General features: G+C 37.5%; 11 protein-coding genes across 27 annotated transcripts; 7 read left to right on the plus strand and 4 right to left on the minus strand.

Annotated features, from left to right (window-relative positions):
- Positions 1-1,199: 1,199 nt before the first annotated feature.
- Positions 1,200-7,041, plus strand: LOC131786666 (monoacylglycerol lipase abhd6-A-like). The gene is made up of 5 exons (XM_059103739.2): positions 1,200-1,606; positions 2,992-3,265; positions 3,721-4,048; positions 5,404-5,504; positions 6,490-7,041. Exons 1-5 carry the CDS (start codon positions 1,479-1,481, stop codon positions 6,649-6,651), a joined length of 993 nt encoding a protein of 330 aa, XP_058959722.2. The 5' UTR covers positions 1,200-1,478; the 3' UTR covers positions 6,652-7,041.
- A 1,721-nt stretch (positions 7,042-8,762) lies between these two features.
- Positions 8,763-27,333, plus strand: LOC131786651 (uncharacterized). 8 transcript variants are annotated; one of them, XM_066162191.1, is made up of 9 exons: positions 12,103-12,168; positions 12,353-12,417; positions 20,756-20,993; positions 22,539-22,724; positions 24,460-24,813; positions 25,149-25,595; positions 25,975-26,181; positions 26,687-26,824; positions 27,208-27,333. In XM_066162191.1, exons 2-9 carry the CDS (start codon positions 12,382-12,384, stop codon positions 27,225-27,227), a joined length of 1,626 nt encoding a protein of 541 aa, XP_066018288.1. In that variant the 5' UTR covers positions 12,103-12,168; positions 12,353-12,381; the 3' UTR covers positions 27,228-27,333. The 8 variants fall into 8 exon arrangements, with proteins under 8 accessions (XP_058959698.1, XP_066018288.1, XP_058959695.1 ...); XM_059103712.2 differs by lacking the exons at positions 12,103-12,168; positions 12,353-12,417 and adding exons at positions 16,109-16,228; positions 16,715-16,898; XM_059103715.2 differs by lacking the exons at positions 12,103-12,168; positions 12,353-12,417 and adding an exon at positions 8,763-8,951.
- A 749-nt stretch (positions 27,334-28,082) lies between these two features.
- Positions 28,083-34,008, minus strand: LOC131786653 (alpha-N-acetyl-neuraminyl-2,3-beta-galactosyl-1,3-N-acetyl-galactosaminide alpha-2,6-sialyltransferase). Its single transcript, XM_059103719.2, has 5 exons — positions 33,694-34,008; positions 30,964-31,054; positions 29,548-30,186; positions 29,004-29,108; positions 28,083-28,870 (listed from the first exon to the last, which is right to left on the minus strand). The coding sequence occupies exons 1-5, from the start codon at positions 33,719-33,721 to the stop codon at positions 28,681-28,683; spliced, it is 1,053 nt and encodes a 350-aa protein (XP_058959702.1). The 5' UTR covers positions 33,722-34,008; the 3' UTR covers positions 28,083-28,680.
- Positions 34,009-34,674: 666 nt separating this feature from the next.
- LOC131786654 (suppression of tumorigenicity 18 protein) lies at positions 34,675-61,016 on the minus strand. 7 transcript variants are annotated; one of them, XM_066162645.1, is made up of 25 exons: positions 60,785-61,016; positions 56,240-56,412; positions 53,243-53,530; positions 52,498-52,594; positions 52,014-52,035; positions 49,453-49,515; positions 48,466-48,527; positions 47,231-47,264; positions 46,880-46,942; positions 46,483-46,529; positions 45,598-45,628; positions 45,345-45,407; positions 44,576-44,661; positions 43,371-43,934; positions 42,950-42,968; positions 42,645-42,775; positions 42,298-42,328; positions 42,015-42,077; positions 41,347-41,409; positions 41,186-41,248; positions 40,232-40,281; positions 40,010-40,040; positions 39,637-39,699; positions 39,259-39,392; positions 34,675-38,328 (listed from the first exon to the last, which is right to left on the minus strand). In XM_066162645.1, the coding sequence occupies exons 2-25, from the start codon at positions 56,339-56,341 to the stop codon at positions 37,949-37,951; spliced, it is 2,550 nt and encodes an 849-aa protein (XP_066018742.1). In that variant the 5' UTR covers positions 56,342-56,412; positions 60,785-61,016; the 3' UTR covers positions 34,675-37,948. The 7 variants fall into 7 exon arrangements, with proteins under 7 accessions (XP_066018742.1, XP_058959703.2, XP_066018740.1 ...); XM_059103720.2 differs by lacking the exon at positions 60,785-61,016 and adding an exon at positions 57,157-57,341 and having other exon boundaries at positions 41,353-41,409; XM_066162643.1 differs by lacking the exon at positions 60,785-61,016 and adding an exon at positions 57,157-57,341.
- Positions 61,017-61,473: 457 nt separating this feature from the next.
- Positions 61,474-82,850, minus strand: LOC131786584 (rho-associated protein kinase 2-like). 3 transcript variants are annotated; one of them, XM_059103639.2, is made up of 45 exons: positions 82,547-82,850; positions 82,390-82,471; positions 82,211-82,311; positions 81,851-81,910; positions 80,499-80,576; positions 79,712-79,769; positions 78,943-79,060; positions 78,575-78,659; positions 78,121-78,177; positions 77,955-78,042; positions 77,669-77,710; positions 76,995-77,091; positions 76,263-76,354; positions 75,588-75,691; positions 75,076-75,131; positions 74,839-74,878; positions 74,691-74,732; positions 74,484-74,572; positions 74,031-74,079; positions 73,642-73,722; positions 73,498-73,539; positions 73,197-73,394; positions 72,710-72,778; positions 72,303-72,399; positions 71,985-72,091; positions 71,821-71,892; positions 70,933-71,181; positions 70,669-70,791; positions 70,412-70,473; positions 69,830-69,899; positions 69,483-69,586; positions 69,129-69,210; positions 68,773-68,971; positions 68,130-68,359; positions 67,377-67,478; positions 66,790-66,895; positions 66,614-66,687; positions 66,050-66,141; positions 65,461-65,539; positions 65,160-65,228; positions 64,397-64,529; positions 64,005-64,070; positions 63,764-63,896; positions 63,235-63,382; positions 61,474-62,688 (listed from the first exon to the last, which is right to left on the minus strand). In XM_059103639.2, the coding sequence occupies exons 1-44, from the start codon at positions 82,625-82,627 to the stop codon at positions 63,265-63,267; spliced, it is 4,176 nt and encodes a 1,391-aa protein (XP_058959622.1). In that variant the 5' UTR covers positions 82,628-82,850; the 3' UTR covers positions 61,474-62,688; positions 63,235-63,264. The 3 variants fall into 3 exon arrangements, with proteins under 3 accessions (XP_058959622.1, XP_066018739.1, XP_058959621.1); XM_066162642.1 differs by having other exon boundaries at positions 61,474-62,684; positions 74,830-74,878; XM_059103638.2 differs by having other exon boundaries at positions 74,830-74,878; positions 82,547-82,849.
- A 2,751-nt stretch (positions 82,851-85,601) lies between these two features.
- On the plus strand, positions 85,602-96,035 carry LOC131786672 (trafficking protein particle complex subunit 12). Its single transcript, XM_059103747.2, has 16 exons — positions 85,602-85,924; positions 87,029-87,130; positions 87,627-87,775; positions 88,122-88,182; positions 88,404-88,479; positions 89,176-89,909; positions 90,386-90,502; positions 90,836-90,949; positions 91,473-91,611; positions 91,773-91,958; positions 92,636-92,709; positions 93,020-93,118; positions 93,562-93,656; positions 94,189-94,276; positions 94,461-94,511; positions 95,139-96,035. The coding sequence occupies exons 1-16, from the start codon at positions 85,700-85,702 to the stop codon at positions 95,328-95,330; spliced, it is 2,502 nt and encodes an 833-aa protein (XP_058959730.2). The 5' UTR covers positions 85,602-85,699; the 3' UTR covers positions 95,331-96,035.
- Positions 96,036-98,775: 2,740 nt separating this feature from the next.
- On the plus strand, positions 98,776-108,964 carry LOC131786631 (neurocalcin homolog). The gene is made up of 2 exons (XM_059103688.2): positions 98,776-98,894; positions 107,020-108,964. Exon 2 carries the CDS (start codon positions 107,036-107,038, stop codon positions 107,618-107,620), a length of 585 nt encoding a protein of 194 aa, XP_058959671.1. The 5' UTR covers positions 98,776-98,894; positions 107,020-107,035; the 3' UTR covers positions 107,621-108,964.
- On the plus strand, positions 98,921-105,670 carry LOC131786629 (neurocalcin homolog). The gene is made up of 2 exons (XM_059103687.2): positions 98,921-102,445; positions 104,490-105,670. Exon 2 carries the CDS (start codon positions 104,498-104,500, stop codon positions 105,089-105,091), a length of 594 nt encoding a protein of 197 aa, XP_058959670.1. The 5' UTR covers positions 98,921-102,445; positions 104,490-104,497; the 3' UTR covers positions 105,092-105,670.
- A 1,845-nt stretch (positions 108,965-110,809) lies between the features above and the next one.
- LOC131786632 (neurocalcin homolog) lies at positions 110,810-111,845 on the plus strand. Its single transcript, XM_059103689.2, has 2 exons — positions 110,810-110,952; positions 111,054-111,845. The coding sequence occupies exon 2, from the start codon at positions 111,064-111,066 to the stop codon at positions 111,640-111,642; it is 579 nt and encodes a 192-aa protein (XP_058959672.1). The 5' UTR covers positions 110,810-110,952; positions 111,054-111,063; the 3' UTR covers positions 111,643-111,845.
- A 2,306-nt stretch (positions 111,846-114,151) lies between these two features.
- On the plus strand, positions 114,152-118,657 carry LOC136278988 (tubulin polyglutamylase complex subunit 1-like). Its single transcript, XM_066162315.1, is given in 10 exon segments — positions 114,152-114,244; positions 114,374-114,464; positions 114,561-114,691; positions 115,633-115,659; positions 115,662-115,695; positions 116,646-116,761; positions 117,026-117,079; positions 117,429-117,510; positions 117,950-118,007; positions 118,568-118,657. Coding segments are annotated over 10 exon segments (771 nt in total). The 5' UTR covers positions 114,152-114,156.
- A 163-nt stretch (positions 118,658-118,820) lies between these two features.
- On the minus strand, positions 118,821-125,079 carry LOC136278987 (E3 ubiquitin-protein ligase TRIM71-like). 2 transcript variants are annotated; one of them, XM_066162314.1, is made up of 2 exons: positions 122,904-125,079; positions 118,821-118,941 (listed from the first exon to the last, which is right to left on the minus strand). In XM_066162314.1, the coding sequence occupies exons 1-2, from the start codon at positions 125,008-125,010 to the stop codon at positions 118,919-118,921; spliced, it is 2,130 nt and encodes a 709-aa protein (XP_066018411.1). In that variant the 5' UTR covers positions 125,011-125,079; the 3' UTR covers positions 118,821-118,918. The 2 variants fall into 2 exon arrangements, with proteins under 2 accessions (XP_066018411.1, XP_066018410.1); XM_066162313.1 differs by lacking the exon at positions 118,821-118,941 and having other exon boundaries at positions 122,767-125,079.
- Between the last annotated feature and the right edge of the window lie 2,601 nt (positions 125,080-127,680).

Here is a 127,680-nt window from a genome sequence, read left to right on the forward strand (position 1 = left end):
TTGTAGCAGCTGTCGGAAGAGATAGAACGAACTAGCTGACAAACCACAAGAAACTCACACGAATTTTAGTTCTCAAAATATCTAGCTTCGGCCATGCGATAAACCGTGTTAGTATAATCGCTTTAGTGTAAAAACCCTCCCTAAATGTCAACAATGGTAGGTGTTTTTTTTTCTTTGTCTGGGTCAAGGTAGTTAGTTTTTGTGACAGTGTTCTTCTTTACTGTTGAGTAAAGTAGTCAGATAAAGGTTTTTCCACCAGAATAGGGGGTATCATCTACTTAGAAATCCAGTGGAAAAAATGGGTTGTTGAACTCAATAAACCTTCCACAGCACAATGTCGTGTTCTCTCTTTGATTTCAGCCGATAAGCATGTATTCGTAGAATAAATCTCTCTTATGAGGAGAAAGAGTACACCGATAATTCTGCTAAGTACCGGGGATGTGAACTTCTCGGTTGGTTTCTCCCTTTCCTTCTTTAATACACGCTCCATTGATAAATCGGCGATTATGCGCAAACTGTGACAGTCTGCGGTGAAATGAGATGAAAGAAAACAGGGTGTAGGGAAAGGATTGCTATAAAAAAAAAGTATTTGTGAAGTGGGGTAAAAAATTATTCTTCTCCAATGATATCAGCAGAAAAGCAGCTTTATTGTTAAGAGAGTATGCACCCTCTCTTGATTGTTGGTCAAATAGAAGCATGAAGTTCCTGGCTATTCCAGACAATCTGCAGAGTTTGCATTTCCTAAGATAGACGAGATAAGTCGTAAGAAAGAGCTGAAATTACTTCTCGCAAACAGTAACAAAATGCAATAGGAAAGGGAAATAACGGAGAGCTTTAAGAACAGAATAGGTATGAAACGAATTATGAAAATGCAGTTAAGAGTAATGCCTGTCGAAAAGGTACGTTTTCTCTTTCAACGTGTTCCCACAGGAACACTATTGACTTAACTATACCTTGACAAAATATGATTGATAGAGAACACCATCACCGAAACAATCTGTTTTCAGAAGTGAAAATAGCAACTTTGCAAACGCTGCTTTTAAAGATATATATCTTCTCATGACACGAAAGTCGTTGCGCAGTATGTGCGTCCGATAAAACGACCAATTATTCTGGAGATTACTAGCTTAAACGTGACACCGTGGCGTGACAAGGCCCCCCTGCCGAAGACAAGCCTTACTCACCCAAGTCACCCTGGGTAGTTCTTGTTCTGAAACGCAGATGCACTCGATGATAGTTTCATATGATAACCTGCTCCAAGAAGTATTTGTTTAGAGTCAGGGCTTGCTTATGCCACAAAGTGTGAACGAAGCCTTTCTGCTTATTGCCTGAAATTAATTGGAGATCATTTCCGGCTTGGGAAGCACCTGGTTGGTTTGAAGTGACATCGAGAAGATCTTCTAACGACAAGAAAAGGGTTGAGAGGAAAGTCAGAGCAGATTATTCAACCTCAAACAAGACTTTCAAACCAAGTGACCATGGTGTTATGGCTGGGACTTTTTCTTCCTCTTGTAGGGGTTGTGGCGCTTGCAATATTTCTTATCTGGGCTGTTGTTGTGACATTATATTTTGCATGTCCCCATGTCTTGAGCCACGTCATACACAGGTTTGAAAAAAATACTAATTGTAGAAACTGTTTATAAAAGTGCGCCGTATTTTGATCAGCTATCATTATTACTTACTTATCACTTATTCACGCTAGCTTTACCTCTGTATGTACAGAAATTCGAAGAGAGATCTTGTAGTTCTCATAATACGCCCTTAGAAGGCCGGGTGTAAACGTTTGTTAACTTTCGTTTTTAAACTTCAAAGAATCTGCAAAATGCGATAGAATCTGATGATTTGACGATTTATTGTTTCATTCGTTGGCTAAATTAATACACACGCATATTATTAAAGGATTCTGTTTCTGTGTTTGCTGGACTTCGCAGTTGTCACGTATATTTCTTACTCCATCGCGTGATTACAAGCCAATGTTCAGGTCTTAGTTTAGGATTTTAGTGTATTTCTTGATATCGAAACAAACAAAGTGTTTATGTCGGCATATTCTGAGAGGAAAATTGTGATAAAAGTGAATTTGATAAATACTGTTTGTATGTGGTACTTAGGAAGTAATATGATTTACTTTGTCCTAGACTAGTGTTCCTTAGTGTTGCTTACGGATAACCTTCCTTTCTTAATTTGAATTTTGGACAGTTCTTAGAAATAACCTTTAGTTGCTTTCATATCAAATTTAAACACAATTCTTTTCAATTTTGGTGACTGAACGTCAAAGTTTGGACGCCAAAAAACATGTAGAATTCGATAAATTTATATGAATTCAAGGCTATGACCTCATCTTCTGACCATTATTAAACATGTTTTATCTTGAAACAAAACTAAACTGCTGAAATTCACTGAAAACTGACCAAGTCACTCAAAGATTGGAAACAAATCTTTTGGTTACAAGAAAAGAGATGGCAATCTTGAGATGTTTTGTAGAATGTTAGTATTTTTAAAAAAAATACTTTAAGTTAAAAGATAGCACAACTAGTCATGGGGTTCTTTTAAACCTTCATTTCATTGTTCTGTTACTATCAGGATTAGTTTGTCTCAGCATGGGTTAAAATTGTTGTTTATTACTACCTGTCATGATTGGCTCTTAATTTTCCTTGATTTGGTTAATTTTTCAATGCCCATGCAGTTTACTTATTATAAATAGAGTAAAATCAGTCCCCCAAAGAATGTTCCTGATTGTTTTCTTGAGTCTCAATTCAGCAAAATGAACTTCATAAGGAAGCTCTAGCTGAAGAAATTTTTAAAAAGGAACAGGCTTCCTTTTCTGCAATTTAATCAATTGAAGTTCAACAGTTATTATCTAATGATTTTTCATCAGGTCAAAATATGATTTATTTCATTTAATTGCATTTCTTCTGTCCCCTTAACCTTTTCCCTTCCCAGATCTCTGCCCATTTTTTTACCCATTTAACAAATCACTGATCTTGTTTCCAGGTTAACAATATTTAGAGGAGGGTTTACCTTGAAGTATGTGTCAGTGGGAGACTTCACATTTAGCTACGTTGAGAGAGGGAAAAGTGAAAAGGCAGAAAATGTCATTCTGATGGTTCATGGTTTTACAGGAGATAAAGGTATTTGGTGTCTTATGGGAAAAGCCATACCTAAGACATTTCATCTGGTAGCAGTAGATCTTCCAGGACATGGGTATACTACCCGAAAACACCATGATGATCATTCTATTCCAGCTCAAGTTGCCAAACTTCATCAGGTACATATGAAATAATTCTTTCAAACAAGCCAGTAAAGTTTATGCATAGCAATTCAAGTTCTAGTTTTACAATCAAATGTAATAATCAGATTTTTCTACTTTACTATCCTTGCCATTATTGTTCAGTTGTGAGCTCTCTGCTCTCCAGCTTCACTTCACTGAATGTACTAATGTGCCTTCAATGTACCCTCCCACCAAAATTCAATTAAACCATAGTCACCTGGTGAATGTCAACTTGGGGTCTTTACATAATTATTCAAGTATTACACATAGATACCAGTACTTAAACAATCAGATGAGAACCTTCAAGAACTTGCTGGCCTTTCTCTACCTTTTAACTATGCTTTGGGCTTCTTACTTCTATTATTTAGAGGTCTAATATGCTCTTTGCAACATTGAACTAAATTATATAGAGAGCTGCTTACTTACTGGTGGGTTATAATGTTTCTTTTCAGTTTGTGTTGGCTGTTGGACTGAATAAGAAGAAGTTTCATTTAGTTGGTTTGTCCATGGGTGGCTTTGTGGCTGGTGTGTTTGCATCACAGTACTCATCTTTGCTATCATCCTTGGTCCTTATGTGTCCTGCAGGCATAAATGCACCAAAAATGAGTGATTTCATCAATAACATTGCCAATGGTGGAAAGAACTATTTGCTGCCTGACAATCCTCAGGATTTTCAGTACATGATAAAGAAAGTGTCTCATCGGAAAATTTTCATTCCTTTCTTCATTGCCAAAATCATGTGTGCAGCTAGGAGCCAATCAAATTCTTTCTATGAAAAAGGTAACTCTGATAACTATTTTGAGAATTTAAAAAAGAGTTGCAGTGGTATATTTAGGTTCCCTTTAACCCTTTACACCCAAATGTCAGTATGCATATTCCCCATACTATTTTCCATACATTTCTTAACCCTTTAACTCCCAGAACTGATTAACATGTAACTTCTCCCAATAATTTATAAACATTTTCCAGCAAATCAAGGGGTGTGAATATTCAAACCTATCAGGTAGAAGTTGTCATCCCAATTGAACACCAAACTCTTGTAACTAGTTTATGAGGAAATGTGTAGCAGCCAGAGGGGAGAATTAACAACTAGATCTCAGAAGTTAAAGGGTTAAGGTACGAACAAAGAGCATTTGTTTAACAATCAAGAGCTTCTTTAGTAGGTAATCATTCTTTTTTTCTTGTGACCTTAATGTGTGATTGAGGGGTAATATGTCCTGTAGAAATTAGATGCTTGTCACCATTAGGAGTAACAGTGTTACAAGCTGGACATGTGCAAAGAGAATGGCTTCTTCTTAAAATTGGAGTGCTCTGAGTGCCATGTTTTTGCCGTTGCCATGTGCATGCTGCAGTGACTGTGTTATTCCTTTCATCACTGAGTTATTTGCAACACAAGTGAAATAACTAACAAATACACTCCATGTTCTCTTGCGTCTGTTCAGTAGCAGATCACAAATGACATGAAAATGTGGTAAGAACATTTAAGCGGCACATGAGGTGCAGTGGAGTGTGTCACTGATATTCTTAGCACAATTTGATATCTTCTGGGATCTACTACACACAGACTCATCTAAACATGGAATATATTTGTTTTATCTGATAGTGACATTATCAATGCATCTGCCCTCCAAGAGATCATAGATAAGAACCAATCAAATACAAGTATTACTCCATGAAATTCAGCCCATATAATTAATATTAGATACTGGTGTCAACTATGATTAGTAAACTAAGGTTACTGTAAGTTGTTATTCACAATTTCTATCACATACAGAAATACATTTTTAAAAGGAACCTCATTTCTTTTATCATCTTCCTCTCTCTCTTCTTAACCTTGTAAACCTTAAGAGTGACCAGCATCTGGTTTCTCCTTACAATAATACTGCTGAATCACTCATTTAAGATCATAAGAATAAAGGAATGATCAACAACTAAAGAGGCTCTTGATTGTTAAACAAATTCTCCTTGTCAGCACCCTAGGAAATGTTAAGATAAAAGTATGGAGAATATGCATACTGATTTTAGGCTGTAAAGGGTTAAATACAGAAAACCACAACATTTACCAAATATGCATATAGGATAACACTGGACATATTGGGTATAACTTTTTGTCACTTTTTGTTCTTATTTTACAGTTTTGACTGAAATAGTTCGGCCTGACCAAAGATATCTTCTACAGGATGTTCTGGAGAACATTGATGTTCCGACCCTTACGTTGTGGGGCAGTAATGACCTGGTCAGTAACAAATTAGCGCGACACAGTCACTAAATAAACCATTTCAATTCAGCCACTAGATGGCCGTCGGAGGACATTTCAAAAGCGATTTGTGGGTACTTATGGCTAATAATTTAGAACATGTACAAACCTACAGCATCTTGACCTTTTCGCAACTGATGTGTCATTTTCCCATTTGACACACTAGATTTTGCGGGTGAAGGTTTTCCTGTAAGGACCCATTAGTATCTGTCCACTGAGAGTATCGCGGGAATTTTCTCGGTGTCTATTTTAAAGTTTCTACAATAAACCCCTTTTTAGGTTCTAACTTTAGAACGAATGAATTTAAATGATCAAAGTACAGAAGACAGTGTTGATACAGTTTATCGTGATGTGACTCTTCTTTCTTGGCCTGCTCTCCCTTACACTTCAGGTCTCGAACAATGGGTGCTCGACTTTTCTCCCAACTTATCGCAGAAAGAGAAGCGTTACACATTAGCTATCTTGTTTGGTATTTAACTAATTTTTGGAAATATTTAAATGAAGATAGTTTTGTTGTGCTTACCTTTATTTTTATTTCCCGTTTTTAACATTGTTGTTTATTTCATAACAACTCGAAACTCGCATTCAGCTGACGCCGAGGTACCCAGCAAAGAGCAGTTTTTGTTTTAGTGTCGAAAGTAATCATCTCTTGACCCCGCTCTATGATTGGCTGAAAGCTTGGTCGGTCCAACCACTCAAAAATCAGTTGTGAACCTTCAACCAATCGCTGGCCTTTCTCTTCCTTTTACTCGCATCTCTCGGGCTTCTCACTTCTATTACCTAGAGATTTAGAGTGCTGATTAACTGTTTTGAATAATTTTGTTTTGTTGTTACAAAATTCAATCAGAACTGATTTGTGCTCCGATGAATTTGTGATCCAAAGATGTAAGAATTAATTGCACATTCTGCGATTTTTTCAAGTGACGTTTTGGCTAAGGATGGATGTAAATATTTTATTCTTCAGATCCTTGATGTGTCTGCAGTGGATATCATCAGAGAAAAAGTAAAGAACTGTCAGGTTGAGATACTGAGCAGTTGTGGTCATGCCATCACTTTGGAAATACCATGGAAATCAGCGAAATTGATTTTGAAGTTTATCAATTCACTTCCTAAAACTGAAAGGTGAAATAGGAGGAAAAGATTGAGGTTCGGGTCAGTCGGATAGTGTTTGAATAGGGAGAAATGGAACAACCTCGGCAGAAGAAAATGGGAAGCATACGAATTTTCAAAATGTCTTAACATATCGGATTATCGCGTAACTCTGTAGAAATAGAGTTTCTATGTAATTATTTCAATCCTAAATGTGTAGAAGGTATTTTTAGTTTTGAATAATCCTATGGTGAAAGTAATGAATTAAGTGTTGAACTTTTCTTCAATGGGCTAATTTAAAGATTGTAAATTACCACCTAACTTAGCCTCACGATTGCTTGGTAATTTAGACTGAGAAGAATTAAATATTTATTAGACGAATTTAATGGGGCTTGCCATTTGAAAGTAAAACATCACGATATAAGTATTATTCAGGAAACCGAGTTGTTTCAGATTGACACCTATCATTAGCATTCCCCCGTCCAATGACTAGTAGGAGTTCAAGATCTTTGCTGCTGTTTAAGGAACTTTTGTGGTGTTGTACCATGCCGTGATATTTAATGTAATTTCGTATAGTGTTTTATAAAATAATTGAAATAGTACGCGCGCTCTGATTGGCCATAAAACCATTTTACATGAGCATATGTAAACACGGTTTTCATTCCTCTTTCATTAGTTATTTTATAAAAGAAATGTGAAATGGTTTCCGTGTTTACATAGCCTGATGTAAACACGCGGGAGGTTGGGAGAACACGAGATAAGCGTAGGAAACCACGACGCGAAGCGGAGTGGTTTCCAGCTTATCGAGTGTTCTCCAAACCTCCCAAGTGTTTATATCAGGCTATGTAAACACGGAAACCATTTCACATTTCTTCAATGTCATGTGTTTTGAGGAAAACCCCATTATTCTCCCAGCACCTGTTTCATTGTATAAATGGGTGGTAAAGAAAAAATTAAACGCGGAAATAACATTTGTGGACATGACAGCCACAAAAACCTGACAAAAACGCGTCGCAGAAAATGCAAAATTTGAAATTCACCTTGAAACAAGGAAGAAATTATTTTTTTTCTTTAAACTGTAGCAGTTTAATCTGCCAAAAGTGCCATTTACAGAGGAAGAAATTTAATCCCAGCAGCACGAATGACTTCTCGCATTTCAATTCGGATACGTATGCGACACAGTGCTGTGTCGTTTATATGTTGATCCTTCGTTTGAGATCCGTTATCGCAGAAATCTTGAGGACTAGTGATGAGTGTCCGAGATAAAAGGGCATTAAGTGAGCTACGTCGATGTATCAAGGTTTCTACGTTTTGCAAAATCTAGCCTGAGTTTTCTTCATTTGTAATTCACGTTAATCTTCTTCATTCTGAGTCATTTCTGTTCCTTTTTGTTTATTCTTGTCCCTTTGGTGTCCACATCTGACCCTAATAAATTATTGTTAGAAGGTTCCAGAAAATCTATGACAGTTTCAACTGTCCAAACAAACTGAAGGCTCCTAAAGATATCTACTATTGTTTGTTTTGTGTGATATGGTAACTTAAATTGCCAGCATGATCTGTTTACTTCTGAAAAGTTGTAGAGTTGGTCTCGTACTGTAAAGGACTAGCTGTTTAATTCAACATGGTTTTAAATTAAATACTGGACATTCAACTCCTAAGCAACCCAACAAAGTCGTATCAACGAGTTAAAGTGAGCTTCTACTGTAGCACTAGTAAGGTGTTGTAACGAACAGAAACCCCTTAAACAATTTCTCCTCTTAGCAACCACAATATTTGGAATTTTCATTACCTTTAGCTGTCTGTCGAACGTATTGTTATGATAACTGCGCTGTTGTTTGCATTACCACAGTGCCTGAACCGTTAAAAATAAATTATTGGAGGTAGCTTTAGCACCTGGCTGTGACTTGTTGCAATGCTTTTAGTGCTCAGTCGTTTACAATGCATGTTGTTCGGCCAGTGGGGCAAATTTGTCTTAATGTAACGTTCAATTAAAGGATTAATATTTTATAACTTCTCACAATTTGTAACGATTCTAAAAACGAAGGACAGCAATTGTGGTTCGTCGGTGCCACGTTTCCATTTTGTTATATCTTGATTAACGAGAAAGTTCGAGAAGTTACTAACATAACAGGTGTAAACCTATAGTCTGTGGCGTAGGATGTGTCTACTGATCTGTTTGGTTATGGGCACGCACACTGTCATTTAGAAGAAGCATTTAAGAATTTACACGCTCCCTGTCAGTGAGCTGACTGATCCTCAAGAATACATATATGCTTTAAGTGGCTATCGCTTGGATGATGGACTGAAGTAGTGCTGGAATACAAGAATTTAGAGCCGGTAAGTGTATCGTGAAAGGAAAAATTTAATATTGGTCACGAGCCACTCATTTTGATGGACTAATTAAATGGAACAAAAGATGTCTTTTTAGGTTCAAAGGAGAAAAGCAGGTGTTGAGGAAAATTCCCTGCGACATTAATCACGTTTTTAGCGATGAAGTCACTTAGCCGCCACCGATTCTTTAATGTCCTTAGGAAAAGCTTTCCTTTCATGAAGAGATTTAAACTGAAGTGACGGTTTCTTTTAAGACAAGTTTCGACTGAACGGAACTCATTTGACCGACCGAAGACTAACCGGCTAATGGACGAAACAACATTTCAGCAAAGTACACAGCTAAAGTAGATGTGCAAAGAGAAGTTGTTTTCAAGTCTTTTTATTGTTTGTTAGGGTTCTATATTCCAAACTTTTTAAGCCGTGACTGTGATAATCTCTTATCTATGAAATTTCCTCTCCGGTGTTAACGATTTTCACATATTTTCTTGAGGGCAAAATATTCAAAAACTGCATCTTTCGATAAATTGTTTTGTCTATATCTATTTTTCTTCGAAGTGCAATTTGATCTCCAGAAAATGAAACGTTACCTATCCAGTTAACAACTTGAATTTTTTTTATTATTTTCGATAAGATCTCCTCTCAGTGAGCCTTTGTGTTCTTTCATTGCACTTATTATACGCATATTTTGGGTGTCTCAATTTCCTCACTCAAAATTGTTATGAATAAATTTTCTTCCTCCTTCTCCTCTTCCTTCTTCCTCTCTCTATAATATAAAGAAGCGAAAAAACCAATTCTGCTTATTTTGATAAATACATTTTATCATGCTGCATGGCGGTGAAATTTAAATTGCAAATTATTTTAACACTTGTTACAGTAATGCTTTTCTGTGAGTTGAATTACGATTAACTGGACTCGACTTTCGGTGAACACCCGTTGAATGCCACCATGGGTGGTATGGATCCTTTTCTCGTTTCTCTGTAGCAATTTATTTGCCAATAGGTAGGAGACACTACTATTTACCAGAGTAACTATATTTATAACATAGCTAATAAATTTGTCTATTCAAATTCAATTGCGCGAGCGTGCTTCATATTCCTATTGGGCACACAAATCCCTCGAGAAAAAAAATTTTCAATCGAGTTGAAAATGCTCGAGGCGTAGCCGAGAGCAACTCTAGCTTTTTGAGTGCTCTCTAAACTTCCCGCGTGCTTCATATCTCGATGAACGCACAGCTGACGTATGAACCAATTGTTACATAACAATTTTAAAACTAAAGTCGATATCTCAGTTCACTGACAGGGACTGTATATCGCCATGATAAATGGCACCTACTAAACTTTTATGCATCTTAAATGAACGTTTATTTTTTACCATTTTTTAACCGGGTATTTCAGTAATTTTTTTCCATAAGCGTCTGCCTACGGTGTCATAGACGGCTGTGCCTTAAAGCGAAACCCAACACTAGAGCCTGCTCGCAGACTAAAGAGACGGCGGTAAGAGGTCTTATGGGTAGAGGTATAGACAGTCCGTAACCGGCTTTTATTGAAACCCTTGATTTAACCGCAGTCGCCTCAGCAGCCACCTTGTTGTTCTTAGTGCTTGAAATCACATCTTCACTTCCAAGATTAGTTCGTCTAGTCAGTCTATGTATGTATCACATGGTTGTATTCCGATGATTCCAACTATACTTGGTTTACGTCATTCAATTTTAGGTCGGATTCTTAGCCTAGTGAGTCTTAATTGAGGGGGGGGGAGGGGAGGGAAGGGACAGCTTAATTGCAAGAGGACTAAAGATATTTGGACGACCAAAGTGCGCGCTATTCGTCAATCATAGTGGTATTTACGGTTCAACTTATAGTCAAAGCTGTTCTGACGTCAGTTTTCTCGATCTCTTCGGTCACCTGCACAAAGCCCCGGGTGAAATTTTTATAACAAAAATGTGAAATGTCCGCGGGAATTACCGCACCGCTAACTAGAAATGGAATTTAGTTTATTGGAGTTCACGTTTATTACCTCATCTGTGGATAAAATCCGTGTGTTCGACCTTCACAGATCTCAGTTTTAAGTTTCTTATGAGTCTCAATTTCCATTTAGTTCGTTTGCATAATTTCGATCCCCGTTGAAGACTGAATATAAGTGTTCCGGTGTACGAATTACCCGCTCCCCTTTAATTTCCCACCGGTACAATAACGCTCAGTAACTACATGTGCGGCCAGAATTCATTAAAACCTGTGCCAATGATACGACGGCGATCATCCGATGCTTTTGTGTTTCCCGTTTCACATTAATGACAAAAACTTTCCCGAAAAACATCTCATCTGAATCACTGCGTCATCTCGCCAGGAGAGGAGGTTTGACAATCGAAATGCACAGCAGCAGAATATTTCAGCCGTTGACAGTGACAGAAGTTGATTGGGAGTTACTGAATAATGCATGTAGTTCGAATAAAGTGAAACAATTTATTTCTAATCGTTGTAGTCAATGAAAGAGTAGAAATCATATGGTGATATCCTGCTCCAAGCCTCGTACTGCAAAGAGGTTCCTTTTAGGATGCTACTGTAACAAGCCATTGACCTGAGAGATGAAACTTCTCATATATGTTTTGAATAAGGTCGGTATTATACTTCTTCTATCTGTTTTATATATTGCGGTAATTCAAGCTCAGTCGTGATCAACCATGCAACAACAAACGGGGTAATTATGATATTCGAAACAATCGTTCAAGAGCCGTTCCGATGCTAATTTAGATTTGAATCCGATACTATCTTGTATGCGAGTAGTATATCTTGGTGTCTTTAGTCGTTTAAAATTTTAGATTTCGTTACCATGGAATTTTCAGTTACCTTCTGTGGCACGAAAACTGACATAAAGTTGATAAAAAGAGTGATGATGTTGTACGATATCGATGAATCACTGCGTCAGTAATTTTACTCGCAGGAAACCTTTCAGGTTAGGTAGAAGACATCTTCATTTCATTCGTATAGATAAAATTTTGGCAATGATTAACGGCGATAAAAAAAATAATTTTGAGCTCCGATCCGCGACTGCGTAGAAAATGTTTTCTTAATTTCATTCTACGCAATCGTATTTGCAATACCTCCCTCCCCTTAAGCGCGTCAATCATATGCAGCGTTCTTTTAATATTTAACGAGATGTCAGTATTCATGTCTCAGAACTGTATTCATAGCTTCAGTTCAACATCAAGACGAAGTGAGAAGAACACGTGAGAAAATGATTTCTTGTGACACTTCTGAATCGATTTTCAGCTTGTTCTTTCAGTCTAGCATTGTTTAGAGTTTAATCGTCGCTCATTCTTTTCGATAGTAATTCGTTACAATGTTGATATTGGCTATAGCCATCTGTTAGTTTGTCTGAAAGGTTGATACATCGACCATTTATTATTTCAGAGAGGTTTCCACATACTTTTCAGAACCAAATGCCCGAGAAAATAACGACGTTGTTTATGAAACAGGTTAGTAAAACAAGTTTCTACTTGATTGAAATTTTCGAGTTTAACACTACAGCTTGAAGCTACACGTTCAAGCTAGGTCTATCGTTATTACTGAATTAGAAAATAACTCAAAAAGTATCAATATATGGAAAAGGTATGATGTAATATTCCGAGTGGAACTAAGTGAACTCAGGGAGAATAATTTAAAGATGGTTAACCTCGGCTCTCGCGTCCCGCAGTCAGCGACTTTGTCGTTTGCCCACGCAAACAAGAACACTACTGGCTAAGGTCAACCGTAAATCCAAAAAAAAAAAACGAAGAAGAAGGACTAAAAACCAAGGTCACGTTAGGGTTATCTCTTATCCAGACATTCATTTATCTTTTGGTCAACCAATAATCTCCAGACTTAGGTAATTTTACTCGTTCATTATAGTTATTAAAAAATACTAACACTACTTTGACTAAAACAAGAAAGTCCACTGCAATCGATTTTCACGAAAAAAAAAAATGGGGAACTCTCATCACAATTTTAATATTAGTGTCAGAAAAAGACAAAATTTTACAATCTACGTTTTGAAAGAAACTCAGAATTATTTTGCGACTTAAAATGATTGGTGCTCTAAGTGACATGTCTGATTGTATTATTGCGAATATTCAAAGCAGGTAGAAATGTAATTTGGCGAGGAGGTTATATTCAGGCTCCCTGCTGTGTGTCTTTCATCTTCGGGTCTTCGATAGCAGTTGTTTCGCCCGGCGTTTTATTTAGGCCAGCTGATTAGCATATTGCCCTGGCACCTTTGTACAGGACTTATACGGTATAAAATATCCCTTCACTATGGAGTACTCTAAACTGAAAAAATATTTCTGGAATTTTTATTCACCCTCACTGTTGCCTTATCATCGATTTTTGTCCATTGTTGTCATTTGAGGCTATCAAGACTCAGTACAATTTGAAATTTGTTTCGGCGTTTTGTTACCGAGCTACACTTTCTATCCAAAAAAGTATTTGAACTTTTCGAAAAAGGAAAAAAGTCTTGCCCTTGAAATTGTTACATGGTTACTATAAACTTAATGTAGTTAACTAAACGCTATTTTTAACAAATCGTGTAAGATATAAGCCAACTAGAACTGTACCAACTAGTTGGCAATTCATTTTTTTTTCGGACTAGATACTCTCCACGCTGCCGACGAGCCTTATAATCTTAGCTAAATACTGCGAGGTTGTTTACTTTAATCCACAGAGTTGATATGTAAATTGGCCACCTAAGAGAATTTCTGAGGATGACGTTTCGAGCGCTAGCCCTTCGTCAGAACGAAATAATGCTGGCCCATTTTAGTAAGTCAGTGATGACCTAGCGTGTGATTATCTTTTATTCTCAACCGTTAGTGTATAGGAAGTTTCAACATTTTTTAAGCTTTTTCCCTGTGCTACAAGTTTGTAATTCCTTTTGCATGGAGTATTTTCAGTCTTCAAAGATTGAGATTGTTTATTGTTTAAATTACTGATTGTTTAAACCACACGCTCGACACTCATTTAAAAAAATCAATTTGAAAATTGTGCTATCGGTAAGATTTGGTAAGAGGAGACAAAAATAGTTTGGGCCTGTTCACAACATTGAAAAAAAAATGAAGAAAGCTTAAAATAATTAAGAACTGCCGAAATATTCATCTGCTGTTTTATTTTTCTGGAGGAAATCTTGTGGTCTGTAATATATATATTTCTTCCTAAAGTGTAACGCATAGTCGATGTCGGTTTCTGCGCTGTCAACCCGGAAAAGCGAGCCACGTTTCTACCATGCAGTATAAATTAAGTGTGATTGGTGACTTTTTTAGCCAAGGGCACATGTTTCTAAGATGTTATAAAAACACATAAGGTTTCGGTACAATGCATATCTTCTACAGAAAGAAATGTCCCAATGTTATCAGACTTTACAGCTGCAAAAATCAACTTATGAAAGGTCTAAACGATGAGATAAGTTAGGTCTTCTAGTTGCCCTCTAAACTCAGTTATTACTTCAAGTCCAGCTTCGTTTTCAAAACCAAAAATCCTGACTTTCTTCCGTAGGGACACATCCACAGAATTAAGTGTAGCTGTTATTACTCAACCTACTCAACAAATATTGAAGTTTCGAAATGATGGGAATCTGTACAGCACGGGCTGAGTCGATGCCATTTTCAAAACCACCGATCCAATGAATTTGAGGGGAATTTAACTTTCAATGCCTTGGATATTCCGAGACCGAACCAGCTAAAAAAAGTCACCGAGAGGGATCCTGAGTTTTGAGGCATCCTGAAGGCTGGCGCCGCTTTCATTAGGTTCGATGAACGTTGATTATGTGTCAGAGCAAATGTAAAGCATGAGGTGTGATAAAGCTTGGTTCTTGAAAGAAACATAAGGCTGTCACCTGATAAAGGGTTTCCAGCCACTTATCTTTTGAAACCTCTTGTACATGGACTACCGAGAAAAAGCACGTTTTATCATGGAGTTTTGTGTAATCTGATGTTATTGTTTTGCATAATTTTTTCAATGTTTTTCATCTTGTCCACAGTTTTTTTCCGCCAGTTTATCTCTGTGAAAAAATGAGATTTATAAGAGGTCATGGAACTCAAAATCCAGATCTGACGAAAATACCTATAATTCAGTGATAAACTATAAAAATAAAAATTTGAAGATGATTCATAAATCATGAAAATAAGTGCTTCTGTGCATACTTTCGCGACTGTTCACAAGACGCTGAACATGAGAGATATGAAAAATCATTCTATGTGCTTTTACCAAGCAAAATTTAACCGAGTTTTATGAATACTTGCGAAAAAAATTTCAAAACACTTGTGCCTAAAGAAATAATTTGTTCCCGCAGTTAATTATAGGGCTTTCTTTTTCGATGGGAATAGCAATTGTAAGTCTCTCACCACACCGTTCCCAAGTCCACACAGGTACTCACAGGCATTGCATTATTTATGTGCATTTAATGTTCCATCTACAGTTAAGTTTATCACGCAAGTTTAAAACAAAATATAAACTACCGTCATTTTTGTGTAGGAACTTGAGATGAAGTGAAAAGGTATCATAAAAACTGGTCGTGGTTGGTTTTTTTTTGCTAATCAGATATTGCGGTGCAAGTCGCGTTTTTAGTCAAAATATCTACCCTGATTTAAATCTCACAAGTGTAAATAATTCATATAATGTAAAATAGTTCCTCATTAAGCAAAAGTACCCTATCTGGGGAATGGTGGAGTACTAATAACGTTTAATTAAATGGATGTTATCTACGATGATTGGACTCATTTCTAGAGCTCCTGCAAAACATTCCGCTGTGTTCTTATAGGCGTCTCTCCGTGAGATCCGTTTTCCTCGAGACAATTTGAATTAGCTATTTACCAAAGAACATAGCTTTTTTTTGTTTTGTTATTCTTTGCTGATTGAACTAGTTTCAACACAGTTTTAGAATTACTTAGCAACTGAGAGCTTTGATGAAAGAAGAGGCGTACAAATTTTCCCTCGATTGAACTATTTGGGTCAGTGGTAGCGGCCAACTTTAAACTTTACCTAAAATAAACTACAAATCTCTGCAGCTATCAAAAGCTCACCAAGTTTTTTCTGAGGCTAATGATGCTTGCCTGAATAGTTGAAAATGTAAACCTAATTAACATGCTTCAAAGTTCTGCCATTTACTTTCTTTGAACTGCCTACTGTCAGTCCAGCTTCGACCTCAGTTCGCTCGGAAACGACGATCTCGCATACAGCGTTTTACTCCATTTTTTACTCGGTGATAGCTATGTTATGTCTCGGAAGCGCCAGAGAAAACCGATGATCAAGACTCAAACAAAGGTGCTTTTAAAAACAGTATTTGTAAAAACGATTTTACCTATTTAGAGTCAACTAAAATTTTCTGTAGGGCATTCGCTTCATCAGACAACATATGTTATGATGTAAAAATTTACAATACCAAGATGAAACAATCCGTGAAACACTTCTTAATTAAAAGAATATAGGGAGTCTGGGACACATCAAAATAGTGAAAGAAGCGGGAAAAGGTAGAAGAAAAATGGATTGAAGTAATCGAATATTTGTACCCTTTTGTTAAAAAAATATTTTTGTAATTGTTTCTTTAGGGGATAAAACATAACAAAAAGAGGCAGGTGATTCTATGGTCAGAGATCGAATGTTTGATATATGCAAAGCTTTTACTTTGTGTGATAATGAATAATTTCATATTTATTACTGTTATTACCAAATTAATTAGAACCATTCGCGTAATACTTAGCATAGGACCTTCGTGATCGTTTTTGATCTTTCACCGTTTTTGCTACATAGCACTTTGCAAACACTGAGACCAATATGATAACTATCAGTTGCCTGAGCCCGATTTGGAGAGCTTTAAGGAGATGATACTCGAAAGAAAGTCAAACCAAAAGCGCCTTCTGTTTGTGACCGAAACCCGGCGTCAGTCATGAATTATTATGGTGAACACAAACACAAAGACGAAACCCTGGAGAAGGTACGTACCTTTTCAATAACAGGAGGTAACAGCAACTAAAACGCAGTTTATCGAGATAAGTGTGTTAAGTGCTTATTCAGTTATAAATTTTTCGGGCCTTTCTTATATTTGCACCTGACTTTACTTTCCAGTCAAAACCTGGTTATCGTCCAATACTGTTGTTGTTATTGTTCCATTTACCCTCTTATTTATCTTATTTCACTGAGAAATAAAGTCGAAATCCTTTAGGGAACAAAGTCATTATTTCTTTATCTGGCGATGTTCGCTAAGCTTCAAGAAAAACAAGTCGGAAGGAACTCCGGAAATTTGTCTTGCTTTTTTTTTCGTTACATTTTTTACTGGACCGCTCGACTGACACAAACTCGATTTGATTTGGCTTTCCCTGTAACATGTAAAGACTTCGGAGAGCAGCAAATCTCCAATCCTTCAAAATGTATTCGCCAAACATCGAGCAACCAAATTTCAGGCGGTGCGTTAATTTCAAACGGATACTTGAGAAATAAATTAAAGAACGATTTGCGGTATGTCACAAAGGTTTCAAAACAAATGTTTTTATTTGCTTGATAAATACGGATAGCGTTGGAAAGTTCAAGAGAGTTCCGACTCGTTGTTAATTCGAGCAGGTTCTAGAGAGAAGTCTTCTCTCAGGACAAAGGGTTTTATTAAACCGCACTAAATGAAAATAGATTCACGAAGCAATAGACATTTGCTCTCTGTCACCCATGGGATGTATTCAAATGTCATAAAAAAATTACAAATTAATGTTTGAAATACGCTACAGGGCGATTAAGGTTTAGTGAGGTATTTTCGAGTGGAAAAGTACTTCGTTCGCACTTGGTGCAACATGACAATGAATACGTTTAGTGGTACAATTAACGATCGATATTTCTTTGTATAGCATCCTCGACCATTTTCAAGTTAAGGTACTATATCAAATTTTATTGATTTTGATCTTTTTGTTGCGCTTGAAAGAAAACCCTTTTGGTCAAATATGAAAATTTACGATCATTTTTTTCTTCTTCTCGGTCGAAACGATCGTGAGTTGTCTAATAAATCTAAGGGGAAAATGATATCTTCCGGGTTTTTTTCCGAATCTGTCTCGATCTTTTAGAATCTAGAAAACTGAACTAATATGGCACATAGGTACTTAGATATTCATCCTGTGTCATCTGCATCGTCGCCTTTAAGTGGCGTTGTCTTGACAATCACCTTCGTTTTGGATTAAAGGTGTTGTGAAATAACCTCTATCGTAATGAAAGATTGACAGTTAAAATATGATCTTTTTTTGCAATGATTACTCTACTTCTCTCACAATCAAAATTTCAGAAAAACAATCACATAATCTTCTAGGGTTTGTGACCTCAATCCAGCTCGAACCCCCCTCGAAATGATATCATGCGGTGCGCAGTGGCAGCGCCTTATCCGACTGGGTTCAAAACTTGAAAAAGGCAAAGTAATAACCTTCACTAATTTGCATGTCAGGCGAGCAGAACATCAAATTCAACAAATAATAAATACTTCAAACTCCCGCCATCCAGACAGACTGTTGTAAATCAAATAACAATGAATTGTTTTAGCTTCGCTTATGCGTCAAGAAATTTAACTATGCACATTGGCTGAAGCAGGAAATAAAGAAAAAAAGTTTACGCGATCTCCATGTATTTTGAAGACTTAAGGGTAATAACAGCCCAACAGCTATGTTTTTTGAGTAACAAAGTTGTCTTCCAGTCACAGCTTAGTTGGAACCAAAACTAAACATAAAGCCGGGGAAGATGAAGTCGTCCAAAACTGCACCATTGTATCAGAGTTTCCCCCTCTTTTTATCCATAAGGTATGACTTCAGCAAAATTTTTACAAGAAAATTTCGGCAGGTAGTCTTTAATGTTACACTCGTAAACTATTGAGCAAGGGTATACACCGAGACGGACGAGGAAACAAAATTGACGGGCCCTTTTTAATCTAAATCCCAAACGAAACCCAAGAGCTGTAATCTTTATGTAGGAGAGGACAAGTAAATGGCTACCATGTCTTACGCTTTACACGTCGTTACTGTGATATCCCTCATGATCATCGACGTATATTTTGTTCGCTTGTTAATCTAAGATTTCTAGAAAGTCAGAACAATATGATAGTTTCGTTTCGTTTCGAACACCCCAAGTGAAGCTAATATTCGTGCTTTGTGCCCCCAAAGGACACCCCCGTAGTTGTTATTTAAGAGTCTCCCCGTCGTTGTTTCAGTCTCCCCTGAAGTATTCGTGATAGAAGGATAATCTACTATCAAACTGAGAGTGCCAGAATTATGGCATAGGTTAGCATCACTGTTATAATTGGTTTTCGCACAAAATCTTTGATATAATTTTAAGAGTAGATTGATCTAACAGAATCGTATGAAAAATGTATTTTCTACCACATGATGTGTTTTCTTCTGGCGAGGATCTATGCAAGTAAGCGCATGAGCTGGTATAATTTAAATGAGAACTCTAAAGCCTAATGAATATATCACAATTTGGATTTGTCCCCTGGAGCGGTTGCCTGCGGATTCGATCTGTGGCCAGGAACACTGCTGATGCCCAATTCGAAAATGGGATACTAATTTATTTCAACTAGCTGGAAATCAAGCTGAAATTATACTGTTTCACAGCATGCCACTCGTCAGTTTTGCTACACATTTACATCTATTTTGATGAATGCAATTTTCCTATCTCAAAATTACTAATCAAAGTCGTTATGAATCATTAGCTACAGAGCAGAAAGGCACCGAGTAAGTTCACGGGTTGTCGTCCAACTGTTTGTGCTTAAGCACATCTGCAATGGTCATAGATAAAAAGAGCTTGGAAAAAAATCGGTGAATCAAGGCACCGATGGAAAAAAGAGGACGTGATACAGGCTTCCATGAAATAAAAAAAAAATAATGTTTATCATTACAGATTAAGAAATTCTATAACTCAATATGCATCTATTTTTTAAAACGCTTTACTTTTGCAGCGTTAATTTTTTCCCACAATCTGTTAAGGCCATCTAAACCTTTTCAATTTTCTTTTCTTTTTATGTTCATAATTTTTTTGACACGTATTTAAACATGATGTTGGGAATTGAATAAAGATATTTGTGGTTTTGTTTTTACAAAACACTCCCTAAGTAAATAAATTGTTTAAGCTTTGGGGGAGTTTCCGAAGGCTTTATTTTGACCTTAATCATGTAAACGAATCTATTACCGTTGACAAGAGAACGCTGTTTAACTTACAGTTCAGCTCATCAGAAAAAGACGTTCGCCACTTTTAAGGGAAACTATTACTTTTGAAATAATACTAAAAATATTCTCGAGTGCTTGTTTTAATTCTATGTAAGTCCAACATTGTAAGAAATAAACATTTTCTCGCTATAAAATATTCCCTGACACAGAAGTTTATAGACTGGCGTTTAGAAGTAAAATGATTGCCAAGAAAAAAATTGAAAATAAAAACATGTACCAAGTACCTGCTAACAGGCCACCGCTAACAGGTATTTCAATATTTAGATATCATGCGGTTTCACCGCGCGCATTTGAGTCCAATAATTTCTGTCGTCAGAGCTCGTTTTTGCGGAAGGAGAGGAAAGGCTTTTAAATATTACTTTCAATGTGTGCTTTTTTCATCTGAGGGAAATGGATCGCATGAAAACTGTAAGATATGGGCTATTTTGCTGTTTTCCTATGCAAATTTTTATCACTTTAGGTGGATTATTACACTACTGAGGCAATTAAATTTTAACATTAGTGTACTTCAGACAAGGCGACAAGTTTTACGAGCAAACACGGTCGATTAAATGTTTGCGTAGGTTTATGAATCGGCGTTTTTACTTCTTATTACAACTTCCAGGTGATGTTCTCGTGTACGCTGCCTCCCTGTTCACTGACCCGAAAGGAACATAAAATTGCGAGAGAGAGAGAAAGGAAGAATACCCTAAAGGAAGGCAAGAATCGTTATAACATTGTAAAAGGCTTGGCAGAAGGTGTCGATGGAATTTCCTTTGAAAGTGTGCTTAAAAAAAGACACTACCTACGAGCAAGAAATAACTATCTCATTTTGGAGCCCTTCGATGACTCTGAAGACTACAGTAAGTGATTAAAACGTGTTTGATTCATGTTTTTCGTGACAAAGATATTCCATGAAAAGATAAAACATGAACTCAAACTTAGCTGAAGGAATAGGTACTGAAAAGCAACTGGCTGAGCTCATTGGATACGTTTGCTACCCAACGCCTGACCATCTCAATATGCTGCCAAAATACCTGTTATGTCACCGTCGGTTTTGCTAATTTTTCACTACCACGCTCTATTGCTCAAACTCAAATTGAAAATTTCCCACTGTTACTTTGTTTTTTTTTTTTTTACGGGGGGGTTGTTGACACCCAAGCTGTCCAGTAAGCAAGAAAACTCGTTTTCAGCAGTTGTGAAAAAGCAAGTATGATAAATGAGTATATCGTTTTTTTGATTTCGTCAACTATTTCCAGCCAGCAAAGGCAGAATCGATTCCGTGACAGTTGTTCGAGAGATCTTATCGAAGAAGTTCAATTTTCAAAGTTCAGATTGCAATTTTATCTCCCTTCGTTTCGAGAAAAAATTAAGTTTGATGGCAAAAATCTTTCTCATTTGTCTAGAAGTCGACCATTGGATATTGTGGAAAGGGTTCTCTTCATTTCTGCTTACATTCTCAGAGTTCAAATAGACATTCATTGCGTACCACGTTTTTATACGCCAATTAGTTATTGCGTGTACTTCATCATTATTCTACCATATGCATTTATTATTATCTCACCTAATTCCCTGGAGCGCCACATATACACGTGTACTCCCTATTACGTCACTTAAGCATTGTCTACCACTACATCACACCTTACTACCCCTCCCACATTATATAGCTGTATTACTGATATTTTCTATCCCTGATGATGCTGTGGATCAGCAAAGGGTTCGAGACTTTTTCCTATTCAGATTTTTAATCTAGCCTTAGGCCTCACTTGAAGCCGTTCTACATTTTCAAAATGCTATTACAGGTCAACGTGAAACGGTAAAAGTAAATAGAATTTCGAGTTTCAAATCGAGCCATTTTGGCGAGCTGACGGAAACATTCGTAGGACTCAATGCCAAAGTTGATAAAATTACAACAACCGGGTTATGGACCGCCATTATTGACACATTTTGAGGTGATATTTGTTTATTTTCTTGTACTACTATGCTCCCTGAACCCCTATAGCTATTTTATATGGCTTAAGTGTCCCTACATTGAATTTCAGATTCGAGTAATTCTAGTCCAATTACGTTTATCCCTCTGAAAAAAAGTTGCTCCCCCATCCCCCTGGCTTACTTTAAAATCAAGAGGTTTCGTCAGAAAAGACAGGCCAAAAATCCGGTAAAGCAGAGAGTTTTCAAAAGTTCTCCATCATAAAAGATTACATTCATCTATGACAATAGAGGAAACGTAACAGAAGAAGAGATTACCTCTTGGAGGCAATTAAAAAAAACTTATTGATTTACACCAGGAAGTCTTCTCTATCTGTCTTAGTTACTTATTTATTGATAGAATTACTGCGGATTTTTCCAACGAGTCACTAGCTACTTAGAAAATAACACTCAGATGTTTTCGTACGATTTTGTTTCAGGAAAAGAAAGTACATTTGTTCCCCTTCAAGACATGTGGTTTGAGGGCTATTTTGCATTCGAATCGCTCTTAAATCCGGCGCATTTTATTCGTAGACGCGGAGAGAAACTGCGTCTGCAGAAGTACGAGAACTCTCACTTTTTCAAAGAGGACTCCAGCTTCAAGTTAACGAGAAAGAGGTGTATGGGTGAGTTAAATTCTTAAAGGACTTAAAAGGAAATCGAATTCATATCCAACTACATAAGGAGGAAAAAAACTTAGTGATCCTTTGTACTAAAAATTGTCCTGTAAATTAGTGACTTTGCACGAGAGGCAGTGACTATAACCTCTAGGTAAGATTCTCGCACAGCCCCATTGTATTATGAAACAAAACTGTAGTCCTAAAGGCAGTCTATCACTTTCGCTATTGTTTTCGTTATCCAAGAATTGTATGCGTATTGTATTGTATGGTCATCGGGCTGTGCGGAAGTCTTACCGAAATCTCCACTCAGGTTGCAGTCATGAACAGGGCTAAAAATTAACTCCAGTGCCTGGTGGCTAGTCGGGCCAGTTTCCTTGAATTCGTGGTGGCCCACCCCAAAATGAAGAAGCCCTCGATTTCCTTTAGTTTAAAATTAAAAAATTGAATAAACACTCCCTGGCTTTTAACGGAGCGTTAATTAAAAGGAAAGAACACAAAAGTCCAGAATCACGTGGCAATCACAAAATCAAAATGGCGTCTATATGTGGATTGCTCGTGAAATCATTGTTAAAACGGCTCGGAATTTCCACTTCAGAACTAAAAATTCACTAAAATGGATGATCTTAGAGTCCAGGTAAAGAAACGAAGAGAATGGTAGTCCAATTAAATTCCAAATTGAGTTCTATTTTTAACTTTGTACTTCGCATAATTTACATTGCAACTTTTCGAAATTCTGCAGCATAGTCGCTCATCGGGCGTTCAAACCTTAACTTTTGGTAGCCCTGGTCAGTTTTAACTCGCCACTGGCGACCGTGCGACCGCCAATTTTTAGCCTTGCATAAACCTATACTTTTCCAGTTTCATCGATAAAATTTACTACAACAAGGTACCAAAAAAAATTGGAGGAACTTTATTTAGTGTCTCTACGCAAAATTCAGTTACTCACGAAGAAGTGATAAACACATACAAATTTACACCAAAAGCAGCAAATTTGTTTTGAATTACTGAAATAGCATCATGGCTAATTAGCGAGCGCTGCAATGGAAAATTTTTGCTTCAAAGGAAAAAGTGAACGAGCACTAGCTCACAAAAACGGCCAAATATTCTTAATTCTTTTAATTACTTCAGGAATATTAAAATTTTAAGCAGTGTATTTCGATGTCTAAGAGAAATCCTTAGCAAATTTGTGTCATGGTGTAACATGCATCAATACAACCTGCAATTAAGCTCATATTGAGCTGAAAATCAGGATATTAAATCTTGCATACCAATTAAAATAGGAAAGAAAAATTGAATGTTTCTGTTCTTACCTTGCATCCAAATGTCCCGAACATTTCTTGCCAAGTCTTCTTTCACGAATGGAAACAAGTATTGAAAGAAAATTCTGGAAACGTGTCACTTTGCCACCAGCTACGCGGCTTTCATGCAAAAAGCGCGGGAAAATGCTATTCATGGAGACTGGGGATGAAAAGGACGAGTTTGAGGAGTCTTTTCGCTTCTAATGGCCAACATCAATTTAGTTATCAAACTTCGTTTTTATTCCTGGCCATTTTTTAAATGACGAGACAATTTTCCTGCGTCTCCCTTTTTTTACCCTCTGAGAGACAATGTCTGTACTTGCCGGCCGGCATTCAACTTTGATCGGGAAGAGTGAGAAGGATGGAATCTTCTGGGATTTACGATAGATTTGTAACATTTTAATGACAATAGATACTAACCTATGGGTTCCTCCATATTACAGCTTGTGTTAAGGAAGGCTCGCGAGTCTGGGCGAGGGCCGAGAAAGGATGTTTCCAACGAGGTGTTGTGACAGCGATGGACGACGACATACACGTACAACTCGAAAATGGCAAGAAAATAAGACACAAGAAGGAACATCCTGAATGTGTGGTGCCTGACGCCGTACCACATGTGAGGGAAGTTGACATTGGCACAAGAGTGTTGGCCAGATGGTATAATCGCTTGGACACTTGTTATCCTGGAACGGTGACTGCCATTCGACGCAGTTTCTTTGACATAATATTCGATGACGGAGATAAGGGAATCAATGAGCTTCGAGAATTAAGAATACTGAGGAAAACTGAGGGCGAAGAAGGTGAGCTAAGACAGCCCCAAAAACATAAATTTATTGTTTATTATGTCAAACAACAATATTTTTATTTACCTGCGTGTTGATCATAGTTATTATGGCTATCAATTACATCTCATTATCGACTTTTTTGTCATCAGTGTTTTTCATTGACTTATTGTTTTGAGGACTCAACAAGTGAATAACCATGTGAATTCCCACAGAGTACGAAGAGGTACTCACCACTCCGGTAGCGAAGAAAAGAGAGACTAAAGCGATTTCGGATTACTTTCGACACTCGATTGAAAATCATTTTTTTAGTCAATTAACATTTGTTGTTGCTTGTGACGTGTTTCGTTTAGATGGCAAATCCGCACTGCCTCCATGGTCTTCGTTAGACGGAATACCTCGCATCGAAGGAGGGTTATGTATCGACTATGGCGATATCATTACGACCGGCCCCAGCTTGTTGAAACGGGAAATCAAAGAAAAAATTACAATAGACTATGAAATATGCTCTACACAAGATTCGCCCGACGAGGAACGCGTCTCTAGTCCTTTGGACAACACCGATGTGACAGAAATAACGGTCAACGGGCACGCGGAAGATCCAATGGAAAATGAACAGAATTGCCATCAAGATGAAAACGGTTTTGCATTGGAAAATAACTACAGTTACCTTACCCCGGACATTTGCGAAACGGAGCCACGAAATCCAAGTCAGGTCAGCGGAAGTTCGAGCGACAGTGGTTACCAAGGCAACAACAGTCATCGCCAAAGGAAAATAGGTGTTTGGAGGGCCACCTCTTGTGAGTGTACTAAATATATTTAGACTGGTAATATAGGGTGTTGAGTTACAAAGAAAAAAGCTGTTTCCTTACCATAGCGAGCTCAAGCTCAAGATAAAAAATCTAGCATAAATGGCTCTCTTATAAGCTTGAGGCACCGAAAGCGTCGCCTGAAAGGGTGATATAAATTGATTGAATTGAGTTTTCTTTGACTCCCATTACAATTCTGTCTGTCATATCTTTAAATCGATCGATCGTTCTCTATACCATTTTATCTTTGAATACTTCTATGCACTCCATTCTTTCTATGTTTACTTCAATCACTGTTTATTTCTAACTTTCCCATCCCAGCATGTCTAACCTCCCTCTCCTCTCCTATTTTCTATTTCCTATTCTCCAGCTCAACACAACGTGTTCCGCTGTGGGAATAATAGTCCCCAGTTCCTCTCTCCTTTGAGCTATCTCTCGCACCTGCACGTCCCAGGCCTTTCTGATATCTCTGACGTAAGGCGAAACCTTAGTGAATTGAGTGTCACTTCCAGTGTCGACAGCGGTTTTAGAGGCAGCGGTCATTCCTTCCGACTTCGGGATAGGTCTCCAGTCAGATGTAAGTGTACCGAATGACCATTCGCGAGCATAGCACGTGACTTGACCTACAAAGCACCTGTCTGCAATGGATACTGACTCTTGAGAGACAGCTGTCAATCTTAGCACTTTGCACGGACGTTTCTTTACCAGCTGCACTTGCAACCTTTTGCACATCTTATGCAACATTCGCTCCATCTATCTGTTATTGACTGTAATTATATTCTAATGAAATTCCTCTAAACTTAAAGATGATGGTTTTAACAGGACAAATGAACGTCATGAACTTTGGTAGGTAGTAGTAGAGGTTCTTTCGGAGCTAATTCATAGTTTGTTAAGAATAACGTGAAGAAGTAAATTACCTTATATTTATTTATGACACTGTTTAAAAATGCAATGTTTATTTTCACCTTACGGATAAAACAGATAGCACTCTTTTAAATGTCTTTCGAATTGAACAAAAAAGTTCGACCAAAGAAGTCTAATTCTAAACTAATTTAATTTGTGCGGCTATCATTCGTCCTCAGGTCCCGGTCATGCGGTTCCCGTTACCAAAGTCCAAGAGAATTACTGGGAAAAAGAAAAGGAGCAAGAAACCGAGGAAGAAAAGCAGAAAATAGAAAGCACAGAGGATCTAAATGGGGAGTTTCATACTGGACCGCTAGGTAAGGGCAAAACAGTTACTCTGGGCCTTTCATTTCTTTCGTGTAATGATTAAGCGTTTCAAAAACTATTGAAAAAAAAGGCTATATTTACTTTCTTGTCTGGACATTTGTGTTACATAAGGCGTATAGATGGAAGTAAACGTTTTTACGATGTCAAAATCATTTCATAAACAGCCCATAAAAAAGAAAGAAAAACTGATAAACTCGTCAACCTCTGGTGTGTCTAGTATTTATGTGGGAGTTGTGTTGTTTAAAGGAAATTACGATTTAAATCTTCTCGAAACAGCTTCTTCTCTTTCAGACAATTATTCCCACTGTCTTCAAGCTTCCTTACCCTCTCCCGCTATCTTATCTTTGTTCTTTCTTATCTTCCCTTTTTTAAGGCTTGGAAACGGTCATCTAACACTCTTCGCTCTTCAATCAAGAAAAAGCCATCGCAAAATAAAATATTGCAACACCGTGGCTAGATTCCACTCCAAGAAGAGGCAAATTCTAAGAAACTCAACTCTCATAGCTGTTTCGTATGTAGACCTAGAACCAATCAGCCTTTCCAGGCGTAATGGGACGTGGAAGTCGTCGAAACACGAAGAAAAACACCCAAAGGAAGCGAACAGAAAAACCGCGTCTCGATCGTGGGAACCTTTCCCCGCCCCTTCCAAAAGAAGAAGCTAAGTTGAAGATTGCAAAGAAGACAGACAACACAAGACTTGGAGGTCGGCGGAAACAATTTGATAATGTATTGTGAAAGAACAAGATTCCGACTTCTACCATCAACAGATAAAAAAAAAATGGACTACATATCATATATGAACAAGTTATTAGGCAGTTACATTTGGTTGGTTTACCAGATAGCTTTATCAGCATCAATTTGTAATTTGCACAAATCAAAGTAAAGATTTCAAAGTCATTGAATCAAATTTGGAAAGAGAGGAAAGAGTTTTCATTCAGTAGCACTGATAAAACAATTGCAAGTGCACAAGTAATTGACATAATATCTAGTAACTTATGCAAGATATATCGAAAACGTCTCATTGATATCTACTACAAATGATAAAAAGAATCGTAAAAATATTACAATGAGAGGAGATACGAGAAGAAGGCAATGAAGAACTAAAGTTCATTTATCAAGGACGAACGCTTCCGTTAAATTTCACCGTTTGTCGTCTTTGAAAATGAACAAAGAAAACAATACATTTTTACAATCTCAGCCACTGGGATTGGCAAAATCATAATGACATGTTTCGAAAAATCTAGGCATATTATACAATAAAAACATAATACAGCGAACGTCTTTCCAAAGTTTTTTTGTGTCTCCATAAAAAAAAAAGCTTGAAACATAAACGCATAATTGTTATCAGTGTAGATATAGCAGGGGTGGACTCTCTAGCACTGATCTGTCTTACTCTGACGCGTCCTTAAAAACAGGTTATCAAGAACAAGCCAAGGTTAAAAATCAACCCTTTAAAATAGCCGCGGTGTAAGTTTGCTCCCCGGGCACGACATCACAGCCTGATTTACAGAAATTAAGGTTAGGCATAATAGAACGCAAGCTCACGCAAAGAAACACTACTGTGTCACAGAAAAACGGAGGTCACCCAGAAGAATTCAGTGCGTCGAAAATAATTTCAAGGGCATAGCTAAGGAGTATAGGGTTTAAAGCAAGCTGACATGCCCTTATTTGGCTGTAAATCGCTTGTGCTTTCCCCCCCTTCTCACAGAGAATGCGTTTTACGCCGCTAGATCGGTTGTGGAAAGAGGAACGCAAGAATGAGGTTTAGATCTTGTGTTCGTTCTTCATAGTTTCCTTAAATGGAGGATTAATTGAAAAATAAACTGTTTGTTGGACTTCATATTGTTCATGTAACTATATGAGAAGGATAGAAGAACTCAATGTGATACTTGTGTGCCCAAGATTTAAAGATTTGTCTTTCCTGTCGGAGTCTTACAAGACCTTTTAAGAACTGTTGGTGAACTCTTTCTCCTTGACTCAAACAATTGCTCTGCCAGGAATCTGGAAGCCAGTAGAACACAGGAACGGTTCCATGTCTAGAAGGAATTCAACCACACTTAATCAAATTCAGATACAATAAAAGGGAACTGAAAACAAGGAAAAGCTTCTTAATTCTGATGCAAAACCGTATGCTGCTCAGGAAAACACTATAAAACCAAATGGATGTACCTTTCACAGGGGTTTTCCAATTCCATACCAAATACCCTGATTCGGGGACAAAACTGACGAACGAGATTCATCGTGAAATATCTTGTAGAAATGGGAAGGTCCCGCCTGAAAAGCACAAAAAACACTGTTTTAGATAATACAGTCTCTATTTCGACATTTTTCATATCTAGACAGCTTATCATAAAAAGTTTATGGCGCTTTCAAATAGGGTGCTCTATTGGTCATAAACGAAGTGGCAAAACCGAATAGGCATTCTTTTAAGATTGTTCCTTAATATCAAAACTCCACCAGAAGAATGGATGCAAAATGAGGAATAGACTGAATTGATATGAAAATAAGGTCCCCTCAGGTTATGCATGGACAAATCTGGTTGTCCAGTTGTGACTAAAGGTAAACGCCCGAGGTCCCTGATCTCCTAAGGTGTCTTTCATCTTTTTCAAATTTTTATAGACTTTCTCTTCAACGCGCTATGATTTGTCTCCTATTTGAGAATCACAAGTGAAGGAAAGCCTTCTTAATGCTAAAACAGGAGAGATTCAGCCACCTTCCGTATTTTATTCCAAGGTTTCTTGATTCTTGTGTGACTTTCTGGTAGGTTTCTTGTGTTACCCGAAGAACACCAGTATTTTTGAGGTATTTGGCAAATTTCTGGTACAGTTTAGAAAGTGTACAATTTTTACACAGCGCCTCATCCGGTCCGAGCAGTATCATGTAATCTAGATCTTCAAACGAAGCTAAGGTTTCCTGCCAAGAATCCCTAATCAAAGACTTGAAACCTGTCACTGAGACAACCCGAACAGTGGTTCTTCTTCCAACGTCTCTCTCATAACCGAGAGTAGGCGCAGAGTTCAATCTGAACACACAATCGGCAGAATCTATTTCTGAGCCTGCATTACTGCCAAGCAGCATTCCAGAAGAGCTCACTAAAGAGCACGTATGGCAATTGAGAGAAAGTTTGACAGGAATGTCGGGATTCGTGGCCAGCACGAAGAAGTGTTGCTTGGTACCAGACTCTTCAGCAGTTGGTGACTGAGCCGAAGAAGTCTTCATCGCAATTTTTTTAACTGGAGGGGAGCCAAAGGTGAATATAATAACTATAAAAAATATAATGGCGATGGTTGACACAGCAGCAACCTTCTTTATTTTTCCCACGGAAGCCTGATGGTACTTGACATTGAGAAATCTGTAATTAAGTAAGGTTTACCATAAGCATGAAAGCCCAAAGCTACCATTTTCTCAGCGATTACAAATGCTAAAGTTTACAGAGAATCATCCTTTATCTAAAGACGAAATAGTTCAGCCTTTACCTGTTCTGGATAACGGCATGAAAACGTTTCTACTTTAGAAATCAAAGAGAAAAACGAAATATCATCAGGTACGCTGGCTGGACATCAACCAATCAACCAAAAGTCATTTAGTGTGTCAGTCAGTCCATTTGCACTGATGATGTGCTGACGCTCAAAACGTCAGCTTTAGCAATTCTTTACGGTGGCCAAGATACATTTCAACTCAGCTGATAGAACCAAATCATCTTGTTATACTTCCCACCGACACAGCAACACAGTTTCTTCAGGAAATTACTTCCTTTAGTCAGTCAACTGATGAGCTAAACCAGGAATCAATCATTTCACCAGTCCATAGGTAAATATTCCGATCAATCGACAAAACAGTCGCTTATGCAATCAATCACTTACCCAGCAAGCAGCTAATGGTTTATTGATCGCTTAATTATCTAGCGACTGACTGACTGGCTGACTCAGTGAATAACTGATGGAAGGATGGATTAGATGGTTGACTTAATGACTGATTGTTTAAATGCGGTCAGAGTAAACAGTCAGTAAGACAGTCAATCACATAAATTACTTACCAGAGGAATCTCCTGAAACAGTTTAATCTAAGAGTTACATTACAGGAGAAAGACTATCCTCGTCCAACATCTTCTCAGATATGTTGTACATACCTCCGGACGTCCATGGTTGAGCTTTGGCCATGGTCCAGTTCTCGCCTGCCCACAAGAAACTCATCGAGCATGTCTTCATCCGCTACGCCAGCTGTTCACAGATTGAAAAACTATTTAAGTTGCTGATTGTTCCATCGTATAGGTAATTTGGATTTGTTATGGCTTGGAATGAGTCTGATAAGAACATAGATCACTTCAAAGACCCCCACTGAGGTGTTTAAAAAAAAGAAAAAAAAAGGTTTCCTTTCAATTAAGCATCGTTTCTGATTAGGAAAATTGTGCTTAAAAGGAATCTCAATGGCAGGAAGCCAAAAAAGGAAACGAAACATTAACGATCCACACTTTGAGAGTAGCTGAGGTGACTCGAGGGGAAAGATGAGTAAACTCTTATCAAAACAATGGCTATCAACTTACAAATTCATTTCAATTTGATTAAGTGATACAAAACTAAAATTGCGATTGGCTTATGTTATGGAAAAAAAAAGAACGATCACTTTTCTTTCAGCCACAGCATTTGCTTGGAAATTTAAAGTTTGAGAAAGTTTGGATTGACGCTATTACCGGAGGCAAACTGATAACTAGATGGTGCAGTAAAAGTCATTTATGTCTCTTATTAAAGACGAAAATCTTCTTAATGCCCTTCGGCAGTTTCATGTTCAACTAAAGTAAAATAAATATTCATCAGATTAGACAGGAGATTTATCGTACTCTGTGAAGTTATCTTTCAGTGCTATTTGTGGTTAGAATCTAACTCCATCTCTTCAGTAGTGCGGCCGCTACCTGCACTATCTGAAATGATCTCTAAAGGATCCTTTATTAACACTCGCCACGTCGCCCCTTTACAAACCACTTACAAGTAGTGCTGTTTTGCTGCCTGATGAGAGATCTTTAAGGCTTAAGAGTAATCAATATCAGGAATCACCCCATTCTATATTTTTTATAACAATGCACTGACAAACTCTTCATTCGGATAAATAATGGAACATTAGCAAGGGACATCCACAAATTCTCAGAATTGTATTACAAAGAATATTACAAATGACAAAAAAGAAAAATGATGCTTTCAATCCGGCTTAGAATTTGGAGAGTTATAGAATACCTTTTCAAAAGATTTGACAAATTTAAACTATTGAAAACTAGTCAGGTATGCATGGGTTAAGCTGATACGAATTTAATGGTAAGCGTTACAAATTTCCTCCCTATAAAAAATATTTTACGTAAATTTGAACCAAGAGTATAATCAATCCGATATATTTTTCAATTTTCAGCCACAGAATATTTACGTTTGAAAAACAAAAAACGATGGAAAATGGAGAAAGTGAGATGTACTATGAGAGGGCGGTCCGAATTGACGAAGTTAATGATATATTTACATTGAAACGAAATGGAAACCATTTCAAATCGAGTCAAGCCTATAAAATTGGCCAATCACAATATGCATAGCATGCGAATGGAAGCACACGTTAAGTTCAAAATAATTTTTTCCGTGTTATGAATTTTTCCTCTCTTTATTGAACTAAAGGTGAGATCTTCTTATCACAAACAAGATACTAGCAACACTTTGATTACCACCATGTATGAAAATTATCCACACAAAAAAATGGTTTTTTCACAAATTCCTGTCATGTAAAAAATTCAGTTTTAATGGAAATCTCCGTGTCCATTAGAGTTTTTATTTGCCAAAATCTTCTGGTCTAAATCTTTTACTCTAAATTTCCCCCTTTCTTATCCAAAAGCAAAGTAAATTGACTTTTCCTTAATCGTGTCATTTCGTATTTAACGTCAAAATCGCATCAAATGAAGTTGATTATGCTACATTTTCCATTTGCTTTGATTAATACAGACATATAATTGCGTCACAAGACAGAATCTCGATAAGAGATAACCCAATCTTGTATACACGGGAAGAAAAATGTTTTTTGGGAAGTTAAATATATTCGGAAGCTAGAACAAACAGAAAATTCGCAGCGACTTGCGAAATGATTTTTCTTTTAAGCTTTTGTTTTCATCTCGGCAGGATGTCGGCAAAATCTTATCGCTAAAAGCTGCAATACTGCTTTTCGATATTGAAGGTTATCTCATGTATAGTGAAAATAAATCTGATAACGAAAGAAGATCACATTGGAAAGAAAATACTGTCACCTAATACTCTAAAAGAAGACATTTTGAGATAGGGAACATATCTTTCCACTAGGGAATTAAATTGGAGAATTCTCCCTTTTATGCGCCCAAGGACAATGATAATCTTTTTCGGTGGCAAAACTGAAGAAAATAACAGTAAAAGATAAACCACCACCTCTCGCTGAACCATTTGCCCGAAATTTGAAGTTAAAGAAATTTCTGCGAACAATAACAAAAGAAGAAACTTAAATATATGTAGATAAATAAAAAGTAATATTTTTGAACTTATTCACTAAGTGCAATTTAGTTTCCTTACTGTTGTCAACATTGACAAGGAAGGAAAAAAGAAACGACATGGTGAAATCTTTGTAACTGACTTGCTGGTAGATCACTTACAAACAAGCGCCACTGAAACCAAAACAAATTTAGTGAAATGTACCCAGCGTGGCTGGCTACAGGACTCGCCGAAAACTGTTATGACCTCCTTCTTCAATGATTTATGACATACAACATTACTGAACCGACCGGCAATTTTAGGATGTTAAACCGTAAATTTCGCAGTCAGCACGGACAGAACACGTTCAACACGCCGGGGAAAACGTTTCTTACCGTAATAGAGCGGAAGATCCAGTGGCATGGGGACTCTTGGCTAATTCGTGATGGAGTAGCGCTCGATCAAAATCAACTCGAACGCTCCTCGAGCACTCACAAATACAACGCTTACCAAAACAGCGCAACAAAACAATCCGTCAAATTTGCATTTTCAAACGAGTGTGGAGGTGTAACAACAATCCAAGATTAATACGTTTCTCCTGCGGAAACTGATTTGATGAAAATCTCTAATTGCCACAACAAACATAAGAGCTTGCACTTTTACGTTTGGCTGTACACCTGTCACTTCCGAAGGGAATCGACTCAAATTGCCTCATAAATCTCGGGCCGTGAGATGCGACCGCAAAAAGTTTTTTTAAGATTTATCTTGAATTGAGGCGTTACGTTCAGTGGTTGCCGTTTCATTTTGTAGCATTCGGATGTTTTTCAGGGTAGACAAAATATTCCTGTTTTTCCCCTTTCCGGCAGCTGATTTTGTTTGATGTCAAATGCGTATGAGTTTGCCACTTAACGAAAATGCTTCCACCTTGTTCAACTTAAACCCACATCCGGGATTTCCTGGTTGCTCTTTCTTGTGCCCAGCGTCCTTATAAAAGGACGGTGCGATTTCAACGTCAGTTGAGGAGTGTCTTCATGAAAGCGAGGGAAGAACATTCTTGGGAAATACAGGGCCTACTTCCGATATGACTGGACTCAACTTTAGATTACAAGTGGTTTGTCCTCTTGTTGGTGACCCTGTCTCTGAAATGAACGAACCACGAGGTTTTCAGCTTTGAAAGAGCTATCAGTCGCGCTAGGTGCACAAGGGGTGAAGGAAACTCAGCTATCGCGCTTATCATCAGTCTTTCAGCGAAGTGACGAAGAGCCGTGAACAATTTCTTCCCACAAGCGATCTAGTCCAGATCACTTCTGCACTGCACTAGATGATCTACATTACGCATTACATTACATTAGACAACCAACAAAAAATCATTCTCCTTTGAGTTTTTACGGAATTTTATTTTTAGATATAAATTCACATAGATTCACTTAGACAATTCCATTTTGACTAAAAAATACGTCTATATAAGACTTACATTAGGGCTCTAGCTGAGCCTTCAATGCCCTACAACAATCAATGTATAGCTTCTCCGTGGCAGATTCAGAGCCAGATCAAACCCTTGACCAAAACAACAATCCTCCCAAGAGGGATTGCAAAACATGTACCAACATTGTTGGGAGAATCCAACTGTTGATACTGAACTGACACGACGGTTTGCTGAAACTCAACCGTTCATTTACATATTAAAATAATAAAAAAAATTATTGACTGAGAATTTCAAATATCGATAATTCCTTATCCAGCGGCGACTCGTTATCTTGTACTCTACGAGTGTTAAACAAGGATTAACTTGCTGTTTGTGTTTCAAGTGGGTTAGGATCTTCGATCACCGGAGGTTCACATTGTCCGACGGTGTGATAGCCGGTGTAATTCAAACGAGTAAACAGATGGTAGTTACCGCTATCTTAATTACTTTTAGAGGAGCTCTCTACGATTGAGTGTCGAAAGAAAAAAAATTAACAAAACAATCACAAAAGCCGATCAAATTGAAGGTTAACATCAGATTTAGCCAATGAGTACTCAAAGGATATACACGACATGTCTCAAGCGTAGAAACAAGCGAGTGAGCAAATCTCGTCTAGTCTTAGCCGTCAAATTGATTGGCTGGAAAGATGTCTGGCCCATAGAATAAAACAAAGCAAATAACCAAAAAAACACGGTTTACATTTGACACCCAATTGAAAATTGCATCATAGTCTTTATGTTCAGCGGTACCTCGCTGAAACCTTGCGGACAAATCAAGAACTTATAACGTGAGAGTTCCGTTCGACAAAGCAATTTGTTTTATGAGAATAAAATGAAATTAAAAAAAAATTAGAGCTCTTGCTTTGGATGACACCTCACTTTGCTTGATTACTATCGACCATATTGGTACTAAGAGTGATCAATACCTTACTTCTCTCTTACAACTTCAATACACTGTCGGACTAAAGGTAAGTAGAAGCGAGAAAATTATCAACTACGGTACAAACACTGCTAACACATCCTCAAGACTAGCTAACAAAGAAAATTAGCACAACAACAACAATAACAAAAAACTAGTTTTCACATTTTATGAGCTCAGTCATTCTTGAAACTCGACTTCTTTTTCGACAAAGTACACTCTTAGAAAATTTCATAAATAAAATTAAATAACACTGATAAATAATAAATGAACAGAAGGTATAATGTTCACACACGTTTCAATGAGGAGTCATCCAAACAGAGTTACGGTTACAACTTAGACTTGATATAAACTGGTTAAATATGGAAAGGATTGCTTTAAATATAGGAATTTAAATTAAGTTTTGAACTTAGAAACTGACGCCTTTCTGTTGATAATATCTCTTATTTCTGCCTTTAATATATTAATATTTCTTACGGCCACGAGTAGCTTGGAGTGACTCTCAAACCCTCGAGTCCGTGTAAACCAAAAAAAGGTCACATAACTAAGCTCCCCAGATGATGTGACGTCACGCTCTAGGGTATTCGGACATAACGTCACGCTATAATGTCTTCTGGCCCCGGTGGTTCGATAGGTGGATAACGCTAGTATCCGCTGGATAAATCTCTATCCGGTGGTTAGCGCAGTATCTTGTGTTGACACTTATCCGCGATTTATCCGTGGGATAGAATTATCCATCCTTTGAACAACTGGGCTATGATCTTTAGTAACGAAACACTATCTAGAGATAGCAATTATAACACCAACTACACATTATCTATTACTTTATGTAATCAAATTTTTATATTCTGAAGAGCTATTAAAATCAAGATAACCTATAACGATCTATATCTCTGATTAGGTTTCTGCGAGTCACGTGTATAAGGAATAATCAACATGCTCATCAAATAAATAATATATTAAACAACTCTTATAGTAGTTATTAATACTATAGATTTTGTAAATTATAAATCGGACGTTTTAGACGTAAATATTTACATTTGAGATAAAGCTTTTCATTTACTATTTTGTTGTGTGCTTTTGGTGAGGGGAAAATGCACCAGTTAATAAAGCAAAGATGCAAAGTTCTAAGTTAAAAATGGTAAAACTAAGCGTTGAAGACGCAAGTTCCTAAAGTACTTAACCTGAAAAACAATTTTTTTTAACCCATTCATAATTTTCAATTAAATTTTTAAAATTCAGAAAATTGCCCCTTTAAAGTGAATGAATAGACGATTACCCAGGCCACAAAAAACCTGTCCCGAGCCACAGAATATAAAAAGAAATGTAGAATAAAATTCAACTCTAAATTTCATAAATTCATACATTCTATTTACAATAACAACTTATGCGTTTAATTATTTAGACAGGTTTCTCTTCCACTGAGTGAAGAGGAGAGGCAATAGGATGATGTGCATCCTTAACCCATGAACTCCCATGAATCGATAAGTAATTCTCCCTTCTGAGCGCCACAAATTTTCCAGTAAATTGCCATAAAGAATTTGGTATTCTATCAAGATCACAACCTCTGGCGGATTAGCTTATCTGTTCTCAGAATCTATTTGCAAGATTATGTATTAAAGTAACACTTTAAGGGGTTAAAGCGTCAAAAAACAACAACAAAAAAAGTCAAACAAGTCAAACAAACAAGCTTGGAAATCAGAGGAATTAAAAGGAGTTACAACCGCCAAAAGTTTGCTAAAATTTAACCACATATTTAAATGCAATATTCCTCTTATATCTCTTATAATAAGTGAAGTGAAAGACAAACACAAAGGTAAACGCAATGGATGAAGCAAGCGACATGTAAATAAAGAGGAGGATAATATAATATGGGTTTCAATAGTGTGGTTATAAATAGTGCATAAATAGGATTATTAGGGACACGAAATACTGTGGTTGTCACAGAAGTAACAACACGAAAAGAATTAAAAGAGCAAAACCATTGTGAAAAGGGGTCTTATCTTAGAGGATAAAATAATACAAAATGTGTAAATACATTTCGAAACCTCATTCAAGGCTCCAACCGTTACTGTAGTATTTTAAAAGATATGTAGTTAGCGGACTTTGAGATAATTATCATGATAAAATTCTTAACTTCTCTGGTACTAATAATTAATAATTTCTTGGCAATTCATTTAACATTCCCATACATAACATAACCTTAGTATCTAATAATTATGAATTATAGGTTTTAATTAATCTTTTCGTATATCTTATTCTGTATCTTAACACTTAAAATCTGCCAATGCTTCTTTGATATCTGCAATTAGCTCCTTGTAATCTGTTGCATTTTCTTCAATTATTTGCTGTAATTTTTCAATATATGTATCCATGGAATCAAAGGTGAGCTTCACACCAATGTCTGGCACCTGGACATGGGACAGTGAGGCGATAAAACGCGTCTGCACCACGGCAAGTTTGGTTTCCACCACGCCTGTCCTGTGTCGGTCACTTGCCGTCTCCTCCTTACAAACTGTCAAGCGTTGTTCCAGTTTGCTAATCTCCGAGTCAAGCTCCTTATTGAGTTTCTCGCATTCCTCGTTAGACGACTGAAGCACGTCGATCTCCTTATCCAAGGCGCGCACTTTTTCAATTTCTTGTTGAGCTGGTGTGGTAAAAGCAGCACCAAGCAAGAAGGTTTTTTTTTTTTTTCGGATTTCGATCAAAAAAATGACGCTACTCCCTGCCTTACTTGTCTACTTTGCTTGTCTGTTTGTTTGAATTTTTTTTGACCAAGCAAACTGTCTGTCTCGCCTGTTTGTAAACTGACCTTTGAGGCTCCTTCCTACAAACTGAATGACTGGAGACTACGTAAGCATTCTTTGTCTGCGCTGAAAACTTCGATTGCCTGGATCTCTCTGATCCAAGCAGGTACTAAGTCGATACGTTTACCAAATGCCGGTCATTTCTGACTCGTAGTTTAACAACACGTAACATACAAAACATTCGAACCTGCGCGTGAACTCCTACAATTTGAAAGACGAAATCTAATAACCCTGGCTTATTTTATTCGTCCGAATTCACATGAAAGATTTCCTCAACGTCTCGGCCACTATTCTTGGTCTTTGACACATTTCGACAGGAAATGTCTACACGCGGTTTAAATCCTCGATACAAGTTCTTCAGATTATTGTGTCAAGGAAAATTGAAACCAGCCACATCTTGCAAATTTCCCTCGCTCGTAACAACATGTGGCTTCGTGGCTCAGTTGTTAGTGGCGCCCAACTTGTATCTGGGAGGCCTAAGTTCAAACCCCGTCGAAGCCTGAATTTTTTCAGGCTTCTTCACAGAAATTTCTTTCATAGTAACTCAACTGCGAGGATAATTTCTTCACGACTAAAGGGTCTTGGCCGACATTCTTTGTCGAATGCTGTTCCTTAGACTGAAGTAAATCCATGAGTGGGGATCAATTATAATCCTTATTTCAGCATTCAGCCACGGGTCGATGATGAGAGACGATCTATCGTTTAAACACTATCATTCTACCTGACTCTGACTACATACATAAAGTATTACTATGCCTTCTCAGCATTACCTTTGCCCGATCGGATTTTAACCAGCTTGACATCTGGAGACCTGGCGCTTGCCTGAGCCAACAACTTGGACTCTGCTTCCTGTCTCATGAGGACTTTCTTCTCCGAAGGAGAAACCAGAGGGCAGCCTGATAAACTGAAGAAACAGATAAGGGAGTTACATTTGTTTGTAGGGAAACTATTGTCTTGCTAACTCACCACAGAGTTCCTTGTACCTCGGTGGTAAAGCATCAGAGCTTGGAATCCAGAGGTCTGAGGTTCGAATACTCGCGGGGACTCGGAAAGAGCTGATCTGAACAGACTAATCCCCCCCCACCCCTAAACTACAGAAACTTCAAGGAGACGACGAGATGAACAAAAGAAACGAGAACTTCTCTTACCTCCTGTGGGTACTAAATTGACCGCTTGAATGTCCTGTCCCGTCACATCCGGGAGTAGGACACCTAATGGAAAAAGAACACACACCACACTTCTTAAACTCCTTTCTAGGAAATTTATCAAATACAACTAATTTTCAGTTCCTTACATATTAAGTCAGCCTCTAGGCAAAACAGAACACGTTATTCTAATTTATTCAACATTCTTAATACGGTCAGCGATGAAAATCTAAAGACCGAATTTTGGAATGTAATTTCTATTCTAATTCTATTATTTTCATTCAAAATCTTTCTTTGGTGTTTTATGCAAGTAGAAGGATCTGGACATTCATCTGGATAAAACAAAAACAAAAAAAAAACCCATACAATTACTTACATAGGACCGACTTTATCCGACTGCGGACTCCCTAGGAAATGAAAAGAAGAAAAAGACTGATTACCAATTACTAATTACTAATTACTAATTACTATTACTGATTAATAATAGCATATATTCACATTGACAGAACACTACCGATTCCCGATCCTCATCCCAAGACATAGGTCTTAAATATTAGCGATTTAAGGAACAGATATATGGATTGGAGACGATGCTTACCTTCAGCATTTTGAAGAGCAAGCTTAGGAGCCAGGGGACAACCTGACAAACTACCAAAGAAAAAAGAACATTTAACCCACAAAAAACCCAAGAGAGTGACAAACATCTAATTTCTCCATACAGTACCTACCCTGAATCAAACATTGAGATCATGAGAAGAAAAGACATGATCGCAAATTGAAGCAGCTCTTGATTGATAAAAAAAATTTCGTTCCTAGCACAATAGGAAGTGTAAAGAGAACAGTGTGGAGAATATACCTATAGAAGTTTGGAGCTTAACCCTTTAACTCCCAGAAGTGATTAACAAGTAACCTCTCCATACAATACCCATGCACTATCCAGCAAACAGGTAATGAGAATACTCAAATGTATCAGGTAGAAGTTGTTATCTTGATCTAACACCACATTCTCGCAACTTGTTTACGAGGAAATGTGTAGCAGCAAGAGGGGAGAATTAACAATCCGATCTTGGGAGTTAAAGGGTTAATTTACCATGAGCTCAGAGAAGAGCAAGTGGAAAGCAGGAGTTATGACTTAAAAACGAGTTGTATCTCCTCCCTCGCGAGTCGTATCCACTAAGAACACTTCTTGATTGCGTGTTGTAACATCAAAACTAAAGAAATCACAGCGGTTCTTGAAAACAAAAATGAAAATCAGTAGGAGCCAATGAAGACTCAAGAGTTAATTCTTTAACCCCCAAGATCTCATTAGTAATTCTCCTTACTGTCTGCCATCCAGTTCTTGTGATGTTAGTTTGGAGAATTTGGTATTAGATCAACTTATAACCCCCTAAATGATATTTTTCTTTATTCTCATCACTTGTCTACTTGATAATGTATTGATATTGTAAGGAGAAATTCTGTCTTGGTCACTTATGGGAGTTAAAGAGTTGGACCAAGTTTCTCGACAAATCAAATCAGTGCATTCCCGTACAATATCGCCCCTTTAACGCACCTTCTGTGTGAAGCATACTTCCCAGTCACATGACCTGTTCCATCACAACCAATGGTAGGGCACCTAGGAAAAGAAGTGATACTAGTTTTTAATACCATACTGAACACGCAAAAACAGAAATCAACCCAAAATACTCACTGCGGAATGATCTTAACACATACATGTACCTAACTTCTTGGTGTTCCTGTTGCTGCATTTTGGCTGCAAGTGGACACCCTGACAAACTGAGATACAAGACAAAAATCATTCGTTGGGAACCCCGCATCTGCAATCTTATTCCTCTCCCCGCTTAAATCTGTCAGGATTTCTCCTCGCTGCTTTCCTTACACATTTCTCCTCTGTGTTCATTTTGATATTTTTGGCTTTTAGATCAAAGAAGAAAATTTCCAAAGGCAAGAAGAGTACTTGTCGTTGGTAAAACTTTGTATTTGCAATGGGATAAATCAACTAAACGCCAGAGGAGATCAAAGCAAGTTGTGGCAAGTTTTCATAGCGCTGTATAGAGGGTTATGTGTGTGGGGAAATTTAAAAGTAGAACATCTAAGCGAAGTTCTTCGTCTAATGGTGGATAATTCTAAAAAGTTGGTTTATGGTAGAAAAATGGAGAACTCGGAGGGAAACCCTCGGAGAAAGGACACGAAGTAATAACAAACTCAACCCACACGTGACAACAAGTTTCGAAATGAAACCACTGAAGTTCACAGAGGTAGGAACAGAGCACTGTCACTGCTGGTGTGATCCCAACTCCTTCTATTGAAGGACAGGTAGTAGATGCACAACCTTGCAGTTTGGCAAGGAGTTCCCAAGGCCTAAAACTTCGCTGACATACCTCCTGTGCGTTGCATACTGCCCTGACACATGTCCCCTTCCATCACAGTTTGGAGTTGGACAACTAAGTATAAAAGGAAAAAGGAAAAAAATTCGACACCTTGTAGCAACAATGAAAAACAAGGCCAACATTTGTAATCACAACTATAGCACTAAATTTAAATACGGGATAGAAATGACCCTGCAAAAGCAAACGCCCCTTTCTATTATTGCTTTAATCACGAAATGTTCTCCTAAAAAACCGAAGCACTCTGTAAGACAAACAAAGTGAACTAATCACTCACCTGAGAAGTTCTTTAGGCTTCCCATCCGATCCTGCAGATAACAAAAACGCTTCTTAATTTCCACGCAAAAATGTTCTTACCGTGAATAATTGCATGTCTTATTGAAAAGTCTGCAGATGCCTTAGATGCAAGACTAATACAAAACATGAATTTAACAGATCAGCGCGGAAGGATCAAGTACATCGAGATGGTAAGGGCAGGGAAATTTTCCGCCTTTCTGTTGCCTACCGCGATTTTTCGCGTGCCACCCAGATACAAAAAGGTGTACACGGAGCGATCCAGCGCCTGCTGGTAGAAATAAAACTTGAGAAGTGTTAAAGGATAAAAGAAAATATCACACAACTCACCAAATTCGCGTTTAATAGGGGTTTTCGGAAGAGGCATGTTCCTCACCACTCTTGGACAACCAGAGAGACGGCGGTGACTGGAAAAACGGCCATTCACATGTCCTGATCCGTCACAACCCTCTGTTGGACAACTGGGTGAAACCAAAGAGCGAAAGACACCGTGTTTGAACAGATTATAAGAAATAACCTCAGTGTCTACTCAAAGTATTGCACTCAAAACATTTTGCATGGAGATAAAGAGGGACAATTTCAAAATGTCTCACAACGCTGGCGGCTACACATGAAAAGTGATACAATATACATACCCAATCAACTTGGAAGCACCTATGGAAGAGACAAAAGCAACACAATAAGGTTTACCGGTAAGTGAATCATAAGACAATATTTACAGACGATTCGATGGGGCTTAAGACTCCCTCGTAACGACTACAAAGAGAGACAAAAACTTGTGACGCGTTGTCAGTGGGAGTTATACTAAAGCAGTGTCTTGACCGTGTCGTAGTATTGCATCCGAATGGTTAACAGAGCGGCTAGACCTTCTGAGGCAATATCATGAAGAGATGGTGAACGAAACGAAATATACATCTGGATTGATTCTTACACTCAAGTGGAAGAGCTTTTCAGGTGACATGCGTCCTGCACACTGCTATGATAAGCAAAGTCGATACCTTCAACTTTGTTACAGAGATTACAAGTTTATTTTTAAAATCATTTCCTGACACTTACTTCTCCCTCCTCCATAATCAGAGTCATCAGCATCCTCTCTGATGTCATCATCTTCATCAGATGAACTTTCTGAAGAAGTGTACTGGACAACTTCTTTAGCCTCCAAGCATATCTCATCAGAACTTAACTCCTCCTCTTCCTCCTCATCATCATCATCATCACCACCATTAGCTGCATCAACTGGCCCTTTCGTAATTCCATATTCAGATTCCTCTGTTGCACACTCCATTGAGGACACTTCCTTGGAGATGGGAGCCCGCTCAACACGCATGACCGAGTTTGCCACAGCCACAGCAGTTGTTGCTGAGATCACACTCGGCATAGACAATGCTGGGAGGGAATCAGTGGGAGTAGTCACAGATGGGGACTCAGATTTCATTCTGGGAGGCTTACTCTTGGGAAATGTAAAATGTACAGGTGAATCTTTGGTGTCTGAATCAAAATTCAGTTCTTTCTTGACTGAGCTATCTTCAGTGCTGGATGCAGAAGAAATGCCTGAGTCTGGAGATGTGGGACTTTCTTGAGGTAATGTCTTGTCTGTAAGAATGCATTTTTGTGGGCGGCCTGAAATAAAGTCAAACTAGCTCATTTCACAGAGAATCTTGCTAGATGCTGTTGCTACACCCCAGAGCGACATGTTTCCACCTTCTCCAAATTTTCCTTTTCTTAGTCTTTCATTGTCAAAAGCTGAATGTTGATTCTCTGTCTACATATCTCCTTGCATGTTGGTTGTAAGAATTTGGAGTCATTTCAAAGTTGTATACTTCAGATACCATAAAATTTTGTTCATTTGTCTAATTCTTATCTTTCCTACATCTACATATACTGTGAATATTTTTATATATATATAGACTTTAAATGTACACTTTTGAAGAAATTACAGGCATAATGACAGAAAACCTAAATGGATACTAGGGAGGTAAAAAAATAATCATATCAATCATTTTCCAAGATCCAGTTGATAATTCTCCCTACTAGCTGCTATACATGTTCTAGTAAATAACTCAAGAGAATATGGTGCTGTATCAGGATAACAACCTCTAGCTACATGTGTATTCTGGTTACTTGTTTTTTTGGGCAATGTGCAGAAATTGTGAGGATTACTTCAATCACCTCTGAGAGTAAAAGGGTTTACTAGCAACACACAAGTTATTTGCTGAGAGTTTAGTATTTACAGCCATCTTGTGGCTCAGTGAAATACTTACTCTTCTTGTGTGGTGGAGTATTTGGTGGACTTCTGCACTGACGAGAAACCTGCTTCTGGGCTGTGGCTAGGGGACAACCTGAAAGACTACAATTTACATTGCCAGGGTTATGTTAGTTCAGAAAAGAGTAAATTATACTACAATCAGTAACAAGACAAGGGAAAGGGTAAGGGGAGGAGTTTTTTCCTCAAAAACTTATTGGAAATGAGGTTCTTCCTAGAGGGTTATGTTTCCTAAATTCATCATGAATCCTACTTTTAATCGAATATAATCTACTCCATTCTTCAAAACAACAAATAACAGGAAAAGAATCCAAATATGACAGAAAAAATTAAAAGAAATTCTGCATGTAGCTTGAAACATCCCTTTAATAAAAAATGTATAGAATCAGAGCAGATTTGATAAAAATTCACAAATTTAAAAAAAATATCTTTGGGAAATGAAGGTTGTAAGAACATCAGTGACCAACTTGGCTGCACCATTTTTGATCTATTACTGAACAGACACACAGTACAAGGAATCTATTTGTTAACCCTTTCACCCCTCATAGTGACTGGCATCTAATTTCTCCTTTTAAGATCACCCCTGAATCACACATTGAGGTCATGAGGATAAAGGAAATGATCACCAACTAAAGAAGTTCTTGATTGTTCAACAAATTCTCCTTTTCAGCACCTCAAGAAATGTATAATGAACAGTATGGAGAATATACATAGTGATATTAGGGTGTAAAGGATTAACTGGACCAAATCACAACTGTCAACCCTACCTTCTGTGTGATGTGTACAACCCTGTTCTGTGTCCAGTACCATCACATCCTGGAGTTGGACATCTATAGAAATATTTAATAAAGAAATTCATATTAAAGAAAAGAGTAAAAAACAATAAAACAAGAATACCTCAATAAATCAATGATTAAATAAATGAGCAATTAACATATAGTTAAGTGAATAATGACTGAAGAAAAGCTACTTTGAACTAAAAGTTTGCAACTCTACTCTAAGAAAAAATCCTACATGTACCTTGCTCCATTGTCATCTCCTGAAGCTTTACCTGGGAATAAAAGAAAAAAAAAGAAAAATCAACAAAATTGTACTTGTACAATGCATTCTAGTGCATTTGTTGCAGAATCCATTTCTATTTTCCAGATGGCACAGTACAGACTTAATCATCTTCTTTACAAGCTCAGAATGTTTCAAATACCATCAAACAGTTTTAAGCTCATTCTAATTTCCTCATTCTTGTTCAAACACCTTGAACCATATAACATTGATATGTGCATAACAACAGTGTTAACCATGTGGTCTCCTAAATCTACATATAAATTCTCTGCACTGTCTGGTATACGTTTTTAATGGTGTTTGAGAAAAATTCCCTTCACTGGTGTTTTGGTAATTGTGGAGAACAGCTCTCCTCTACTGATCTGTCTGTTGGTGGAAAGTTGGCCAACAGACATCTGACAGCCCACTGACATATAATGAACAAGCTGGCACCAGGTTACCAGTTGGCTTTACAAGAATTACACATTTTTTTAGGAAGTTGTTCATCACAATTACCAATAGTTTTCTTTTTTCTCAATGTCTTTCTGGATGAAAATGTACTTATACCGCTGGGAGAAATTCCTATTTAGTCACTCCTGAGGTTGAAAGGGTTAATAGACAAGTATGCTTAACCCTTTAACTCCCATGAGTGACCAAGAGAGAATTTCTCCTTACAATAGCAAAACAATATCAACTGGATAAGTGTTGAGAGTAAAGAAAAATATCAATTTGGGGATAATTAGTTGATCCAATACTGAATTCTCTGAACTAACATTACAGGAATTGTATGGTTGACAGTAAAGATAATTACAAATTTGATCTGGGACTTAAAGGGTTAAAAAGAATGTAAGAACATCTTTTATTTACCATCTTTGCTTTTCTCCACAGAAACTCTCCTTGGGCATCCATAGAGACTGCAAACCATAAGATTCAGTGACAAATGGTGTTAACTATTTTTGAGCCTTTGACTTGAAGTGACAATGTTGTGAGTGATACAAGATAGCATTCCTTGCACATAGTTGATCATTTAGTTCTGTACATACAAGTACATGGTCTTAAAATATCTTTTGATTATTATTTAAGTCCCTTTGTAGTTAAAGTTCCACCACACCCTTAAAATGCAAGGTCATCAGACTTGTTTGTAAAAACATAGCAGAAAATGTGCACTCAAACACATCTCAAGTATATTAAAAAAAAAGCAGCCATGTCTTGATGTGCATGCATTATAATTAAATGACTGTAAAATTGTGCATTTGATACTGACCTTCTGTGGGAGGCAAATAATCCAGATTTATGTCCTGAACCATCACAACCTGGAGTAGGACACCTGTAATTTGCAAACACAAAAATAGATCAAGAGACAATGAATACAAGAAAGACCTGTGAGACCTGTGGCAAGTATAGTCTTTGCACTGAATCTCAGAGAGGTTAATTGGCGCATGAAAGCTTCCTATAATTGTTATTTTCAATTCATCTCACGCACAGTGAACCATTTATGGAAACAGTATGTAAATCAGTGTCCATGTTGATAATAAATTGTTATTTATACAAGGTTACAGACTTTCAAATGACCAAACCCTTCACTACTTAAAAAAAAACATATTTATTTCTTCACCTTGATGTTTCGGAAGTTGCATCAGCATCCTTGTCTGTTAATTTAAAATAAAGAACACAAACATATGAGTACTATAACATGCACTGATATTTTGCATACAAATGCACAGAGTAACCAAAACAAACAAAAAACCAATTGAAAAGAGAAGTTCATATAGTTTCTTCAGCCATTCAGGCTGTTTTGTTGCCTTGTCGTTAGCAAGTGAAAAGTAAGTGCTTTACTTGATCTCTCAATTACTAACCCTTGACATCATAACATCAGTATGCAAACTCTCCATACCAATCTCTATACATTTGTTAAGATGTTGACAAGGAGAAAATTCCTTTATTCTCATGACCCTAGTGTGTGATTTGCGGGTGATATTGTAAGGAGAACTTAGAGACTAGTCACTCTTAGGGATCAAATGGCTACCCATGCAGTGCAAGTAAAATTCTCATGCATGGTTCACTGAACATTCAAGCTGTTTTTTGTTGTTTAGCCCTTTAACTCCCAAGATCTCACTAATAATGCTCCTAACTGTCTGCCATACAATTCATATGATTCTAATTTGGAGAATTTAGTATTGGATCAACCAATAATCTCCTAATTGATATATTTTTTCTTTATTCTCATTACTTGTCCACTTGATATTGTACTGATAGTGTAAGGAGAAATTCTGTCTTGGTCACTAGTGGGACTTAAAGGGTTAAGTCTCTTGTTTTTATCACTGATCATCACCTTAACCCTTCACACACAAAAATGATATAAAAAAAATATATCCAATTTCACATCTTCTCTGGCCAGCCCTAAAGATCCTAGGCCCAGTTGTTCAAAGGTCACTTAGCCCTAACTCAGGGTTAAATTTTAATTCAGGTTTCTTTATTTCTTTGCTCAAAAGTCTTTTAGGGAAAATTTTCACTATTCTTTTTAGAACATCCAATATTAAATTGCAAGCAAAAAGATTTGAACGGAATTTTCTCTTAAAGCTTTCAGACCTGAAATCAAATTTCACACTAACCCTGGGTTATCTTTACCCAGCTTTGAACAACCTGGGCCTGGTTTTTCCTGCTTCTATTTGCAAGTTGTGAGCATGGCATAAATCAAAGGGGAAGATATCTCTCGATCTGTAACTTAAAACTTACAGACCTTAAACTTATTAAATAAGAAGTAGGCAGCAGTTCATTGCAGCCTTTACAAAATTGTAATTTAAAATCAAGCAGGAATTTTAAAAGCAGTTAACAATTAAGTATAGATACCTCCACTGTCAAATCTTGAAAATCTTCTACTGGTTTTCTGTACATATGGGCAGCCATAGACACTAAAATAAAACAAGAAGAACTCAGTTACATGTTCAACTCTGTTACTGCTTCAGTTGCTTGGATTTTCTATCTTGATTTTCTATCAAAGTAGCTACTACTTTGTAGTCTTAACCCTTTACATGAAACTTCTTCCTATAACATCCATACATTACCCAGCAAACAGGTAATGAGAATACTCTAATTTATCAGGTAGAAGTTGTTACCTTGATCTATACCAAATTCTCCTAGCTAACTTACATGAAAATATCTCACCATGAGAGGTGAGAATTAACAATCAGGCCCCAGTTGTTCAAAAGTTGGGTAGCACTATCCATTGGATAAAACTCTATCTGATGAATAGCGCTATACAATTTGCTATCACTTGTCTGCTAAATAGTGATTTATCCGTTGGATAGAGTTATCCGCCCTTTATACAACTGGGCCCAGATCTTTTAAGTCAGATAATGGTAGTTTTACATGCCATAAGAAATGACTTTTGTCATAGTGATATAGCTTCTTTGATAATGCTCAAACATAATAATCTTTTATCATCAGATCATGTTCAGTCTAAAGCAGGTGTTTTCACGGAAAATAACTGACTCAACTTCAACTTAAAAATGGATTCTCTATGACCATTTAAAAATATGAATGTTAATCTCTAAATTATTTTCTTTCTTCTTTTTTGGAAAAGACAGCATTGCACTTGCCCCCTGTACTCATATGAAAATTATGTACATAATGTTAAGGGCCTTTTTGCAAGACATTGAGACCTCTGTTTGAAAATACCAGACCCAGACAAAACAATTTTAATTAATATTCAACTTCTCTTTTTGGCCCTTCTTCCATATCTTTATGCTCCTTTGTGATATATAGAACCAATTTCTGCATAACAAGCATATCTTGGAGAAACAATCTGAAAAATAATTAATTAATTCTATCTCTAACCTTCGGTGTGATGCAAACTTTCCATTAACATGTCCTTTTCCATCGCATCCCGGTGTAGGACACCTGGTGTTAAAAATGTAGACAAGCAAAAATGTTGACATTATATTTTAAAACTAGTCAAATGTTCACTTAAAGGACACCAGTATACTAGAATTGTTCAAGCCTAGTTACTGCAGACATTAAGAGCATGAAGAGGACAAGAACTTACAAATATATCAATGTTTAAATGTACACTGGATCTTTAAAAAATTCACAAACCTAACAATTAATTAACACACTTTTTGAGGAAAGACATCATGTTTTGTATAATACTAAGATGAAAATTCACAAATAAAACTCTTTACTCTCTAAATCTTGTCCAAAATTCCATCCAAGTCTTTTCATCCCAATTATCATAACTCATTCTGATAATCCTGTTTGGTTTTACTGAGTCAAAATATTGAACAGGCTTCGAAACATCTTGTTAACAAGAAAAACAGAATGTATAGTTAACAAACTGGACAATTTAAGTGGGCTCACAGTTATTTAAAAGTGACTTGATCCAGTTAACATGCAGCTGTCACTTGCTTACATAATGATGCTTCTATTATCAGGGAAGGAAAAATTTTGTATCTGTAATTCATTGATCCTTAGATAAAAGTAATAATTAGCAGACTGAGAAAAATAACATCAGTACATTGAGTGAGTTATGAATCCTTTACAAAAAATCTCTTAAAGCCTCAGAGAAATTCTAAATGAACAGAAGCAGATGTCATCAATGACAGCTTAATAATTTGTCACAGCACTAAATATTGAAATTAATCATTATTCAAAACGTGACTATCTAACTTGACATGAACCAAATTTCATTTGCATGACAAAAATGGTGTGAGAGGAAATTGTCTTTGATGTTCCTATGATGTAAATTAAAGTGATCATCTTCTTGGGACCATACATTCAAAACCATAACAGGTCAATATTAACTTTAACTACATGTATTGAGGAGAAATTAAAAGAAAAACGTTGACACTTGTGAATAAAGTTTACTTTTAAAATATTGTCAAAATTATGCCTGTAGTTTAGGACCAAGTTTAAACTTGATGAATAAATAAAATGCTTACATTAAAAAATCATTTAGTACATATAACTGCATGGGTTTGAGAGCAGCTTATGAATAATTCCACAATTATTTTCAGAGTTTTCACATGATTCCCTGAGTTACAATGATAGTACATCAAACTCAGAAGCTTTATGTCTCTGGACTTTTAATTTCCAAACATTTTTAAAATCCCATTGAACACAAGAAACAAACAAGTAATCATGTCCTCCTGATCACCAAAATTCCTAAAGAAATGCTCTTTGTTTCAGCCGATCAGCATTACGTAGTTTTGCCCCATACAGTCTACAGTATTTGATAAAAAGTAAAATGAAAATCCTCAATTTGCCTGTGGGAGTGCATGTGTGGTAATATTGGCACTTAAAAATTAGGTGGAACTTTTCAAAGGGTCTGACCCTCACAATAAAATTGACTACTCAATAAAAAATTGTAAAAGTAGCCAGCTCAATTAAAACTAATAACCATTTATCCCTTTAATTTTCATGAATGACCAAAACAGAATTTCTGGTAAAAATATCAATACAATATCAAGAAGCCAAGTAAAAGAAAAATATAACCAAGAGGATTATAAAATGATCCAATACCAGATTCTCCAAACTAACTAGGGAGTGGAAGGGTGAAAGATAAAATCTCTCTACATCTTCAGTAGCTAGATAGATGCAGTTTACTAGAATCGTAAAAAATATTTTTATTCTTGAATTTACTGTCATGAATAATGTTACTACCAACACCAGTCTACACCTTGAGAAAGAGGCTAAACAGGTTTGGCTGGGTGAGGTATTTGTTATTAACCCTTAAACTACCATGAGTGACCAAGACAGAATTTCTCCTTTCAATACCAGTACAATATCAAGCAGACAAGTAATGAGAATAAAGAAAATAATCAATACGGAGATTATGAGTTACAGATCCAATACCAAATTCTCCAAACTAACATCATAAGAATTGTATAGCAGACATCAGGGGTGACCATCTTGTTTTCAAGCAGATTGGTCAAAGGAAAAGAAAGAAAAGCATCACTTAAGAGATATTGTTTCATACAACACTACATAATCAGTGATTATTTAAGTCACAATAAATACATGATGAAGAGAGTGCATGATCAATATTTAAAAGTTGGAGGTGAAGATAAGGTAAAGATAAATCTATTAACCCTTGACATCATAACATCAGTAAATATATTCTCCATAATTTTCACCATACATTTCCTAAGGCACTGTCGAGGTGAATTTGTTGAACAATCAAGATTTTCTTTAGTTGGTGATCAATTCCTTTATTCTTGTGACCTTAGTGTTTGATTCAAGGGTGATACACCCTGGAGAAATTAGTTGCCAATCACTCTTAGGGGTTAAAGGGTTAAAACACAGGAAAAGAGAAAGAAAAAAAAGCCATATGCTACTATCTACAGTTGCCACAGGCTTTTAACTACCTTGGAGCTGGAATAGCATATTGGTGGGGCACTTACCCAATAAGTTCTTGAATGGATGCTAAATGTGAAAAAAAGAAAAAGACAATGAAAACAGCTTATGATTTTTAGCTTGCTAGTACTATCCTTTTAAAATGATATGTAAATTATAACGTCAAATAAGAGTGTTTTTGCTATCCTTTGTGAGGCACTAAATCAGTCATGGATATTCAGTAAGTTACCATCTACAACTTGGGAATAGCAGACTTGAAAATTATCCTTATGCCTCTTCTGTAAATAACCCTCAATTTTAGTTTGCTAGCACCCTCCAGTGAGATGAGTTAAATTCCTTCCCAACTAACTTAGCCTACAATAAGTTTTCTGCTTAGCCTTGGCCTATTTCAAGCAACCCTGAAAACAAAGATTCTTTGTGAAAACACAGCCCATACATTCACAACAGCAAATCCAAGGAAAAGATCAATTGAAAAATAAAGTTATATTTTTCTGAAGAATTTTTAATTGATACTATAACATTACTCCTTACCAGCCATTCCAAGCCCTCTGCATTGTCTTTTCATGTCTCTAACACTACCTGAAGGCTTGTCAAGATCTGACAGAAAATTCTGTCTTGTTGCATGAACCTAAAAGAAGAGTCAACCTTTAATACATAGATATTAACCGCAACAAAAAACAACCTGTGAAGGTAAAGTTTGCACTGAGCCAGATGGGTGCTCCAAATGTGGAGATTTATACCAGATTTGCAGCTCTCCTTCTTCAAATACCAGCCAGTCAAAGAGAACTGTACCCTTAATTTTTACAGTAACATGTGTCCATTCCATCAGTCTTTTCTCAATGAAACATAGAGTTCTCTCTGTCTCCCTTGCCTTTGTAGAGAATTACAAGTGTTAAGTCTGAAGGTCTTGAATTTAATTTCTCCAAGTGGACTGCAACATTTTTAATCTAATTCTTGAGACAAGATAGACATCGTCTTTCTTCATCACCATAAAAGTTCTAGCTCTCCAGATAGCTCTCTGTAGTTCAGTGGTTCAGTGCTGAATACAAAGATCTAGAGGTCAGTTCCTTGTGATGGACTCAGATCTTTAATTATCCGATGAAGAAGTCAAAACAAAAAACCATTTATCTCTACCATTGTAAAGTTTCTTGCATGACAACACCCTAAAATCACCCCAGAAAGGTGTGAACTTACATTGTAATGTCATGAACAGATTATGCTAACCATTGAGCCACCTCAAATACTACAATAAAAATCTCTAAATATTATATCTTACCCTTTTTCTTGTTGTATCTGCACCAACAACAAAACTTTCTTTTTCCATACATTCCTCACTACAGTAGAGTTTTTCATTATTAACAAACTCTTCACTGTATATTTCTTCCCCACAGGTATGACAACTTAGTGCTGGTGCTGTTTCTTCATGCTTCTGACTCAAATCCCTTACTATGTCATCTGACGCAAATGTCTCCTCTTCACCAGACTCTACACCGTTGACTGGGATGACTTCAGTGAGTGGTATTTTAATACAAAGCTTGGGAACTTTTCGTGCCTTTTCAAAATCCTATTCATATAAAAAATTGTTGTTAAGTAAACATGGTATGTTTACTTAATAAATCATCATCCCACAGTAAACACTGTGCACATCTTACCACAAAAATGTGTCAAAAATACCAGAATGAGACCGTAAATGAAATTATAAAACTGTTTCTGTTCTATTTTTAACATTTCCTTGTTCTTTAGAAAAAGAACCCACAAAAATTTGCTCTGTGTACAACATGAGACCCTTTGGCTAAATTGCCAGTAACTAACAACTAGGAAGGTAAAGGTTTGCATTTTTCCAAGCATATTTTTCTTCATTTGCAGTTCATCTGTCAGGATTACCTCATTATTTTTCACCACTCATGAGTCACATACTTTTTATTTCATTTAGTTGCGATCAATATGAACTAACTAGCTTTTGAACTACCTAAAATCTACCAATCTTCCTTGAAAAACAATCACAAGTTTGAAATAAGGATGCTTCTCTAGGACACTATGTATAAAATTTACTGAAACTGCCATAATCTAACATTGTCTTGAAACTGCTCAGGAGGATCAAAGATAGAATTCCTGAGTGAAGATTTGTAATATTCCACAAGCCTGCTCCATTGTTAAAATAAGTCAGTGGTCAGTGGTGGCAAAATCAGTCAATCAGTGGGAAGAGCTGGAAATTTTGTTTTCAGATTCAAGGTGTTGTAAAAAAAAGATATAATATTTACTTGCTGGCTGGCAAAATTGAGTGTTGTTTGCCCATCAGTGAGATGGAATTTCCAAATTTTAGTCATACACACAAGAACTGGTTAGTGCCACATAAAAAGACACATTTAACACACACTCTTGATCTTCACTATGCAATACCTTCCTAACAAAAGATGCACTTGACAAACTCTTATGAGCTATCAAAATATGTAAATTTGCATACCTTTTGCATAAAATTCAAAAATTTCTGCTAACAGATTTTTATGCTTCAGCAGTGATGACAGAAAAAATATTTAAAGTTATAAAAGCCCCAGCTTGGAATGAAAGGCTGGGGGTCAGATTTGATCCAGTTTCAATAACTTTCTATCAATTTGTTATGACATCAAATGTGACAGATAAGGAGTCCAAGAGATGATCATGTGCCAAAATTTCACACCCAAGGATTTAAAAATACATTTTGCCTCACAGGCACAGAAGTAAAATGTTCTTACAATACAAAAGTAAACAAGTTGGAGGCCTTGGGTCTTTGAAGTTCAAAACTCCCCTTATGAATACATGACACAAAAAGTTACTACATAATGGTGTAATTTAAACACATATTATTTCCATCTGCAAATAATATCACCCAGAGTATTCACAGGATTCTTTTCATATCTGTCTTCTAATTATTTGAAATTCCTAGCTTTTCTCGAATTTTCTTCGAACTGCAGGACACCCAAAGAAACTATTTCATCAAATAGCTCTGTAAATGTACTTGGTAAAGACAAAAGAATTGCTACTGACATTTATCATTTAACTGTGATACGTCAATAGTAGCCAAAATCAACCATTACCGCGACACAGCACTTGAAAACAAATAGCAAACCGTAAGGAAAATGAAGCTTGCAAACGCCAAGTAAAACTTAGCGTCATTTTAAAATCTCCTCAGCATACATTCAGGTTAGGAGGGTTGGATTTCGCGAATTTAAACCGACATTCGAGACAAGTTTCTAAACACTGAGAACTGTAGATTTAAAAACAGCAAAGAGACCATCTGTGCATAACAATGAGGAGCCAATTACTCTCAAAATGTCCTTTTTCTTTCCAAAACTTGGGCAAAGGAGACCATTTTTCGACATTCTTGAGGCAATATGATCGCCCTGATAAATCGCTACGGTTTCGTAAATTCTTTAGGCAACTTCCGATCCATCTAAGTATTTCGATCCTTTGTAATAGGCGAAAACAACTGCGAATGTTTACTTATTTAAATGTAAGTTTTAATCGCTGCAAAAAAAATCCCCACTGATTTACAACCAGTGAAGAAAGGCTACCAGGCTGAACTAAAACAAAATTTAATCGATCCTAATCAATAAATTCTCTAAGCAGACTCTCTGCGATAAGCTTTACTAGATAGTTTAGTGAGGAAATAAACACAGACCAAGACAATTTCTTCGAGAAAGTACAAGTCAAAATTAACATATCTTGCGAGCATTGAAAAGATAGTTTCTATAGATCTGTAAAACGTCCTTTTGCCTGCGATCTTGAGGAAACTTTGAAAGGATGTTTGACAATTTTAGACCCCGACACGAAACGAACTTTGATCAGATTCCAAGCTTTGCGAACAAAACCAAAAATTTCTAATTCGGAAAAAGTTTTCGAAGAGCGTCTGAATGAATGAAGAAAAAAATATGCAAATTAGTTAGTGCTGTACAAAAAGTTTTGAAATCGTGGCAGACTCGGGAAGATTCCTCGATGGCCGGCTAAACGAACCAAACCGCCCGAAAACAGTAGATAAACAAAATTAACTACCCATATCTCGGCGAGAAAAAAATTTATCGGTAGCGAAAGAGATGGGTGCTGTTACGATTTCCAGTGGTTAGAACGAATCTACAAAAGGAACGCTGGAAACGACAACCAAACGCGCTATCAAGTTTCCATATTCCGTGCACACTGAAAAATTATTTTGAAACTTTTCAAGAACAAAAAACGTAAATTTAAGCTAACTACTTCCTAAATGTGTAAAAAACTATGCCTGATCTGCTCCCATACTTACCAAATCGAAGGATATTGAGTCTCTTTTAATTCCTGCGCCAGGAGTTTGCTGCCCATCTTGCTCAAGTCCAAATTCTCCGTTCGCATCAGGCGGTACTTCCATAACTCGTTCTCTGCTGCGAAAGATCTACCCTTTGTAGCCCTGTGCAAAAAATCCTTCGCCTTGAACTATTCCTGAAAAAAAACCAATTGTTTCCAAATGTGCGAGCAGTCGACTGAAACGAAAGTTAAACTAACAATATTTACGCACGACCGAATAAAGCATAATCCACAAAGTCAAAATACAAAATTTTCCTCGACAGAAAATACTTGATGACTCGGCTTAACATCACACACGATTTCCCAAACAAAGCGAACATAGAAGGCCAGCACAAGAAGAAATTTAACTTACTACTTCCTAAAGACGAACAACCGAGTAGGGCGAAAAAATTATTAAAAATTCCTACTCCCGGTGAGATAAATTTTATCAAAGGTTCCACACAGATATTTAATTCCGATGAAATTACTCCAACTGACAGAACTCGCTCGACACTTCGTCCGCGCGAGCGGAAAGAAACTAGTTTTACCTCTTCGTTCCTGCAGCTGAAACTATTATGTGCATCGGCGAACAACATCTAAACATTTACATGGGTTTTACAGCTATTTAAATATATCAACAGGGGGAAAGCATAAATTTAAAACTGCTCGAAGTCGATAAAGAGAACCACAACAATCCATAAATTTCTCACAAGTTCAGGTTACCTTACTGAGGAAAACTTTTCGATATCTGCAACTCTTTCTGAGACAAATCGCACCCAGGAAAGAAAGAAATTCCCTTTCGCTTTTACTCTCCGTTTTGTTCGTTCACATGCTATTAATTTGCATACGTGAGAAGTTTTTTTGTCACCACACGAAGTCAAGCTAACAAGGGAATGTTACCTGATTACGGTAGCGTAAATCTCCCGGAAAATCCAGGCGCTGAAAAAGAATTCTAGACCCCAGATTTCTTTGACTACGGCGGCAAGGAAGTCCGATTACTATATACGCGCAGACGATCTCTCGCCTATGAAGTTTTTGCCTGTTGTTTTTTAACTACTTCTGCGACCTACTGTTCTTATTCACTGCCAAAAAGTTCCGAAACAAAACTTTCCCAAGATGCCCAGCGCGCCTCTCAGCACCCTCGGGTTAATTTTGGATTAAACATTAATTGATACGAAAACGAAAACTTTTTCTTATCTCCGAGCAAAATCTCGCAACGAAAATCATTGAATTAAAACACTATCTGTTAATGGAAGTATGAGGAATAGAAGGAATTCAAATCGCTCGCAAAATTTCCAAGAATCGAGCGATCTAAGTGAATTTTGTTCACACTGAATTTTTAATATATCCAAACAATATACAAGTTGAAAACACTTGTCGTCGGCGAAAAGTGGTTCGAACTGATTAAATGACTTATATTTCAAGAACGTTCTCCTTTCGAGGAATAACCCAGAGTTTTCAAACGCGAAACAAAAAAATCATGTCTTTCAAACAAAATTTCTGATAAACTACCGCTTTACAACTTCCGCGCAGTTCTTCTAAGATAGAATCAAAATATTACATTTGAATTTTAGATCAGCTCAAGGGAAGTTTTAAATGAAATCAACTGCGAAAAGTAATTTACTTTGGTTTTGGAAAACATTAAGCACTACTTAATCAAATTTTTAAAACAACAGGGGACTATGGTCATAAAAATTTTGCAACTCATGGAAACTAAGAAGCAAGAAACCTTTTCCCGTGACATTTGATAAACATAATTACGGGCAACTCAAGTGGCAAAAAATTGGAGAGTTATACTCCTTGAGGTGAATCGAAATCATTTATTATTCGATACCTGGTGGATTTTATTTCTACGTAAACATTTTCGGTAATTGATGTAGGGCTGAAAAATTATCAAACAGATCTTAAGTGTAAGTCTACGATGGTATAATTTAGACAACATGAAGAATGTTTACTTTTGTGCTTTCGCTTCGAAACAAGTAAAGACAGGCATTGTCGAAGCAGAGAAGCAATTTGTTAAATGTTGACCCTCCATGAGGAAGAAAAAAGTGAAGCTACGTGACAAAAAAATCGAGGTTATTCGAGGATTCTATAATCGTTTTATGGTAAAGTTTAAAGTCTAAAGCCTCTTTTTCTACTACAGCGGATTTTGGGCCGATAAATATAGGTAATTTTCAAAATTTTCATCTTTACACTTAATTCGATAACAACATTGTCAAGAACTTAACATGAATATGACCAACAATACGAACACCAAACGCAGATCTTAAGTTGACAGCTGAATGTCGACAAGAAAGTTTAACACTTTATTAAGTTTTACGGCGTAAAGTCAAAATGATAAATTTTTCGACATTTAAACTGAAAGGCGATGGCAGATAATAACTGATGGACTTGATTTGAATAAACCTGCCATCAAATAAAAACGATGATTAAGTTGTGGATCTCTCTACTGCTGTTGTTTGATGTTGTTTGAGGAACCGCGATGAGAACTTTGACAAAATATTTATCAATATGAAAAAGGTTCAACGTTTTTTTGTTTGTTTCGAAATCTTATTGCAAATGAGAAATAAATCGAGCGCGCAAGGCTAGCTCTAAGTAAGGAGGCTGAATCAGATGGTCTGAATATAGAAGACTGGTTGAATAGCAGACAGTCTAAGGTACAAAGCTAATTATTTTATTTCAATGATAAATTATTACAACGACACACTTTGTGATTTTCATGTGTTCGAAATGCAGATTCCCGTTGAACCAAACGCTTGAACTCAAGATTTAGCTGTGATGTTTGTTATTCGATGAAATTCCTCCAATTTTCCGGTCCGTTTCTTTTTCAAAGAAAAAAAAATTGACAAATGAAGTCTTGCAGGCCAGGTATTTTGATACTGTGGAAATAAATATGATTTGAATATTTATTTTTCTTCGATTCATTAATGTTATCAGTATCATGGATTTATAAGCCGGAAAACAGGACAACATTTGGAAATTGATGAAAGAAGTTTAAACAGCGTTGTGGATAGACAGAGTAAATGCACACCTGTCAACCTCTCTAACCTCTCATACCCTAATGTCAGTATGCATATTATCTACACTGTCCTCTGTACTAAGGTGCTGACAAGGAGTATTTGTGTAAGTTTAAACAGCGTTGTGGATAGACAGAGTAAATGCACACCTGTCAACCTCTCTAACCTCTCATACCCTAATGTCAGTATACATATTGTCTACACTGTCCTCTGTACTAAGGTGCTGACAAGGAGTATTTGTGTAAGAATCAAAAGCTTTGTCAGTTGGTGATCATTTCCTTTATTTTTCCTTTAAGGAAAAATTAGATGCTAGTTACTGCGGTCAAAGGGTTAAATGGAGAAAAGAGAATACAAACAGTTTATATTTTCTTGATGGAGATAAGTAAGAGCAACCTGTGTAAATTTGACTCGAGAGGACTTTCTTTGAAAAACTTCATCCAGCTCAGTTACATGAATACAGCCGCAGCAAAGCGCATGAAAAACGGAAGGAAGACAAATGAACCACTAGGAGAATGCTTTGTGAATTCTTTGTTTGCTTTTATTCTGGTTTTGTACGCCCTATCTTCTGTGCACCCTCAAAGTAGCTCAGATGGCACACAGCTTAGCAGATGCGCAGCTGTTGCCTTCAGGCTCTGAGATATCTAGGAAGTTTTGGTATGTGGCCCGGCTGTGGCTGTCTTACTGAAAAGAGAGAGCTGTTTTTGCGGATCTGTTCATACTGGACGTGGGTATTCATTAGTTTCAATCATCAGTGTAATGATTGATGACGATATCTGACGTTTTGGCGAGACACTATTGGCAGAAATTCGATCCTATTTTAAAAATGCGTTATGCGAGCCCGAATTTTATAGTCAAGGGGCTAAGTTCCTAAATAAACTGCGGTGCTGCGTCGGTAAGGAGTATAACAAGATAATTTGGTTCTATCGACAGAGTTCTGATGTAAATTGGCCACTATAAAGAGTTTCCAAAGCTGAAATTTCGAGCGTTAGTCCTTCGTCAGATCTGTTACAGCTAGGGGGTTGTAAACAGAATGAAAAAGAAAGTAAATTTCGTACTGGGCCTCGTCGCTCACCAGAGAGTCTCTGTGGCTCAGTGGTTGAGCATCGGAGCGGAGGAATCCGAAGATCTGAGGTTCGATTCCTCATGGGGACTCAGAATTTTTTCTTTGTCCCACGCTCGTGACAAGACGAAAAACGATCTTTCTATATAATTAAAGGGTTGTTTGAATAGAGCGACACCTTTATTTCCGAGTGCATGTATGACACATTGACTGGCCCTGCAAATGCTGAAGAAAAAAAATTGCCTACACGTGTCTCGTACGTAGAGAAACTGAATCTTACCCTAACGAACCCGCAGCTTTACAATGATTGAGGATGTATCACATCTAACTGTACACGTCTCTAAGTGAACCTGCAGACTTCGATTTAAAACGTCCACAACGTTCACAATCGGATAAAGTGGCCATTTGTTCGCATACTATAATGAATTGATGTAGAAAGTTAGTATCTTACCTTTGGTCCTGTTTCATCACGACCAACCGAACCGAACTGTATTATGTCAGACTTGCCACCGAAGTCGAAGCCCCCTCATTTCGCTCCTAACTTTGTTTTTGTTCTCCTATTTCCTGAGTCAACTTTCATGTCCAATGCTACCACAAACATTAAGAAAAGGTCCTTGAAAATACAGCTCTTCTCCTGTGGCTGAAATTTCTGCCGAAGCATTGCCCGAAAATAGCTTGCAAACTCAAAACTGCCGCCATTTTGAGATATACTAGTAACCAGTCTCTTTGCGATTTTTATTCAGGGGGTGTCCAGAAGGATCTGAAACCCAGCCTCCAATCATTACGCCTTCAGTGCAAGCGACGCTTTCCTTTGTGGGAAGAACTCGTTCATTCTGGCAATTTCCAGTGTCCAGAGATATCCGCTGAGTTACGCTTAGCTGCCTTCACCTGCATATCTACGTATGCATATGGAAATTGTCGCTGGTGTATTTAGCGAGACAAGCAAAGTGACTTCTTTTCTCTGATACAAAAACTCTTAACCCACATAGAGAGAATTACCGTCCAGCAAGCTTCTACAGAAAAACCTCATGCTACTCCGGAAAAAGTCGTCCTCTCTAGTACAAAAACAACACTATGCCATTAAAAACAGACGGACAAATGTATCAAGCGCATGAAACAAATTAGTCAGTAAAACAAGAGTTGTATAAAAACCTAAAATTTATTCACGTTTCCTACATCCTGTCGGCAAAAACGCCAGAAATCAGGAACAACAAAAGCTTATAACTTACAAGCGCCAAAATACTAGATAATATTAAGTGATCTATTCATAGCCCCTGATATGACATACAAAGAACAAGAAAATATTTATTTGTTCCATATCAGAGTAATTAAATTGATTACATCATACCATCCGAACAATAAATTACTAGTACTAACGAAGTCGGACAGTTTAAAACAAGGAACAATCAGTAACTTCTGATGAACGTTGAACTTTGGGCTGGACACTCGCAGATCGAAATCTAAGTCTACAACACGCGCCTTGCTTCCTGATTTTGTAAAATTATTTGTTATCGTAGAAAATATTAAGTGGTTCAACAGCTTTATTTGAAGCTCTACTAATCTAGTGTCGTTTTCCTTGGACTTTTGAAGTGTTCGCCAAACTTACCATACTTTTAACCAATCATAGTTTCAAGTGACCTTACACTTGTCGAGCTTCTGAGACAAATAAATATTAAGTTTCGCTCGCATGGATAATAATTAGACATGCCTTTTGTTGCGAGATAGTATTTAGAGCTTTAATCAGTCTTGACAATGATTTCAACCCTTACACTCCCAAGATCAACAAGTCAATTCTCCAAACTGAAACTCTACATTTCTGTTAGCTAGTCCTGAGAACCTAGTATTTAGTACTGAGTGTCATCTTATAAACGAACTTCTGTCTACTCGTAGATGGTGTGGAATATCGCAAAGAGAATTTACGTTACGAGGGATATTTTTCTTCAATGTGGAAAACAGGTATGGATTGTTTTTAAGGTACAATTATTTTCTTCATTTTGAAAAGAGGGTAGTAATTCTAGGCGAAGGACATTTTGCGCATGTCGCTTAACTCCTCTGAGCTGAGGATATGAAGAGTTCCATCCACCCAAGCGTGACAGCACGAGCTTCAAAGATGAAAGTATTCCTTTAAAAGCGCAGGGGTTCCTGTGGCTCTTGCACGCTGATGCTTTTCAGGACTAACGACTATGGACCACAGGGAGACCGCTCATAATGTTTGACCAAAGAAGTTTAGACCAAAGATGTCAAGTGCCGAGGACCGCTGGATATCACTTCTATGTTTCATTAAAGTATACACTGATTCCGATTATTCTTCACTGGCTTTACTTTTAGTTCACTCATGGCGACAGTCTCGGCTGACTATGTTTGGGAAAAAAAAATAAACAGATTCTCATTCAAAAGCGATAACAATCAAATTACTTAGAATATCCACATGTTATAAACAAAAAACTTTTACGGCTGACTATGGGCCACACCCCTTTTGGGCCCACTACGCGGGACTCAACCAGTTCTGATATTCGTCACACCAACGACTCTTTCGATCATACGTGCGTGAACCAACATCTTTGTCATGCTCCTTTGAACAAACAGCTAAGAAAGACGATTACGACCTCTAGGCCGATCATCACTAAGTCACATCAGCAACAAGTTGGACTCTTTCGTTTTGTTTGAGCATAAATTGCTCGCTTTTCTCCTCACTACTCCGTTTCTGTTTACCTAGCTTTGCGCTTCAATGAATACTGCTTTCAGCCTAATCCTGGCCTACGTGTAGCTGTACCCTCCGCCTCAAGGGGGGGGGGGAGGGTACGGTTACGCGTAGGCTAGCCTAACTAATTCAAGAATGAAAGTCGCACGGCAAAATACCTAACACAATTAACTCAGAGAAAAAAAACAACATGATCTCACCACATCAGGTTTGGCCGGCTTTTGTTTGAGTCACGTAATCTTCCTGTTTCCTGAAGAGACAGATACCGACCGTTGGGTGCCACCAGGCCGTGAGGCGGCGCTCCTTTCTGCCATGTTTCTTCTCATGTTGGCCTCTTCGGTTCCGAGTCTTGGAAAAAAGCAGAAACAAAATTGATGCGGATCAGCTATTATTACCCATGTGTGTTACACAAGTCTTGACTACCCGAAGAACGCACGAGAACCGATGAACCGAAACATTTTGCTCACGCTCTTCGTCCTTCTTTCCTTCACAAGTCACCTACCGACGGCTTGGTGTAAACCTTATCTGTTTCGCGTAGGTATATATGCGTGGCTTGCCTTACAAGGATATCTATTCGGTCAGGCAATGAGTCTCCTTCGCAGCTGTTGTTTGGCCTCGTCATGGTACGCGCTCTATCCCAATCTCTCCTTTCTCTGGTATTAATCTCAAAAAAGAAAAAAATTAATACTAAAAACTGAGTAACCACATAATCAAAAGCACCTGACTTACCTTACAGAAGGACTTTTAATTTTCGGTTCCTTTCTGACGATTTTCTTGCTGAGGTATAACACCCACTGCTTTTGTTCATCCGCAGTCTGTGCAAGCACTAAGAGTTCCTTGGCTGAGACCAGATCCATATTAACTAAAACAAAAAGACTCGCTCATAACATGCTGACCTATCAAAGTAGAGTAAAATCTCTAAGAAAACAAAGACTTAAAAAAAGTTTTAGAAGTATATAGGGCTACTTACGGTTGCACATGGTGATACAAGCTTCTTCTCTATCGACATGGTCCTTGTGACACTTCATATGACAACCTGAAGACATACACACACCAAAATTAGCGAACTAGACAACAGAAATAAGTGCTTTTCATCATTCTCGAATTGTAAAGAGGAAACTTCCACGAAATACGCGTTCCAAGGGATTTATCCAGACGCAACAGAGTAATTACACTGGACTGTAAAACAAACAGAAATGAACAAATGGAACTCTTGGTTAGTTCTTGAGCAATCAAGGGATTTTTTTAATTGGCGATCATTCTCTCTATTCTCATGACAATAATGCTTGATTCATGGTTAATACTGTAGGGAGAATTTAGATGCTAGTCACTAATCAGGGGCTAAAGGGTTAATTTACTTACGTCTGCACTCTACTGCTGGAGGAGGTTTGAACATGTGCCATAGAGGCTTGTTGCAAGAGTCACAGTTTGTAGGCATGTGATAGTGCATGGGTATGAACTGATGCCTCATGTAGTCGATGGCATTCATGCGATCCTGAAAATCATAAACATTTGCAGCAATCTTCAGCACAAAACGTTGCGATGACCTTGACGTAATTACTGATATTAAAAAGAGTTTGGACCAAAGACAGCGAGGAGTTTAAATTCAAGACTACGAGATGTAGGAAAGAACAAAGAACTCTCCAAGAATTTTTTAGTTTAAAAGTGCCATTCAAACGATGTTACTGGAACACATTGTAGAGACGAGAGTTAACCATTTACACCCTAATATCAGTATACATATTCTCTATACTGTTCATCATACATTTCTTAAGGTGCCGACAAGGAGAATTTGTTTACCGACCAAAAGCTTTTTTTGTTAGGTATCATTTCCTTCATTCTCATGAATTTAATGTGTGATTCAGGGGTGATACTGTAAGGAGAAATTAGATACCAGTCACAGGCCTAGGGTTTTAACGGTAAAGGAGATAATCAGAGAAGTAGGCACGATTTTCCAGCAGTCAGGGGGAGGGGTGGGGGAGAGGGAAAGGGGGCTTACACGAGAGTCTTCCTTTCATTCAAAGGTGTTCCACGTTGTTTTATTATCAAGGTTACATACACCCTGAGGAGCACCCTCCCCTTGCAAACACGACCACACCCTTAGTGTAAATTCCACTATGAATACCTCAGACTGTGGGTCCTCTTTGTCTTTTTCCACAGGGTTAATGCTCTCGGCCTCATTAGCGTATAAAATCTGCAAATTAAAAATTACTTTGTTTTTAAAACGCCTTATTTTCCAAGCATGTAACTCGACATTGAAATGGTCAAGGAATAACGACAAAGAAACCCGAACATTAAAATATAACACTTCATACACAGCAAGAAAGGCGCCGGAGGCTAGTGCTGAAACAAATAACAGCAACTTATCTAGTCACTCAGACAAAAAGTACAACAAGGCAATGTGACATTGGTCACGCAACACTTACCTGAAATATCCTAGGAATATCTTTGGCATCGGCACGTATGACATCGCCTTGCGTTACTGATCTCACGTGAAATAATTTACTGTCAAATGAAACGCAAGCATTTGTGAGAAACCCCTCTAGCAAATAAAATAAGAGTTTCCTTAATTTACAGTGTTACACTTGGATAAGAACGGTTTTCGATTGAGTATTGAAAGCAATTTCGAACTAGGTGGTTTTGCTTCAGTGCCACCCACTGGACCAATCAGATACAACACTAGTGGTATACAGGGGCACTATGGGTCATAGCCAATCAGGTTAAAGGATTTTGTATCACATGGTACATAACACTGAAATGTGATTGGCTATGTCTCATAATGCCCACGTATAGTACCAACTCTTCTTCAGCAGTTACGCAGGGTCAATGTTTGTTTGGAATCACCATTAGCTCCTTGTGATAGAGTAATTTTCGATTGTGTTTAAAAAAAATCCGGGTATATTTAGTTTTGTTCCACTACAGTGAGCTTATTTTAGACTGAGCCTTATTTTTCCAGCACAGCGACTGGAAGTGTACTTAAACACAGACAGATATTACTATTGGAAAGTAGCTTACCTGATTTCTAAAATGATGGAGGGTGTTGAACTACTTTTATGATCAGCATCCGAGTTATAGAAAAAAATCTTGCGATTGCTAACGACTAAATACTGCAAAACAATCAAGCAAAAAAAAAAGGCAAAATGATATCGACACTAAGACATCCAAATGAATCACAACAAGAAAACTTAAATGAAATGCGGATAATGAAACTTTTGGCGGTCATTTTAATTAACTCTCCTTGGGGCTGAATCAATTATTTCTTCCTCTGATGCCAGTTCCCGATCAGCCATCTAACTCTCATGCAATTCTTCGTTCGAAAGTACTGAGAATTGTGTTGAATGTAAAAATATCGGATCGATGTAAGAATCTGACCAACTGCGCACCTACTCCTCCCCTAACCTAACATTAAACCTAACTTGTTATCAGTTGACTGTTGTTTGATAAGGGGAGGAGTAGGTGCGCAGTTACTGTCGTTATACTCATCTTTCGGCTCCTGTCAAAAAAACTGTAAAATGGAAATTTGTTTTTCCACGCTATTTAATGCTACTTTAAAGATGAAGTAATAAGATGAGTACTCACTTGTCTTTTCCAACCATATCTTTTTATATTCTGTTTGTTTGGAATGGAAACCCATCCTTCTTTGGGCATATGGACTGGAAAGAAAAGAGTGAAAAAGAAACGAACTAAATACTGACGGACATCACAGTAATGCAAGGGAAAAAAATCATCATGTTTAATGCAGAATATTGTGTTACCTGAAACAGAGAGGGCATCATCATCAGTTATGCTTGTATTAAGCGCCTTTTGTTTAATCTGGGAGTTCAGTCTTTCGATCGAAAGATCTTTTGAATCCAGCTCCATCTTAAAACAGAAAAAATAATAATTACCCTTAAGACCGCCACAGAACACTTCCCTTTAGTATGCTCCTTGATTTTTCTCAGACAATTTAACCATTTGAAGGGAAACGAGCCTCACTTTGTAAACGGTCGGCAAAGTTTGTTTCCGGTCGTTCGTTAAAATCTTACCGTTTACAAAATTAGGAGCTCGGAAAAGCGATTTTGTGAAGAATTATCGATATGGTTAAATTGGAAAAGACGAAATGGTAAAACTAAAGCTTTGTTGGTACTCGATCCAAATGAACTTGATGGCTAAATGTGAGGGGCAAAGCCCACTAAATCCTAGCACACATGATTAAATGGACAACTACTCATCATATCTGGCAATATACTGGTCGAGACCATTTACCGAGGAATGTCAAGGTAATAAAAAACGTCTCACTGGTTTGTTTCGGCTTGTTAAGACTGTACCTGGTCAGGAATATCCAAAAGCAGGTTACACTCACCTGCATTTTCTGTCTCTGCTCTGTCTCCATCTGAAGATTCATCTGATATTCCGCTAACTGTCCTTGGAACTTTGTCACCATCTGGCCATACTTCTCACGTTCCTGAAGACATATTAAAGTTAACATGAACAAAGATTGGACAACTGAGTGGCTCTGGTCTAAAAAGCTGGTGCAAATGATTCCGACTGGCAACCGCGAGCCAAAGGCCACGCGAAAAGGCCGGTGGGAGCTCTCCTACCTAAAGTCTAGTCTTTCGCGCGTGTTGTTTGCGTTCTGGCCAAGATTTGTCAACGGATAGAATGATTCAACTTTATGGAACCCTTAAGGCGTACAGCGAATTTAGCAACTGATCGGTTTTGGAGGCAAGCGAGATTTCCCACCAGAGACCAATCATATTATGAAGCACAGCGAAACCTATGTAATCCAGGATAACCGTTAAAGAAATTTTCTATTAAGTATCGAAAGTAAGCCATTATTGCTTTATTTTTGCCTTACTTCGATCTGTGATTGATCCAGAAAATTCGCGCCACCCTCTAGACCAATCAGAACTAAACCTTAAACCAATCGCAACTTGGTCGCCCTCGTTTTCCCGCGCTTTAGCAGTTTAGTTGGTTTCAGTTGAGTTCTCATTGGTTCCTAAGGGTATTTTCCTTTCTTCTTATTGGCTGTTGTGATTTCTTTGTTTTCGGTTTTACGACGCTTACACTCGGAACAGTCGGATGCCTTTGCTCCATCTTTGATTAGTGTACTTACTGCTCCCAGCTCTTGATGTAGTTTTCTACATTCTTTCTCCTTCTTCCGCAGGTCGTCAGAAGTAGCTTTTCTCTTCCTACTCGCGTTCTGCATCAGGTCTTTCCTGTTCATTATCTCCGCAAGTTTGTTCACTGCCTGAGTCTTCAAAGTTTTCTCTATATGCAGTTGCTTTCGTAACTCCTTGGTGGCGTCCTCGATATCTTTGCTGTTATCCTTAGATTTTTCCAGCTCTGCAAACGAATGTGGTGAGAAGAATTTAGCTTAACTTTTTCACTCACAGGAGCAAGCAGTAATTAATTTTTCTTCGAAGCATTAGTACACTGTCCACGAGGAAAGTGATGTGAAGAAAGAAAAATGTGGCCCAGAGGACACTGATTGGCCAAAAAATTATCAAAGCAAAAAATATCAGAAATGTTACTGTAGGCAAAGGGGAATATTGATATTTAAATCTTGAGAGTGAAGGGTTAACGAAACCACGACACTTCATTTCGAGTTAACACAAACAAAACTATCTCCAGCTTGATAGGAAATGTAAAATATTAGTTCAGAAAGACAGCACAACACGAGTAACGCCATAATAAAACAAGGCGACATAGGGGTAGCCTAGGATAGAGCAGATCAAAACGGATTGCAAACGTCTCACCTTCTTGCAAGGCCTTAATTTTGGTATTGAGCTCGTCTTTATCAGTTATTTTCTGATCCAAGTTGCCTGTCAGTTGCAGGTTCAGTTCTTCCAGCTGAGTGATCTGAGCCCCTTTCTCTGACATGTCGCTCTTGTGTCTCGCGATCAATTCTTTGACCTCTAGCTCAATCATCGTTTTTTCTTTCTCTAGATCCGAGTACTGCGTACAAAAGAACACATCACTGCTGATAACAACTGCAAATCTATCTTTACACTCCCTATGGTCTCTCAGTAAGTCATGTAACAACTACAGTCTCCTTCCCAGCCGGATTTCTGACAAAAATCAAGTGAAAATTCTTCAATCACAAACACCCTACCTGTTCTTCAGCGATGGACCTCGCCAGCTGTTCAGAGTCCACCATGGTTAACGTCAACTCCAACTGGGCAGAGAGAGACTCTCTACAGACATAAAATTTTATTTTCAGTGAGAAGAGGTCCTCCTTCATTTTTACGGAAACAAAAACGGAAAGTTTATTACTGACGGAAAGAAAAAGTAGTTTCTTCTTCTCTTTGGGATCTTTTTTAAGTATAGCTCTCTTTCAGAACACAGTGATATGACCACCTAATTATGAATACTGATAAGCACCCATATAAGTTTTGCCTGTTCAAATAGTTGCTATCACTAATACACTTTATGGTCTCCCAACCCCGTCTTGCTCCACTTTCCTGACCTGTCGTCACTCAGCTGACGTAACTCATTGCTCATATCCAACATCTGCTTCGTTTTTTCGTCAACTTCCTCTCGGAGTTCTTTCACTTGGGTTTTGTACAGAGTCTGAAAGGGGCAAAATTCAATTGAAAGTGAAAATTCTTCATACAATCAATAGACTGGATGATAAAAATAACAACCTGAATAACGATCTGCCTTGGGTACACTGAACGTCATACAAATTTTTAATATTTTTATTTTCATGCTGGTAATGTTTTCACAGGTTTTGAGAAACAGGCGCCACATTTCCAAGAGAAACTATGGTTTATTTTAAGTCGCTAAGTATGAATACCAAAATTTATATCCCACCGAGAAGTACGTTTCTGCCTCTAGTTGGTCTTGAAGCTCTTTCATTTGTAGATCATCCACAGCACTTGCACTGAGTAAGTGACAGAAAAAGAACAGAAGTGAGCTGCTTATTTCACTTTTTGTACATCGGAGTAACTATCATATTACGGCGGCCTCCCATCTCTAACAATCGATCAATCGGACCGTCCTGTTTATAATTACGACCTGTCTGTCCTTCAGGTCGCTGGTTTGATTAAACATTACCATACTTTAGTATGCAATAAAGGAAGAACCAATACAGAGGGAACCTCCAGTCACCCTCACAACTATTAAGTGTCTCCTTAGAAAGCGTCCCTTCACTGAAGGCGTCTTCTAACAGACGTTTCCTAGAAGAGCGACTCTACTGTGCCTCCATTTCAGCCAGATTTACCACATCAAAAGCACTCAGCTCGATTGAACTCGTCAGGAAAGATTTCACCTTAGTGGTAGGCATACAAGATGAGGGTGGGGATGGAGGGGAATTTAAACTAACACAAGCCTCTCCTTCCTTTTGTACAACAGCTATGCAGGCCAGGAAAGATGTTATTTGGTGGAATATTTTACCTTTTGAGTTTTGTACAAGCATCTTCTAACTGTTTCCGTTCCTCCAACAGATCTTCCACTTGCTGAAAAAACCAATACAAGGAATATGGTCGTCAACTTGTACAAGAATCAAACATATATTACCGATAATTCATGCGCGAAGCAGGTTTTCAAAAGGAGTTCATCTGCAAAATGGCAGTATCTTTACTAGACATTTCCTACTGGTTAATAAAGATTTTTGCGAAACTTATATAATTTAAGCCAGTTAGGATACCAACCTTAGCAAGTTGCTTCTCTGTTGCCCTCTGCGCAGCTATTTCCTGAGCATTCACTTTCAAGTCACTCTCCAGTTGTGTTCGCCGTTGGTTCTCCGTGTCTAAAGTAGCATTCAGACTTTTATTCTGGCGAAAAAAGTGAACAAATATTTTACATTAGTCACAGTTAAGCTTCCTAAGGAAAGGTACAACTAACCTTTTAAATAAGTAAGATTAAGTAAGATTATGCCTGAAAATGTTTGTTCATCGTCGTCCTTCATTTCTCACCTTATCCTGAAGAGCATTGTACTCCTGTTTTAATCTCTCCAGTCTTTGTTGCATGTCTTTAAGATCTACAGCTAAAACTGATCTTTCTCTCTCAGCTTCGGCAGCTGCTGCTTCAGCCTTTTCTCTGATCACCAGCTCCTGCTCAAGTCTTTCCAGCGTTTTACTTTGCTCAGCTCTCTCTTGCTCAGTCCTTTCTTCCAAAGTTAGTGATAATCTGTTCTTTTCTGTTTGATAACTAGCAAGTTGTTGCTGCAAAACAAGAAGAAAAAAAAGTAGTTCACCTGGCTGATACACTGGTAGGTGAGAGAATGAATCTCTGAAAACAATACTGAGCAGCTAGGTGCTGGCCACTGCCCTTCTCACACAAAACACAATGTATGAATAGTAGGGGTATGTCTGCTGTGGAATGCTAGAGCCAGTCACGATTATCAAGCCATGTTCTATGGGCAGCAGCTTACAATCATCAACAAAATGATTGTGACACTCTATTTTCAGTGAATAACAGCAATTCCATATATCCCCCCCCCAACCCCTACCTGATACAAAATTACTTTAATTGTGGATATAGCAATGTAAGGAGAGAAGGGAAAAAGAAGGAGGGGAAGGGAGGATAAAGGAAGAGGGGGAAAGGGGGAAGAGATTGCGCTCAGTGCTTTAAACATATTTGTCTTGAAGATTGTAGTGTAGGTAGCTGATTGAATCTTGCTGCTTTACCAAAGGCTTGGTCCTACTTTTATCTCTCATGTTGTTACTCTTATTCACACGTATGTCACCATGGCATTTTTGATTCTTAAATGTAGTACAGTTTGTTATTGATACTTTGTTAAATAGACATCCATTCAGAAGGAGTATTTACCAAAAATCTCATGAAGATGAGACAGCTCATACCTTGTATTCTAGAGTGATCTTATCGAATTTATTCTGGATGGACTTCAGTTCATACTCAGTGTTAGCCTTAGCCTAGAAAAACAAGAGATTAACATAAATTTAACAGTGTTGAATTTATACAAGTGGCAAAATAATTGAGGTGTAAACTGAAAAACTTCACTTACTTTCTCAAGATTAATTAGATCCTGTTGAAGCTTTTGTTGTAATTTGGCATCTGATGCCGATCGTGCCCGTAAATGGTCAAGCTCCTCTTTCAATACTCTGTTCTGGCCTGCAAGGAAGGAGAAATACTATCTATTGACTTGGTTCTTGAGCTTCTAGTTTCTGAAAATGAAAGTTCTTATAATTGTGCAACAATCTGACTTCTTTGCAGAATGATCCGATCATAGTGTCAAAAGATATGAATTAAGACAATGCAACCATGAAGGAACCATAAGCCTACCAACACACAACCACAAAAACTAATAGCAACAGCCACTTACTTTCAATGTCTGCTTTTGCACTGTTTGCTTGGCCTCTCATGTTCATCTCTGCTTCAAGATTTCCTTGTACCTTTATGAGTTCTCTCTCTAAGCTAAGCTGTTTAAAGATGACAAAACAAAACAGGTTCCATCAAGGGTTTCAATAATTTTTTCCATGCGTGGCTGCCGATGGTACAGTAGGTGGCTGAGCCATCAGGACAAAAGCCCACTCTAAGGCTAAACAGATGGGGGTGATGGATCTTACAGGTGGCAGTGGACCCCCGTACCCCACTTATACTGAAGCCCATAATCATTAACATTTTTAACCAACTGCAATAATGCCAAAACACTTCAAAGTTTACTAAAATTAAAGAAACAAGTGGATGCCTAAATTTCAAAATTTAAGTGTGAGAACCAGAATAAAATACCTTTTGTTCACTTATGATTCTATTCTTGTCCTGTAAATCTCCATAAGTTCTCTCCATCACTGTGTAAGACTGCACAAGAGAGAGAACAAGACCACAAAATTATTTTGAGGAAGGAGTTGAAATTGAAAAACATAGATTTCCATACTTTCAGCTTCTTTACAACCCTCACCACAACACAAGGATTATTCAAATTGATTTCGACTCAGAGTATTCAGATGACTGCTATCATTCCAAAAAAGTTGGCAATCAGTTCCCCTTCAGTGTATTTTAATCTGTCCTCTTTTCTGCCTTCATATGAATTATGAAACACCCATATATGTCAGCACTGGCAAAATGTTTGGGTAACCTTTGGTCAGTACCTCCTTCATAGTGAAAACACAGCTGTAACTAAGCTATATAATTAGTTAAGTGAAAAGAGGACATCTACATGTTGTATTATCATACTGAATTTATTTCCTCTCAAGTGCACTTTAAGTATCACACATACCTTTTGTAAATCACTATATAATTTTTTATTCTTGGTGTGTGTATCAGTTTCCACCCTGAGCTGTTCTGTCAGCTCATGGATTTGTTTCTCTTGTTGGGTTATCTTAGACTGGACACTCTGTGATGACTGGGAAATTCTATCCCGCGCATCAAGCTCTGCATCAAGACGGCTTTGAAGTTCCTGGACTTTGCCTTCAAGCTTCAAAAGTATTAAATGATAAAATTCAGAAGAAGTGGTGAAAATCAGGACAGAACGCTTAATAAACATCAATGTAACAAGCTCAATAACCCTGTTAAATTACCTTTCTCTTGGCTTCTGCTTCAAACTCAGACCTTCTCTGTGCCTAAAGATTGTAACAGAGCCCAATGTTAAAGTTGGATGACTCTCATTTACACAATGACACCATATTGTGAAATTTGCAAGAATTACACACAATGAAACTTACCTCCTTTAAGTCATGTTTAAAAATTGCAGCACTTCTTTCAAGCTCTCTGTTTGATGATTCTACTCTTCTTTTTGCTTCCAACTGAAACACAGGACATTTGGATCAGACAAATCAAAATTTGAAGAACGATAAACTAAAAAGTAAGAGTAAAGTTGTCCTCTTTTGCTAACACTTTCAGTGCCACAATCTCATTAGTTATTCTCCTTACTGTTTGCCATACAATTTTTAAGATTTTAGTTTTGAGAACTTACTATTGGATCAGCTAATAATCCTATACTTGGTATTTTTTCTTTGCACCCATCACTTGTTTGCTTGATATTGTATTGATGTTGTAAGGAAAAATTCTGACTTGGTCACTTATGAGAGTAAAGGTTTGTCAAGATCCTCACCTCACTGTCTAATTCTTTTATGACTTTATCGAGCTTGGTGCTCACCACTCTGTGAAAGCAAAAAAAACAAAAGTAAACAAAACTAAGTCCTTCTTACTGCTAATGGTATCACAAAATTGTCTACTCAGTTTCTTACATATTGCACTGGCTTCATTTTTTTCAATGTTACTGAAATATCAAAATATTCATTGTTCAATCTAGGAAAAAAATGATGATTATTGACAATCTCCATTTGACATTCAACCACTTTTGTTAACAAAGCATGGTATGCAAATGTTGACATATGTGATCTCTTACTGTCCTTAACCTTGCAGACTTGCATGTAAAAGATCATGATCATCTTCAAATCCCTTGGATCACCAAGGATGTACAAATAAGGTGTAAACATTTCCTTGATCCTGAGGTGTCCTAGGTGGTTGTTGTTAGTAAGTTAGTAACTCAAGGTTCTCTGACCTGTAATTATGATCCAGCTCATCTTTAGCTTGCATTTCCAATGAAACCTGCTCTTCCAAATCTCTGATTCTACGGTTAGCTGCTTCAAGCTGCAAGATTAAAATGTAAAAGAAGTTCATAGCAGATGCAGCAGGCATTTGCAGGCATGTATCACAGTGATGCCTCAGTCAATGTCAAGTAGGAAAAAATGCCTTGAAAGAGAATTACCTTTGAGCGACTGTCATTCCCGCCACCAGAACTACTTCCATCCTGAGAAAGTAAAGAAAAAATTACTTTATCTTGTCATATTAGGATGGTAAATGAAACCAAAAATTGAAGACAGAGGAAAGAGAGAGTGTCTTTTTACCATCCTCACCATTCCATCTGAACCTGCTTTGCCTTGAAAGTTACCCCATCTAAATAAATATGAAATGTAATAAATTAGTGAGAGTCAATACTTCTTTCTACAGCCTTCTGTCACTGTTGAACTGTGCATTAGCTAAAGTACATCAGGAACATGAGGCTAGTGAAACAGCCAGACACACAATCAAAATATATGGGTCATTTGCCCACATAAATTGAAAATTGATTTTTACAGACTATACAGACTTACTCAACACTCTCTGAATAACTGAATCCTATGAAAGGAAGATGATTCCCAGCAAATGCCTGCCAAATAATTTCACACATGACAAAATTTAGTGTACTAAAAAGGCCATTTACTTCTTTCACTTGATCTTCTCCTGCAAAATGTTAACTGGCTACTTGATGAAAAAACAACCCTGTTCTGTCTTGATTTCTGTTGATACTCTTGTCAAGAAAGCACTGTTTTAATTATCATGCCTCAATTACAAGAGTATTACCCAATTATATCTACGTGGAGTTGCACTGAACAAGCCAAGTAACGTCTTGTATCAACAAGTTTTAATTTTCAATGCATGAACCCAGCTCATTTGGCATGCTGAATGACACCTAACATTTAAAAAGTACTTGAAACATCTTACACTAGCCCCAAATGACAGCACTAAATTAAACGGATACAGAATGGCTGCAACAGTGTCAATACTGTGTTACAGCTAAGCTGATACTGTTATTTCACCTAACTTGACAAAAACTAAAGAGTACCTTTGGAGTTGGAAAGAACTCTTCTCCACTATCAGGATCGGGAATGTCATCAAAGTGCGAGTAATCATCATCACTGGCCAACTCTGGGACCACAGGAGGAATAGCTGTGAAAAATAAACAATAATTTGATGGGCTGAACTATACAAGCATTTTGATTGCTTCTTGCTTATGATCTATTGGAGGAAAGACACCTAGATGATGTCACTATGTAAAAGAAATAGATTCTATGTTGTAGTTGGGCTGTATGGTGATGGATCACAAATGCCATCTGTGACATAATACTGAACAGATGCATGGTAACATAGAATCTATTTATTAAATATTTTATTACTCAAAAAAACTCAACCACAAAATGGAACAAAATTCACAGCTGACTGGACATAGTTTCAATTGCAATTATAAAAGAAGTGATATGTTCAAAAGAACTGCTCAACAGTTAACAAGTACGCCTCAGTGTACCCTAATTAAGTGCAACACACAGGGATGACATTAAACTACTAGTTGAGGGGATTTTTTAACAAGGTGAGGAAAAAGGAAAGCTGATTAAAATTTGAAGTTAGAGACCAGTAGCTTAAACAATGAAGAGGGAGATAATTAGATTCTTTATGGCAATAACATTTGTTAAAGTGTTGATTATAAATCAGATATTAATTAAATATTGATTGCAATAATTACCCTCTCTGATGGTATCCCATTCCCACTGGTCATTGACAAAAAATTTATGTTTTTGTATTTCTGCTATTCCTTTCTGACCAATTCTTTGTGTTCTACAAATAATTCACACATGCGGTTAGAATCAGTTTCAAATCAAACTGTCTAGCAATGCAACTCCTTCAAAGAAAATAGCTGCAATAAAACCAGTTGATGTAATTTGTAAAATTCTGGTGGAGTGCTGTTCGGCTAGAGGAATTGCAGTTTTAAAGAAAATCTAATTAGAGTGAATTTTTATTTTTGAGGTGCATGGCAAGGAATATGACATTCAGTAATTTTCTTTAACAAAATCAATACTCAATACATATGGATGAAGTTCTAATCATGTATGGTCATAAGGTTTTCATGGCATGAAAAAAACTAAGAATATAGAGTGGATGGAATACTATTCCATCATGGATTACTTCCCCCTCCCTTCCTAACCGTACTATTGGGTTCTCCTTGCAGTTTACTGGGATACATCTATACTCCTGAGTGGAGAGGGGGGGATGCTGTACAAGTCTGACAAAAAGGCCTCAGTGAGGGCCTAACCCAAAACTTTTAGACCCAGAGACAAGCTTTCTAAGTGTTACTGCCACTGCATGCTCCAAAGTGATTTTCCCTTCAATAATTGACAGCTAAAAGGTGATTTTAAAGAGGAATTCCTTTGGTCTTAAGAGAATGGATATTCTTCAGAAACTTATGCCAACAGATTACCTGTCAGTAAGAAAACTACAAATTAAATGCTTGGCTTCTTTTGAAATCTCAATGTCATCTGGAAACTGTAGTGAGTTTTTGTGATCCATAATTTTTCCTGAAAAAAATTGAATAAAAATTGCTCAAGCAAATACCATATAGGGAAGAAATTACCTGGAGTTGCAACTGTACCTTACTTTTGCTACAATCAAACACCAACCACACAAAAAAAGAAAGAACTGACTTTGTCATCCATAAGTTATTTGACTGTTGATATCATTGATGGTTTAAAAAAGATGGCATTGTAAACTAAGCTTGTTGCAAATGAAAATTTAAACTAAATACCACCCCCAACTAAGCCTTTTTCCCAAGTAAGTGCCACACTGACAAGTCCAAAACTTCAAAAGTGCTTTTCCAGGTAAAAATGGCAGGGAATTTCATTTTCACAGAAATGGCCTGGATGTGCAAAGTTTGATTCTCGGATGGTCTCAAGTTTGTTTTCTGTGTTCTTTCCAATGAGCACAGGATGGAAGTTTGAGTCAGAGACCATCCAAAAACCAATCTACAGTAGTCTCAAGGACTCAAATTTCCTTCTGACAAGCATGGCAAGATCAAGTAGACCAGCAGAGATCTGACACCAAACCCTCATTTGCAAGGTTGGTATTGAAAACAACTGAATGAAAAAATTGACATACCATAGGTTCCTACGAGTGAGTCAGCATAAAATGGAGTGTCACCTGAAAAAATTTGAAATTCAACACAAGGAAAGAATGATCAAAGATCCAAAGAAAAACTAAAAACCTATTTGAAGCGTCTACAACTAATGCAAGCTTCTCATCTATCTATCTGACAATGAAGTTTGTGCAATATTTTCAAAAGTTGAGATCTTGCTGAAAGGGCTATGGGCAGAGCTGGCAAGAAGGTATAAAACATTTAAATTCTTGTAACAGAAAAGTATTTATAAAATTATACAAAACCTACCAATTAGTAACTCGTATAAGAATACCCCAACACTCCACCAGTCACATTCACGGCCATAATAGCCTTCACCACCTTGGGATTTGAGAACCTGGTGGAAAAAATAGACCTCAGTTTCTTAGTTCAACAGAGCTGTACAACCTGCTTTATTGTTTGCCATTTTTCCTACCTCTGGAGAGATGTAATCTGGTGTACCAACAGCTGTGTCTGATCTTACCATTCCATCCTACAAGACAATTTTTCAAAGTTTACAAAGTGTCTTAAAGAAACTGGCTGGCTGACCTGCTTAGCAGTTGTTCAAGAGAAAGAGAAGAATCAATTCTTGAAATAACACCCCCTTTTGGATTCAAACAAAGTGAATAAAACTCAACTGGGTTGATTAATGGAATGAATAAATTTAATGACTCCTTTTTACAGAGAACCTTAAGATCAACTCTTGATGTACTGTAATTAAGAGAGGAAAAAACCTATAGATTACAAAAAGTAGCATATTTTAGAGCTCCCATGCTCAGTTGTAGGTTTGTATCTCTGACGCTGGTTGCTAACATCATCAATGCAGCTGCCTACTTTGAAACTCTCCTTTTACCCAAAGCAAGTCAAAATGAAGTACTAGTAACTTGTACCTTGTCCATTCTCATACATGTTCCAAAATCTGCAAGCTTGAGGTGACCTTGTTTATCCAGAAGCATGTTGTCGGGTTTTACATCCCTGCATGAGAATAAAAACATAAAAAGACAATTTTTAGACAATTACACTAAAAGTCATGACAGATGATTTTAGTTATTTGAGCAATAAAGTTAAAAAAAAAGAAAAAGAAAAAGAATCAAAATGTCTATGACAAGCTATGGACAGGATCATCCTCTTTCCCATTTCCTACAACAATCACTACATCAAGATTTAAGCTAATTCGTCAGATTATGTTATGTAACAATCATGAAATTTCTGACACTGAGCAACAATCCTACTAAATGATCAAACCTTCTGACAATACCTGTGAATGAACCCCATGCTGTGAATAGCATCAAGTGCTAACACCACTTCAGCACCGTAGAACTTGGCCCACTTTTCAGGAATGTCGTAGTTACTCATAAGATTCACCAAATCCCCTCCTACAAAGATAACAAATTTTCTGATTAAAAATTCTTCATTAGACAGTATATTTTTTTTTCCTTTCTGAATTTCAAAACCAATGCCACAAAATTCATCATTACCAAAACAAGCTTGGAAAGGCAGACACCCCCACTTAAGTACCTTTTTACTCCTAACCCTTTAAATCCCAGAGGTGATTAGCATGTAACTTCTCCCTACAATATCCATACATCATCTAGCAAACAGGTGATGGGAATGCTCAAACTTATCAGGCATAAGTTGTTATTTTGATCTAAAAACCAAATTCTCACAAACATTTTAGAAGAGAATGTGTGGCTAGAGGGGAGAATTAACAATCACATCTTGGGAGTTAAAGGGTTAAACTCCTGAGATCTTAATTATTAATTCTCACTAAAAACTGTATTAAACCTTTCTGTAAATTAGTTTATAGAATATGGTGCCCATCACTTTATCTAGCATTTTTCTAGCTAAAATTTAGACTTAAGCATTTGGCCAATCTAATTTCTCTGAGAGAAGTCTCTCTTATTCATCAAACATAATGAAATGTTCTTTCATAGAAGCAAGAAATTCTCACATTGACACCAAGGATATACACTCATTCAGGAACTACCAGCATAATTTATAACATTAACAGTATATGTTTCACTCACCAGCCATGTAATCCATAACCATATACAAATTTTTGGCATCTTGAAAAGCAAAATGTAACTAAAAAGAAAAAAGATTGAAAAAAATAAGTTCACAAGTTGGTTGAGTCATTAAAATAAAATCTTTGGAACATCTATCCTTTTCACAACCACCCTAAAAATACTTGTATTTTAATGGAGGGGGGGGGGGAGGGCACCAAAGGGGAGCAAAGGAAGGGAGAGAGGGAGGGAGGACTGGTGGGTTTACTACTGATTTTACATTGGGCACTCTTTAGCAGTTGTCTGGAACATTGTTGTCACAGATTGTAACGCATTTCTATCAGGAATATCCTTAATTTATTTTTGTTAGGAAATTTAGAGGAAATAGATTTTCACTCAGCACTAGTTCCATTGAACTCCAACTTATTTTTGACAAAATAAAAAACTCAGTGCAATTCTTCCAATTTATGACATATCTTTACAGTTGAAGACAACATTTGCAAAGTTTATTTGAAACAAATTAAACAGGTCATTTCTATGGCATCCCAAAGGAGGGTTCTGAGTTAGAGATTGGCAGCTGTTTAACTTGAGGGACAAATCGCCCTCAAGGCACTAATGCACATGCAAGAGTCCAGACTTTTTCAAATGCAGGCTTCAAGAAAAGAATGTAGAGCATGTGAAAACAATGTGTATAGGATCACATAATTCACATTCTTTTCATAGACCTTCCTCATGCTTTTCACATGGTAAGACCTTGTCCAGATTTTATCTTTATGAGCATCTGAGCACAAGTGGATATGTGTCTACTAACCTTCACAATCCATGGGCTGATGGTATGAGCCATAATTTCACGCTCTTCCCAAAAAAAAGCTGAATCAGATCTCTTGATCTGTTAGGAAAAAAAAAACAGGTGAACAAAAGCCTAAGCCAGAAACTAGCTCCTCTGCCTGAGGAAACAGAAAAAGTTTTTAATGTTTGGCAAATGGTATTTCAATAATTTCCAGAAAATAATGTATTAACTACCATAGCTACTTAACTGAACTTTTAAAGAGAAGGAAAGTTAGGCCCATCAAACAAAACAAATAGTTTTTTCTCCAACGCAGCAAAAGGAAATTAATTCAAAAGTTGGCATGATGCAAAACTCTATAACAGGAACATCTTGGGTAACTTAGATTGCTCTTGAGTTTTATCATTGTTTACAAAAATATGGCAGTTGCCATTTAAGATTTATGATAGATAGTCCTTGAGAATTAAAAAGTATGACTGATGCATTTGCAATGTAGAACACATGCTTGGTGCACTAACAAAACATTATTAAACAGAAATAGTGAGCTGACTAAGTTTATTTTTTCCTTTTTTGATTTGCATGTACTGTATTTTATACCCTTATAGTGAGTGAAAAACATTGTTAAAGGCTAGAAATTAATAAGGCAGCATTTGAAAGGAAAGAAGGCTACATACATAACTAAGGCTTAACATGGTGAGAACACAGCCACAAAGTAAACAGTAAATGAGTATAGATCAACATTGCCAATTTATCCAAGGTATTTAAGGAATTAAACCAAGGGTGATTTTGTCGCTAATTTGTTTGTATCTTGGTGCATGTCAATGTCTATGTTAAACATCAAGAAGTTAATTTATGGTTGCTGTACGAGAGATCCGTCAAGAATCGAGCAGGAAAAAACAGTTCAGCTGCCAAAGTCCTTGAAGAGAATCAAAGCTATGGCTTATGTGTACATTCAGAAATGGGTACATCGGAATGAAAAAAGTCCAACAGCGAGATTCACAAATTGGTAACAGTTCGAGAAAAAGACACAACTTAAAAAAGGAACATATGACCTCAAAGGAAAGGGCACACATCAAGAATTAAACTCTCATACCCATAAAGAATGTTGGAAACAATAGTGATGATTTACAATTTGTACAACTTCGAACTGTCGACTGACCTTAGATTAAAAGTTTGTAGATGTGGTGTTGACGCGATGTATTCCAGTGTCTTCATAGTGCAGTAGTTTTTCTTAGCTATAATTTTTTTTTATGTTTTCCTCCTTGCCAAAAAAAACTATCTGCTGTCTACAATTTTTAGCTAGCTAAAATACAGAAATAGAAGTTTGAACAGGATACCTGTAGTATTTTAAGCGATTACATGTCTGGCTTGCTTACCATTTCAAATTTGCTTAAAAGTTTCATCGCATATACTTTTTTCGATGCTTTGTGCCTCACCTGAAAAGTGTATAGAATAAAACATTAGGTTTCTATTTTAACGACAAACGAAACAGCTCGAATGATAAAGCCCGTATTCGATAGCACGGTACTGTTAAATGTTCGCGTATCTCGTGCAGTTTCAAGTAATTCATCTGCTGTCGCATTAGCAAAGGAAATTGCATATATCAAGAGGCAGAACTCGTGAATGCACTTCGTAGTTAAAAAGCTAAGAAATTAATCAACATCTAATGGCAACATTTGCCCTTAAGAGGGATAATTGTCACTCATAAGCTCGAAAGTACAGGATGAGTAACCTACCAACTGAACTTCACCGAAAGCACCACGGCCGATGACTTTTACGACCTTGAAGTCGCTTGCATTCATACGACATTCTTCGATTACTTTACTAGGTTTCTCATCTGAAAAACAATTAAATCAATCTTAGTATGTACCTCTCAAAAACCGTTAGCAAATATTAGGATGCCAAAGCAACTCACATCTTTGTAGGAAGTTTTCGACATTCTTATTGCGTCTCAGGGCCGGAAAATCACAATCGCACACCAGCGACTGAATTCCATCCTGGCAAAACAGAGCAAAGTAATATCTTGAGTCACCTGACAGTGCGACAGTTGAATAAAGCAGCCATTAACTCACCAAAAGCCCTTCAATGTACAGTTCATTCCGAGGATCTCGAACGTAAGTCTCGAGATTTTCCCTCCTCTTTCGTTCGTCCATGATGCTCGCTGCCAAAGCTCTTTACAATTCCAACACAAAACTATCCACCAGAAGCAGACTTCATTCCTTCTCCAGCCAAATGCATTGAAATAGAGACATTCAGCCTCAATATAACAGATTAGAAGTTTGCTTCACCCAATGAATTTTTACAAACCGAACCTCTGTTGACATTACTTTCTAACATGGCTGAAGTTCGAAATGGATGAAACTGAATAATAGGGGGTGTTTAGTCACGTGACCTATGGGGCCACCTTACTTCGCAAAATGGCGGTTCTTTACAGAACCGTTGCTCAGTAAAAGACGACCTTTACTTCCTCTTCCGAAAGTGACCTTTGTTGTATTTCCGTATCCTCCCACTGAGTCACCTGATAAAGAGTACCCTCCCGTGCATCGTATTTCCCTTCCAATTTCGTAATCCATGTCATAGTTATTTCTACTGACTATGAGAAGAGTTGCTATGATCAGTGATAACTCACCATTAAGCGAACTGATATATTTCAGAAATGATTTTTTTTCTCAAGAGTGTCCTGTCTCTTTATTTTCCGTACCTTACAACAGTGTATTATCAAAGGTGCCACCATACATGGCAATTGGTGACATAGCGGAATTCTACTTTCACTTTAAAAAAAAAAAGATCAAATCGCTGCTCTCTGCAGGCCATCTCTTGAAATTTCCTAGAATAGTTTTGATTCGCCTCGTTCTCTTTAGATGCTTGACCAAAACATTCACGAAAAATCTTATCAGTAGATAAGTCAATAATCTATCATCACAATATACTGATCTTATTTGGAACGGCCTCTTTGTTCTGGGTTATTTTGAATTCAAAAGTGTCTCGTTGAGAAGAAGAGCTCTCCATTGAGTGATTGACTGAAATCTAACTTCCGGTGGCAAAAGACACTCAGAACTCAGAAACGCCTACTTTGAGGGGCTCGTCACTTGGTAGGAGGAGATCATAGAGAGAAAAAGAAAAGACAGAGACAGAGAGAAAAAAATTGTAATGCAACAATGTGTCGTTCAGGAGATTAAGTAGAAGAAAATCATTCTTATCTGGCTTGTGGTTTCACTTAATGAGTCATTCCCATTGAAAGATATTAGTTCAAGTGTTTTTCAGATATATTAAGCGATGAGTGAATTACAAACGTTATACTGAGACAGAATATAATTTGTCGGAAAATGTTTGTGGCATCGAGAATAATAGGGTGAAACCAGCCATGCGTTGTGCAAATTCATTTACGTTTTTTTTTTTTTGTCATTTCTCCAAAATAATCTTTTATTGCGCTTTTTGCCTTCTTGAGAGGCTCCTTTGATCACAAAATAAACAGTTCACTTTCGAATAGTCCCTACATATAAAAATTCCTAAAATTGTATGCACAGACACCCTCGGGCCCTCAGCAAATTTTAATCCTATTTACACCACTGAGAAAGTCTGCCAGACGATAATAAATATCAGGAACGTCTCATCTTCTTTGCCTCGCCGATTTTTTGCCAAATAAGAGGACATACCTAAGTGATTCTAAAACAACAACATTAGCAAGGCGAGCCAAAATAATTCGGGTTATCTTTTCCTTTTACATACGGCCAATTTATCTGCAGTGTAAGTGAAGTTCAGGTAGTGTTTACAAAGACCTTCCTCATTTTTTTTGGTTCAAATGGGATATCAGCTAGTTATAACACTAAGGTCGCTTATTCAGCAAGCGGATAATTATAGTACGGCAACCGATATCAAGAAGGCCAAGTAACACTCCGCCTCGTATGAACAGATCGAAATTATCACAAAGGAAATAGCGCAGAGGCGAGGTCTCAAAAAACTCTACCCACACGAGGAAACTCAAATTCTTACTTTAGAAATATAATCTGACATACTCCTCCAAGTGTTCAGCACCAAATGTCGATTTTATAACGTCACAGTACAAGTTGCTGACTTGTTTTTAAATTGGTTTATATTTAGCAAGGAAACTGCGCGGCGTCACGTTTTGGATTTCTTGCTTCGTCATTAAATCTTGAGCGATTTAATGACTAACTTCGCTTTGCATAGGGCGGAAATGTTGGCATGTTTCTCCTAAAATCGTTTAATCAATCTTGATTAACCTGATTTCAATTTTTATCGTACTGTACGCAAAACACACCACACTACCCCCGCCCCCTTTCAATTATTTTTTATCTGCAACTTGGGCATAGCACGTTATTTTATTTATTTGATTTGAATTATCAGTTTCCCACATAAGAAAAGGGTCTGACGCAACCCCTCGTCCCATCGAGCCACGACCTCGACAAGGTATGAATGGCTCTCGACTTTGAATCCTACCTGGTTTCAGAAGTGTTTAGGCGCCTTACATTTACTGACTGGTCAGCCAGAAAAACTGGCCGGTGATTTTCGCACCCACGTTTGCCATATGACTTGCTTTCTCCTTCGCTGGCTTTATTTTCACCAGCAGGTAATTTAGTGTTAACAACTGGGTTGAAAACGTAAATTAGCCACCGTAAAGAGTAAAAAAGCTGACGTTTCGAGCGTTAGCCCTTCATCAGAGCGATTGGACGACGAAGGGCTAACGCTCGAAACGTCAGCTTTTTTACTCTTTACGGTGGCTAATTTACGTTTTTAACCCAGTTGTTAACACTAAATTACCTGCTATACTCTCCCACCGACGCAGCACCAAAGTTTCTTTAGAAACTTACCCTTTTATTTATTTTCACCAGGCTCCAAATAGGCACCAGCTATGCAGGTTTGGTGTCCGAAGTCATCTTTCTCATTCAATAAAGCTACGAGAATTTTAAAGAAACAGTCTCCCCTTATCTTGAAGGGTGCTTCTTCAATTCGTAGAAAAATAAGCAAGACCCAAGGGAAATAACCAAAATCCCGCAACCGCACCTTATACCTGTTGTCCTCTTACCGAGCGTTACATTTCTCTCTGCAGATCCTCTGAGGTTGCCCTCATAGAATCCGCGATCCAACAGCGGTTTTACTATACAGTCGCCATTTTGGATCTTAGCATGAAAACATCCTTGCATTTTGGTCGAATTGCTTAAAGATGTGAACTTAATCGTTCACATTACTTTCAAATTTGGCACAAAATGGGCCAGGGAAGCTCTAAGGAAAGTTACAAAAATGCTGTGAAGAAACTAAGCAGCATAGAACTAGCAAACATCGAGGCGGTGTTTAACGAGATTTCGACGAAGAGAGAGGATGGAACGCGACATGTAGAACTGTCTCTGATCAATCGGCAAGATTTTGCTGAACGCTTCCGGCTGCCTGGCTTTATTGCTGAACGCCTATTTCACGCCTTTGATCGAAATGAGGTAGAGCACTTAATTTTTATTGTTTTGAAATCCTGTTATTTATTGTCAGGGTCAAATGATGCTGGAGATTATGTGCTCACTTACGTATCATATCTGAAATCATATAAAGAATAAATGCTCTTCCAGGTGAGCCAGTTAAGTGCCAGGGAAACTTGAGGAAAAAACAATGATAAATATGTTTGAAAAAAATGAAAAAACTTGAGGAAATGATATGGGGCGACCCTGCAATGGACCGGTTCCTGCACAGGGTGGTTGTAATACTCCAATTTACTTTATGCTGTCAAAGTCTGGTTAACCCTTGGTTAACTCCCAGAAGTTATCTATATGTAGTTTCTCCTAATATTTCCAATATGTTAGCTTGCAAACAGGGCATGGGAAAAAACAAGCCAATCAGTGAGAGGAATTGTTATCTTAACATAACCCCAAATTCTCATGTCCATTTTGCATGGAAATGTAAGGGAGTTAGAAGGGAGAATTACCAATTGTATCTTGGGAGTTAAGGGGTTAAGCTTTGTTACAATGGGCCATGTGTCTCATAGGCTTTCTTTGCTCTTCCAGCTGAAAGATCTTGCCAAAGGAGTTTCAGTAACTAGATAAAGTCTTAGGACAAAACCCCCCCTGCCTTCCCCCTCCCTTCCACATTTAGCCTGTGTAGCTGTTGGGTTTGTGTGTGCTTCACAATTTTGTATGCATGAGTGATGACAGGTGAAGGCATGGAAATGAGTGGTAGAGGTAATCAGTTCTTCTGTACCAAGCCTCTTGTGGCTTCATCTCTCATTACTTGGGAAATGTTAGGCAGAAAAGATGGATTCATCTTGCCAGCCAGCAGTAAAAATAAAATGATGTTCTCACTCACCCCCATGCAGAGCCATTTGTGAGGAGCATTGCAAAATTGAAATGCTCTAACAGATTTGTTATTTCCAGAGGGGTGGGAAGGTTTTAAAAACTAAGCAATAAGATATTTTTCGATGAAAACATTATTTTCTTTTTAATGTGGGCTTTCCTAGTTGTATCTTGGCAGAGGAAAGAACCAAAAAAAAAATAATGATGAAGTGCTGCAAGTCATTGCATTCTGAGTCATTATTGATTTTGTTTTACTTGCAGAGTGGTACTATAGATTTAGAAGAGTTTATTGGAGGAATTGCCCTTTGCTTACATGGGAAAGTGAAGGATAAGTGCAGATTACTATTCCACATCTTCAATCTGGTACTGATTTGTCATACATATTACACTGTGCTCTAGAAAAACTGGTGGATTTTCCTTGATCTGTAAAGCAAAATAGGTTCCTGCAACAAACAAAATCTCCCAAAATAAAGTTCCACAAAAAACTGCCGTTTTCTGTTCAAGGAAAAACTATGAATGCTAATCAAGTGCCAACTTGTACATTTTGTGTTTGGTGTCCCTCAAGATATCTAACTATGGATCATTGACCATGTAGGTCCCTGTACCTTTGCCTACTGGTAACTCAATACATTGGAAAATTTTAAATTATTAACTTCCTTTCCTTGTTAATGATGTGCTACTAGAACAGAAAATTTCAGACACAAGCTCCCGGCAGAAATTTTTGTCACCTCAAACCACAAGGCTTTTTTTTCTCAAAGCACAAAAATTGTCACCCTTCAAAATAAAACTCCTACAAAACTTTCATTCTGTCCCATACATCCTGAGGTCCATCACATCTGATCTCTTACTCTGATTGCAGTCTGATGATGATGGTGTTAGCAGAGATGAATTGACTGCCGTTCTCTTAAGCTCTCTTGAGTCAGCGCATGTGATATTGGACAATGTGGAAGAAACAGAGCAGCCTACAGAGGGGAACAATACAGACAAGCTGATTGAAACTGTTTCAAGGTTTTTTTAAATCAAAAGATTTTCCTGATTCTGAAAATTTAATAGTTGTGTGTTAGAGCAATGACAAAGGGCTATAGCTTAAACTTCAGCCTTAGAAACTCTTACAGTAGCCAATTTACATTATCAACTCATTATCTTCCAACAACATTTTTCCCCCTCATCCCCTTGGTTTCTTAAGAAAACTTACCCCCTTTAATTTTTCAGGGTTTTTGGATGAGACCTCAATTTTGCAAAATATATCCTGAGTTAAGGAAATTGAAGAAATGTTACCAGCAATGCAAGCTACCCAACATAGTGTTTGATTGGTTGATTTAACCACCATGACATGTAGTTAATTCTGTTTCAGGATTGTCAGTGATGCATTTGATACCTGTAATGTGTCCAAAACAGGAAAGCTTTCGGCCAAGGTTAGTTGAATGTGGTCAATACCAAATAACCCAGAGTGCAAATTTGTAAAGAAACTTTGATGTAATCAGGTGTCCTGACTTTTGCATTGAACCATGAACATCATTAAGCAATCATTTCTGACCACCATCACAATGTAGATGTTTTCATTTGATCTATATTTTATAAAGGAAAAAATTCTGAAAGAGTTTGATACATTATGCAGTTTTATCTGTGTTCTCAGGAGTTTGAACATTGGCTTTATCGAAACCCAAAGATAATGGACAATGTGTTTGGCTGGCAATGCCCAAGTCCAGAGGGTAAGTTTCAAGGTTTTATTGAAATATAGCAGATTTTAATGACCAATTTAATAATCTTTTGATGTGACATCGATAGAGCCTGGTAACCCTGAATCATTCTTAGTCATCTTCCACAGCATGGGTGGTTGACCCTTTGACCCTTAAGAGTGACTGGCATCTAATTTCTCCTTACAATATCACCCCTGAATTACCCCAAGATTATGGAGAAAATGCATACTGATGTTAGGGTGTGAAGGGTTAATATGGGCAGCATATCAATGTCAAGTGAGATGGGTTGAGTAAAAGAGAGAGAGGGCAGAGTCTAAGACTTCCCTTTCTCATCACTCCTTCCTCCCTCATCAGACTCTTATATAATACCAGTACATGTTAGGTAGCTGATTGGGATTGTATCTAGTCCATCATCCCCAACTAGGAACATAATTAGCTTGAAATTTCCATATGAAATGACCATTGGCACCTAAGGACCCTCTCCCCTTCAGCTATGCTTATTTATGGACAGGTGGATGAAGTCATGTGGGATAAAAGTGAGAGTTATTGAATTTGTGGATCAATGTCATTATCTCAAAAACTGTGCACCTACCCCTCCCCTAACCCAATAACAGTCACCTGATAACAAGCTAGGGTTAATGTTGGATTAGGGGAGGAGTAGGTGTGCAGGTGCTCAGTTACTGACATTGATCTAAATTTGTTTTCCAGAAGGTCAGTGGATGAATGAAAGCTCACCAGAAGCAAGTCCTACTAAAACAAAGTTTACTAGCATATTGTCTGATGAATCTGTTCAGAGTGTGGAAATTCAGGGTGTACCATCTGAGCAGAGTGACAACCGTACCCTAAGTGACTTATTTTCTTCAAACACCAGCACTAGTGGTGATGCAGAAGGACACAGCTTCTTTGATTCTCTTGTTGCCCCAGCTGCTTCTGACCCATTTTCACAAATAGGGGGACAAACTTTTCCACCATCAGTTGTATTCTCAGAGCCAATTCATCAACCTTCTGAAAAACAATCAGCACCTGAACCAGCTCAAGGGGATTTGGGTTTTAAGGTGGTGAACAATCAGGACACAATACAACAAGACTCAGAACAGTGGCCTCCGTTCCAAGGGGCTGAAACGCCCATGCCACCTGTTGCCCCAATTCTCAGTCAAACTTCAGTGGCCCATGATGATCCTCTAAATGCCATGCAAAACCAGGAATCATCCAATCTCAAACTTGAAATTACTAAGGAACAAAAGCTTCCTTCAGCACCACCTACCCCTGAAGGAGAGTGGGTGAGAAGCAAACAAACTGAAGCTGAGAGAAGATCCTCAGCATGGATAGCAACACCCCAGACTAATCAGTTTCTGGTCACCATTGGATCAGGTATGCTGAACCCTGCAGATGTGGATCAACAGTTCTTAACATCTCCTGGATTGGTTATTGAAGGTCCACAGGTAGGTTTTTGTTTTGATGGAGTGTTTCTTTATCATTATGTGATTTAGTTAAATGACAATTTACTGAAATTTATGCCCACAACTTTAGCATGTCCCTTCTGATCATCAGTCACAAGTGAAGGTAAAGGTGGAATATTGCAATTCATTTCAGCTGAACCTTAGAGTTCATATGTAGTTTTATAGCTGTTGCTTCTAGCAGTCCTGAGCAGTTTTGTAGAGTTTGTCTCTAGGCACTTCCCCCATCCTAAGGCACCCCCTTTTTATCTTCTACCTATCTAAGCATTGTCAATGGGTGCTTGGAATAGGGGCTTGCGGCTGGGTTCTTGGGATTTTCCAGTCATGGAGGCAGTTTTCTTCTTGGGGGCTGGCTGGAGACAGTGGAAGCTCTTGGATACCTCAAGCACCCACTTTCCTTTTAAGCAAGGCAGCTTTTAATGGCCCATACTCATAAAGCTTAAATCATATTTACTTTTTAGGTGGACCCTGTGAAGGAGCTGATGTCAAAGTTTATGGGTGAACAGGATGCAGAAAATAGAAAGACATTGAGTGTTGACAGTGTTCCATTGGATGAGTCTGGGCTCAGAGAATTACTGGTGGGTGAAAGAAACCCATCTGCAAGAGTTCACAACTTTTGCATCCAGAACCTGCATATCATCCAAATTTTGGTATACACCGAGTTGGTATACACTCATAAAGTGTTTGTAGCAACTTATTCATACCAGAGGGCTTAGCTGGAGTTTGTTGTCAAGTTAGATAGTTGATCCTGGTCAGTAATTATAAGATAACTCTAGCTGCATAAGTCAGTTGCCAAGTGTCAGTTCTCTGCTAAGCAAGTTGAACTACCTTTCATTGTCTTTCCTAGTACCCTTTTTTGATTGTAAAGTAGATATTGTTGAATTTGTGTCATGATCCCAATCCCCTTTCAGAGACAACAGTGCTGGCGAGCAGCTCTTGAATTTACCACCAGGTTCTTGACAGCACATGGCCAGGGTGTGGGACAGAAGGGTCAGAGAGCTTTACACACTCACAAGACCTTACAGGTATAGACTAGGAGTAATGTTTATGGGAATGAATCACCTCCCATTTTGCACATTCTCCTTCTACCCCTTAGGGAAAGCCTGTAGGAAAATTACAAAATTCTTGAATAAAAATAGTGGCAAACAGATGCTAAGAAGTTACCCCTCTTCCTTTTGTTTCTCCTGTTTTTTCCCTTGAATTCCCTTTATCTAACTCAATATATATCTGCTTTGCAATAATGGCAGTGATGATATTGATGATAATGATGATAATGATATGAGTAAGATGCACCAAACACCATGTAATGAAATTAAAATTTTGTATCAGATGTTGATTAAGTCCCATGCATCATTTCTTGAATGGTTTTGTATGTTCCCCTCTCCTGTCAGTTGTCATCTTTTCTTGTCCATTGATATTTTCAAAAGAAGGGAATTTAATTCATGGAATAATGTTTTTCTATGAGTTTGGTGAATGAGGGGATGTGGGGGGGGGGTGGTTAGTTTGTGGTCTCACTGATGAGCTGGTCTTCTTGTCATCTACCTACAGGTTTGGTTTTGTAGAATAGCTCTTATGTTCAAGCTACAGATGTTTAGTACTGCTGAGGTTGAATTAGAAGCCTTTGGAAGTTTTAATCAGCCTGACCTGTTTTATGAGTTTTACCCTGATACATATCCTGGAAGAAAAGGTATGTGTCTCAGTGATACCTTTTCATGAGTTTCACACGTTTTTCAGGAGGTGAGGTAAGGTTCTCAGCTACACTGTATGCAGGACCTCTCGTTTGCAGAGCTTTAGAGCTGACTTCTGTGCAAAGCGAGATGTTTACCCTCTTCCTTTTTTCGTTTTCAGGGTCTATGGTACCATTTTCCTTGCGGGTTTTGCATGCAGAACTACCTCAGTATATGGGCCGACCAAAGGATGCCCTAGACAACCTGTATGAGCTGCAAAGGAAATGCAGTAGGATTCAGAAAAACTTGCAGGACAATCTGACCGAGGATGGTGGCCAGGGAGAGATGACACCCGAGAACAGATTGGGTAAAGTAAATCCCACATCCCATGAAATAGAAATGTTCAATCTAGAGTTAAAAGCTGGGTATCAAAAGCTGAGTATCGAAAGCTGAATATCGAAAGCTGAGTATCGAAAGCTGAGTATCGAAAGCTGAGTATCGAAAGCTGAGTATCGAAAACTGAGTGTCGAAAGTGATACGGGATAACTAATTTGGTTTTACTTCACTGCGCCTTTGCTCTTTAATTAATCTAGAAAACTTGCACCAGCCTCTCAACTAATTGGATGCAAAACTGAGAGGGAAAAATCGCAACTTTGTTTGTTGTGTTTTCCTGCCCTCTAAGCCATTAATTTAAAACCCTTTCCGCTCACATTAGCATTTATATTCTCCATACAGCTCTCCCCATATTCCTAAGGTGTTGAAAAGGAGAACATGTCTAACATGTAGGAGCTTCTTTGGTTGGTGATCATTTCCTATATTCTCATGACCTTTACATTTGATTTAAGGGTGAAACTGTAAGGAGAGATTAGAAGCCAAACACTTAAGGGGTTTAAGGGTTAAGTTCTCGTTGGCTCCTTGTATCAACCACCTCTGCGCAGAAGCGCCTATGTAGTTACTTTGGTTTCGTTATTACTACGCGTAATGTAAAAGCGCCCAATAACAGAAACAAGTCATTTAGTAATTTTGTGAGTTCGATTTTTTCAGCTGCTATTGAATTGTGGATCACCAGAGAGGTGCGCGTTCTTTATTCGATAGGAAACTGTTTTCTTGGCATGAAGGTAAGATGAGCTAAATTTCTCTTTTGTATCTTTTGTTGAGGAGAAATAATTCATATCGAGTAGCCCCTTTTTTTAAATCTTAGCCTCTCTCATTTTCCGCGCTTTAGGCAGTTTGCTGGTTTTAACTTTAAGCTTTTATTGGCTGCTTGTTTTTTTTTCCCTTTGCTTTGATTGGTTCTTGTGATTCCAAAGGTTTCGGTTTTGCAGCACTCATTCGAGATGCCTCCAGGGTTGATCGTGGGACAGCTAAGAAAGAAGAAGACAAAAAAACAGAGCTAGCTATGTATTTACAATATTTTAAAACCGGCAGGATTACAGTTTAGCTGTGACAGTGTTCAAGTCTATTATGGATAAAGATCCTTCATGTGAATTCAACTTGTTATCTGGGATAGGAAGAATCTACTTACAGGTAAGCCATGTGAAGTTTCTATCTATTTTTCTTTCATATTTAAGGCTGTAACCTTAGACTCATTTCAGTAGAGTATTTGAACCGCGGGAAAACGTTGGCGACCGCGTCGCCACCGTTAAAAGTTTTTCATCCGATTGGCTGAGAGGGTGCACTGGTTTACTTAACCAATTACCGAGTGTCTATGAAATAAAACCTAAGTAGTACCAGCCTATTAGATCAATGAGAAATACCACAAGTAGCCAATGAGAAAAAGGCGGGATAGTCTGTAGACTTAACCGCGGGAAAACGTGAGTGACGAAGTCGCTGCCAGGTATTTTCACTCGATTGGATGAGATGATCCGCGAGTTTCTTGAGCGATCACAGAATGTATTGAAACAAAACTTGAGAAATTCTTTTTAATCTCGAAACTTTTGGATGTTACCTTATATGATGTTTGTTTACAGCTTGGAGACTTGGAAACGGCACAGAGTTATTTCAAGCAGGTGGAATCAAAAGCAACTGGTGACCCAAACTCACTTAGCAGTGTAGTCATGAATAAGTAGGTGCTCACTTTGGATTTTTTTTGGTACTAGTTTAATTCTGGTCTCCCTTCGTTTCTCGCTCCGTCGGGAAGTCCTGCTTGTGAATGATACTTTTGTGCTGTGTCGACGGGAAAAGTTGATTTTCAACCAGAGTTTGATAGGTGTAGGTGATCCGCGTTAGTAAAGTTTAGAATGGTGAAGTTGCATAGACGACTCGATCATTAACTTTTTGCTCTCGGTACTGTTTTTTATAAATTTCTTATGCTGCTTACAAGGAGAATTTGTCCAACAATCAAGGGATTCTTAAGTTTGCGATCATTTCCTTTCATTCTCATGACCATAACCACCCACAATAACTCTGTTGGGAGAAATAAGATGCTTACCCTTGGAGAAAAAAAGAGTCAAGACACAGAACAAACAAAGAAGATGAGAACTTTCGAGGAAAAAAACGGTTTAATTCCAAGCGTTGAATGCACAAACACAGTTAATTCCTTCCAAAGTGGGAGAGGTTAGTGTTGCTGTCTCAAAGCTCTTCTTTTTCCCGAACAGAGGCTTGCTTGCGTTATCTGCAGGATCATACGATGAAGCTCACAGACATTTTGTAGCTGCTACTAAACTAGATCCATATAGTTCTGTGGTAAGTGTTCGTATGAACTTTTAGAAACTACTAGAGCGAATTTCATTTCGGCCTCAGTCTTTTGCATCCTCTTCCAGTCTCGCATTTCAGTCTTAGATTTTTATTGTCTTGGTTTTAAATATTACTGTAGTTTTCTTTTTAACCTTGAGATTATTTTGGTTATTTTCTTTTCTTTTGTGCGCAGGCTATCAACAATGTAGCTGTTTGTTTGCTATTTCTTGGCAAACTTAAAGAGGCAAGTCTGACATACCATTTAGTTTATTACCTTCTAAAAACACATCGCTATAGTGCGTTTTAAAACTGTGATGTTTCTATGTTTTCTTAAACGATGGCTTTCATTCGCTGTTATTTCCTTGAATCCATTGTAACTTGATAAAAATGATTTTGTAATCAACCTTCAGTCGCCGAACGAAACGTGCACGGTTGCTCCCGTTTTGAAACAAGAAATGCATGATTTTTCCGATTCTAATTTGTTGATGCCACCTGAAAGTTTTCAATCTGTTCAAATGAGAGCACGCTAAAAGCAACGAGCGTGGTTGCGACATTTGATCAGACAACGCCATGCACCCACTTTCCCTAAGTTGCAATGTTGCCACAGAATCAGTTTTAATAAATATTCACAGTTGGGTGAAGAGCTAGACAAAACGGCAGCCATCTACAAACGCAAGAAAGGCGAGAGCTCGACCAATAATCGACCTAAATTTTTCTCTTGATTGACTGGGAAAATGATGATGTTTATTTTGATTGTTAGAAGAGCTCAAAAGTGAATCCAATCACAAAACTCAGAAAGTTATGCAAAGAGGTGTTTTCCTGTAACTGAAGATAGTTCAATCCTTTTTTATTCTATGGTTGTCTTTTTCAGGCGCTTTCTTTACTGGAGAGGATCATCTGGAAAGACCCTAAAACAAATCTTCAGGAAGGGCTACTCTTTAACCTCTGTGCCATTTACGAACTTGAATCATCCCACAGCATGCAGAAGAAGCAAAAACTTCTAGAACTGGTTGCCAAACATCGAGGAGATGGGTTTAATACCTCCTTCCTGAAGATAGCTTGACACTTGCACTACTCTTAACTCCGAAACACCTTCGTTGCCCTTTCGGAACACATCGGGATCAGATCGGCGAGAAACTACAAACATTCTCGAAACTGTTGTTGCACTTGAAATTATGTTTAGTTACTCAACAATGGGAATGAATAAGCTAAGAAAGTATTACGGACCCTGAACGCCGACTACGATTAAACCTCTCTCACTCATTTCAGTGGTGCTCTCAACTGCTATTTCGTTTTTCTTTCGATATTAACTTGAGGCAGGCCTGCGGTCAGCGGAGACGAGCGAAAAAGCGAGCGCACGCACCAGTTTCCCACACAACTTTACGACTAACCGCTGTTAGTCTATCGCCCACCCCATCAGTGCAAGAGCGACTACCTCTCCCTCCATTGACTAAGGGCCTGGAACAAGCTACTCTGATATCAAAGATGGGTTTTTTTGTCGCCGTCCGTTAATTTTTTATTCGCCAGTTTGTTCTAAATCGGAAGCGAATGATAGTCTTGTAAAACAGTTACGGATCTTAAAAAAGCCGCTTTATGTTAACAAGAGTTAATCACCCAATCCAATTAATCTTCTTTTAGCACATGGTATTTTACCACGGACATTTTCAGAATATCGCGTTAATCAAAGTGGAATCGGTGGACAAAACTTGTATTTTGAGAGAGTTAATTGATAAGTAACATAGTATTAAAATTTAAAATTCCACTCTAATCAAGGCGAGGACTAGGTTAATCGCGTTTGACTCAAAGCGCAAAGGGCGGAAAAGATTATAATAACCTTGAGTGTGGGGAAACATGAAACGTGTGCCATGTGCGTGGGAACATGTATGTGACCTTTTCAGAATGCAGGGGAAAAAACAAGCTAGTTGCTAAAGGGAGATTTTGTGACAGTTCCATTCTTGTTTGACAAACAAAACGCCATCCCAATATTAAGACATTTCCGTCCCATTTCATTCTTTCACTACCAAGATCTCATCAGTAATTCTCCCCACTCTTTAACATATAATTTTTGTGATGTTGATTCGGAGAATTTGGCATTGGATCAACTAAACTCCTTTGAATTATATTTTGCTTTATCCTCATCACTCGTCTGCTTGATATCATATTGATGTAGTAAGGAGAAATTGTGTCGTGGTCACTCAAGGAGTTTAAGGGTTGCGAAATTTTCGTTCGATTTACGTCGGATGGTTCCCTCTGACTTCGGAGAGTTGCCCCAGACTTTTGCCGGTCCTGTTCGATTTTCTTCAAAGCTGTCAAAATTTCTAACTGATTTTAGACTGTTTTGGGCGATTTTGAAGGGCTCCATCTGATTTTAGATGGTTACGTGTAAGTCCTAATTTAAAAGTCTCTGCTCTATTTTGAGTGCTTCCTCCCGATTTGAATGATGGATCTTTCCTACAATGACAGTAATGAGAGTATCATTCATGTAATTTTGGATCGAATAACATGCGTGTCTGTCTTTCATTAATAACATACTAAATGGGCTGGGGAAATGATCTTTATTTGTTGACCTAATGTTTTGAAAACATTTGCTGACATTTAGGAACGTAAAAAGAGATACGAGAGGTGTTCTCTGACGTCAACTTGGGAAAATCAAAGCAATCTGGAAACTCCTTTTAGTCTTCTTCACGTCATTCAAACGTCATTCAATGTTCTAAAAACACTTTTAAAGGAAACAAACTTTGGAAAGGGTTGAAATTTATCATAGTCCGAGTATTGTTTGCATTTAAATATTTTAATTCTAACACGGTGATTGCCTCTAAATTTAGCCCAATTAAGTTGTGAGAAACTTGCCGGTATCTCTTTAACAAGGCAGGATATTTTTTCTCCAACAACACTTACTGAGAAAACTCCCAATTGTGTTTATTTTCCAAATAAATGACTCTCTCTCCGTTTTAATTAACAGAGTGTAATTAACTTTGCATCTCATACTGATCTCTCTTTAAATTGAATCGTTTCTTTGCTTTATGGAGAAAGCTTTGCGGGAAAAAATTCGCTCCTACGCGAATTTGATAGAAGTTTCTACGTGCCACGGTTTGACACACACACGTATTAATTAAATATGCTCAAGGTCTCTTCAATTCCAAAATTAATTACCTCAGCACCTTTCTCGATAAAATCTTACAAAAAATTTGCGCAAATGCATATTTGACACCAAACGTAGATAACTTCTAAGTGCTTGCGAATTTGCATTTAATAATGATTAAAACAGAAATGAATTCACGATAAAATGTATTTACAGACTTATGTGTATACATCCGTCTTCACTTAAATACCGATTTGTTTCTACTCCATCAAGTGAATTTTCCGTTAGTCCTTAGTCCAAAGCTTCTTAAATCGGTGGAAGCCACAAGGAATTTAACCTATACAATATTTTTTGTTGTTGGGCGGGCAGGAGTGGGCGAACGACAAGATTTTCCCTCGGGGTCATCAAATATTGCACGAACGAGTCTTGCAGACAGTGCCCTACCGCTAGCCAATTTTGCTAGCCAAGTTCTAATAAAAATCGTTTCCTTTTTCCTCCCTTGAGTATCAATTCGCTGATCAGCCGATGTAAAAGCGAAAATCGCACAGTAATCTGATAACTGAATTTCCTCTTTTTGTCCGTTTTCGACAAATTTTAATATTTGACAGACCTCCAGGCATAACAATATTTTCTTTGTTGACGACAAAAACAGATCGCAGATTACCTTTTTGGAGCTGGCCAGGTGGTCATTTTCAATATTAGATCGAGGCAAACGTGCAGACAACGCGAACATGTTTTAATCACATACTTTGAGTGAAGTGAACTCCTTTTAAAAATTAACAAACACAACCGATGAAAAAGGTAATTTAATTTTTGTTGTAAATGTACGACTCGTCTACATTTCAATTTCGATCGCACACTGCACAATGTAAAAAAAAAAGTTCTTTATCATAGATTTACTTCAGGAGTCGTGTAGCGAGTATTTTATCATGTTTATAGCTTGCCTTAATTATAAACTGAAACAAAACCAGATGGATGCTTATCAATGATACTTTTAAAAAACCCGAAATAAAAATTGAACAGTGACTCTTTATTTGTACATAAACAATAGAAGTCGAACGAAATTCACCCCAATTTTTACAAAGCTGATGGGAATTCTTCCTAAGTTTGTTCGTCTACAACTAATTGACTTGTATGGAAGCTGGAGGCTTCAGTCGAAACGAAATGCCTGCAGGAGAATTTCTATGGAGACTTTATTTTTGATCGCCCTTAATATTGTTGTTTGTCAAAATCTATGAATGAGTTAAACATTTGGAATTGTCAACTGCACGATTTCTAAAACATAATTTAATGCTGCTCTTATTAATAAAATCCCCTATTGTTTGACGGGAAAGCTTTGCTTTTGGATGTTCAGATTACAGCATCGTAAAGTTTTCGTTCTTTTTCGCTTGACTGCCATCTTTCGCGTGATTCTTCCATCGCGCGAGATTGCCGTTTTACACGCATGCGTCAAATTCTCTGTGACGTCATAGAGTCACGGTCTTACCTTCGTTTGTGGCTGTAATCTGTACGCAAAGTCGGTTTGGTAGAAGGTGCGTTCTTTAGGTGAGTAATTTCTCGGTTATTTTAATCTCAGACAACTAAGAACAGTTTTATTTGCCACTTTCTAGAGGTAGAAGTATTTTAAACCAACCCTATTTTGCAAAAATTGGGCATTCTTGCTCAATTGTCCTTTACGCAAAACCTAATGTTTGTTGTTAAATCAAGCGACTTCTGGCAGCACTTTAGCCACCTGCACACACCATTTCCTTACGAGCCGACCTGAATGCCTTCAACGAGCGAGTGGAAGTCAGCGAAGCAAATTTGTATTTTTTTTTTTTCCCGACTAATTGAGGTATTTCGCCGCGAATCGTCAAGGCTAAATTCGCTTTTGAATGTATAGCTTAAGATGAGATGATAGGATTTGGGTGCTTGAGCGCTTGTTCCCTTCGAAGGGAATTCAAACGACAAACAGTGCCCTCCTCCAGCTGTTTCAGATCTCTTCTCGCGTTTTATTTACTGGCAAAAAAAGGGCATAAAATTTCCATCACCGAGAATGGGCTAACAAAACCATGAGTTGTTTGAATTACGCGACAAAGAGGTTCGCGAGGCGCTCCTTACGTTTGTTGACATGTTTAATGTTTTATACATGCGAAGCGTTCGGCTCTCCAGGAGGAAATGTAGCTCGATTAAATCCAAAACGGAAGGTTTTCCCTTCTCATACTGAAATTTGATTCAACAAAAGCGTCAATGGTAAAGCGCGCAAATCAATTGGGATTGCCGTTTAAAGTCTAGTTGACTAGTGAAAAGTAGCAGGGTACGCATTGCGTAAAAAATCGATCTACTTTTGAGGATTTGTGGTATAGTCACTTAGCGGCATCAAGATGAGAAGTTTCTGGTAAATCGTGCTCTCGTATTGTACCTACGCATATGCATCCTTTAGGTGCTCCCAGGACAATTCTGGGCATCTTGGTACCTTTTGGGATCGAAGTATTGTTTCTACGCTACATCTTCTAGACCGTGTCTAATGAATTATTAAAAATTATGATCGAAAAGAGCTCTGTTTCAACGGGAAAGGTGTAGAGACTGCGTTTAGCGCCAACAGGGATTAGGGAGCGAAAAATTGCTTTATTCAGTCCCTAACCTACTCGCTTACAGGTGCCAAAAGTCTAAAGTAGCTTAAATTTGGATGTCAGATATGTGCAACATTAATAATGTGTTCGAGTGGAACGTTCAGAGATTGTTTGTGTAAATACCAAAGCAAGAGTTTTTACCATTAAGTAGATATGGGTTCTTTCGGTAATTTTTAGCAGTGCTTTGCACATGCGATGCCTAATGTAACGTATTATGCGTTTTGGAAGATATTTTCAATATGAATAATTTATTACTGTAATGTTTCCTCGACCCTTTTTCTCCTACCGTGTGCAATTTCCACACTTCTTGGAGATGAAACTTTGCAAAGGGCACGTACGAATCACTATAATACTGTATGGTTTTTATCGTGCTCAAGAAAAGAAAATGTTACCTAAATCTTTTTCATTTTATGAGTTTTACCTCCCTGCTGACCTCAAAAATAGGTTCACCACAAAAGAATATTGTTATAAGCTATGTGTTATATTCCAAAGTTGTCATGGTTTTTTTTCCAGATGAAATAAATAGCAGCAGGTTTCAACTTGATCTCTTTTTGGTTTTGTGTGTCTGCTGATGGCTCCTAATTCTTTTGTTATTGGGTTCCCAATCTGTCTTTCATTTTGCTTTAAACAGATAATTTTTTTATATCTGACATCAATGGGTGGCAGAGGACATATATTATGGCCATCAAGGTGTGACGCCTTGGTTTGGTTTCCTTGAACCTTGTGCTCTAAATTTGTTTCCTTGGGTAAAGGGCTTCATCTAAAATTGTGACTTTCTCTGAGGTTGTCTTGTGAGTGAACACATCCCTGTTTGTAAGAAAATAGTTAGAAGATTTAATCTATTTTAGATTAAACAAAAGATGACATTGGGACCTGAATATGTTTGACATGTAGTAAGGTTTATTTGTGGTTATGAGTGTGGGTGAGTTTTTTCCCAGGATGGTTTCTACTTCTGTCATCTCACTTTGTCTTTTACTCTACAGTAATTATTGCTGCTCTCACTTAATTATCATTAAGAAACTTAATTTTGAAAGTCAAAAGATTATGGTCTCAAAAGAGAAATAAATTGCCTGGCTTAAGTGTTTCCACATATGAATTAGCATTTGAATAACATTACAGAGTCTTCCTTTGTTGGTATTCTCTTAACCAAAAGTGCAGTTTATCTAGGTGAAAGTTAATTTAAATATAGAAAGGGTCAAATATTTGGCTATTTCCTGTCTGAAAATTTTTCATGGTACAGAGTTAGTTACCATTAATTTTGCAAAGTAGAGTTGATAAAAGAAATACAAATTATCCAAGTTTCTCCGAGCTAGTGACATGCATTTATGGAGAATTTTTTTCTCATGCATTCCCTAAGGAAAATGTTTATTATGCTATTGTGTTATCAATATCTGCAAACTAACTGATAACCACTACTCTTGACATATTAAGGCCATCTAAAACTAGGTCCATGACTAGCTCTTCCTTGTTCGAAAATGCAAGGAATGCAGAAAAAGAATGGTATAGTCTGTAAAAGAAACTATTATCAGATTCTGCACATACCTCCTTCTTCCCCCCTTTCCCACCCGCCCCCATCCAAACTTGTCTTTTTTTGTTTATGAGGTTATTGGAACAAGCAGGTATTTTCTGAAGTTGAAGGTATAGCAGTGCTTCATGTTAAAGGGCAGGTCTGATAATGAATGCTATTTGAAGGTGTTTAGTGAAAAGATTCATAGAATTCTTTTATTTTAAAAATGGCGCAGTCAAATCTGACTTGTGGGTAAGACTGCTCTTCAATGAATGTTAGTCTTTGAAGTAATAACATATCCGCTAATGGTAAAAACTCTTGGAATGTAGGAATGAGGGTCAGTTATTTTCTGTTTCTCTGTCTTTTTATGTCAAGTCAAAATCAAGACCCTGTTGCTTACCAAATGCTTCATTTGTGTTGTCAATAGCAACTAAAAAGTGATTTTAGAATGTTCTTTGTTGTATCCTGGCTATTCTCTAAGTAGAGTATTTTTTTAGGAGATATCCATCTTTTCCCATTTGGAGCTTTTCAGTTACCACAAAATTCTGGTAGGTTTGATGGAAAAATGTTTGAAAAGCAAATGTTGGAAAAGTAAATGATTTAAAAGAATGAAGAGAAGGGAATTTAGCAGTTGCCTGGACTATCAACTAGTATTACAAAACTTGTTAATGTCTTATTAGCACTTCACCGTCACATTTTTGTTTGTTTTTGTTCCTTTTCTTTGATTTCATTTTGATTTAATCACTACTTGTGTTATCAACCAACTCCAACAATGCTGTAATCTTCTTGCATTGGTTTTTGTGGAGGCTAATTATTTGAGGGTGTTAGAAAGTGTACAACTGACAGAGTACTTATCAGCACACGACGTGAATATCTATTGAAGAATACTGAGACCTCACTTGGAGCACATGGACTTTGTTGGGCAGTATTTCTCTGGAGCAATTGTTATAAAACTCCACTTGTCACAACAGTTTATGGTATGTACTACACATTCATTTGTTTACTTTATTTATTTTTCTTTTATCTGCATCTCTATCTAACACATTTTTTTTCTTAACCAGCAATCATAACTGCATACGCTATTATTTTTCAATTTTTTTACATGTTGCTTTTGGAGATGGTTCTTGTGCACCATAAGAAGCATCAAAGGGGAAAAGTTGGGGTTGATCAGGAAAACAAAAAATTTAACTTATAAAAATAACACTTTTCATAAAAAATTTCTGTCTAGATTAGCTTTAACTTGTATTTTTGGCAAACGACATCAATATAAGATGGCCCAGTGTAGACTGTCATCATGAAATTAAATGTTTAATCTTGAAGTGATTTTTAAAAATATGAGTTGCTGAATGTAAATTCGTACTTGGAGTTTAAAAATATTTGTTGGTACATGTTTTCAGATGTGTCCGTCTAAAATGTTGTAGAATTACCTAAGTGCTGTTGCCTGTATTAAATCAAGTTCCCAAATTTTTGCATGTTCTTTCGCCATCCTAACATGAGACAAAATTTTCCTATATTTGTTTTCATGGATCTAATATACATGCATTTTAAATTGTTTGATAAGTTTGATATGATATAAATAACTGGCAAGGCTCTATCACCTTTATAGTTGCAAAATAAAATCAACTGAAGACATTACAGTCATAATTTATGAGATTTGATATTGATATTGTAGCACAAATTCTTCTTTGATTTTCTAGTTTATACTTGAAGTAGTCATAAATACTAGCAACCAAGTACTAACTGATAAAAGAGTAGCAGACTATAGTGTTTTTCCCCCAAAAACAAAACTTACAGTGTTTTCCTAGGCCCTTCCTGTAAGCACTTATTTTTTCCATAAATTACTTTTTGTAATAATTAGTGAAGGTCTGCCATCAAATTTATAGCAAGAAGATTGATTCAGTAATTTCCTTGATGTTCTGCTCAAGTAACCAATTTTTTTCAAAAAAATGTTCAGCTATGCAAGACAATGATTATCTTCATAATATCTGCTACTTTAATCTTTAAATTTTCAGATCAGAGAGTCTGAAAAGAATTTAATGAAGTAGTCTCCTATTTTGGAGACAAATGAATGTTTTTGTGTCACATATAGCTATAATTGTTGATGTCATAATTCTCTTTTTTAGAAACTTGAATGTTTTGTTTTTCTTAAGCTGTCTACCTGCCACACTAGGAATTGTGTCCATTTCATTAAGTTTGCATAAATTATTAATTAGGATTGAACTTCCTATTTTGAAGATATACCTTCACTAACAATGTTATCTATTTTTGGAATCATTTGCACTGAAATTGTTTGACAATGCTACAATAGAATTTGCTGTGGAGCCTTTTGAATTATGAATACTGATTGATTTGATTTTAAGGACATTTAGAAGGCTAAGCTAATTTTCTGTGTGAAACATTGGTATAATTGTACTTAAAAGGTTGTGGTCACCTATCATGGTAAAAAATGATGATACTTTTGTATTGTCATTTGTTTGACATTTTAGCCATTTCCAATGTGGATCACATTGAAGTATGCTGCTTTAAGTGATGCACAGCTAGTTGATCTTATTACCTAAAAAAGACCGGCAGTAGACTGCTGTTAGAAGGCTCTAATATACAACTGAACTAAATACATTGGAAGACTAATGTTAAATTATATCTTGTTAAGTTTTAAGTCTCTGGAATAGCTTTGCTTTGAAACTCAGTCAGCCTTGAACTCAATAACTGTTTATAAAATGTTATTGTATTTAAAGGAAAAAACCAATCAGACATAAGATAACCAAACTGCAATCAGCAACAATAATCAATTTGTGGATTTTTAAGGTTTACTTGCATGTTCTAAACATCCTTGTGATTGATCAGAACATAATAATAACCTATCAGTACCAAATCAAAGTGTCTGTGGTTTTCACAGTGAGATGAAAATTATTATAATGGTTTATTTTAATTGCTGTGACCGAAAATTTGAAGAAAAGTTGGTGATTGTGATTTCTTAATTTATATTTTAAGGCTAACACTTATTTATTTCTGTGCCTTTAGAGTAAATAATGGGCAAACAGAACAGTAAGCTCAAACCAGAAGTGTTAGCTGACTTAAAAGAAGAAACAGAGTTCTCTGAGGGGGAACTCAAAGAGTGGTATAAGGGATTTTTGAAGGACTGCCCTACTGGACATCTCACTGTAGAAGAGTTCAAGAAAATCTATGGCAATTTCTTTCCTTATGGAGATGCATCTAGGTTTGCTGAGCATGTGTTTCGTACATTTGACAAGAATGATGATGGCAATATTGATTTCCGTGAATTCATGGTTGCACTGTCGGTGACATCTCGTGGAAAGCTGGATGACAAATTAAAATGGGCTTTCAGCATGTATGACATGGATGGTAATGGTTACATTTCTAGGGAAGAAATGTTGGAAATAGTCAAGGCTATTTATAAGATGGTAGGCACTGTTATGAAAATGCCAGATGATGAAAGTACACCAGAGAAACGTACTGACAAGATTTTTAATCAAATGGATACAAACAGTGATGGAAAACTTTCTCTTGAAGAGTTCATTGCTGGGGCCAAGAATGACCCATCCATTGTGCGTCTCCTGCAGTGTGATGCCACAACTTCCACAGCTCAACCACCTGTAGGATGAATACAGAAATGTAACCGATAAAAAAGTATTATAATTCAAAATGCAACTTGAATATCTGCTTGATGCCATTGTAGTGTAGAATACCTATACCTTGCTTGCTAGTTCCTTGCTATAAGTTTCCTCTTTTAGCAGTGGGTATTTAGAACATTGATAAATTACTATTTATACTTACTATAATTTCAGTCATAATGCTGATATTTGAGTTACAAGTGTACGTAATTCTCAAAAGAAAATTGTATTTGATATATATAATGACAGCCTTTTTTAAGAGGGGGAAGATAGACATTGTGAATTGTGTTATGAGGTTGATTTTTTTCAATTACTATTTATTTTATGCATGTATTTAATTCATGTTCCTGCTGTGTACCTCGGGAAATAATGTTATGTATTGGAGTCTAAGCATAAGTGAAAATGGACCAGCATACTTAACATGTCATGTGTTAATTAGTAAGAAAAAAGAGAGCTCCACACTCTGAATACCTTTGGAGCTTCAGAAAATTGTTGAAAATTTGTTTTCACCCACTTATTTGTGGCTTGTAAATGTGGATTTATGAAATAAAGCACTACAGAAACATGTAATTGGTTTTTTCTCTTTCCATAAGTTACTGCAATAATTTTAATCTGACTTACACTGTTTTGTTTTTTGCAGTTGTACTGTAATATTTATTTAATACTTATTTCAGGATTGTCCTCTTTTGTTTTGACTCCTTAAGGGGTGAAAACAAAAACGTATTTGTAATTGTTGAGTTACTTTGGACACAAGCTTCAAAGTCAGCTCTTTATTAACTAAATGTTGATGCCAATTACAGACTGTTTATATTGCAAACATGTATTGAAGTACTTCCTTATTTGTTGTTGTGTATTATCTCAAGCACTTGGGGATTTATTTGTTACTTGTAATTAATTACTCACTATCCTCTATGGTATGATTCTTCCTTCAATCTTTGCACAAGCACTGGTAAATAACCTCACCAACTTTTACTATATTAACTTTCCAGCAGTGAACGTTTCCTAATCTCTCTCAATTTGGGCAACCAAGTACAAAGATTGTAAAAAATTGGATAATCCAAGATTTTTAATTACCGTTTAGTGTTGCACGGCAACACCCAAACATGAGTTTGCATATCCTTTATACCGTTCTCTTTACATTTCCTACGGTGCTGATAAAAAGAATTTGTTTCACAATTAAGAGCTTCTTTTGTTTATGATCACTTCACTTATTCTTATGGCTTAAATGTTTGATTCAGGTGTGATATTGTACGGAGAAATTAGATGCTTATCACTCTTAAGGTCTAAGGGTTAAGGTTAAATGTAACTAGGTCATTTCTTTTTTTCTGTTGAATATCAAGTTGACTTAAGTTGTCATTTGAATGGTTGCACACCAGGGTTTCATTAAAAAATTTTTTGTTTTTTTAGTTTTTAGTTAAAAGAAAGAAAAGTACCGCATAAGACTTCTTGGGTTTTATCAAACTTTATTTTTTCATACTTCCGCTGATTTGAAATACTCGACGAGTTTAGTGGCTTTGCTCAGGTGATGTAAGGACTGTTCCTTTAAACAACTTTGTGCTAGAATGTTTCTGACAAATGAAATATACAGAACATAAAAGGAACAATAAATGAGAGTGTAACTAACTGTTAACAGCGGTTGTAATCGTGATCAAATTAACCCTCGTACCTAAGCTTGAAAGTCAGGTGTCACTGCTGGGTGCACGGGTAACAAACACTTTTCTTCTCACTTCAACAAAGTCTGACCATAATTACTGACGCCGTCAACTTCATCTGCTCTCTTACTAACCCAACTCACCGCTGACGTGCACCAACCATCCAAGATGCGTGGGATTCGCCTGTTCACCTGTACTGCTCTTGTGTGACTGTCTCACATTTGATGATGTACTGGTTTAACTCAGTTGCCCTCCACCCTTTTACAGGTTTCGCGCGTGAACAATGGGCAAACAAAACAGCAAACTCAAGCCCGAAGTATTGGCGGATCTTAAAGAGAACACGGAGTTTAATGAGCATGAGCTACAGGAATGGTACAAGGGCTTCCTCAAGGATTGCCCGAGCGGTTATCTCTCTGTGGAAGAGTTCAAGAAAATCTATGGTAACTTCTTCCCGTATGGTGACGCATCCAAGTTCGCAGAGCACGTATTCCGCACGTTCGATAGCAATGGCGACGGCACCATCGACTTCCGTGAGTTCATCTGCGCTCTGTCCGTGACGTCGCGCGGAAAACTCGAGCAGAAGCTTAAGTGGGCTTTTAGCATGTACGATTTGGATGGTAACGGTTTCATCTCCAGACAAGAGATGCTGGAAATCGTCAAAGCCATCTACAAGATGGTGGGCTCTGTTATGAAAATGCCCGAAGACGAGAGCACGCCAGAAAAACGGACTGAGAAGATTTTTAAGCAAATGGATAAAAATTTGGATGGAAAGCTATCTCTAGCCGAGTTCATCGAAGGGGCCAAGAGTGATCCATCGATCGTGCGCCTACTCCAATGCGACCCTGCTCAAGGATCTTCGGGAGAATAGATTTCATTTGAATTGTTTTAGTGTTGACTTTTAGTCTTCCTTTCCCATAGAGGAATGTAAGTTTCGTCTCATATCTTGGTTAAACTCGTGATAACTTCCTTTTAAGATATTTACTCTCTTAACACTTTTCTTCACTGACAAGCCAGCCAATCAAGAGAAAGCTGCTTTTTCCTTAGTTACACGCATAGATTGGGCCGAGCATGTCAAGTTTATTGAGCACAGCTGACCTCTTTTGACGCGGGCAGTCAAAAGCTAGGTTCTTGGCAGATTTGAATCGGCGCATTTAGCCTTCTAAGAGGAGCAGTTATAGATAATTTTTGTCGATGCACGATTTGTTGTATATTTTAGGGTAAGTTTTTTAGATCGAAAGTTGTTTCATTGTCTACAAAGACAGCCTTACAGAGAGAATTCATCCCTTTTCTTTTTCCTTCGAATCAAATGGTGATTTAAAGAGCAGAGTTTCGATCACTTAAAGAGAGCTCGCTAGTGGAATATTTATTTATTTATTTCTATGATTGGTTTGTGGCAGATAAGCACTGATGGAGAATATGTTTTTCTTCTTGGTGTTTACCAGTGTCTTTTCTAATGTATCGATGGAAACTCTCGACTTGAAATAGGAAAGAAACCAAAGAACAAAACACAATTTCTTTAACTTTGTTGCTTGTTAGTGTAGCAATGTGTTAATAGTCCTTTACTTATTTACTTTTTTGGCTTCGAGAACTTAGGAAGGTAAAGAAATGTCTGCGAACATTTTGACCTATCATTGCAGTATAGATATGACAGTCAACGCCCCAAAATTTTGAGGGAAAATTCCATTTTGTTGGAGAAACGGGCTTCCTTTCCATAGCAGTTCTCAAGCATCCTTGCTGATGCACCCAATTTTCGGCTTGGTGGTAATGTCTTCTCATCGGTCAGCTTTTGGAGCTGACGAATCCTTACGAATGTAAACCGAGGGGGTGATTGCATTTTCGCATAACGGTTTTTATGTGCGGAAGGTAATATGTTTTCTGATAAGGCGTGCCATAAAACAGAATATTGTTGATAGGCTGCTCATGAGAAGTGAACGTCCTTGAAGGGCAGATATGTTATTAAAGTATGAATGGACTAGAATATTGTTTCTCATAAAGAATGTGGACGGTTAACTCAATACTTAAGTTAGTTCTAGTTGTTTCATTTAGTGTCTTAACTTAACTTAATGAATATTTTGTCATTACAGTGTACGTCGCTGTCCAGCAATACTTAGGTTAACTTTTTCTGTAAAGTTCCACTAGTCGAAAAGGGAAAAAAATTAAAAAGGTCTATGAATTGTTAATGACAAGCAGACCTTGCGTTGCAGACTTAGAAGTATTGTTTTAAAGGAATTCTTCGTTGTTGCCTCCCTACATCTTAAAGTCTAGAAGGTGGAAGGTATCTTTTGATTCCACTGCTTTTGCCTTGGTTTTATTGCGCACACTGTTTAGACTTCAGAGCTTCTCTTAAGTTATGACTTTACAGAAGTAGCCAAATTCTGCTGATTTCATTGATCTTGTCTTTGTCAATGAGAGTGGTGAGAAAAATATATTGAAGCGTGTAGAAGGGAACCCTGACGTGTGAACACTTCGACTATTAGTGTTTCGATGAACCCTTTAACCTCAAATGTCCGCTCGGTGAATGTCTCTTCTGACTGCCTACGTTACCTTGTAAATTTGACAAAGAATTTGACGTTCAAACTCGTGATAAACTTGTCCATTTACAAAATCTTTTCGCAGGAAATTTATTGAAATCCCAAGGATAAGTCAAAGCTAAACACTTCAGGGAGTAAAAGCCCTTAAATTGGCATCTTTTCCTGCGTCTAATCGCTGAATTTATTTCTTCCTTTTTTTTTGGGAATGATGAAAATGTATCAGTATTCGCGTCAACTTCCATGTCTTCACAACACAACACTTCAGATAGTAAAAGCCCTTAATTGGCATCCTTTCCTGCGTTTAATCGCTGAATTTATTTCTTCCTTCTTTTTTTGGGAATGATGAAAATGTCTCATTATTCGCGTCAATTTCCATGTCTTACCTCGCCCCACCCTATGTCACACATGGCCCCCCACCCTCTGCACCTGTGAATTAATACCTCGGACTACAGGGGTCTTGCAGGTGAATGCAGAAAGATCCTCTTATAAACGATTTAAAAGCTAACTGAGTGCGGTTAGATCGTTTTGTTTTTGTCGGCCGTCGCTTTTGAGATCATTCGATATGCTTGTGCATTAAAACGATACAGATACCGTGTTTATGTTACGGTAACCACAAATTAGGCAAATTCATGATTTGGTCCATGATGATGTCTAGGCTGAAGGCTTGTTTTAAATTATCTTTTCGAGAAATTCATTAAAAAAGAATTTGTTATGGCTAAACTTGACAATGGTTTAATGGAATTTAAAGTTTAAAAGCATCAGCATTACTTAGTCTCCACTTCCCTTGATTAGTTGCAATGCGAATCCTTACGAAGATAACATCTACGATCGCTTATTTTCAGGCTTGTTGTTCTGATATACTCTTCCGTGGTGTAGAGATTATACGGCAAGAGAATGACGACAGACCGCATTTTAATTATTACGTGGCAAAGACAAGTGATTTTTAAGATTTTCCCGTGTTCCCCTATTTTCCTACGCAGGTTATTATGCTAGTAAATATATGTAAAGAACATTCAGGTACTCATTGTGAAGCTCGGTCTATTGCATTTATAAAATAACCAACGCAGTCAACGATGGGCTTTTGTACCAATCAGAGCTTACGTACCCTCTCAGTTATTTTGTAAATGTGAATACATCAGACTTGTTTGCTCAACATAACACATGGGTTCTTTGTTTAAAATTACAAATTAACTTAGCGGTGTATGTATGTCGAAAACAAACAATGGGTTTTGGTTTTGAGTCTTCACAGTAGGCAAACTCTGTCTGGATCAGGCATGAAAGTTTTTGTGAATTTCATTTGGTCATGCGAAGAGACAGAAAAATATACACGGATCCCGTCTTTTCTTCGGTCTTATACAAAAGGATACTCTGTAAAGAATTTATGTAAACGAATCTGACAAAATTAAGAATAAAGGTAACAATTAATATTTAATATTAAATCTTGTGCTTCGCTTGGAGCAGTTTTCTCTAAATTTAAATTTTCGACTCTGCGGTATTTGCATTACAATGACACTTTTAAAATTCTTCCTCCTGGAACGGCGCTGTTTCTGCTTTCACCTCCTAAGGTTGAGAGAAAGTGAATCGTAATAGGTTTTTTTTCTTTCTCGGTCGTAATTCGTAAAATATCTGGTGTACGTTCGTGGTGAAGTGAAAACATTACATATCTCAGGTCTGTGAAAACACAAACGAAATACAAAGTATTGTGGATGTAATATTGTGAATGAAAATTCATCAATTCACCGAGACGCTGTCTTTTGATTTGTCTCGCAGGTGCTGAGAGATGGGGAAACAAAACAGTAAGCTTCAGCCGGAGCAAATTACCGACCTTGTTCAACAGACGGAATTTAACGAACAAGAACTACAGGAATGGTACAAAGGTTTCCTCAAGGACTGCCCCAGTGGTCACCTTACTGTTGAAGAGTTCAAGAAAATCTATGGAAATTTTTTCCCGTACGGCGACGCGTCAAAGTTTGCGGAGCACGTTTTTCGCACGTTTGATAAGAACGAGGATGGTACGATCGACTTCCGTGAGTTCATTTGCGCTTTGTCGGTGACTTCGCGCGGAAAACTCGAGCAGAAGCTGAGATGGGCGTTCAGCATGTACGACTTAGATGGTAATGGTTACATTTCCAAAGAAGAAATGCTGGAAATCGTTAGGGCCATTTATAAGATGGTGGGATCTGTGATGAAAATGCCTGAAGACGAGAGCACGCCAGAGAAACGAGTCGAGAAGATTTTCCAGCAAATGGATAAAAATCTGGATGGAAAGCTCTCACAGGCCGAGTTCATCGAAGGAGCCAAAAGCGACCCCTCAATTGTGCGCCTACTGCAATGCGACCCTGCTGGGGGCTCCGGCTAGGCTTGGAACATAATTAGATTGTGAATAGCAGCTATTGTATTATCTTGGCCGAAAACTCTTAAATATGCTTTCTGTCCTTTAGTCAAGAGTAGCACCCCCAGTTTTGCGCTTACACTTACTACCTTGAAATTGGAGTGATGGCTTTTTTACATGGTTAGGTACTTAGTATTGAGTGAATAAATGATCTAGACCCTCTCAGAGGATTATTTGCGTTGCTTGGTGTATTACCCGCTGCTTAGAAGTGCTTCCTTTTTAACATTAGTTCAAAGTAGCTTTTTGAGAAATTTTTCATTCGTTTATCTGTGAGCAATCCGTGGTCTCCTTTATATCAGACTAATTAAACAACCTTGTCGCGATTATTGGTAAATATTCGGGTCGTGTGTTTCACAATGAGTCTGATAATTTTCTTGTAACGAGAAGATTTTTGGCCGACAAGTTGTAAATAAAATACTTGTAGGAAGCGTGACCTGGCAGAGAAAAAAATAAAATCTTAAACGGAAAAGAAGAGGAAAACCATCATGCTTTCGCTCTTAAAATGTTCCATTAACTCCCTTTCAGATACGGTTAAGGACAACCCTTTTTTTTCTATTAAGAGAGAGGGCCCAGATTAAGTTGTGTGCAAGTTTGGTAACAAAGAGGCTACTTGTGTTTTTCTGTGTAAACTTATCTTTGAACAAAGATCTGTTACCACATGAAATCGGTTTTCCCCAAATTCACTCTTAAACGATTTCTCACACTTTCCACCAGAAAAAACCAGCACAAGATAAGTTAGACGACATTACGACAAAAGGAAAACCTTAAATTCCTTCGGAAGCTACTCTCTGTATCGGTTATATTTCACTAATTTGTGTAAGGTATCACTTCTAACTGAGGTCGAAATTAAACCTCAGTTCTCATTCTCCAATAGTAAGGCAGACAAATTTCAAAAGGTAATATTTCGATTGGTACCTCCTGCCTTCTTCAGAACGTGCTATGATAAAGCACTGATCACATGATAAGAAGAGAGGACAAGGGCAGTTCGACCTAACTTCATTGTAACTTCAATGCATCCAAAACAAACGGTCAACGGTTACACCTCGAAGGTGATAAGAAGAGAGGACAAGGGAAGTTCCACCTAACTTCATTGTAACTTCAATGCATCCAAAACAAACGGTCAACGGTTACACCTCGAACGGGATCACTGCGTCCCTTTTACACCACACCGCACACTGAAGTTGGGAAGGACAGTCGAGGGACGGATTTTTACTGGGATACCTGTGGTAGCCCAGTCATAAAATGCCTTTGTTTTTTTGTCGTCTTTTTTTTTCCTCCGCCACAAAATGGAAAAATTGCGCAATAGTACCCAGTGGTCATTGGGCCCTCAACACCATGACAACTAACTGTGATCCAATGAGGGTGAAGGTGTTCACATGCTGATCACATGTTATCTTGATGATCATTGACGTTGTCATGCACGGACAGGTCCGGGTCACATGACGAACACGAGATTTTTGCTTAGAAAACTCTTTTGTCGGTCGTTTTGTATTTCAAGGTGTTCTGATTACGATCACCTGAAGCATTATAGCGCTCGAAATACAAACAGACGCATACTCAAGTCGTATTTTTCGCGGCCAATCCACACTAAAAGATGTTATTGAGCGGTAATTTTGGACTGGATTGAGTCGCGAACTGTGTATCCGTTGTAGTTTCTGGTGATTTCTGCCGTTTTAAGCTTGCTTTACCATCACTGTTATTCACATCATCTACTTTTGTTACGTTGTTAAAATCTGTACAGACATCACACAAACCAACTCGCGCACAAAGTAAGAAGAGTATATTGAAGGCTTGAAATTATATTACGATCGATTTTCATCAAGAAATGGGCCAGGAATTTTCTACAATAGTGCAAATAATCGTGAAGGCTGATCGAGGAAAAGCGATTGCGTGACGCTCGGTAAGCTGTAAGATGACATGTTATTATTTACCGGACGTAAAAACTCTTCAGATTCTCAGTCTGCATTTTGTACCCACTCTGCAGTCTCCAGTCTATATTTTGTATCCGGTCTGCTGACTGCATTTTGTACTAACAGGTATCTGTGGCACCAGTACAGTTTATTTTTGGTTACATTAATTCACACAACACACATAATCTACCACAAAATACCTGTGTGTGAGGTAATTCGACATTTTCGTTCTTTTCCACGTTAATACTCTTCTTTCCTTTTGTAAGAATGTAGACCACAAGTAATCCACCCACCCTACAAAAAATAACTCTTGCATGCATAGTATGCCTATGTTTTGAAATAGGTGTATGCCCTTAGCCAGACTTGAGCTCACTATTTCAGTATACTAATCCGACGCCCGTAGTATCACTACACTTGATTCCAAGGATCCAGTACCATCCAGGTATCCCAGTTACCCTGCTCACAGGGTCTAGTTTTCCCCAAAAATAGAACACTTATTTCTCTGTTCATGTACACTGAACTGAAGCATAACTTCAATTCCAGTCTTTCTCGACTTTGCAGAAAAACTAAAATGGCGGATAAAAAGCCTTCCAAAACAAATTTGTTTGATGATCGAGATTCTAAACCAGAGAAAACGGAGAGTCCTCTTGACTTTCTCTGTAAGTAATTTAAAGTGATGAAAGTAGGGTCATTTTTTTTTTTCGAAGCTGAAGCAAGATTAAAAGAATTTTAAGCTAACCTTAGAAACAATGATTTTAATCAGCATTTATTAAAAAATTATTTTGCAGCGCGCACTGGCATCACAAGTGACATCAAAGATGCAATAACTCTTATCATTGAAAACAGGCCTGAGGATCCAATCGCTTTTATGGCTGAGTTGTGAGTATCTTGATCCGCCAGCAGTGATTTACGAGTCTACAAAAATTGAAAATTTCATGTGTCCATTAACAACATTTTTTGAATGGTTGACTTAAGTTTTGACAGCCGCGCGATCACAACCACGGCCCTTGTGAAGGCCCATCAAAAACTGCTGCTAGTACATCATTCAAGACCATCTTTCCAAATCAACCTGGCAGCAGCCTATAACATCTTGAAACAACAGAAGAGTGAGTTGATAACGTAAATTGGCCACCGTAAAGAGTTTAAAAGCAGACGTTGGGTTTTGTGTGTGTGTGTTGATATGCAGAAAATGAAGCTACACTATTGGTCATCACCATATTCTCACCAACAGTGAAGCTCCATTTTCTGCATATAAACACAAACACAATCCACAGTTCCTCCAATCACTCTGATGAAGGACTAACGCTCAAAATGTCAGCTTTTAAACTCTTTACAGTGGTCAATTATCAAGGCAGTTGATGATACTTAATTACCCTGTTATACTTTCCCACCAACGTAGCACCACAATTTCTTTTGAAACTTATCCCCTTTATTTATATGTTTTACAAGTACATGACTTGAACAGTTGTAAAAGCTCTAAACCCTTAAACCCCCAGAAGTGATTTACATGTAACTTCTCCCTACAATATCCATACACTATCCAACAAACAGGTAATGAGAATACTCAAACTAATCAGGAAGAGGTTGAAGGGTTAAACCCTGAGAGACTGACAAACATCTAATTTCACCTTACAATAATACTGCTGAATCATTCATTAACCCTTTAACTCCCAAGATCTCATTAGTAATCCTTCTTACTTAGTTTGGAGAATTTGGAATTAAATGTGAATTGAATATTTTTCTTGTTTCTCATTACTTGTCTGCTTGATATTGTACTTATAGTGTAAGGAGAAATTCTGTCTTGGTCACTAGTGGGTCTTAGAGGGTCAAGATCATGGGAATATAGGGAATGATTGCCAACCTAATAAACTTCAATTGTTAAACAAATTCTCCTTCCAAGTACCATAGGAAATATATAGAGAAGAGTTTGGAGAATATAGATACTGATGTCAGGGTATAAAGTGTTAACCTGTGCATCGTGGGACAGACTTAGTCAAATTTTAAGTTAAAATAGACTAATTAAAAAATCGTTTCTTGTTTCTGTTAGATAGTAATGGTCTATGAGGACTTACTGGAAAACATACAATGATTTATTGACTCTATTATGCAAGTAAGGAGATCAAGTTATAACTTAAATCAGTGTTAGCTGGTTTTAAATATTTATCAGAATGCCATTTGTCCATCATCCTAACTATTAATTCACTATCATTGATATTTAAAATTTCTTATTTTTGTAGAACTGGTAAGTTTCAGCCATTACATAGGGGTCTCATAGGCTCTTTAATTAGCTAAAGGGAGCTTAAGTACAAAGGTTTTTGAGATGGCAGCCAGAAGTTAAAAGTTCTAATTCTTGCTGCTCATTACACCTTTCTGGGCAGCACAGTCTGGTTTAAAATGTTCAATTGTGAGAGATTATTCAGCGTTAATTGATTTCCGGTTGACTTTTTGCGATAAGTGACAGATGATTGAACAATAGGATCATATTATATATTTAAAATGAGAGAGACCAGAGCGTGAGACAGAGAACGGTGAGAGAGAGAGGGAGGTTAAGTTGATTTTATAAAATAAAACGTGAAGTTTCGGAACATAGCAGATTCTTTAGTCTCATTTCCGACACAATAACAACCTTGCAGCTGACACATTGGTGTCTAAGGGCTCCAGGAGTTTTATTCTTCTTTCAGTTGCTGTCCACATCTAAAAAAATGTCTCTGCTCAAGTTTTCTATTGTTTGTAAAAAGAACACCACATTCAAAAAGAGTATACTCAGTTTCACATCTGCTTTAGTAAAAACTTTCATTTCATGCAAGCTCAGGCTTGTCAACCTATGATATTAGTCTCAGGGAAAAATAAGAAAATTTTAAAAATAACCTTTGAGTATTGTGAGAAGAGAACACTAAATCTCAAAAGAAAACACACTGATGGCCAGAGGATGACAGAATTCCTAGAACATCCTTTTACTCTTAAACAGCAAACAAAATTATATCAACTAACTTGACTGGCAGAAAATATTTTAGGAGTAACTTGGAAATTACTTTATACTGAGTCAGTGCTCTGTTCCAGAGACTTGACCAGGGCAGAATCTGAACCTCTCCAAAAGCGAATCATGTGCTTTAGCCATGAGGTGATTCGCTTTCCAGTTTTTAAACTTGGAGTTTTATCCACATTTATATATCAAGGTAAGAGCAGTAATTCACCTGTGGATGCTTGATTACTACCAATGACAAACTGTAATGAAAGATGTCTTTTGTTTTGGGCACTTTTATATTGAAAGCTTTGTGCTACAGTTCCTAGATCTGAACTAGTTTCTGTGCAAGTTAATCATGTCTCTAGGATTTCTTTCTTCTCAAATTGACTGAATGCCACTTCTATACTGTACGTCTTTTGTTCTGAGTAGATGTCCAGTTCTAATAATGTTTTGCTCACAATTGATTCCTCTGTAGACTTTTTGAAACAAGCAGAATCACTGTACAGTGAGTTGGACTTAACAGGAAGAGGTGCACATGATTCACTTCTGGTTACTTTTTTCTCTTAACCCTTTACCTCCCAGAAATAATTAACAACTAACCTCTCCCTATAATATCCATCATTATCCAGCAAAAAGATAATGAGAATACCCAAACTTATCCAGTAGAAGTTGTCATCTTGATCTAACGCCAAATTCTTGTAAATGATTTAAAGGGAAATATGTAGCAGCTAGAAGGGAGGATTGACAATCAAATCATAGGTGTTAAAGGGTCAAGAGTGACTAACAAATTTCGTTTTACATCATCAGAACCATCATCAGAACCTTGTCACACAGGCAGGTGAACTGTAGAGCTGAAAATTTTTATAATTGTTTTGTAGGCAAAGCTGATAAAAATCTCTGTGAAGCAATTTTAAATGAGCTACGACAGGCAGTTGTCAAGACAACAGCTGATCCCATCAGGTCAGTAAAACAAAAACTTTTTTACATCTAAAATGCACTATGGTGGACACCAATATACTTCTACATAAAAGTGGCATGGATGATCATTAAAAATTTCCAATATTAGTCTTCTTTGATTGAAAGAGTGTGACAGGAGGATAGCCTTGTTGCTGCTCATTCTAGATTTGGAGCATTCTAGAACACTGTGATCAGCTCTGACTTATTTTCATATCAAACCCCAGACTATGCATGCACCACACTTACCTTGTGTGACCACTTTGTGGTTAAACAATTCCCCACTCACCCACCAGAGGGTGGGGGAAGTGGGATGTGTTATCATAAAGATGTGTGCATGGATGCTACAAGCCATGCCCTTTCATGTATCTTTCTTTTTATCAAGACAGTTTTTCTTTCATATATCAAGCTTGATACATGTTAATGAGTTTGTCTCTACTTGCAGTATCATTCACACTGGCTCCATGTTAAGTTCTCAACGACTCAATAAAGTAATGGCTGAGGTTAGTTGGCAAATTTTCATTTGAGTATTGTTAAAGTAATCCAAGTTGCATTTTGCCCTGTGATTGGTCTAGAAAATTTGTTCCATCCTTTCCGCCGATCAGATGCAAAAGTAAAACCAAACTTAGTCAATTGCTTTTCCTGCATTTGAGCAGTTTGGTTATTTTTCTTTTGAACTCCCATTAGTTTATAATGCTGTCATTCAATTTCTTTTTTTTTTTTTTATTTGGCCATTTTGGTTAGTTTTGTTTGAGCATAATGAATAATCACATAACACTAATTAAAAAAAAAAAAAGATGAAAATGGACACTTGAAAATTCTTAACCCTTTAACTTCCAGAAGTGAATAACATCAAACTTCTCCCTATAATATCCCTACATTATTCAGCAAACAGGTAATGAGAATATTTAAACTTATCAGGTAGGGGCTGCTATCTTGATCTAGCATCAAGTTCTTAACTAATTTATATGGAAATGTGTAGCAGCTAGAGGGGAGAATTAACAATCAGATCTTGGGAGTTAAAGCCAGTGTTTGAACAGTATCACTTTTTGCATTTTATCAGGCATTACTGAAGAGTGGAGCAATCAGTCAGTTGATGGGCGCTGACGAATTCATTGTAAGCGCAGCAGAAATCCTGCTTGAACAGGTTTGACCAGTTTTAAAGCATATCCATCAATAGCAAAAAATCCAGGATTTCTCTGATTTTACTTAACTTTGCTCTGTGATTGGTCCAGAAAACTCACGCCATCCTCTCAAGCAAGCTGATGCAAAACTCACACCAATCATGACTTGGTCGCCTGTGTTTTCCTGCGCCTTAGTTGGTTTGCTTCTTTTCACTTTGATTTCTCATTGGCTGTTCAGGGTATTTTCCTTTCTTCTGATTGGTTTCTGGGAATACTTTGGTCTTGGTTTTTCAGCATTCAGTTGAAAAGCACTCTAAAAAGTCAAGTCACTGGAATGAGACATTATTCTATGTTCCATGCTTGTGAAGAGACAGAAAACATCTCTGCTTTTATAGATGGCTAAGCTAACACTATGAAAAAGATTACTTTTTTCATACAACCCTTGCATGAAGAAACCTCAAGACTCATCCAATGTTTCAAACCTTCAAGTCAGGTATTGTTTAAATCACCAGTTTTATTTGTGTAGCCTTTTATTAGTTTTGTGAGTAAACTTACTTTACGTGTGCATCATTTGTTTTTTTCATCAGATGCAAGACTTAAGATGACGCTTGTGACACTGTAGGGAATTACATCAAAAGATACACCCTTAATCAGGCACAGTGGCACAGGACAACCACTCTACATCAGCAGGATGAACTTCCAGGTGATAAGATTATTGCCACAGGCTAAACCTAAGCTCACGATGTTTATCAAAGAGTTTGCTAAGTGACAGATCCTCAACACACCATGGTCATTGCACTAATACTACTTGCTCGTAAACTGTTCATTCAAGAAAATATTTGCCACCCCTATTGCAGCATTTCAATCATCATTTCGCAGTCAATGTGTGTTTTTCCAACATCCTGATTTGTCACGTTAGGGTTTTGATAGTCTCAAACAGGAAACAAGACTCTCTTGGAAAGTAAAGGAAAGAATTCTCTGCCTTTGATTGTTATTATACAACAGTACAAACTGTCAAGATGATAGATTGACATTTTAAAATGTTTGTTTAGTTACACGTAAAACCCACTTCTAACTTTCCATTGTACCCAGAGTAATTCTAAAGAGTGACTAGCATCTAATTTCTACTTACGATGATACTGTTGAATCATTTATTGAGATTATGAGAAGAAAGGAAATGATATTCAACCTACAACACTTTGATTGTTAAAAGAATTATTCTTGTCTCTACCCCCGATAGGAAATGTGTAAAAAAGGGTATGGAGAACTTCCATAGTGATGTTAGGGTGTGAGCAGGGGGGAGGGGTGGGGGATTGGATAAATTTCAATACGACGGCTGTTACTTTCAAAGGCAAGTCCTCCCCATTCCTCACACATATCCTTTAAGCAAAATCTGCACTCTATTTAGGTTACAATGAGAAGACAAGAAATTAAAATTGGGAGAGAAAGAAATGATAGGACTTTTTTGCATTGATAAATCAAAACTAATCATCAAGCAATACTGTTAGACACTGAATGAACCACATTTGATCATTTTAACTACTTTATTCAAAAGCTAAAAGATACTTAGATTAAACAAGAATTATGGAAAGACACTTCATTATAGGGCTGTACAATCAAGGCAGTGCTCCGGAAGAGTCTAAGTGCCACACGCCACTAACTTTTCATGGGGCAGGCTACCACCAATTTTTGAGATCAAACCATTCAGGCAATAAGAGATCCTTCCAAGAGCACGGTTGGTCTACAAACCTAAAAACTGGTCCTCACCCCTCCCCCCTCTGCACAAGAAGGTCATGCAGGCCATGACCGAAACTAGTAAGGAGTAAAAAGCTGCCCTCTTCACCATTGCTGTTATCTATTGCAACCATAATCTTTTGCACAAGTCTTTTCCTTTTTATTTTAAGAACAATCAATTCTTTTATGTAAAGTAATTTATTTCACTCATTGACCTCATTGTGCAGTGAGGGTGGGGTGGGGAGCCTTAATTCTAAGAAAGCTTCAATAGCCTGAGGAAAGTCTCAACAGTGATCATTTACGATTTGAAAACCTGCATGTTTTCATCAAATTGGTAATTCTCATCCTTTGAAAGAGCACTGTCATTTTCAGAAGTGAGTCCTCCTGACTCAGCTGCTTGCCCACCCATTTCAAAAAAACTACAATTTGCTACCTTGAATAACCAAACATAAAAGTGCTGCTCTAAAAGCAAGGTTAAAATTAACTTTTAAGCCATAAATTACATCATTGTTGCATGATATCCTAGAAAATACACCAATCTAAAGTTAACCCTTTAACTCCCAAGATCTGATTGTTAACTCCTCTCTAGCTGCTACACACTTTGTTGCAAATTAGTTACAAGAATTTGGTGTTAGATCAGAGTAAAAACTTCTTTATGATAAGTTTGAGTATTCTAATTACCTTTTTGCTGGACGATGTATGAATATTATAGAGAGAAGTTGCACGTCAATCACTTCTGGGAGTTAAAGGGTTAATTTCATAAAGTAAAGTGTATTAATCCTTTACACCCTAACATCAGTATGTATATTCTCCCTACTGTTCTCTATACATTCCCTAAGGTGCTGACAAGGAGAATTTGTTTAGCTGTCATGAGTATCTTTGGTTGGTGATCAATTCCTTTATTCTCCTGACCCTATTGCTTGTTTCAGGGGTGACATTGTAAGGAGAAATAGGATCCTAGTTACTCTAAGGTATTAAAGGCTTAACTAGATACCTTACTGACTCAACTAGATACCATCCTTAATTATAATTTTTAATCTCAATATGTACAAATGAGCTTGATTAAACGTTTTTTACTTAAGAAGCAACAATATGAAACAACTACATCAAATTAAATACAATTAAGTGGCGTCGAAGTTAGACAAAGATTATGCAGAAGTTCTGTGTAATGTGCTATCAGAAGCCTCACTTATCAGATTTCAATAGCCTTCATAGATCATATAAAAATCCTTAAACAGTAATACTTGACTACCAGTTTTTCTACCAAAAAATCATAATTGAAAACAGAAACTTACATGTACCGAACGTAGAATCTAATGTTTCCTTATCTGCATCAAAGGCTCGACCGCTGATGCTCTTCATCCAATTAGATGTAAAACATTTTTGGAATAAATTTGACGCAACTCTTTAAGGACTATTGATCAACGTCACAAGCCAACTTATAAACTTTGTTCTCTCCTACGCTGATCATAAGACAGCCAATATAATATAACAAAGCTACCCCACAAATGTCTTGCAAAGGAATTAAGTTGTTCCCAGTCTTCTTCATAACGCGCGCTGTGTGAGTTTTCAATGTTAGGAAGAGGACTGGGAAGAGTAACCTACAGAAATGAAGGAAGTCTCCTATGTAGAGTGAAAAAACTCGGCGGTCAACATCTGCGTAAGCGTGTACGTTGAGAGGGCAATGCTGGAAGCGGCGAAAATGGCCCTACATCTCAATTGCAGGTTTTTTTATGGCAAAGTTGAGATCGTGTATATGTTAGTACACACAAAGTTGATTAAAACAGCCTCTCAAGCGACAGGGAGAAGAGTGGTTGTATTTAACAGTATTTTCAGTTACAGCTACCTTATAATTGCCACTTGACTCAGTCTTGCGGATTGACCGTTTGTCTCACTCTGCATCTGTTAAAGACCTATCTGCTAAACGAAGGCCGCGTAAGGTTCGCGTGGAATGGTTCGCTTAAAGTGTTTCAACGGTCAGTCAACAAGATCGAGTCGAGTTGCAATTGTAGTGTGAATTAAGTTAGGAATACAGCCAAGTGAGATTTCTCCGGTCCTTGTGTTCCAGCAAGAAAAGCTTAAAAGAGTAATAATGTTTTTGGGAATTCAACAAAAATACCCCTGACTGAATAAGCTTTGAGTCAAAAAAGCCCTAAGTTTTCCTTCTAGTTCTCCTTTTCCCTATTTATGTTTCTATTTAAAGATTTTTATGAACGTGTCAAATTTTTTCGTACATTTTACATGACACCGATTATTTTTCATGATTACCTTTAAGGGAGAATTAGCGCGCAGCTGGTCAAAATTGATCCGCGTATCCGACTGAAGACCGTTGAGCTAAACCGGCATGAAAACATTTTTCTTTCACTATATGCTTAAGGCTCCTGACCTAATGTTGATGTTTATTTCATTCAAAGATCTGAATACGATGGTTATCGTGATCACATACAGCAATTCGGTCGTTACTTAAAATTGCCAGGGACGTAGGAAATTTAAACTCTCCTAAACTGCTACCCTTTGTTCCAAACTTGCCAATAAACTTACCATTGGGCTCAAACACTTGTACTCTGTCATTACTTCCATCACAGATCATCAGGTGTCCTGATTTGTTCACTGCTATAAAACAAGGACCGCGAAATTCCCCGTCCCCTCTACCTTCCTTTCCAAACGCGTATTGAAAGTTTCCATTCCTGTCAAAAACTTTGATACAATCTTCATCGTTGTCTGACACTATGAAATATCTATCATACTGAATACAATGGAAAGGCGATTTAAAAAAGCCCTGCCCACCTATTTTCATAAGGAACTTTCCATCGGGAGAAAAGATTTTGATTAAGCTGTTTCCTCTATCAGCAACGATCACATTACCGTCACTGTCTACAGATAAACCCAAAGGATCATTGAGTTGGTTATCAAGATGTCCACGGCCACCAAAGCTTCTTACGAACTCACCCCTCCCATTGAAAATCTGAATTCGACTAGAATTGTCCGCGACAAAAATATTCCCATTATTATGAAAAACTATTCCTCTAGGATATTCAAGTTCTCCCGCTTCGCTACCCCAACGACCAAAGGATCCTAAATAATTTCCATCACTGTTAAAGATTTTAATTGTGTGATTGAAATTATCAGAAACAGCTATCTCATCCCTGGCATTTACAGCCAGCCCAAAAGGATTGTTAAGCATATCTAAAGACGAACCTTCCTCACCGAAAGTTAAAACAGGTTTGAATTGAAATGGTTTTACGAGTACGAGAAAAGGACTCTGGTAAATATGCTCCCCGTTTACCTGTACACTCACTTGACACCTTCCTTGATATTTTGGAGTATAATTGATCTGGTAGAGTCCATCTCCACAGTCATTTATTCTTACTTTCGTCGCGCATTCTCGTCCTCGTTCGTCTCTGATCTCCATTGTGACATGGTCACGTTTATCGTAACACTGTTTACCACGACCGTTCCTTAGGGTCAAAGTAAATTGTGCCTCACGGTTTACAATTCCTTCTTCAATTCCTTTGCCTTCGCAAATAAAATGACTTGCCGTAGTGGGTTGCAAGATTTGCAAAGTTCCAATGTCATCAGTTTTGACAGTCTCCAACAGTTTTATATTTTTCTCGAAAACGAAACCAGCCGGGAGGCTTTTGTTGTAACGGTCAATTGGCACGGTTTGATCAACTCCTTCAAAAATGATGTCTAATGATTTCTTTGATTGAACGATTTCAGCGTTACTACTACGAGTTAAAAGCTTATCAGCGTTTTCCAGCGAAGATTCTATGGCCGTGATTTGCCGTTGAATTTCGGTTTTTCGCTCCGTTACAAGATCAAGCGATCTCCTCGTTTCTTTCTCCAACGATGATAGTATATTCTGCCTTTTCGCCTTAATAACGGCAACGAGGTTGTCAACAAGTCTTTGAACATCTCTCTTCACGTCTTCGCCTTGTTGCATCAGTTTAGCGAACTCTTCATCAAGTTGATTGACGGTTTTCATCTTAGCTTGCAAATTACGTCTCTGCCTTTTAACCAACGACCTCATCTTACTCTTCTGTATTTCTGCCTCTTCCTTGATTAATTTCATATTATGGCCTCCGTGGTCCAATGTGACACAAATTTGGCAAACTGGTATTTCGCAACTCTTGCAAAAGTACTTCAGTTCTTCTCTGTTGTGATCTTCCTTAGGACAATGGGCCGGTCGTTTCATTACATCCTTATAATCCCTGTCTTGAAAGTCATGGAGCGCCAGGACACGGTGATCTTTGTAGTTTTTCATGATGTTGTGCGCAATTACGCACTTTTGGCAATAAAATGCACAGCAATGGAAACAATAGGAACTTTCCGAGCTGTTCTTGTCGCAATTTCCACATTTCACTTGGCTGGTTTTACATTCTCTAATTTTCAGCACATCAATCAAGCCGTTCAGATAAAAACTGGTGGGAAGATCTTTCAAATCGCCACTTTCAGGCACTCTGCTAAGAGCTTGGCACTTCGGGCATCTGATTGTGTCTCGGCCATGGCTTGTTCTGTGCCATTGATTCAAGCAATGCAGACAAAAGCTGTGGAGACATGGGAGTTGTTTTGGATCCTTGTATATGTTAGTGCACACTGGACAAGACACTTCTTCTCGAAGATTATGGAACAACGTTTTAATGTCCATGTTATCCGTCTGGCAAAAGCGAGCGAGCAAAGGTAGACGATTTCTAAGAAATCAACTTGAAACAATCAAGCCTTGTGACTCTCTCTTTTAGCTATGTACTGGGACACCTGTGGTAGCCCAGTCATAAAATGCCTTTGTTTTTTTGTCGTCTTTTTTTTTTTTTTTTTTTTTTTTTTCCGCCACAAAATGGAAAAATTGTGCAATAGTACCCAGAGGTCATCGGGCCCTCAACACCATGACAAGTAACTGTGATCCAATGAGGTGTTCACATGCTGATCACGCGTGTTATCCCTCAACACCATGACAACTAACTGTGATCCAATGAGGTGTTCACATGCTGATCACGCGTGTTATCTTGATGATGATTGACGTTGTCATGCACAGACAGGGCCGGGTCACATGACGAACACGAGATCTTGCTTATAAATTTCAACGTATTTGGATTGCGATCTCCTGGAGCATTATGGCGCAAACGCGCAAAATACTTACAGATGCATATACAAGTCGTATTAATCGCGGCTAATCCACACTGAAAGATGTTATTGAGCGGTAATTTTGGAACGAATTGAGTCGCGAACGCTTGAAAGCCATGAAAGCCTTGAATACCTTGTATGCTAAGTATGCCAATGTCTTAGTTGAAAAACGTTCACTTGTTGTCAAAAGCAAAATCTGAAATCTGAAACCAAACTGCATATACTCTATGCAATCTATTGAACAACGTTACTACCGTGAGACTGAAGAAAACAACTATAATGGATGCAAACTGCTTGTGAAGAAAGACGACATGTTGGATTCACTTGATGGCAAGGAACGTAGCTACGATAACAGAACGAATGGTATTAATTTCACGATCAGAAAAGTGAATCTTATGTTTGTTTTCATTGTAGTTGTATGGATATTCTTTTTTTAATAAATACGTGATCCAAAACCCTGTGTTTTTTTGTGTATAATGTTATTATGTTAAATATTGTTACGCAATTGTCTTGTCACAGGCGGCCCAAGCTCACGTCTCGAGAAAAAGCCAACGATTAATTCATGAACGCGTCACGCGTTGTGTGACTCGGTGTTAAGTTACGAGAGGAACTGCGCGTTATAGGGAATAGTACAGGGAACGAAGTATGGTCGATTTACAACGATAAATATTTCGAAATATGAACATTTTTCTTGTAAAATCAATAAAACTTACTCATACCCTGTGTATCCGTTGTAGTTTCTGGCGATTTCTGCCGTTTTAAGCTTGCTTTACCATCACTGTTATTCACGTCATCTACTTTTATTACGTTGGTAAAATCTGTACAGACATCACACCAACCAACTCGCGCGCAAAATAAGAAGACTATATTGAAGGCTTGAAATAATATTGCGATCGATTTTCATCATGAAATGGGCCAGGAATATTCCACGATAGTGCAAATAATCGTGAAGGCTGATCGCAGAAAAGTTATTACGTGACGCTCGGTAAGCTGTAAGATGACATGTTATTATATACCAGACGTAAAAACTCTTTAGATTCTTAGTCTGCATTTTGTACCAACTCTGCAGTCTGCAGTCTATATTTTGTATCCGGTCTGCAGTCTGCTGTCTGCATCTTGTACTAACAGGTATCCGTGGCACCAATACAGCTTACATTTATTCGCAAAACACACATAATCTACCACAAAATACCTGTGTGTGAGGTAATTCTACATTTTCGTTCTTTCCCACATTAATATTCTTCTCTCCTTTTGTAAGAATGTAGACATCACTCACAATGTTTCAAGTAATCCACCCACCCTACAAAAAAGTAACTCTTGTATGCATAGCATGCCTATGTTTTGAAATAGGTCTATGCCCTTGGCCAGACTTGAGCGCACTATTTCAGTATACTAGTCCGACACCCGTAGTATCACTACACTTGATTCCAAGGATCCAGTACCATCCAGGTATCCCGGTTACCCTGCTCACAGGGTCTAGTTTTGTTTTTTTTCCTCCGCCACAAAATGGAAAAATTGCGCAATAGTACCCAGAGGTCATTGGGCCCTCAACACCATGACAACTAACTGTGATCCAATGAGGTGTTCACATGCTGACACGCGTGTTATCTTGATGATGATTGACGTTGTCATGCACAGACAGGGCCGGGTCACATGACGAATCACGAGATTTGTTTATAAAACTCTTTGGTCAGTTGTTTTGTATTTCAACGTATTTGGATTGCGATTTCCTGGAGCATTATGGCGCAAACGCGCAAAATACTTACAGACGCATATACAAGTCGTATTAATCGCGGCTAATCCACACTGAAAGATGTTATTGAGCAGTAATTTTGGAACGGATCGAGTCGCGAACGCTTGAAAGCCATGAAAGCCTTGAATACCTTGTATGCTAAGTATGCCAATGTCTTAGTTGAAAAACGTTCACTTGTTGTAAAAAGCAAAATCTGAAATCTGAAACCAAACTGCATATACTCTATGCAATCTATTGGACAACACTACTACCGTGAGACTGAAGAACATAACTATAATGGATGCAAACTGCTTGTGAAGAAAGGCGACATGTTGGATTCACTTGATGGCAGGGAACTTCGCTACGATAACAGTATGAATGGTATTAATTTCGCGATCAGAAAGGTGAATCTTATGTTTGTTTTCATTGTAGTTGTATGGATATTCTTTTTTAATAAATACGTGA

This window comes from Pocillopora verrucosa, chromosome 2, assembly GCF_036669915.1.
Source record: "Pocillopora verrucosa isolate sample1 chromosome 2, ASM3666991v2, whole genome shotgun sequence".
NCBI lineage: Eukaryota > Metazoa > Cnidaria > Anthozoa > Scleractinia > Pocilloporidae > Pocillopora > Pocillopora verrucosa.

Excerpts from the sequence above, each read along its gene's own strand:
- LOC131786666 (XM_059103739.2), top strand. The coding sequence starts at position 1,479 with ATGGTGTTATGGCTGGGACTTTTTCTTCCTCTTGTAGGGGTTGTGGCG. Across the intron at positions 1,607-2,991 it reads TTGAGCCACGTCATACACAG|GTTAACAATATTTAGAGGAG; the intron begins GTTTGAAAAAAA and ends TCTTGTTTCCAG. Across the intron at positions 4,049-5,403 it reads AAATTCTTTCTATGAAAAAG|TTTTGACTGAAATAGTTCGG; the intron begins GTAACTCTGATA and ends CTTATTTTACAG.
- LOC131786584 (XM_066162642.1), bottom strand. The coding sequence starts at position 82,627 with ATGGACGAACGAAAGAGGAGGGAAAATCTCGAGACTTACGTTCGAGAT. Across the intron at positions 82,312-82,389 it reads CGAAAACTTCCTACAAAGAT|ATGAGAAACCTAGTAAAGTA; the intron begins GTGAGTTGCTTT and ends ATTGTTTTTCAG. Across the intron at positions 69,211-69,482 it reads CGTCAGCTGAGTGACGACAG|AGAGTCTCTCTCTGCCCAGT; the intron begins GTCAGGAAAGTG and ends TTATGTCTGTAG.
- LOC131786654 (XM_066162645.1), bottom strand. The coding sequence starts at position 56,341 with ATGGAAGTACCGCCTGATGCGAACGGAGAATTTGGACTTGAGCAAGAT. Across the intron at positions 42,078-42,297 it reads AAGCCTAAAGAACTTCTCAG|TTGTCCAACTCCAAACTGTG; the intron begins GTGAGTGATTAG and ends TTTTATACTTAG. Across the intron at positions 38,329-39,258 it reads TAAAATCCGATCGGGCAAAG|CTCAACAAGAAATTGAAAAA; the intron begins GTAATGCTGAGA and ends TTACCACACCAG.
- LOC136278987 (XM_066162313.1), bottom strand. The coding sequence starts at position 125,010 with ATGGACATTAAAACGTTGTTCCATAATCTTCGAGAAGAAGTGTCTTGT.
- LOC131786631 (XM_059103688.2), top strand. The coding sequence starts at position 107,036 with ATGGGCAAACAAAACAGCAAACTCAAGCCCGAAGTATTGGCGGATCTT.
- LOC131786653 (XM_059103719.2), bottom strand. The coding sequence starts at position 33,721 with ATGCCACTGGATCTTCCGCTCTATTACG. Across the intron at positions 31,055-33,693 it reads GGATCTTCCGCTCTATTACG|CTGGCGTAGCGGATGAAGAC; the intron begins GTAAGAAACGTT and ends ATCTGTGAACAG. Across the intron at positions 29,109-29,547 it reads CTTGGAATAAAATACGGAAG|GCGGGACCTTCCCATTTCTA; the intron begins GTGGCTGAATCT and ends TGTGCTTTTCAG.
- LOC131786651 (XM_059103712.2), top strand. The coding sequence starts at position 16,851 with ATGAATTATTATGGTGAACACAAACACAAAGACGAAACCCTGGAGAAG. Across the intron at positions 22,725-24,459 it reads AACGAGAAAGAGGTGTATGG|CTTGTGTTAAGGAAGGCTCG; the intron begins GTGAGTTAAATT and ends TCCATATTACAG. Across the intron at positions 26,182-26,686 it reads GGATAGGTCTCCAGTCAGAT|GTCCCGGTCATGCGGTTCCC; the intron begins GTAAGTGTACCG and ends ATTCGTCCTCAG.
- LOC131786629 (XM_059103687.2), top strand. The coding sequence starts at position 104,498 with ATGGGCAAACAGAACAGTAAGCTCAAACCAGAAGTGTTAGCTGACTTA.
- LOC131786672 (XM_059103747.2), top strand. The coding sequence starts at position 85,700 with ATGGGCCAGGGAAGCTCTAAGGAAAGTTACAAAAATGCTGTGAAGAAA. Across the intron at positions 88,183-88,403 it reads CAGGAAAGCTTTCGGCCAAG|GAGTTTGAACATTGGCTTTA; the intron begins GTTAGTTGAATG and ends CTGTGTTCTCAG. Across the intron at positions 90,503-90,835 it reads CTGGGCTCAGAGAATTACTG|AGACAACAGTGCTGGCGAGC; the intron begins GTGGGTGAAAGA and ends ATCCCCTTTCAG.
- LOC131786632 (XM_059103689.2), top strand. The coding sequence starts at position 111,064 with ATGGGGAAACAAAACAGTAAGCTTCAGCCGGAGCAAATTACCGACCTT.